Genomic DNA, 144,179 nt, shown 5'->3' with positions numbered 1-144,179 from the left:
ATCTCACAATTGCACTATCTCAATCCCAAAATCAATGCAAATTTCCATTGGCTCTATAGGAAGCTTATCAGTAAGTAAATGAAAAAATGTCTCGAAGATTAGAGCTCATGAGCTCCTGTTTACAAGACAGTCAAATTAACCCAGTTAGCCACTGGAACATGACTGGTGCAAAGTGATGACAGGTGCAAAGTGATGTCAAGAAGGGCAGTGAAAAATGAATCACTATTAGGTAAGTTCAAAAATAAATCCATTGGTTTTACTATGTTTTTCTTAATACCAATCTAAACAGCTTGTGATGACATATTGTTCTTAATGAACACTTGGTACAGATTCTATCTCACAATTGCACTATCTCAATCCCAAAATCAATGCAAATTTCCATTGGCTCTATAGGAAGCTTATTAGTAAGTAAATGAAAAAATGTCTCGAAGATTAGAACTCATGAGCTCCTGTTTACAAGACAGTGACATTAACCCAGTTAGCCACTGGAACATGACTGGTGCAAAGTGATGACAGGTGCAAAGTGATGTCAAGAAGGGCAGTGAACAATGAATCACTATTAGGTAAGTTCAAAAATAAATCCATTGGTTTTACTATGTTTTTCTTAATACCAATCTAAACAGCTTGTGATGACATATTGTTCTTTATGAACACTTAGTACAGATTCTATCTCACAATTGCACTATCTCAATCCCAAAATCAATGCAAATTTCCATTGGCTCTATAGGAAGCTTATTAGTAAGTAAATGAAAAAATGTCTCGAGGATTAGAACTCATGAGCTCCTGTACACAAGACAGTCACATTAATCCAGTTAGCCACTGGAACACGACAGGTGCAAAGAGATGTCAAGAAAGGCAGTGAACAATGAATCACTATTAGGTAAGTTCAAAAAGAAATCCATTGGTTTTACTATGTTGTTATTAATGCCAATCTTTGCAAAGTATGATGACATATTGTTCTTTATGAACACTTAGTACAGATTCTATCTCACAATTGCACTATCTCAATCCCAAAATCAATGCAAATTTCCATTGGCTCTATAGGAAGCTTATTAGTAAGTAAACAAAAAAATGTCTCGAGGATTTGAACTCATGAGCTCCTGTTAACAAGACAGTGACATTAACCCAGTTAGCCACTGGAACATGACAGGTGCAAAGTGATGACAGGTGCAAAGTGATGTCAAGAAGGGCAGTGAACAATGAATCACTATTAGGTAAGTTCAAAAATAAATCCATAGGTTTTACTATGTTTTTTTTAATGCCAATCTAAACAGCTTGTGATGACATATTATTCTTTATGAACACTTAGTACAGATTCTATCTCACAATTGCACTCTCTCAATACCAAAATCAATGCAAATTTCCATTGGCTCTATAGGGAGCTTATTAGTAAGTAAATGAAAAAATGTCTCAAGGATTAGAACTCATGAACTCCTGTTTATAAGACAGTCACATTAACCCAGTTAGCCACTGGAACACGACAGGTGCAAAGAGATGTCAAGAAGGGCAGTGAACAATGAATCACTATTAGGTAAGTTCAAAAAGAAATCCATTGGTTTTACTATGTTGTTCTTAATGCCAATCTTTGCAGCGTATGATGACATATTGTTCTTTATGAACACTTAGTACAGATTCTATCTCACAATTGCACTATCTCAATCCCAAAATCAATGCAAATTTCCATTGGCTCTATAGGAAGCTTATTAGTAAGTAAACGAAAAAATGTCTCGAGGATTAGAACTCATGAGCTCCTGTTTACAAGACAGTGACATTAACCCAGTTAGCCACTGGAACAAGACAGGTGCAAAGTGATGACAGGTGCAAAGTGATGTCAAGAAGGGCAGTGAACAATGAATCACTATTAGGTAAGTTCAAAAAGAAATCCATTGTTTTTACTATGTTTTTTTTAATGCCAATCTAAACAGCTTGTGAAGACATATTGTTCTTTATGAACACTTAGTACAAATTCTATCTCACAATTGCACTCTCTCAATCCCAAAATCAATGCAAATTTCCATTGCCTCTATAGGAAGCTTATTAGTAAGTAAACGAAAAAATGTCTTGAAGATTAGAACTCATGAGCTCCTGTTTACAAAACAGTCACATTAACCCAGTTAGCCACTGGAACACGACACGTGCAAAGTGATGACAGGTGCAAAGTGATGTCAAGAAGGGAAGTGAACAATGAATCACTATTAGGTAAGTTCAAAAATAAATCCAATGGTTTTACTATGTTGTTCTTAATGCCAATCTTTGCAGCGTATGATGACATATTGTTCTTTATGAACACTTAGTACAGATTCTATCTCACAATTGCACTATCTCAATCCCAAAATCAATGCAAATTTCCATTGGCTCTATAGGAAGCTTATTAGTAAATAAACGAAAAAATGTCTCGAGGATTAGAACTCATGAGCTCCTGTTTACAAGACAGTGACATTAACCCAGTTAGCCACTGGAACATGACAGGTGCAAAGTGATGACAGGTGCAAAGTGATGTAAAGAAGGGCAGTGAACAATGAATCACTATTAGGTAAGTTCAAAAATAAATCCATTGGTTTTACTATGTTTTTTTTAAAGCCAATCTAAACAGCTTGTGATGACATATTGTTCTTTATGAACACTTAGTACAGATTCTATCTCACAATTGCACTCTCTCAATCCCAAAATCAATGCAAATTTCCATTGGCTCTATAGGAAGCTTATTAGTAAGTAAATGAAAAAATGGCTCGAAGATTAGAACTCATGAGCTCCTGTTTACAAAACAGTCACATTAACCCAGTTAGCCACTGGAACATGACACTTGCAAAGTGATGACAGGTGCAAAGTGATGTCAAGAAGGGAAGTGAACAATGAATCACTATTAGGTAAGTTCAAAAATAAATCCATTGGTTTTACTATGTTTTTCTTAATGCCAATCTATACAGCTTGTGATGACATATTGTTCTTTATGAACACTTAGTACAGATTCTATCTCACAATTGCACTATCTCAATCCCAAAATCAATGCAAATTTCCATTGGCTCTATAGGAAGCTTATTAGTAAGTAAATGAAAAAATGTCTCGAAGATTAGAAGTCATGAACTCCTGTTCACAAGACAGTCACATTAATCCAGTTAGCCACTGGAACACGACAGGTGCAAAGAGATGTCAAGAAGGGCAGTGAACAATGAATCACTATTAGGTAAGTTCAAAAAGAAATCCATTGGTTTTACTATGTTGTTCTTAATGCCAATCTTTGCAGCGTATGATGACATATTGTTCTTTATGAACACTTAGTACAGATTCTATCTCACAATTGCACTCTCTCAATCCCAAAATCAATGCAAATTTCCATTGGCTCTATAGGAAGCTTATTAGTAAGTAAACGAAAAAATGTCTCGAGGATTAGAACTCATGAGCTCCTGTTTACAAGACAGTGACATTAACCAAGTTAGCCACTGGAACATGACAGGTGCAAAGTGATGACAGGTGCAAAGTGATGTTAAGAAGGGCAGTGAACAATGAATCACTATTAGGTAAGTTCAAAAATAAATCCATTGGTTTTACTATGTTTTTTTTAATGCCAATCTAAACAACTTGTGATGACATATTGTTCTTTATGAACACTTAGTACAGATTCTATCTCACAATTGCACTATCTCAATCCCAAAATCAATGCAAATTTCCATTGACTCTATAGGAAGCTTATTAGTAAGTAAATGAAAAAAGGTCTCAAGGATTAGAACTCATGAGCTCCTGCTCACAAGACAGTCACATTAATCCAGTTAGCCACTGGAACACGACAGGTGCAAAGAGATGTCAAGAAGGGCAGTGAACAATGAATCACTATTAGGTAAGTTCAAAAATAAATCCAATGGTTTTACTATGTTGTTCTTAATGCCAATCTTTGCAGCGTATGATGACATATTGTTCTTTATGAACACTTAGTACAGATTCTACCTCACAATTGCACTATCTCAATCCCAAAATCAATGCAAATTTCCATTGGCTCTATAGGAAGCTTATTAGTAAGTAAACAAAAAAATGTCTCAAGGATTAGAACTCATGAGCTCCTCTTTACAAGACAGTCACATTATCCCAGTTAGCCACTGGAACATGACAGGTCCAAAGTGATGACAAGTGCAAAGTGAGGTTAAGAAGGGCAATGAACAATGAATCACTATTAGGTAAGTTCAAAAATAAATCCATTGGTTTTACTATGTTTTTCTCAATGCCAATCCATACAGCTTGTGATGACATATTGTTCTTTATGAACACTTAGTACAGATTCTATCTCACAATTGCACTATCTCAATCCCAAAATCAATGCAAATTTCCATTGGCTCTATAGGAAGCTTATTAGTAAGTAAATGAAAAAATGTCTCGAGGATTAGAAGTCATGAACTCCTGTTCACAAAACAGTCACATTAATCCAGTTAGCCACTGGAACACGACAGGTGCAAAGAGATGTCAAGAAGGGCAGTGAACAATGAATCACTATTAGGTAAGTTCAAAAAGAAATCCATTGGTTTTACTATGTTGTTCTTAATTCCAATCTTTGCAGCGTATGATGACATATTATTCTTTATGAACACTTAGTACAGATTCTATCTCACAATTGCACTATCTCAATCCCAAAATCAATGCAAATTTCCATTGGCTCTATAGGAAGCTTATTAGTAAGTAAACGAAAAAATGTCGCGAGGATTAGAAATCATGAGCTCCTGTTTACAAGACAGTGACATTAACCCAGTTAGCCACTGGAACATGACAGGTGCAAAGTGATGACAGGTGCAAAGTGATGTTAAGAAGGGCAGTGAACAATGAATCACTATTAGGTAAGTTCAAAAATAAATCCATTGGTTTTACTATGTTTTTTTTAATGCCAATCTAAACAGCTTGTGATGACATATTGTTCTTTATGAACACTTAGTACAGATTCTATCTCACAATTGCACTCTCTCAATCCCAAAATCAATGCAAATTTCCATTGGCTCTATAGGAAGCTTATTAGTAAGTAAATGAAAAAATGTCTCGAGGATTAGAACTCATGAACTCCTGTTTATAAGACAGTCACATTAACCCAGTAAGCCACTGGAACATCACAGACGCAAAGTGATGTCAAGAAGGGCAGGGAACAATGAATCACTATTAGTTAAGTTCAAAAAGAAATCCATTGCTTTCACTATGTTGTTCTTAATGCCAATCTTTGCAGCGTATGGTGACATATTGTTCTTTATGAACACTTAGTACAGATTCTATCTCACAATTGCACTCTCTCAATCCCAAAATCAATGCAAATTTCCATTGGCTCTATAGGAAGCTTATTAGTAAGTAAAAGAAAAAAATGGCTCGAAGATTAGAACTCATGAGCTCCTGTTTACAAAACAGTCACATTAACACAGTTAGCCACCTTAACACAGTTAGCCACTGGAACATGACACGTGCAAAGTGATGACAGGTGCAAAGTGATGTCAAGAAGGGAAGTGAACAATGAATCACAATTAGGTAAGTTCAAAAATAAATCCAATGGTTTTACTATATTGTTCTTCATGCCAATCTTTGCAGCGTATGATGACATATTGTTCTTTATGAACACTTAGTACAGATTCTATCTCACAATTGCACTATCTCAATCCCAAAATCAATGCAAATTTCCATTGGCTCTATAGGAAGCTTATTAGTAAGTAAACGAAAAAATGTCTCAAGGATTAGAACTCATGAGCTCCTGTTTACAAGACAGTCACATTAACCCAGTTAGCCACTGGAACATGACAGGTCCAAAGTGATGACAGGTGCAAAGTGATGTCAAGAAGGGCAATGAACAATGAATCACTATTAGGTAAGTTCAAAAATAAATCCATTGGTTTTACTATGTTTTTCTTAATGCCAATCTATACAGCTTGTGATGACATATTGTTCTTTATGAACACTTAGTACAGATTCTATCTCACAATTGCACTATCTCAATTCCCAAATCAATGCAAATTTCCATTGGCTCTATAGGAAGCTTATTAGTAAGTAAATAAAAAAATGTCTCGAGGATTAGAACTCATGAACTCCTGTTCACAAGTCAGTCACATTAACCCAGTTAGCCACTGGAACATGACAGGTGCAAAGAGATGTCAAGAAGGGCAGTGAACAATGAATCACTATTAGGTAAGTTCAAAAAGAAATCCATTGGTTTTACTATGTTGTTCTTAATGCCAATCTTTGCAGCGTATGATGACATATTGTTCTTTATGAACACTTAGTACAGATTCTATCTCACAATTGCACTATCTTAATCCCAAAAGCAATGCAAATTTTCATTGTCTCTATAGGAAGCTTATTAGTAAGTAAACGAAAAAAAGTCTCGAGAATTAGAACTCATGAGCTCCTGTTTACAAGACAGTCACATTAACCCAGTTAGCCACTGGAACATGACAGGTGCAAAGTGATGTTAAGAAGGGCAGTGAACAATGAATCACTATTAGGTAAGTTCAAAAATAAATCCATTGGTTTTACTATGTTTTTCTTATTGCCAATCTAAACAGCTTGTGATGACATATTGTTCTTTATGAACACTTAATACATATTCTATCTCACAATTGCACAATCTCAATCCAAATTTCCATTGGCTCTATAGGAAGCTTATTAGTAAGTAAATGAAAAAAGGTGTCAAGGATTAGAACTCATGAACTCCTATTCACAAGACAGTCACATTAATCCAGTTAGCCACTGGAACATGACAGGTGCAAAGTGATGACAGGTGCAAAGTGATGTCAAGAAGGGCAGTGAACAATGAATCACTATTAGGTAAGTTCAAAAATAAATCCATTGGTTTTACTATGTTTTTCTTAATGCCAATCTAAACAGCTTGTGATAACATATTGTTCTTTATGAACACTTAGTACAGATTCTATCTCACAATTGCACTATCTCAATCCCAAAATCAATGCAAATTTCCATTGGCTCTATAGGAAGCTTATTAGTAAGTAAATGAAAAAATATCTCGAGGATTAGAACTCATGAACTCCTGTTCACAAGACAGTCACATTAACCCAGTTAGCCACTTGAACATGACAGGTGCAAAGAGATGTCAAGAAGGGCAGTGAACAATGAATCACTATTAGGTAAGTTCAAAAAGAAATCCATTGGTTTTACTATGTTTTTCTTTGCGCCAATCTATACAGCTTATGATGACATATTGCTCTTTATGATCACTTAGTACAGATTCTATCTCACAATTGCACTATCTCAATCCCAAAATCAATGCAAATTTCCATTGGCTCTATAGGAAGCTTATTAGTAAGTAAATGAAAAAAATGTCTCGAGGATTAGAACTCATGAATTCCTGTTCACAAGACCGTCACATTAACCCAGTTAGCCAATGGAACATGACAGGTGCAAAGAGATGTCAAGAAGGGCAGTTAACAATGAATCACTATTAGGTAAGTTCAAAATAAATCCATTGGTTTTACTATGTTTTTCTTAATGCCAATCTTTGCAGCGTATGATGACATATTGTTCTTTATGAACACTTAGTACAGATTCTATCTCACAATTGCACTATCTCAATCCCAAAATCAATGCAAATTTCCATTGGCTCTATAGGAAGCTTATTAGTAAGTAAATGAAAAAATGTCTCAAGGATTAGAACTCATGAGCTCCTGTTTACAAGACAGTCACATTAACCCAGTTAGCCACTGGAACATGACAGGTGCAAAGTGATGACAGGTGCAAAGAGATGTCAAGAAGGGCAGTGAACAATGAATCACTATTAAGTAAGTTCAAAAATAAATCCATTGGTTTTACTATGTTTTTCTTAATGCCAATCTAAACAGCTTGTGATGACATATTGTTCTTTATGAACACTTAGTACAGATTCTATCTCACAATTGCACTATCTCAATCCCAAAATCAATGCAAATTTCCATTGGCTCTATAGGACGCTTATTAGTAAGTAAATGAAAAAATATCTCGAGGATTAGAACTCATGAACTCCTGTTCACAAGACAGTCACATTAACCCAGTTAGCCATTTGAACATGACAGGTGCAAAGAGATGTCAAGAAGGGCAGTGAACAATGAATCACTATTAGGTAAGTTCAAAAAGAAATCCATTGGTTTTACTATGTTTTTCTTTACGCCAATCTATACAGCTTATGATGACATATTGCTCTTTATGAACACTTAGTACAGATTATATCTCACAATTGCACTATCTCAATCCCAAAATCAATGCAAATTACCATTGGCTCTATAGGAAGCTTATTAGTAAGTAAATGAAAAAAATGTCTCGAGGATTAGAACTCATGAACTCCTGTTCTCAAGACAGTCACATTAACCCATTTAGCCAATGAAACATGACAGGTGCAAAGAGATGTCAAGAAGGACAGTTAACAATGAATCACTATTAGGTAAGTTCAAAATAAATCCATTGGTTTTACTATGTTTTTCTTTACGCCAATCTATACAGCTTATGATGACATATTGCTCTTTATGAACACTTAGTACAGATTCTATCTCACATTTGCACTATCTCAATCCCAAAATCAATGCAAATTTCCATTGGCTCTATAGGAAGCTTATTAGTAAGTAAATGAAAAAATGTCTCGAGGTTTAGAACTCATGAACTCCTGTTTATAAGACAGTCACAAAAACCCAGTAAGCCACTGGAACACCACAGACGCAAAACGATGTCAAGAAGGGCAGGGAACAATGAATCACTATTAGTTAAGTTCAAAAAGAAATCCATTGTTTTCACTATGTTGTTCTTAATGCCAATCTTTGCAGCGTATGATGACATATTGTTCTTTATGAACACTTAGTACAGATTTTATCTCACAATTGCACTATCTCAATCCCAAAATCAATGCAAATTTCCATTGGCTCTATAGGAAGCTTATTAATAAGTAAACGAAAAAATGTCTCGAGGATTAGAACTCATGAGCTACTGTTTACAAGACAGTCACATTAACCCAGTTAGCCACTGGAACATGACACGTGCAAAGTGATGACAGGTGCAAAGTGATGTCAAGAAGGGCAGTGAACAATGAATCACTATTAGGTAAGTTCAAATAGAAATCCATTGGTTTTACTATGTTTTTCTTTACGCCAATCTATACAGCTTATGATGACATATTGCTCTTTATGAACACTTAGTACAGATTCTATCTCACATTTGCACTATCTCAATCCCAAAATCAATGCAAATTTCCATTGGCTCTATAGGAACCTTATTAGTAAGTAAAGGAAAAAATGTCTCGAGGTTTAGAATTCACGAACTCCTGTTTATAAGACAGTCAGATTAACCCAGTAAGCCACTGGAACATCACAAGTGCAAAGTGATGTCAAGAAGGGCTGGGAACAATGAATCACTATTAGTTAAGTTCAAAAAGAAATCCATTGTTTTCACTATGTTGTTCTTAATGCCAATCTTTGCAGCGTATGATGACATATTGTTCTTCATGAACACTTAGTACAGATTCTATCTCACAATGGCACTATCTCAATCCCAAAATCAATGCAAATTTCCATTGGCTCTTAAGGAAGCTTATTAGTAAGTAAACGAAAAAATGTCTCAAGGATTAGAACTCATGAGCTCCTGTTTACAAGACAGTCACATTAACCCAGTTAGCCACTGGAACATGACAGATGCAAAGTGATGACAGGTGCAAAGAGATGTCAAGAAGGGCAGTGAACAATGAATCACTATTAAGTAAGTTCAAAAATAAATCCATTGGTTTTACTATGTTTTTCTTAATGCCAATCTATACAGCTTGTGATGACATATTGTTCTTTATGAACACTTAGTACAGATTCTATCTCACAATTGCACTATCTCAATTCCCAAATCAATGCAAATTTCCATTGGATCTATAGGAAGCTTATTAGTAAGTAAATGAAAAAATGTCTCAAGGATTAGAACTCATGAACTCCTGTTCACAAGTCAGTCACATTAACCCAGTTAGCCACTGGAACATGACAGGTGCAAAGAGATGTCAAGAAGGGCAGTGAACAATGAATCACTATTAGGTAAGTTCAAAAAGAAATCCATTGGTTTTACTGTGTTGTTCTTAATGCCAATCTTTGCAGCGTATGATGACATATTGTTCTTTATGAACACTTAGTACAGATTCTATCTCACAATTGCACTATCTTAATCCCAAAAGCAATGCAAATTTCCATTGGCTCTATAGGAAGCTTATTAGTAAGTAAATGAAAAAAAGTCTCAAGGATTAGAACTCATGAGCTCCTGTTTACAAGACAGTCACATTAACCCAGTTAGCCACTGGAACATGACAGGTGCAAAGTGATGTTAAGAAGGGCAGTGAACAATGAATCACTATTAGGTAAGTTCAAAAATAAATCCATTGGTTTTACTATGTTTTTCTTATTGCCAATCTAAACAGCTTGTGATGACATATTGTTCTTTATGAACACTTAATACATATTCTATCTCACAATTGCACAATCTCAATCCAAATTTCCATTGGCTCTATAGGAAGCTTATTAGTAAGTAAATGAAAAAAGGTGTCAAGGATTAGAACTCATGAACTCCTATTCACAAGACAGTCACATTAATCCAGTTAGCCACTGGAACATGACAGGTGCAAAGTGATGACAGGTGCAAAGTGATGTCAAGAAGGGCAGTGAACAATGAATCACTATTAGGTAAGTTCAAAAATAAATCCATTGGTTTTACTATGTTTTTCTTAATGCCAATCTAAACAGCTTGTGATAACATATTGTTCTTTATGAACACTTAGTACAGATTCTATCTCACAATTGCACTATCTCAATCCCAAAATCAATGCAAATTTCCATTGGCTCTATAGGAAGCTTATTAGTAAGTAAATGAAAAAATATCTCGAGGATTAGAACTCATGAACTCCTGTTCACAAGACAGTCACATTAACCCAGTTAGCCACTTGAACATGACAGGTGCAAAGAGATGTCAAGAAGGGCAGTGAACAATGAATCACTATTAGGTAAGTTCAAAAAGAAATCCATTGGTTTTACTATGTTTTTCTTTGCGCCAATCTATACAGCTTATGATGACATATTGCTCTTTATGATCACTTAGTACAGATTCTATCTCACAATTGCACTATCTCAATCCCAAAATCAATGCAAATTTCCATTGGCTCTATAGGAAGCTTATTAGTAAGTAAATGAAAAAAATGTCTCGAGGATTAGAACTCATGAATTCCTGTTCACAAGACCGTCACATTAACCCAGTTAGCCAATGGAACATGACAGGTGCAAAGAGATGTCAAGAAGGGCAGTTAACAATGAATCACTATTAGGTAAGTTCAAAATAAATCCATTGGTTTTACTATGTTTTTCTTAATGCCAATCTTTGCAGCGTATGATGACATATTGTTCTTTATGAACACTTAGTACAGATTCTATCTCACAATTGCACTATCTCAATCCCAAAATCAATGCAAATTTCCATTGGCTCTATAGGAAGCTTATTAGTAAGTAAATGAAAAAATGTCTCAAGGATTAGAACTCATGAGCTCCTGTTTACAAGACAGTCACATTAACCCAGTTAGCCACTGGAACATGACAGGTGCAAAGTGATGACAGGTGCAAAGAGATGTCAAGAAGGGCAGTGAACAATGAATCACTATTAAGTAAGTTCAAAAATAAATCCATTGGTTTTACTATGTTTTTCTTAATGCCAATCTAAACAGCTTGTGATGACATATTGTTCTTTATGAACACTTAGTACAGATTCTATCTCACAATTGCACTATCTCAATCCCAAAATCAATGCAAATTTCCATTGGCTCTATAGGACGCTTATTAGTAAGTAAATGAAAAAATATCTCGAGGATTAGAACTCATGAACTCCTGTTCACAAGACAGTCACATTAACCCAGTTAGCCATTTGAACATGACAGGTGCAAAGAGATGTCAAGAAGGGCAGTGAACAATGAATCACTATTAGGTAAGTTCAAAAAGAAATCCATTGGTTTTACTATGTTTTTCTTTACGCCAATCTATACAGCTTATGATGACATATTGCTCTTTATGAACACTTAGTACAGATTATATCTCACAATTGCACTATCTCAATCCCAAAATCAATGCAAATTACCATTGGCTCTATAGGAAGCTTATTAGTAAGTAAATGAAAAAAATGTCTCGAGGATTAGAACTCATGAACTCCTGTTCTCAAGACAGTCACATTAACCCATTTAGCCAATGAAACATGACAGGTGCAAAGAGATGTCAAGAAGGACAGTTAACAATGAATCACTATTAGGTAAGTTCAAAATAAATCCATTGGTTTTACTATGTTTTTCTTTACGCCAATCTATACAGCTTATGATGACATATTGCTCTTTATGAACACTTAGTACAGATTCTATCTCACATTTGCACTATCTCAATCCCAAAATCAATGCAAATTTCCATTGGCTCTATAGGAAGCTTATTAGTAAGTAAATGAAAAAATGTCTCGAGGTTTAGAACTCATGAACTCCTGTTTATAAGACAGTCACAAAAACCCAGTAAGCCACTGGAACACCACAGACGCAAAACGATGTCAAGAAGGGCAGGGAACAATGAATCACTATTAGTTAAGTTCAAAAAGAAATCCATTGTTTTCACTATGTTGTTCTTAATGCCAATCTTTGCAGCGTATGATGACATATTGTTCTTTATGAACACTTAGTACAGATTTTATCTCACAATTGCACTATCTCAATCCCAAAATCAATGCAAATTTCCATTGGCTCTATAGGAAGCTTATTAATAAGTAAACGAAAAAATGTCTCGAGGATTAGAACTCATGAGCTACTGTTTACAAGACAGTCACATTAACCCAGTTAGCCACTGGAACATGACACGTGCAAAGTGATGACAGGTGCAAAGTGATGTCAAGAAGGGCAGTGAACAATGAATCACTATTAGGTAAGTTCAAATAGAAATCCATTGGTTTTACTATGTTTTTCTTTACGCCAATCTATACAGCTTATGATGACATATTGCTCTTTATGAACACTTAGTACAGATTCTATCTCACATTTGCACTATCTCAATCCCAAAATCAATGCAAATTTCCATTGGCTCTATAGGAACCTTATTAGTAAGTAAAGGAAAAAATGTCTCGAGGTTTAGAATTCACGAACTCCTGTTTATAAGACAGTCAGATTAACCCAGTAAGCCACTGGAACATCACAAGTGCAAAGTGATGTCAAGAAGGGCTGGGAACAATGAATCACTATTAGTTAAGTTCAAAAAGAAATCCATTGTTTTCACTATGTTGTTCTTAATGCCAATCTTTGCAGCGTATGATGACATATTGTTCTTCATGAACACTTAGTACAGATTCTATCTCACAATGGCACTATCTCAATCCCAAAATCAATGCAAATTTCCATTGGCTCTTAAGGAAGCTTATTAGTAAGTAAATGAAAAAATGTCTCAAGGATTAGAACTCATGAGCTCCTGTTTACAAGACAGTCACATTAACCCAGTTAGCCACTGGAACATGACAGATGCAAAGTGATGACAGGTGCAAAGAGATGTCAAGAAGGGCAGTGAACAATGAATCACTATTAAGTAAGTTCAAAAATAAATCCATTGGTTTTACTATGTTTTTCTTAATGCCAATCTAAACAGCTTGTGATGACATATTGTTCTTTATGAACACTTAGTACAGATTCTATCTCACAATTGCACTATCTCAATCCCAAAATCAATGCAAATTTCCATTGGATCTATAGGAAGCTTATTAGTAAGTAAATGAAAAAATGTCTCAAGGATTAGAACTCATAAACTCCTGTTCACAAGACAGTCACATTAACCCAGTTAGCCACTGGAACATGACAGGTGCAAAGAGATGTCAAGAAGGGCAGTGAACAATGAATCACTATTAGGTAAGTTCAAAAAGAAATCCATTGGTTTTACTGTGTTGTTCTTAATGCCAATCTTTGCAGCGTATGATGACATATTGTTCTTTATGAACACTTAGTACAGATTCTATCTCACAATTGCACTATCTCAATCCCAAAATCAATGCAAATTTCCATTGGCTCTATAGGAAGCTTATTAGTAAGTAAATGAAAAAATGTCTCAAGGATTAGAACTCATGAGCTCCTGTTTACAAGACAGTCACATTAACCCAGTTAGCCACTGGAACATGACAGGTGCAAAGTGATGACAGGTGCAAAGAGATGTCAAGAAGGGTAGTGAACAATGAATCACTATTAAGTAAGTTCAAAAATAAATCCATTGGTTTTACTATGTTTTTCTTAAAGCCAATCTAAACAGCCTGTGATGACATATTGTTCTTTATGAACACTTAGTACAGATTCTATCTCACAATTGCACTATCTCAATCCCAAAATCAATGCAAATTTCCATTGGCTCTATAGGAAGCTTATTAGTAAGTAAATGAAAAAATATCTCGAGGATTAGAACTCACGAACTCCTGCTCACAAGACAGTCACATTAACCCAGTTAGCCACTTGAACATGACAGGTGCAAAAAGATGTCAAGAAGGGCAGTGAACAATGAATCACTATTAGGTAAGTTCAAAAAGAAATCCATTGGTTTTACTTTGTTTTTCTTTACGCCAATCTATACAGCTTATGATGACATATGGCTCTTTATGAACACTTAGTACAGATTCTATCTCACAATTGCACTATCTCAATCCCAAAATCAATGCAAATTTCCATTGGCTCTATAGGAAGCTTATTAGTAAGTAAATGAAAAAAATGTCTCGAGGATTAGAACTCATGAACTCCTGTTCACAAGACAGTCACATTAACCCAGTTAGCCAATGGAACATGACAGGTGCAAAGAGATGTCAAGAAGGGCAGTTAACAATGAATCACTATTAGGTAAGTTCAAAATAAGTCCATTGGTTTTACTATGTTTTTCTTTACGCCAATCTATACAGCTTATGATGACATATTGCTCTTTATGAACACTTAGTACAGATTCTATCTCACATTTTCACTATCTCAATCCAAAAATCAATGCAAATTTCCATTGGCTCTATAGAAAGCTTATTAGTAAGTAAATGATTAAATGTCTTGAGGTTTAGAACTCATAAACTCCTGTTTATAAGACAGTCACAAAAACCCAGTAAGCCACTGGAACATCACAGACGCAAAGTGATGTCAAGAAGGGCAGGGAACAATGAATCACTATTAGATAAGTTCAAAAATAAATCCATTGGTTTTACTAAGTTTTTCTTAATGCCAATCTAAACAGCTTGTGATGACATATTGTTCTTTATGAACACTTAGTACAGATTCTATCTCACAATTGCACTCTCTCAATCCCAAAATCAATGCAAATTTCCATTGGCTCTATAGGAAGCTAATTAGTAAGTAAACGAAAAAAAGTCTCGAGGATTAGAACTCATGAGCTCCTGTTTACAAAACAGTCACATTAACCCAGTTAGCCACTGGAACATGACAGGTGCAAAGTGATGACAGGTGCAAAGTGATGTCAAGAAGGGCAGTGAACAATGAATCACTATTAGGTAAGTTCAAAAATAAATCCATTGGTTTTACTATGTTTTTCTTAATGCCAATCTAAACAGCTTGTGATGACATATTGTTCTTTATAAACACTTAGTACAGATTCTATCGCACAATTGCACAATCTCAATCCCAAAATCAATGCAAATTTCCATTGGCTCTATAGGAAGCTTATTAGTAAGTAAATGAAAAAATGTCTTGAGGATTAAAACTCATGAACTCCTGTTCACAAGACAGTCACATTAATCCAGTTAGCCACTGGAAAACAACAGGTGCAAAGAGATGTCAAGAAGGGCAGTGAACAATGAATCACTATTAGGTAAGTTCAAAAAGAAATCCATTGGTTTTACTATGTTGTTCTTAATGCCAATCTTTGCAGCGTATGATGACATATTGTTCTTTATGAACACTTAGTACAGATTCTATCTCACAATTGCACTATCTCAATCCCAATATCAATGCAAATTTCCATTGGCTCTATAGGAAGCTTATTAGTAAGTAAACGAAAAAATGTCTCAAATATTAGAACTCATGAGCTCCTGTTTACAAGACAGTCACATTAACCCAGTTAGCCACTGGAACATGACTGGTGCAAAGTGATGACAGGTGCAAAGTGATGTCAAGAAGGGCAGTGAACAATGAATCACTATTAGGTAAGTTCAAAAATAAATCCATTGGTTTTACTATGTTTTTCTTAATACCAATCTAAACAGCTTGTGAAGACATATTGTTCTTAATGAACACTTAGTACAGATTCTATCTCACAATTGCACTATCTCAATCCCAAAATCAATGCAAATTTCCATTGGCTCTATAGGAAGCTTATTAGTAAGTAAATGAAAAAAAGTCTCGAGGATTAGAACTCATGAACTCCTGTTCACAAGACAGTCACATTAGTCCAGTTAGCCACTGGAAAACAGCAAGTGCAAAGAGATGTCAAGAAGGGCAGTGAACAATGAATCACTATTAGGTAAGTTCAAAAATAAATCCATTGGTTTAACTATGTTTTTCTTAATGCCAATCTAAACAGCTTGTGATGACATATTGTTCTTTATGAACACTTAGTACAGATTCTATCTCACAATTGCACTATCTCAATCCCAAAATCAGTGCAAATTTCAATTGGCTCTATATGAAGCTTATTAGTAAGTAAACGAAAAAAATGTCTCGAGGATTAGAACTCATGAGCTCCTGTTTACAAGACAGTGACATAAACCCAGTTAGCCACTGGAACATGACAGGTGCAAAGTGATGACAGGTGCAAAGTGATGTCAAGAAGGGCAGTGAACAATGAATCACTATTAGGTAAGTTCAAAAATAAATCCATTGGTTTTACTATGTTTTTTTTAATGCCAATCTAAACAGCTTGTGATGACATATTGTTCTTTATGAACACTTAGTACAGATTCTATCTCACAATTGCACTATCTCAATCCCAAAATCAATGCAAATTTCCATTGGCTCTATAGGAAGCTTATTAGTAAGTAAATGAAAAAATGTCTCAAGGATTAGAACTCATGAACTCCTGTTTATAACACAGTCACATTAACCCAGTAAGCCACTGGAACATCACAGACGCAAAGTGATGTCAAGAAGGGCAGGGAACAATGAATCACTATTAGTTAAGTTCAAAAAGAAATCCATTGTTTTCACTATGTTGTTCTTAATGCCAATCTTTGCAGCGTATGATGAAATATTGTTCTTTATGAACACTTAGTACAGCTTCTATCTCACAATTGCACTCTCTCAATTTCAAAATCAATGCAAATTTCCATTGGCTCTATAGGAAGCTTATTAGTAAGTAAACGAAAAAATGGCTCGAAGATTAGAACTCATGATCTCCTGTTTACAAAACAGTCACATTAACCCAGTTAGCCACTGGAACATGACAGGTGCAAAGTGATGACAGGTGCAAAGTGATGTCAAGAATGGCAGTAAACAATGAATCACTATTAGCTAAGTTCAAAAATAAATCCAATGGTTTTACTATGTTGTTCTTAATGCCAATCTTTGCAGCGTATGATGACATATTGTTCTTTATGAACACTTAGTACAGATTCTATCTCAGAATTGCACTATCTCAATCCCAAAATCAATGCAAATTTCCATTGGCTCTATAAGAAGCTTATTAGAAAGTAAACGAAAAATTATCTCGAGGATTAGAACTCATGAGCTCCTGTTTACAAGACAGTCACATTAACCCAGTTAGCCACTGGAACATGACAGGTCCAAAGTGATGACAGGTGCAAAGTGATGTTAAGAAGGTCAATGAACAATGAATCACTATTAGGTAAGTTCAAAAATAAATCCATTGGTTTTACTATGTTTTTCTTAATGCCAATCTATACAGCTTGTGATGACATATTGTTCTTTATGAACACTTAGTACAGATTCTATCTCACAATTGCACTATCTCAATCCCAAAATCAATGCAAATTTCCATTGGCTCTATAGGAAGCTTATTAGTAAGTAAACAAAAAAATGTCTCGAGGATTTGAACTCATGAGCTCCTGTTTACAAGACAGTGACATTAACCCAGTTAGCCACTGGAACATGACAGGTGCAAAGTGATGACAGGTGCAAAGTGATGTCAAGAAGGGCAGTGAACAATGAATCACTATTAGGTAAGTTCAAATATAAATCCATAGGTTTTACAATGTTTTTTTTAATGCCAATCTAAACAGCTTGTGATGACATATTATTCTTTATGAACACTTAGTACAGATTCTATCTCACAATTGCACTATCTCAATCCCAAAATCAATGCAAATTTCCATTGGCTCTGTAGGAAGCTTATTAGTAAGTAAATAAAAAAATGTCTCGAGGATTAGAACTCATGAACTCCTATTCATAAGCCAGTCACATTAAACCAGTTAGCCACAGGAACATGACAGGTGCAAAGAGATGTCAAGAAGGGCAGTAAACAATGAATCACTATTAGCTAAGTTCAAAAAGAAATCCATTGGTTTTACTATGTTGTTCTTAATGCCAATCTTTGCAGCGTATGATGACATATTGTTCTTTATGAACACTTAGTACAGATTCTATCTCACAATTGCACTATCTCAATCCCAAAATCAATGCAAATTTCCATTGGCTCTATAGGAAGCTTATTAGTAAGTAAACGAAAAAATGTCTCGAGGATTAGAACTCATGAGCTCCTGTTTACAAGACAGTCACATTAACCCAGTTAGCCACTGGAACACGACAGGTGCAAAGTGATGACAGGTGCAAAGTGATGTCAAGAAGGGCAGTGAACAATGAATCACTATTAGGTAAGTTCAAAAATAAATCCATTGGTTTTACTATGTTTTTCTTAATGCCAATCTAAACAGCTTGTGAAGACATATTGTTCTTAATGAACACTTAGTACAGATTCTATCACACAATTGCACTATCTCAATCCCAATATCAATGCAAATTTCCATTGGCTCTATAGGAAGCTTATTAGTAAGTAAACGAAAAAATGTCTCGAAGATTAGAACTCATGAGCTCCTGTTTACAAGACAGTCACATTAACCCAGTTAGCCACTGGAACATGACTGGTGCAAAGTGATGACAGGTGCAAAGTGATGACAGGTGCAAAGTGATGTCAAGAATGGCAGTGAAAAATGAATCACTATTAGGTAAGTTCAAAAATAAATCCATTGGTTTTACTATGTTTTTCTTAATGCCAATCTAAACAGCTTGTGATGACATATTGTTCTTTATGAACACTTAGTACAGATTCTATCTCACAATTGCACTATCTCAATCCCAAAATCAATGCAAATTTCCATTGGCTCTATAGTAAGCTTATTAGTAAGTAAATGAAAAAATGTCTCGAGTATTAGAACTCATGAACTCCTGTTTATAAGACAGTCACATTAACCCAGTAAGCCACTGGAACATCACAGACGCAAAGTGATGTCAAGAAGGGCAGGGAACAATGAATCACTATTAGTTAAGTTCAAAAAGAAATCCATTGTTTTCACTATGTTGTTCTTAATGCCAATCTTTGCAGCGTATGATGACATATTGTTCTTTATGAACACTTAGTACAGATTCTATCTCACAATTGCACTCTCTCAATCCCAAAATCAATGCAAATTTCCATTGGCTCTATAGGAAGCTTATTAGTAAGTAAATGAAAAAATGGCTCGAAGATTAGAACTCATGAGCTCCTGTTTACAAAACAGTCACATTAACCCAGTTAGCCACTGGAACATGACAGGTGCAAATTGATGACAGGTGCAAAGTGATGTCAAGAATGGCAGTGAACAATGAATCACTATTAGGTAAGTTCAAAAATAAATCCAATGGTTTTACTATGTTGTTCTTAATGCCAATCTTTGCAGCGTATGATGACATATTGTTCTTTATGAACACTTAGTACAGATTCTATCTCACAATTGCACTATCTCAATCCCAAAATCAATGCAAATTTCCATTGGCTCTATAAGAAGCTTATTAGAAAGTAAACGAAAAAATGTCTCGAGGATTAGAACTCATGAGCTCCTGTTTACAAGACAGTCACATTAACCCAGTTAGCCACTGGAACATGACAGGTCCAAAGTGATGACAGGTGCAAAGTGATGTTAAGAAGGGCAATGAACAATGAATCACTATTAGGTAAGTTCAAAAATAAATCCATTGGTTTTACTATGTTTTTCTTAATGCCAATCTATACAGCTTGTGATGACATATTGTTCTTTATGAACACTTAGTACAGATTCTATCTCACAATTGCACTATCTCAATCCCAAAATCAATGCAAATTTCCATTGGCTCTGTAGGAAGCTTATTAGTAAGTAAATAAAAAAATGTCTCGAGGATTAGAACTCATGAAATCCTATTCACAAGCCAGTCACATTAACCCAGTTAGCCACAGGAACATGACAGGTGCAAAGAGATGTCAAGAAGGGCAGTAAACAATGAATCACTATTAGGTAAGTTCAAAAAGAAATCCATTGGTTTTACTATGTTGTTCTTAATGCCAATCTTTGCAGCGTATGATGACATATTGTTCTTTATGAACACTTAGTACAGATTCTATCTCACAATTGCACTATCTCAATCCCAAAATCAATGCAAATTTCCATTGGCTCTATAGGAAGCTTATTAGTAAGTAAACGAAAAAATGTCTCGAGGATTAGAACTCATGAGCTCCTGTTTACAAGACAGTCACATTAACCCAGTTAGCCACTGGAACACAACAGGTGCAAAGTGATGACAGGTGCAAAGTGATGTCAAGAAGGGCAGTGAACAATGAATCACTATTAGGTAAGTTCAAAAAGAAATCCATTAGTTTTACTATGTTTTTCTTAATGCCAATCTAAACAGCTTGTGAAGACATATTGTTCTTAATGAACACTTAATACAGATTCTATCTCACAATTGCACTAACTCAATCCCAATATCAATGCAAATTTCCATTGGCTCTATAGGAAGCTTATTAGTAAGTAAACGAAAAAATGTTTTGAAGATTAGAACTCATGAGCTCCTGTTTACAAAACAGTCACATTAACCCAGTTAGCCACTGGAACATGACTGGTGCAAAGTGATGACAGGTGCAAAGTGATGTCAAGAAGGGCAGTGAACAATGAATCACTATTAGGTAAGTTCAAAAATAAATCCATTGGTTTTACTATGTTTTTCTTAATGCCAATCTAAACAGCTTGTGATGACATATTGTTCTTTATGAACACTTAGTACAGATTCTGTCTCACAATTGCACTATCTCAATCCCAAAATCAATGCAAATTTCCATTGGCTCTATAGGAAGCTTATTAGTAAGTAAATGAAAAAATGTCTCAAGGATTAGAACTCATGAACTCCTGTTTATAAGACAGTCACATTAACCCAGTAAGCCACTGGAACAACACAGACGCAAAGTGATGTCAAGAAGGGCAGGGAACAATGAATCACTATTAGTTAAGTTCAAAAAGAAATCCATTGTTTTCACTATGTTGTTCTTAATGCCAATCTTTGCAGCGTATGATGACATATTGTTCTTTATGAACACTTAGTACAGATTCTATCTCACAATTGCACTCTCTCAATCCCAAAATCAATGCAAATTTCCATTGGCTCTATAGGAAGCTTATTAGTAAGTAAACGAAAAAATGGCTCGAAGATTAGAACTCATGAGCTCCTGTTTACAAAACAGTCACATTAACCCAGTTAGCCACTGGAACATGACTGGTGCAAAGTGATGACAGGTGCAAAGTGATGTCAAGAATGGCAGTGAACAATGAATCACTATTAGGTAAGTTCAAAAATAAATCCAATGGTTTTACTATGTTGTTCTTAATGACAATCTTTGCAGCGTATGATGACATATTGTTCTTTATGAACACTTAGTACAGATTCTATCTCACAATTGCACTATCTCAATCCCAAAATCAATGCAAATTTCCATTGGCTCTATAAGAAGCTTATTAGAAAGTAAACGAAAAAATGTCTCGAGGATTAGAACTCATGAGCTCCTGTTTACAAGACAGTCACATTAACCCAGTTAGCCACTGGAACATGACAGGTCCAAAGTGATGACAGGTGCAAAGTGATGTCAAGAAGGGCAATGAACAATGAATCACTATTAGGTAAGTTCAAAAATAAATCCATTGGTTTTACTATGTTTTTCTTAATGCCAATCTATACAGCTTGTGATGACATATTGTTCTTTATGAACACTTAGTACAGATTCTATCTCACAATTGCACTATCTCAATCCCAAAATCAATGCAAATTTCCATTGGCTCTGTAGGAAGCTTATTAGTAAGTAAATAAAAAAATGTCTCGAGGATTAGAACTCATGAACTCCTATTCACAAGCCAGTCACATTAAACCAGTTAGCCGCAGGAACATGACAGGTGCAAAGAGATGTCAAGAAGGGCAGTAAACAATGAATCACTATTAGGTAAGTTCAAAAAGAAATCCATTGGTTTTACTATGTTGTTCTTAATGCCAATCTTTGCAGCGTATGATGACATATTGTTCTTTATGAACACTTAGTACAGATTCTATCTCACAATTGCACTATCTCAATCCCAAAATCAATGCAAATTTCCATTGGCTCTGTAGGAAGCTTATTAGTAAGTAAATAAAAAAAAGTCTCGAGGATTAGAACTCATGAACTCCTATTCACAAGCCAGTCACATTAACCCAGTTAGCCACAGGAACATGACAAGTGCAAAGAGATGTCAAGAAGGGCAGTAAACAATGAATCACTATTAGGTAAGTTCAAAAAGAAATCCATTGGTTTTATTATGTTGTTCTTAATGCCAATCTTTGCAGCGTATGATGACATATTGTTCTTTATGAACACTTAGTACAGATTCTATCTCACAATTGCACTATCTCAATCCCAAAATCAATGCAAATTTCCATTGGCTCTATAGGAAGCTTATTAGTAAGTAAACGAAAAAATGTTTTGAAGATTAGAACTCATGTTTACAAAACAGTCACATTAACCCAGTTAGCCACTGGAACATGACTGGTGCAAAGTGATGACAGGTGCAAAGTGATGTCAAGAAGGGCAGTGAACAATGAATCACTATTAGGTAAGTTCAAAAATAAATCCATTGGTTTTACTATGTTTTTCTTAATGCCAATCTAAACAGCTTGTGATGACATATTGTTCTTTATGAACACTTAGTACAGATTCTATCTCACAATTGCACTATCTCAATCCCAAAATCAATGCAAATTTCCATTGGCTCTATAGGAAGCTTATTAGTAAGTAAATGAAAAAATGTCTCAAGGATTAGAACTCATGAACTCCTGTTTATAAGACAGTCACATTAACCCAGTAAGCCACTGGAACAACACAGACGCAAAGTGATGTCAAGAAGGGCAGGGAACAATGAATCACTATTAGTTAAGTTCAAAAAGAAATCCATTGTTTTCACTATGTTGTTCTTAATGCCAATCTTTGCAGCGTATGATGACATATTGTTCTTTATGAACACTTAGTACAGATTCTATCTCACAATTGCACTCTCTCAATCCCAAAATCAATGCAAATTTCCATTGGCTCTATAGGAAGCTTATTAGTAAGTAAACGAAAAAATGGCTCGAAGATTAGAACTCATGAGCTCCTGTTTACAAAACAGTCATATTAACCCAGTTAACCACTGGAACATGACTGGTGCAAAGTGATGACAGGTGCAAAGTGATGTCAAGAATGGCAGTGAACAATGAATCACTATTAGGTAAGTTCAAAAATAAATCCAATGGTTTTACTATGTTGTTCTTAATGACAATCTTTGCAGCGTATGATGACATATTGTTCTTTATGAACACTTAGTACAGATTCTATCTCACAATTGCACTATCTCAATCCCAAAATCAATGCAAATTTCCATTGGCTCTATAAGAAGCTTATTAGAAAGTAAACGAAAAAATGTCTCGAGGATTAGAACTCATGAGCTCCTGTTTACAAGACAGTCACATTAAACCAGTTAGCCACTGGAACATGACAGGTCCAAAGTGATGACAGGTGCAAAGTGATGTCAAGAAGGGCAATGAACAATGAATCACTATTAGGTAAGTTCAAAAATAAATCCATTGGTTTTACTATGTTTTTCTTAATGCCAATCTATACAGCTTGTGATGACATATTGTTCTTTATGAACACTTAGTACAGATTCTATCTCACAATTGCACTATCTCAATCCGAAAATCAATGCAAATTTCCATTGGCTCTGTAGGAAGCTTATTAGTAAGTAAATAAAAAAATGTCTCGAGGATTAGAACTCATGAACTCCTATTCACAAGCCAGTCACATTAAACCAGTTAGCCGCAGGAACATGACAGGTGCAAAGAGATGTCAAGAAGGGCAGTAAACAATGAATCACTATTAGGTAAGTTCAAAAAGAAATCCATTGGTTTTACTATGTTGTTCTTAATGCCAATCTTTGCAGCGTATGATGACATATTGTTCTTTATGAACACTTAGTACAGATTCTATCTCACAATTGCACTATCTCAATCCCAAAATCAATGCAAATTTCCATTGGCTCTGTAGGAAGCTTATTAGTAAGTAAATAAAAAAATGTCTCGAGGATTAGAACTCATGAACTCCTATTCACAAGCCAGTCACATTAACCCAGTTAGCCACAGGAACATGACAAGTGCAAAGAGATGTCAAGAAGGGCAGTAAACAATGAATCACTATTAGGTAAGTTCAAAAAGAAATCCATTGGTTTTATTATGTTGTTCTTAATGCCAATCTTTGCAGCGTATGATGACATATTGTTCTTTATGAACACTTAGTACAGATTCTATCTCACAATTGCACTATCTCAATCCCAAAATCAATGCAAATTTCCATTGGCTCTATAGGAAGCTTATTAGTAAGTAAATGAAAAAATGTCTCAAGGATTAGAACTCATGAACTCCTGTTTATAAGACAGTCACATTAACCCAGTAAGCCACTGGAACAACACAGACGCAAAGTGATGTCAAGAAGGGCAGGGAACAATGAATCACTATTAGTTAAGTTCAAAAAGAAATCCATTGTTTTCACTATGTTGTTCTTAATGCCAATCTTTGCAGCGTATGATGACATATTGTTCTTTATGAACACTTAGTACAGATTCTATCTCACAATTGCACTCTCTCAATCCCAAAATCAATGCAAATTTCCATTGGCTCTATAGGAAGCTTATTAGTAAGTAAACGAAAAAATGGCTCGAAGATTAGAACTCATGAGCTCCTGTTTACAAAACAGTCACATTAACCCAGTTAGCCACTGGAACATGACTGGTGCAAAGTGATGACAGGTGCAAAGTGATGTCAAGAATGGCAGTGAACAATGAATCACTATTAGGTAAGTTCAAAAATAAATCCAATGGTTTTACTATGTTGTTCTTAATGACAATCTTTGCAGCGTATGATGACATATTGTTCTTTATGAACACTTAGTACAGATTCTATCTCACAATTGCACTATCTCAATCCCAAAATCAATGCAAATTTCCATTGGCTCTATAAGAAGCTTATTAGAAAGTAAACGAAAAAATGTCTCGAGGATTAGAACTCATGAGCTCCTGTTTACAAGACAGTCACATTAACCCAGTTAGCCACTGGAACATGACAGGTCCAAAGTGATGACAGGTGCAAAGTGATGTCAAGAAGGGCAATGAACAATGAATCACTATTAGGTAAGTTCAAAAATAAATCCATTGGTTTTACTATGTTTTTCTTAATGCCAATCTATACAGCTTGTGATGACATATTGTTCTTTATGAACACTTAGTACAGATTCTATCTCACAATTGCACTATCTCATTCCCAAAATCAATGCAAATTTCCATTGGCTCTGTAGGAAGCTTATTAGTAAGTAAATAAAAAAATGTCTCGAGGATTAGAACTCATGAACTCCTATTCACAAGCCAGTCACATTAAACCAGTTAGCCGCAGGAACATGACAGGTGCAAAGAGATGTCAAGAAGGGCAGTAAACAATGAATCACTATTAGGTAAGTTCAAAAAGAAATCCATTGGTTTTACTATGTTGTTCTTAATGCCAATCTTTGCAGCGTATGATGACATATTGTTCTTTATGAACACTTAGTACAGATTCTATCTCACAATTGCACTATCTCAATCCCAAAATCAATGCAAATTTCCATTGGCTCTGTAGGAAGCTTATTAGTAAGTAAATAAAAAAATGTCTCGAGGATTAGAACTCATGAACTCCTATTCACAAGCCAGTCACATTAACCCAGTTAGCCACAGGAACATGACAAGTGCAAAGAGATGTCAAGAAGGGCAGTAAACAATGAATCACTATTAGGTAAGTTCAAAAAGAAATCCATTGGTTTTATTATGTTGTTCTTAATGCCAATCTTTGCAGCGTATGATGACATATTGTTCTTTATGAACACTTAGTACAGATTCTATCTCACAATTGCACTATCTCAATCCCAAAATCAATGCAAATTTCCATTGGCTCTATAGGAAGCTTATTAGTAAGTAAACGAAAAAATGTCTCGAGGATTAGAACTCATGAGCTCCTGTTTACAAGACAGTCACATTAACCCAGTTAGCCACTGGAACACGACAGGTGCAAAGTGATGACAGGTGCAAAGTGATGTCAAGAAGGGCAGTGAACAATGAATCACTAGTAGGTAAGTTCAAAAATAAATCCATTGGTTTTACTATGTTTTTCTTAATGCCAATCTAAACAGCTTGTGAAGACATATTGTTCTTAATGAACACTTAGTACAGATTCTATCTCACAATTGCACTATCTCAATCCCAAAATCAGTGCAAATTTCCATTGGCTCTATAGGAAGCTTATTAGTAAGTAAACGAAAAAAATGTCTCGAGGATTAGAACTCATGAGCTCCTGTTTACAAGACAGTGACATTAACCCAGTTAGCCACTGGAACATGACAGGTGCAAAGTGATGACAGGTGCAAAGTGATGTCAAGAAGGGCAGTGAACAATGAATCACTATTAGGTAAGTTCAAAAATAAATCCATTGGTTTTACTATGTTTTTTTTAATGCCAATCTAAACAGCTTGTGATGACATATTGTTCTTTATGAACACTTAGTACAGATTCTATCTCACAATTGCACTATCTCAATCCCAAAATCAGTGCAAATTTCCATTGGCTCTATAGGAAGCTTATTAGTAAGCAAACGAAAAAATGTCTCGAGGATTAGAACTCATGAGCTCCTGTTTACAAGACAGTGACATTAACCCAGTTAGCCACTGGAACATGACAGGTGCAAAGTGATGACAGGTGCAAAGTGATGTCAAGAAGGGCAGTGAACAATGAATCACTATTAGGTAAGTTCAAAAATAAATCCATTGGTTTTACTATGTTTTTTTTAATGCCAATCTAAACAGCTTGTGATGACATATTGTTCTTTATGAACACTTAGTACAGATTCTATCTCACAATTGCACTATCTCAATCCCAAAATCAATGCAAATTTCCATTGGCTCTATAGGAAGCTTATTAGTAAGTAAATGAAAAAATGTCTCGAGGATTAGAACTCATGAACTCCTGTTTATAAGACAGTCACATTAACCCAGTAAGCCACTGGAACATCACAGACGCAAATTGATGTCAAGAATGGCAGTGAACAATGAATCACTATTAGGTAAGTTCAAAAATAAATCCAATGGTTTTACTATGTTGTTCTTAATGACAATCTTTGCAGCGTATGATGACATATTGTTCTTTATGAACACTTAGTACAGATTCTATCTCACAATTGCACTATCTCAATCCCAAAATCAATGCAAATTTCCATTGGCTCTATAACAAGCTTATTAGAAAGTAAACGAAAAAATGTCTCGAGGATTAGAACTCATGTGCTCCTGTTTACAAGACAGTCACATTAACCCAGTTAGCCACTGGAACATGACAGGTCCAAAGTGATGACAGGTGCAAAGTGATGTCAAGAAGGGCAATGAACAATGAATCACTATTAGGTAAGTTCAAAAATAAATCCATTGGTTTTACTATGTTTTTCTTAATGCCAATCTATACAGCTTGTGATGACATATTGTTCTTTATGAACACTTAGTACAGATTCTATCTCACAATTGCACTATCTCAATCCCAAAATCAATGCAAATTTCCATTGGCTCTATAGAAAGCTTATTAGTAAGTAAATAAAAAAATGTCTCAAGGATTAGAACTCATGAACTCCTATTCACAAGCCAGTCACATTAACCCAGTTAGCCACAGGAACATGACAGGTGCAAAGAGATGTCAAGAAGGGCAGTAAACAATGAATCACTATTAGGTAAGTTCAAAAAGAAATCCATTGGTTTTACTATGTTGTTCTTAATGCCAATCTTTGCAGCGTATGATGACATATTGTTCTTTATGAACACTTAGTACAGATTCTATCTCACAATTGCACTATCTCAATCCCAAAATCAATGCAAATTTCCATTGGCTCTATAGGAAGCTTATTAGTAAGTAAACGAAAAAATGTCTCGAGGATTAGAACTCATGAACTCCTGTTCACAAGACAGTCACATTAATCCAGTTAGCCACTGGAACACGACAGGTGCAAAGTGATGACAGGTGCAAAGTGATGTCAAGAAGGGCAGTGAACAATGAATCACTATTAGGTAAGTTCAAAAATAAATCCATTGGTTTTACTATGTTTTTCTTAATGCCAATCTAAACAGCTTGTGATGACATATTGTTCTTTATGAACACTTAGTACAGATTCTATCTCACAATTGCACTATCTCAATCCCAAAATCAGTGCAAATTTCCATTGGCTCTATAGGAAGCTTATTAGTAAGCAAACGAAAAAATGTCTCGAGGATTAGAACTCATGAGCTCCTGTTTACAAGACAGTGACATTAACCCAGTTAGCCACTGGAACATGACAGGTGCAAAGTGATGACAGGTGCAAAGTGATGTCAAGAAGGGCAGTGAACAATGAATCACTATTAGGTAAGTTCAAAAATAAATCCATTGGTTTTACTATGTTTTTTTTAATGCCAATCTTTGCAGCGTATGATGACATATTGTTCTTTATGAACACTTAGTACAGATTCTATCTCACAATTGCACTATCTCAATCCCAAAATCAGTGCAAATTTCCATTGGCTCTATAGGAAGCTTATTAGTAAGTAAACGAAAAAAATGTCTCGAGGATTAGAACTCATGAGCTCCTGTTTACAAGACAGTGACATTAACCCAGTTAGCCACTGGAACATGACAGGTGCAAAGTGATGACAGGTGCAAAGTGATGTCAAGAAGGGCAGTGAACAATGAATCACTATTAGGTAAGTTCAAAAATAAATCCATTGGTTTTACTATGTTTTTTTTAATGCCAATCTAAACAGCTTGTGATGACATATTGTTCTTTATGAACACTTAGTACAGATTCTATCTCACAATTGCACTATCTCAATCCCAAAATCAGTGCAAATTTCCATTGGCTCTATAGGAAGCTTATTAGTAAGCAAACGAAAAAATGTCTCGAGGATTAGAACTCATGAGCTCCTGTTTACAAGACAGTGACATTAACCCAGTTAGCCACTGGAACATGACAGGTGCAAAGTGATGACAGGTGCAAAGTGATGTCAAGAAGGGCAGTGAACAATGAATCACTATTAGGTAAGTTCAAAAATAAATCCATTGGTTTTACTATGTTTTTTTTAATGCCAATCTAAACAGCTTGTGATGACATATTGTTCTTTATGAACACTTAGTACAGATTCTATCTCACAATTGCACTATCTCAATCCCAAAATCAATGCAAATTTCCATTGGCTCTATAGGAAGCTTATTAGTAAGTAAATGAAAAAATGTCTCGAGGATTAGAACTCATGAACTCCTGTTTATAAGACAGTCACATTAACCCAGTAAGCCACTGGAACATCACAGACGCAAAGTGATGTCAAGAATGGCAGTGAACAATGAATCACTATTAGGTAAGTTCAAAAATAAATCCAATGGTTTTACTATGTTGTTCTTAATGACAATCTTTGCAGCGTATGATGACATATTGTTCTTTATGAACACTTAGTACAGATTCTATCTCACAATTGCACTATCTCAATCCCAAAATCAATGCAAATTTCCATTGGCTCTATAACAAGCTTATTAGAAAGTAAACGAAAAAATGTCTCGAGGATTAGAACTCATGTGCTCCTGTTTACAAGACAGTCACATTAACCCAGTTAGCCACTGGAACATGACAGGTCCAAAGTGATGACAGGTGCAAAGTGATGTCAAGAAGGGCAATGAACAATGAATCACTATTAGGTAAGTTCAAAAATAAATCCATTGGTTTTACTATGTTTTTCTTAATGCCAATCTATACAGCTTGTGATGACATATTGTTCTTTATGAACACTTAGTACAGATTCTATCTCACAATTGCACTATCTCAATCCCAAAATCAATGCAAATTTCCATTGGCTCTATAGAAAGCTTATTAGTAAGTAAATAAAAAAATGTCTCAAGGATTAGAACTCATGAACTCCTATTCACAAGCCAGTCACATTAACCCAGTTAGCCACAGGAACATGACAGGTGCAAAGAGATGTCAAGAAGGGCAGTAAACAATGAATCACTATTAGGTAAGTTCAAAAAGAAATCCATTGGTTTTACTATGTTGTTCTTAATGCCAATCTTTGCAGCGTATGATGACATATTGTTCTTTATGAACACTTAGTACAGATTCTATCTCACAATTGCACTATCTCAATCCCAAAATCAATGCAAATTTCCATTGGCTCTATAGGAAGCTTATTAGTAAGTAAACGAAAAAATGTCTCGAGGATTAGAACTCATGAACTCCTGTTCACAAGACAGTCACATTAATCCAGTTAGCCACTGGAACACGACAGGTGCAAAGTGATGACAGGTGCAAAGTGATGTCAAGAAGGGCAGTGAACAATGAATCACTATTAGGTAAGTTCAAAAATAAATCCATTGGTTTTACTATGTTTTTCTTAATGCCAATCTAAACAGCTTGTGATGACATATTGTTCTTTATGAACACTTAGTACAGATTCTATCTCACAATTGCACTATCTCAATCCCAAAATCAGTGCAAATTTCCATTGGCTCTATAGGAAGCTTATTAGTAAGCAAACGAAAAAATGTCTCGAGGATTAGAACTCATGAGCTCCTGTTTACAAGACAGTGACATTAACCCAGTTAGCCACTGGAACATGACAGGTGCAAAGTGATGACAGGTGCAAAGTGATGTCAAGAAGGGCAGTGAACAATGAATCACTATTAGGTAAGTTCAAAAATAAATCCATTGGTTTTACTATGTTTTTTTTAATGCCAATCTTTGCAGCGTATGATGACATATTGTTCTTTATGAACACTTAGTACAGATTCTATCTCACAATTGCACTATCTCAATCCCAAAATCAGTGCAAATTTCCATTGGCTCTATTGGAAGCTTATTAGTAAGTAAACGAAAAAAATGTCTCGAGGATTAGAACTCATGAGCTCCTGTTTACAAGACAGTGACATTAACCCAGTTAGCCACTGGAACATGACAGGTGCAAAGTGATGACAGGTGCAAAGTGATGTCAAGAAGGGCAGTGAACAATGAATCACTATTAGGTAAGTTCAAAAATAAATCCATTGGTTTTACTATGTTTTTTTTAATGCCAATCTAAACAGCTTGTGATGACATATTGTTCTTTATGAACACTTAGTACAGATTCTATCTCACAATTGCACTATCTCAATCCCAAAATCAGTGCAAATTTCCATTGGCTCTATAGGAAGCTTATTAGTAAGCAAACGAAAAAATGTCTCGAGGATTAGAACTCATGAGCTCCTGTTTACAAGACAGTGACATTAACCCAGTTAGCCACTGGAACATGACAGGTGCAAAGTGATGACAGGTGCAAAGTGATGTCAAGAAGGGCAGTGAACAATGAATCACTATTAGGTAAGTTCAAAAATAAATCCATTGGTTTTACTATGTTTTTTTTAATGCCAATCTAAACAGCTTGTGATGACATATTGTTCTTTATGAACACTTAGTACAGATTCTATCTCACAATTGCACTATCTCAATCCCAAAATCAATGCAAATTTCCATTGGCTCTATAGGAAGCTTATTAGTAAGTAAATGAAAAAATGTCTCGAGGATTAGAACTCATGAACTCCTGTTTATAAGACAGTCACATTAACCCAGTAAGCCACTGGAACATCACAGACGCAAAGTGATGTCAAGAATGGCAGTGAACAATGAATCACTATTAGGTAAGTTCAAAAATAAATCCAATGGTTTTACTATGTTGTTCTTAATGACAATCTTTGCAGCGTATGATGACATATTGTTCTTTATGAACACTTAGTACAGATTCTATCTCACAATTGCACTATCTCAATCCCAAAATCAATGCAAATTTCCATTGGCTCTATAACAAGCTTATTAGAAAGTAAACGAAAAAATGTCTCGAGGATTAGAACTCATGTGCTCCTGTTTACAAGACAGTCACATTAACCCAGTTAGCCACTGGAACATGACAGGTCCAAAGTGATGACAGGTGCAAAGTGATGTCAAGAAGGGCAATGAACAATGAATCACTATTAGGTAAGTTCAAAAATAAATCCATTGGTTTTACTATGTTTTTCTTAATGCCAATCTATACAGCTTGTGATGACATATTGTTCTTTATGAACACTTAGTACAGATTCTATCTCACAATTGCACTATCTCAATCCCAAAATCAATGCAAATTTCCATTGGCTCTATAGAAAGCTTATTAGTAAGTAAATAAAAAAATGTCTCAAGGATTAGAACTCATGAACTCCTATTCACAAGCCAGTCACATTAACCCAGTTATCCACAGGAACATGACAGGTGCAAAGAGATGTCAAGAAGGGCAGTAAACAATGAATCACTATTAGGTAAGTTCAAAAAGAAATCCATTGGTTTTACTATGTTGTTCTTAATGCCAATCTTTGCAGCGTATGATGACATATTGTTCTTTATGAACACTTAGTACAGATTCTATCTCACAATTGCACTATCTCAATCCCAAAATCAATGCAAATTTCCATTGGCTCTATAGGAAGCTTATTAGTAAGTAAACGAAAAAATGTCTCGAGGATTAGAACTCATGAACTCCTGTTCACAAGACAGTCACATTAATCCAGTTAGCCACTGGAACACGACAGGTGCAAAGTGATGACAGGTGCAAAGTGATGTCAAGAAGGGCAGTGAACAATGAATCACTATTAGGTAAGTTCAAAAATAAATCCATTGGTTTTACTATGTTTTTCTTAATGCCAATCTAAACAGCTTGTGATGACATATTGTTCTTTATGAACACTTAGTACAGATTCTATCTCACAATTGCACTATCTCAATCCCAAAATCAGTGCAAATTTCCATTGGCTCTATAGGAAGCTTATTAGTAAGCAAACGAAAAAATGTCTCGAGGATTAGAACTCATGAGCTCCTGTTTACAAGACAGTGACATTAACCCAGTTAGCCACTGGAACATGACAGGTGCAAAGTGATGACAGGTGCAAAGTGATGTCAAGAAGGGCAGTGAACAATGAATCACTATTAGGTAAGTTCAAAAATAAATCCATTGGTTTTACTATGTTTTTTTTAATGCCAATCTTTGCAGCGTATGATGACATATTGTTCTTTATGAACACTTAGTACAGATTCTATCTCACAATTGCACTATCTCAATCCCAAAATCAATGCAAATTTCCATTGGCTCTATAGGAAGCTTATTAGTAAGTAAACGAAAAAATGTCTCGAGGATTAGAACTCATGAACTCCTGTTCACAAGACAGTCACATTAATCCAGTTAGCCACTGGAACACGACAGGTGCAAAGTGATGACAGGTGCAAAGTGATGTCAAGAAGGGCAGTGAACAATGAATCACTATTAGGTAAGTTCAAAAATAAATCCATTGGTTTTACTATGTTTTTCTTAATGCCAATCTAAACAGCTTGTGAAGACGTATTGTTCTTAATGAACACTTAGTACAGATTGTATCTCACAATTGCACTATCTCAATCCCAATATCAATGCAAATTTCCATTGGCTCTATAGGAAGCTTATTAGTAAGTAAACGAAAAAATGTCTCGAAGTTTAGAACTCATGAGCTCCTGTTTACAAGACAGTCACATTAACCCAGTTAGCCACAGGAACATGACTGGTGCAAAGGGATGACAGGTGCAAAGTGATGTCAAGAAGGGCAGTGAACAATGAATCACTATTAGGTAAGTTCAAAAATAAATCCATTGGTTTTACTATGTTTTTCTTAATACCAATCTAAACAACTTGTGATGACATATTGTTCTTTATGAACACTTAGTACAGATTCCATCTCACAATTGCACTCTCTCAATCCCAAAATCAATGTAAATTTCCATTGGCTCTATAGTAAGCTTATTAGTAAGTAAACGAAAAAATGGCTCGAAGATTAGAACTCATGAGCTCCTGTTTACAAAACAGTCACATTAACCCAGTTAGCCACTGGAACAAGACAGGTGCAAAGTGATGACAGGTGCAAAGTGATGTCAAGAATGGCAGTGAACAATGAATCACTATTAGGTAAGTTCAAAAATAAATCCAATGGTTTTACTATGTTGTTCTTAATGACAATCTTTGCAGCGTATGATGACCTATTGTTCTTTATGAACACTTAGTACAGATTCTATCTCACAATTGCACTATCTCAATCCCAAAATCAATGCAAATTTCCATTGGCTCTATAAGAAGCTTATTAGAAAGTAAACGAAAAAATGTCTCGAGGATTAGAACTCATGAGCTCCTGTTTACAAGACAGTCACATTAACCCAGTTAGCCACTGGAACATGACAGGTCCAAAGTGATGACAGGTGCAAAGTGATGTCAAGAAGGGCAATGAACAATGAATCACTATTAGGTAAGTTCAAAAATAAATCCATTGGTTTTACTATGTTTTTCTTAATGCCAATCTATACAGCTTGTGATGACATATTGTTCTTTATGAACACTTAGTACAGATTCTATCTCACAATTGCACTATCTCAATCCCAAAATCAATGCAAATTTCCATTGGCTCTATAGGAAGCTTATTAGTAAGTAAATAAAAAAATGTCTCGAGGATTAGAACTCATGAACTCCTATTCACAAGCCAGTCACATTAACCCAGTTAGCCACTGGAACATGACAGGTGGAAAGAGATGTCAAGAAGGGCAGTAAACAATGAATCACTATTAGGTAAGTTCAAAAAGAAATCCATTGGTTTTACTATGTTGTTCTTAATGCCAATCTTTGCAGCGTATGATGACATATTGTTCTTTATGAACACTTAGTACAGATTCTATCTCACAATTGCACTATCTCAATCCCAAAATCAATGCAAATTTTCATTGTCTCTATGGGAAGCTTATTAGTAAGTAAACGAAAAAAAGTCTCGAGAATTAGAACTCATGAGCTCCTGTTTACAAGACAGTCACATTAACCCAGTTAGCCACTGGAACATGACAGGTGCAAAGTGATGACAGGTGCAAAGTGATGTCAAGAAGGGCAGTGAACAATGAATCACTATTAGGTAAGTTCAAAAATAAATCCATTGGTTTTACTTTGTTTTTCTTAATGCCAATCTAAACAGCTTGTGATGACATATTGTTCTTTATGAACACTTAGTACAGATTCTATCGCACAATTGCACAATCTCAATCCCAAAATCAATGCAAATTTCCATTGGCTCTATAGGAAGCTTATTAGTAAGTAAACGAAAAAATGTCTCGAGGATTAGAACTCATGAGCTCCTGTTTACAAGACAGTCACATTAACCCAGTTAGCCACTGGAACACGACAGGTGCAAAGTGATGACAGGTGCAAAGTGATGTCAAGAAGGGCAGTGAACAATGAATCACTATTAGGTAAGTTCAAAAAGAAATCCATTGGTTTTACTATGTTTTTCTTAATGCCAATCTAAACAGCTTGTGAAGACATATTGTTCTTAAAGAACACTTAGTACAGATTCTATCTCACAATTGCACTATCTCAATCCCAATATCAATGCAAATTTCCATTGGCTCTATAGGAAGCTTATTAGTAAGTAAACGAAAAAATGTTTCGAAGATTAGAACTCATGAGCTCCTGTTTACAAGACAGTCACATTAACCCAGTTAGCCACTGGAACATGACTGGTGCAAAGTGATGACAGGTGCAAAGTGAGGTCAAGAAGGGCAGTGAACAATGAATCACTATTAGGTAAGTTCAAAAATAAATCCATTGGTTTTACTATGTTTTTCTTAATGCCAATCTAAACAGCTTGTGATGACATATTGTTCTTTATGAACACTTAGTACAGATTCTAGCTCACAATTGCACTATCTCAATCCCAAAATCAATGCAAATTTCCATTGGCTCTATAGGAAGCTTATTAGTAAGTAAATGAAAAAATGTCTCGAGGATTAGAACTCATGAACTCCTGTTTATAAGACAGTCACATTAACCCAGTAAGCCACTGGAACATCACAGACGCAAAGTGATGTCAAGAAGGGCAGGGAACAATGAATCACTATTAGTTAAGTCCAAAAAGAAATCCATTGTTTTCACTATGTTGTTCTTAATGCCAATCTTTGCAGCGTATGATGACATATTGTTCTTTATGAACACTTAGTACAGATTCTATCTCACAATTGCACTCTCTCAATCCCAAAATCAATGCAAATTTCCATTGGCTCTATAGGAAGCTTATTAGTAAGTAAACGAAAAAATGGCTCGAAGATTAGAACTCATGAGCTCCTGTTTACAAAACAGTCACATTAACCCAGTTAGCCACTGGAACATGACAGGTGCAAAGTGATGACAGGTGCAAAGTGATGTCAAGAATGGCAGTGAACAATGAATCACTATTAGGTAAGTTCAAAAATAAATCCAATGGTTTTACTATGTTGTTCTTAATGACAATCTTTGCAGCGTATGATGACATATTGTTATTTATGAACACTTAGTACAGATTCTATCTCACAATTGCACTATCTCAATCCCAAAATCAATGCAAATTTCCATTGGCTCTATAAGAAGCTTATTAGAAAGTAAACGAAAAAATGTCTCGAGGATTAGAACTCATGAGCTCCTGTTTACAAGACAGTCACATTAACCCAGTTAGCCACTGGAACATGACAGGTCCAAAGTGATGACAGGTGCAAAGTGATGTCAAGAAGGGCAATGAACAATGAATCACTATTAGGTAAGTTCAAAAATAAATCCATTGGTTTTACTATGTTTTTCTTAATGCCAATCTATACAGCTTGTGATGACATATTGTTCTTTATGAACACTTAGTACAGATTCTATCTCACAATTGCACTATCTCAATCCCAAAATCAATGCAAATTTCCATTGGCTCTGTAGGAAGCTTATTAGTAAGTAAATAAAAAAATGTCTCGAGGATTAGAACTCATGAACTCCTATTCACAAGCCAGTCACATTAACCCAGTTAGCCGCAGGAACATGACATGTGCAAAGAGATGTCAAGAAGGGCAGTAAACAATGAATCACTATTAGGTAAGTTCAAAAAGAAATCCATTGGTTTTACTATGTTGTTCTTAATGCCAATCTTTGCAGCGTATGATGACATATTGTTCTTTATGAACACTTAGTACAGATTCTATCTCACAATTGCACTATCTCAATCCCAAAATCAATGCAAATTTCCATTGGCTCTGTAGGAAGCTTATTAGTAAGTAAATAAAAAAATGTCTCGAGGATTAGAACTCATGAACTCCTATTCACAAGCCAGTCACATTAACCCAGTTAGCCACAGGAACATGACAGGTGCAAAGAGATGTCAAGAAGGGCAGTAAACAATGAATCACTATTAGGTAAGTTCAAAAAGAAATCCATTGGTTTTATTATGTTGTTCTTAATGCCAATCTTTGCAGCGTATGATGACATATTGTTCTTTATGAACACTTAGTACAGATTCTATCTCACAATTGCACTATCTCAATCCCAAAATCAATGCAAATTTTCATTGTCTCTATGGGAAGCTTATTAGTAAGTAAACGAAAAAAAGTCTCGAGAATTAGAACTCATGAGCTCCTGTTTACAAGACAGTCACATTAACCCAGTTAGCCACTGGAACATGACAGGTGCAAAGTGATGACAGGTGCAAAGTGATGTCAAGAAGGGCAGTGAACAATGAATCACTATTAGGTAAGTTCAAAAATAAATCCATTGGTTTTACTATGTTTTTCTTAATGCCAATCTAAACAGCTTGTGATGACATATTGTTCTTTATGAACACTTAGTACAGATTCTATCGCACAATTGCACAATCTCAATCCCAAAATCAATGCAAATTTCCATTGGCTCTATAGGAAGCTTATTAGTAAGTAAACGAAAAAATGTCTCGAGGATTAGAACTCATGAGCTCCTGTTTACAAGACAGTCAGATTAACCCAGTTAGCCACTGGAACACGACAGGTGCAAAGTGATGACAGGTGCAAAGTGATGTCAAGAAGGGCAGTGAACAATGAATCACTATTAGGTAAGTTCAAAAAGAAATCCATTGGTTTTACTATGTTTTTCTTAATGCCAATCTAAACAGCTTGTGAAGACATATTGTTCTTAAAGAACACTTAGTACAGATTCTATCTCACAATTGCACTATCTCAATCCCAATATCAATGCAAATTTCCATTGGCTCTATAGGAAGCTTATTAGTAAGTAAACGAAAAAATGTTTCGAAGATTAGAACTCATGAGCTCCTGTTTACAAGACAGTCACATTAACCCAGTTAGCCACTGGAACATGACTGGTGCAAAGTGATGACAGGTGCAAAGTGATGTCAAGAAGGGCATTGAACAATGAATCACTATTAGGTAAGTTCAAAAATAAATCCATTGGTTTTACTATGTTTTTCTTAATGCCAATCTAAACAGCTTGTGATGACATATTGTTCTTTATGAACACTTAGTACAGATTCTAGCTCACAATTGCACTATCTCAATCCCAAAATCAATGCAAATTTCCATTGGCTCTATAGGAAGCTTATTAGTAAGTAAATGAAAAAATGTCTCGAGGATTAGAACTCATGAACTCCTGTTTATAAGACAGTCACATTAACCCAGTAAGCCACTGGAACATCACAGACGCAAAGTGATGTCAAGAAGGGCAGGGAACAATGAATCACTATTAGTTAAGTCCAAAAAGAAATCCATTGTTTTCACTATGTTGTTCTTAATGCCAATCTTTGCAGCGTATGATGACATATTGTTCTTTATGAACACTTAGTACAGATTCTATCTCACAATTGCACTCTCTCAATCCCAAAATCAATGCAAATTTCCATTGGCTCTATAGGAAGCTTATTAGTAAGTAAACGAAAAAATGGCTCGAAGATTAGAACTCATGAGCTCCTGTTTACAAAACAGTCACATTAACCCAGTTAGCCACTGGAACATGACAGGTGCAAAGTGATGACAGGTGCAAAGTGATGTCAAGAATGGCAGTGAACAATGAATCACTATTAGGTAAGTTCAAAAATAAATCCAATGGTTTTACTATGTTGTTCTTAATGACAATCTTTGCAGCGTATGATGACATATTGTTATTTATGAACACTTAGTACAGATTCTATCTCACAATTGCACTATCTCAATCCCAAAATCAATGCAAATTTCCATTGGCTCTATAAGAAGCTTATTAGAAAGTAAACGAAAAAATGTCTCGAGGATTAGAACTCATGAGCTCCTGTTTACAAGACAGTCACATTAACCCAGTTAGCCACTGGAACATGACAGGTCCAAAGTGATGACAGGTGCAAAGTGATGTCAAGAAGGGCAATGAACAATGAATCACTATTAGGTAAGTTCAAAAATAAATCCATTGGTTTTACTATGTTTTTCTTAATGCCAATCTATACAGCTTGTGATGACATATTGTTCTTTATGAACACTTAGTACAGATTCTATCTCACAATTGCACTATCTCAATCCCAAAATCAATGCAAATTTCCATTGGCTCTGTAGGAAGCTTATTAGTAAGTAAATAAAAAAATGTCTCGAGGATTAGAACTCATGAACTCCTATTCACAAGCCAGTCACATTAACCCAGTTAGCCACAGGAACATGACAGGTGCAAAGAGATGTCAAGAAGGGCAGTAAACAATGAATCACTATTAGGTAAGTTCAAAAAGAAATCCATTGGTTTTATTATGTTGTTCTTAATGCCAATCTTTGCAGCGTATGATGACATATTGTTCTTTATGAACACTTAGTACAGATTCTATCTCACAATTGCACTATCTCAATCCCAAAATCAATGCAAATTTCCATTGGCTCTATAGGAAGCTTATTAGTAAGTAAACGAAAAAATGTCTCGAGGATTAGAACTCATGAGCTCCTGTTTACAAGACAGTCACATTAATCCAGTTAGCCACTGGAACACGACAGGTGCAAAGTGATGACAGGTGCAAAGTGATGTCAAGAAGGGCAGTGAACAATGAATCACTAGTAGGTAAGTTCAAAAATAAATCCATTGGTTTTACTATGTTTTTCTTAATGCCAATCTAAACAGCTTGTGAAGACATATTGTTCTTAATGAACACTTAGTACAGATTCTATCTCACAATTGCACTATCTCAATCCCAAAATCAGTGCAAATTTCCATTGGCTCTATAGGAAGCTTATTAGTAAGTAAACGAAAAAAATGTCTCGAGGATTAGAACTCATGAGCTCCTGTTTACAAGACAGTGACATTAACCCAGTTAGCCACTGGAACATGACAGGTGCAAAGTGATGACAGGTGCAAAGTGATGTTAAGAAGGGCAGTGAACAATGAATCACTATTAGGTAAGTTCAAAAATAAATCCATTGGTTTTACTATGTTTTTTTTAATGCCAATCTAAACAGCTTGTGATGACATATTGTTCTTTATGAACACTTAGTACAGATTCTATCTCACAATTGCACTATCTCAATCCCAAAATCAGTGCAAATTTCCATTGGCTCTATAGGAAGCTTATTAGTAAGCAAACGAAAAAATGTCTCGAGGATTAGAACTCATGAGCTCCTGTTTACAAGACAGTGACATTAACCCAGATAGCCACTGGAACATGACAGGTGCAAAGTGAGGACAGGTGCAAAGTGATGTCAAGAAGGGCAGTGAACAATGAATCACTATTAGGTAAGTTCAAAAATAAATCCATTGGTTTTACTATGTTTTTCTTAATGCCAATCTATACAGCTTGTGATGACATATTGTTCTTTATGAACACTTAGTATAGATTCTATCTCACAATTGCACTATCTCAATCCCAAAATCAATGCAAATTTCCATTGGCTCTATAGGAAGCTTATTAGTAAGTAAATAAAAAAATGTCTCGAGGATTAGAACTCATGAACTCCTGTTCACAAGACAGTCACATTAACCCAGTTAGCCACTGGAACATGACAGGTGCAAAGAGATGTCAAGAAGGGCAGTGAACAATGAATCACTATTAGGTAAGTTCAAAAAGAAATCCATTGGTTTTACTATGTTGTTCTTAATGCCAATCTTTGCAGCGTATGATGACATATTGTTCTTTATGAACACTTAGTACAGATTCTATCTCACAATTGCACTATCTCAATCCCAAAATCAATGCAAATTTTCATTGTCTCTATAGGAAGCTTATTAGTAAGTAAACGAAAAAAAATCTCGAGAATTAGAACTCATGAGCTCCTGTTTACAAGACAGTCACATTAACCCAGTTAGCCACTGGAACATGACAGGTGCAAAGTGATGACAGGTGCAAAGTGATGTCAAGAAGGGCAGTGAACAATGAAACACTATTAGGTAAGTTCAAAAATAAATCCATTGGTTTTACTATGTTTTTTTTAATGCCAATCTAAACAGCTTGTGATGACATATTGTTCTTTATGAACACTTAATACAGATTCTATCTCACAATTGCACAATCTCAATCCCAAAATCAATGCAAATTTCCATTGGCTCTATAGGAAGCTTATTAGTAAGTAAATGAAAAAAGGTCTCAAGGATTAGAACTCAAAAACTCCTGTTCACAAGACAGTCACATTAATCCAGTTAGCCACTGGAACACGACAGGTGCAAAGAGATGTCAAGAAGGGCAGTGAACAATGAATCACTATTAGGTAAGTTCAAAAAGAAATCCATTGGTTTTACTATGCTGTTCTTAATGCCAATCTTTGCAGCGTATGATGACATATTGTTCTTTATGAACACTTAGTACAGATTCTATCTCACAATTGCACTCTCTCAATCCCAAAATCAATGCAAATTTCCATTGGCTCTATAGGAAGCTTATTAGTAAGTAAACAAAAAATGGCTCGAAGATTAGAACTCATGAGCTCCTGTTTACAAAACAGTCACATTAACCCAGTTAGCCACTGGAACATGACAGATGCAAAGTGATGACAGGTGCAAAGTGATGTCAAGAAGGGAAGTGAACAATGAATCACTATTAGGTAAGTTCAAAAATAAATCCAATGGTTTTACTATGTTTTTCTTATTGCCAATCTATACAGCTTGTGATGACATATTGTTCTTTATGAACACTTAGAACAGATTCTATCTCACAATTGCACTATCTCAATCCCAAAATCAATGCAAATTTCCTTTGGCTCTATAGGAAGCTTATTAGTAAGTAAATAAAAAAATGTCTTGAAGATTAGAACTCATGAGCGCCTGTTTACAAGACAGTCACATTAACCCAGTAAGCCACTGGAACACGACTGGTGCAAAGTGATGACAGGTGCAAAGTGATGTCAAGAAGGGCAGTGAACAATGAATCACTATTAGGTAAGTTCAAAAATAAATCCATTGGTTTTACTATGTTTTTCTTAATACCAATCTAAACAGCTTGTGATGACATATTGTTCTTTATGAACACTTGGTACAGATTCTATCTCACAATTGCACTATCTCAATCCCAAAATCAATGCAAATTTCCATTGGCTCTATAGGAAGCTTATTAGTAAGTAATTGAAAAAAATGTCTCAAGGATTAGAACTCATGAACTCCTGTTCACAAGACAGTCACATTAATCCAGCTAGCCACTGGAGCACGTCAGGTGCAAAGAGATGTCAAGAAGGGCAGTGAACAATGAATCACTATTAGGTAAGTTCATAAACAAATCCATTGGTTTTACTATGTTGTTCTTAATGCCAATCTTTGCAGCGTATGATGACATATTGTTCTTTATGAACACTTAGTACAGATTCTATCTCACAATTGCACTATCTCAATCCCAAAATCAATGCAAATTTCCATTGGCTCTATAGGAAGCTTATTAGTAAGTAAATGAAAAAATGTCTTGAGAATTAGAACTCATGAACTCCTGTTTATAAGACAGTCACATTAACCCAGTAAGCCACTGGAACATCACAGATGCAAAGTGAAGTCAAGAAGGGCAGGGAACAATGAATCACTATTAGTTAAGTTCAAAAAGAAATCCATTGTTTTCACTATGTTGTTCTTAATGCCAATCTTTGCAGCGTATGATGACATATTGTTCTTTATGAACACTTAGTACAGATTCTATCTCACAATTGCACTCTCTCAATCCCAAAATCAATGCAAATTTCCATTGGCTCTATTGGAAGCTTATTAGTAAGTAAACGAAAAAATGTCTCGAAGATTAGAACTCATGAGCTCCTGTTTACAAGACAGTCACATTAACCCAGTTAGCCAATGGAACATGACAGGTGCAAATTGATGACAGGTGCAAAGTGATGTCAAGAAGGGCAGTGAACAATGAATCACTATTAGGTAAGTTCAAAAATAAATCCATTGGTTTTACTATGTTTTTCTTAATGCCAATCTAAACACTTGTGATGACATATTGTTCTTAATGAACACTTAGTACATATTCTATCTCACAATTGCACTATCTCAATCCCAAAATCAATGCAAATTTCCATTGGCTCTATAGGAAGCTTATTAGTAAGTAAACGAAAAAATGTCTCAAAGATTAGAACTCATGAGCTCCTGTTTACAAGACAGTCTCATTAACCCAGTTAGCCACTGGAACATGACTGGTGCAAAGTGATGACAGGTGCAAAGTGAAGTCAAGAAGGGCAGTGAACAATGAATCACTATTAGGTAAGTTCAAAAATAAATCCATTGGTTTTACTATGTTTTTCTTAATGCCAATCTAAACAGCTTGTGATGACATATTGTTCTTTATGAACACTTAGTACAGATTCTATCTCACAATTGCACTATCTCAATCCCAAAATCAATGCAAATTTCCATTGGCTCTATAGGAAGCTTATTAGTAAGTAAATGAAAAAATGTCTCGAGAATTAGAACTCATGAACTCCTGTTTATAAGACAGTCACATTAACCCAGTAAGCCACTGGAACATCACAGATGCAAAGTGATGTCAAGAAGGGCAGGGAACAATGAATCACTATTAGTTAAGTTCAAAAAGAAATCCATTGTTTTCACTATGTTGTTCTTAATGCCAATCTTTGCAGCGTATGATGACATATTGTTCTTTATGAACACTTAGTACAGATTCTATCTCACAATTGCACTCTCTCAATCCCAAAATCAATGCAAATTTCCATTGGCTCTATTGGAAGCTTATTAGTAAGTAAACGAAAAAATGTCTCGAAGATTAGAACTCATGAGCTCCTGTTTACAAGACAGTCACATTAACCCAGTTAGCCAATGGAACATGACAGGTGCAAATTGATGACAGGTGCAAAGTGATGTCAAGAAGGGCAGTGAACAATGAATCACTATTAGGTAAGTTCAAAAATAAATCCATTGGTTTTACTATGTTTTTCTTAATGCCAATCTAAACACTTGTGATGACATATTGTTCTTTATGAACACTTAGTACAGATTCTATCTCACAATTGCACTCTCTCAATCCCAAAATCAATGCAAATTTCCATTGGCTCTATTGGAAGTTTATTAGTAAGTAAACGAAAAAATGTCTCGAGGATTAGCACTCATGAGCTCCTGTTTACAAGACAGTGACATTAACCCAGTTAGCCACTGGAACATGACAGGTGCAAAGTGATGACAGGGGCAAAGTGATGTCAAGAAGGGAAGTGAACAATGAATCACTATTAGGTAAGTTCAAAAATAAATCCAATGGTTTTACTATGTTTTTCTTAATGCCAATCTATACAGCTTGTGATGACATATTGTTCTTTATGAACACTTAGAACAGATTCTATCTCACAATTGCACTATCTCAATCCCAAAATCAATGCAAATTTCCTTTGGCTCTATAGGAAGCTTATTAGTAAGTAAATAAAAAAATGTCTCGAAGATTAGAACTCATGAGCGCCTGTTTACAAGACAGTCACATTAACCCAGTAAGCCACTGGAACACGACTGGTGCAAAGTAATGACAGGTGCAAAGTGATGTTAAGAAGGGCATTGAACAATGAATCACTATTAGGTAAGTTCAAAAATAAATCCATTGGTTTTACTATGTTTTTCTTAATACAATCTAAACAGCTTGTGATGACATATTGTTCTTTATGAACACTTAGAACAGATTCTATCTCACAATTTCACTATCTCAATCCCAAAATCAATGCAAATTTCCATTGGCTCTATAGGAAGCTTTTTAGTAAGTAAATGAAAAAATGACTCGAGGATTAGAACTCATGAACTCCTGTTCACAAGACAGTCACATTAATCCAGTTAGCCACTGGAACACGACAAGTGCAAAGAGATGTCAAGAAGGGCAGTGAACAATGAATCACTATTAGGTAAGTTCAAAAAGAAATCCATTGGTTTTACTATGTTGTTCTTAATGCCAATCTTTGCAGCGTATGATGACATATTGTTCTTTATGAACACTTAGTACAGATTCTATCTCACAATTGCACTCTCTCAATCCCAAAATCAATGCAAATTTCCATTGGCTCTATAGGAAGCTTATTAGTAAGTAAACGAAAAAATGACTCGAGGATTAGAACTCATGAGCTCCTGTTTACAAGACAGTCACATTAACCCAGTTAGCCACTGGAACATGACAAGTGCAAAGTGATGACAGGTGCAAAGTGATGTCAAGAAGGGCAGTGAACAATGAATCACTATTAGGTAAGTTCAAAAATTAATCCATTGGTTTTACTATGTTTTTCTTAATGCCAATCTAAACAGCTTGTGATAACATATTGTTCTTAATGAACACTTAGTACAGATTGTATCTCACAATTGCACTATCTCAATCCCAAAATCAATTGGCTCTATAGGAAGCTTATTAGTAAGTAAACGAAGAAATGTCTCGAAGATTAGAACTCATGAGCTCCTGTTTACAAGACAGTCACATTAACCCAGTTAGCCACTGGAACATGACTGGTGCGAAGTGATGACAGGTGCAAAGTGATGTCAAGAAGGGCAGTGAACAATGAATCACTATTAGGTAAGTTCAAAAATAAATCCATTGGTTTTACTATGTTTTTCTTAATACCAATCTAAACAGCTTGTGATGACATATTGTTCTTTATGAACACTTGGTACAGATTCTATCTCACAATTGCACTATCTCAATCCCAAAATCAATGCAAATTTCCATTGGCTCTATAGGAAGCTTATTAGTAAGTAATTGAAAAAAATGTCTCAAGGATTAGAACTCATGAACTCCTGTTCACAAGACAGTCACATTAATCCAGTTAGCCACTGGAACACGTCAGGTGCAAAGAGATGTCAAGAAGGGCAGTGAACAATGAATCACTATTAGGTAAGTTCATAAACAAATCCATTGGTTTTACTATGTTGTTCTTAATGCCAATCTTTGCAGCGTATGATGACATATTGTTCTTTATGAACACTTAGTACAGATTCTATCTCACAATTGCACTATCTCAATCCCAAAATCAATGCAAATTTCCATTGGCTCTATAGGAAGCTTATTAGTAAGTAAACGAAAAAATGTCTCCAGAACTAGAACTCATGAGCTCCTGTTTACAAGACAGTCACATTAACCCAGTTAGCCACTGGAACATGACAGGTGCAAAGTGATGACAGGTGCAAAGTGATGTCAAGAAGGGCAGTGAACAATGAATCACTATTAGGTAAGTTCAAAAATAAATCCATTGGTTTTACTATGTTTTTTTAATGCCAATCTAAACAGCTTGTGATGACATATTGTTCTTTATGAACACTTAGTACAGATTCTATCTCACAATTGCACTATCTCAATCCCAAAATCAATGCAAATTTCCATTGGCTCTATAGGAAGCTTATTAGTAAGTAAATGAAAAAATGTCTCGAGGATTAGAACTCATGAACTCCTGTTTATAAGACAGTCACATTAACCCAGTAAGCCACTGGAACATCACAGACGCAAAGTGATGTCAAGAAGGGCAGGGAACAATGAATCACTATTAGTTAAGTTCAAAAAGAAATCCATTGTTTTCACTATGTTGTTCTTAATGCCAATCTTTGCAGCGTATGATGACATATTGTTCTTTATGAACACTTAGTACAGATTCTATCTCACAATTGCACTCTCTCAATCCCAAAATCAATGCAAATTTCCATTGGCTCTATTGGAAGCTTATTAGTAAGTAAACGAAAAAATGTCTCGAAGATTAGAACTCATGAGCTCCTGTTTACAAGACAGTCACATTAACCCAGTTAGCCAATGGAACATGACAGGTGCAAAGTGATGACAGGTGCAAAGTGATGTCAAGAAGGGCAGTGAACAATGAATCACTATTAGGTAAGTTCAAAAATAAATCCATTGGTTTTACTATGTTTTTCTTAATGCCAATCTAAACACTTGTGATGACATATTGTTCTTAATGAACACTTAGTACAGATTCTATCTCACAATTGCACTATCTCAATCCCAAAATCAATGCAAATTTCCATTGGCTCTATAGGAAGCTTATTAGTAAGTAAACGAAAAAATGTCTCGAAGATTAGAACTCATGAGCTCCTGTTTACAAGACAGTCACATTAACCCAGTTAGCCACTGGAACATGACTGGTGCAAAGTGATGACAGGTGCAAAGTGAAGTCAAGAAGGGCAGTGAACAATGAATCACTATTAGGTAAGTTCAAAAATAAATCCATTGGTTTTACTATGTTTTTCTTAATGCCAATCTAAACAGCTTGTGATGACATATTGTTCTTTATGAACACTTAGTACAGATTCTATCTCACAATTGCACTATCTCAATCTCAAAATCAGTGCAAATTTCCATTGGCTCTATAGGAAGCTTATTAGTAAGTAAACGAAAAAATGTCTCGAGTATTAGCACTCATGAGCTCCTGTTTACAAGACAGTGACATTAACCCAGTTAGCCACTGGAACATGACAGGTGCAAAGTGATGACAGGTGCAAAGTGATGTCAAGAAGGGCAGTGAACAATGAATCACTATTAGGTAAGTTCAAAAATAAATCCATTGGTTTTACTATGCTTTTTTTAATGCCAATCTAAACAGCTTGTGATGACATAATGTTCTTTATGATCACTTAGTACAGATTCTATCTCACAATTGCACTATCTCAATCCCAAAATCAATGCAAATTTCCATTGGCTCTATAGGAAGCTTATTAGTAAGTAAATGAAAAAAGGTCTCAAGGATTAGAACTGATGAACTCCTGTTCACAAGACAGTCACATTAATCCAGTTAGCCACTGGAACACGACAGGTGCAAAGAGATGTCAAGAAGGGCAGTGAACAATGAATCACTATTAGGTAAGTTCAAAAAGAAATCCATTGGTTTTACTATGTTGTTCTTAATGCCAATCTTTGCAGCGTATGATGACATATTGTTCTTTATGAACACTTAGTACAGATTCTATCTCACAATTGCACTATCTCAATCCCAAAATCAATGCAAATCTCCATTGGCTCTATAGGAAGCTTATTAGTAAGTAAATGAAGAAATGTCTCGAGGATTAGAACTCATGAACTCCTGTTTATAAGACAGTCACATTAACCCAGTAAGCCACTGGAACATCACAGACGCAAAGTGATGTCAAGAAGGGCAGGGAACAATGAATCACTATTAGTTAAGTTCAAAAAGAAATCCATTGTTTTCACTATGTTGTTCTTAATGCCAATCTTTGCAGCGTATGATGACATATTGTTCTTTATGAACACTTAGTACAGATTCTATCTCACAATTGCACTCTCTCAATCCCAAAATCAATGCAAATTTCCATTGGCTCTATTGGAAGCTTATTAGTAAGTAAACGAAAAAATGTCTCGAGGATTAGCACTCATGAGCTCCTGTTTACAAGACAGTGACATTAACCCAGTTAGCCACTGGAACATGACAGGTGCAAAGTGATGACAGGTGCAAAGTGATGTCAAGAAGGGCAGTGAACAATGAATCACTATTAGGTAACTTCAAAAATAAATCCATTGGTTTTACTATGCTTTTTTTAATGCCAATCTAAACAGCTTGTGATGACATATTGTTCTTTATGAACACTTAGTACAGATTCTATCTCACAATTGCACTATCTCAATCCCAAAATCAATGCAAATTTCCATTGGCTCTATAGTAAGCTTATTAGTAAGTAAATAAAAAAATGTTTCGAGGATTAGAACTCATGAACTCCTGTTCACAAGCCAGTCACATTAACCCAGTTAGCCACTGGAACATGACAGGTGCAAAGAGATGTCAAGAAGGGCAGTGAACAATGAATCACTATTAGGTAAGTTCAAAAAGAAATCCATTGGTTTTACTATGTTGTTCTTAATGCCAATCTTTGCAGCGTATGATGACATATTGTTCTTTATGAACACTTAGTACAGATTCTATCTCACAATTGCACTATCTCAATCCCAAAATCAATGCAAATTTTCATTGTCTCTATAGTAAGCTTATTAGTAAGTAAACGAAAAAAAGTCTCGAGAAATAGAACTCATGAGCTCCTGTTTACAAGACAGTCACATTAAACCAGTTAGCCACTGGAACATGACAGGTCCAAAGTGATGACAGGTGCAAAGTGATGTTAAGAAGGGCAATGAACAATGAATCACTATTAGGTAAGTTCAAAAATAAATCCATTGGTTTTACTATGTTTTTCTTAATGATAATCTATACAGCTTGTGATGACATATTGTTCTTTCTGAACACTTAGTATAGATTCTATCTCACAATTGCACTATCTCAATCCCAAAATCAATGCAAATTTCCATTGGCTCTATAGGAAGCTTATTAGTAAGTAAATAAAAAAATGTCTCGAGGATTAGAACTTATGAACTCCTGTTCACAAGACAGTCACATTAACCCAGTTAGCCACTGGAACATGACAGGTGCAAAGTGATGACAGGTGCAAAGTGATGTCAAGAAGGGCAGTGAACAATGAATCACTATTAGGTAAGTTCAAAAATAAATCCATTGGTTTTACTATGTTTTTCTTAATGCCAATCTAAACAGCTTGTGATGACATATTGTTCTTAGTGAACACTTAGTACAGATTCTATCTCACAATTGCACTATCTCAATCCCAAAATCAATGCAAATTTCCATTGGCTCTATAGGAAGCAAATGAAAAAATGTCTCGAGGATTAGAACTCATGAACTCCTGTTCACAAGACAGTCACATTAATCCAGTTAGCCACTGGAGCACGACAGGTGCAAAGAGATGTCAAGAAGGGCAGTGAACAATGAATCACTATTAGGTAAGTTCATAAAGAAATCCATTGGTTTTACTATGTTGTTCTTAATGCCAATCTTTGCAACGTATGATGACATATTGTTCTTTATGAACACTTAGTACAGATTCTATCTCACAATTGCACTATCTCAATCCCAAAATCAATGCAAATTTCCATTGGCTCTATAGGAAGCTTATTAGTAAGTAAACGAAAAAATGTCTCGAGAACTAGAACTCATGAGCTCCTGTTTACAAGACAGTGACATTAACCCAGTTAGCCACTGGAACATGACAGGTGCAAAGTGATGACAGGTGCAAAGTGATGTCAAGAAGGGCAGTGAACAATGAATCACTATTAGGTAAGTTCAAAAATAAATCCATTGGTTTTACTATGTTTTTCTTAATGCCAATCTAAACAGCTTGTGATGACATATTGTTCTTTATGAACACTTAGTACAGATTCTATCTCACAATTGCACTATCTCAATCCCAAAATCAGTGCAAATTTCCATTGGCTCTATAGGAAGCTTATTAGTAAGTAAACGAAAAAATGTCTCGAGGATTAGAACTCATGAGCTCCTGTTTACAAGACAGTGACATTAACCCAGTTAGCCACTGGAACATGACAGGTGCAAAGTGATGACAGGTGCAAAGTGATGTCAAGAAGGGCAGTGAACAATGAATCACTATTAGGTAAGTTCAAAAATAAATCCATTGGTTTTACTATGTTTTTTTTAATGCCAATCTAAACAGCTTGTGATGACATATTGTTCTTCATGAACACTTAGTACAGATTCTATCTCACAATTGCACTATCTGAATCCCAAAATCAATGCAAATTTCCATTGGCTCTATAGAAAGCTTATTAGTAAGTAAATAAAAAAATGTTTCGAGGATTAGAACTCATGAACTCCTGTTCACAAGACAGTCACATTAACCCAGTTAGCCACTGGAACATGACAGGTGCAAAGAGATGTCAAGAAGGGCAGTGAACAATGAATCACTATTAGGTAAGTTCAAAAAGAAATCCATTGGTTTTACTATGTTGTTCTTAATGCCAATCTTTGCAGCGTATGATGACATATTGTTCTTTATGAACACTTAGTACAGATTCTATCTCACAATTGCACTATTTCAATCCCAAAATCAATGCAAATTTTCATTGTCTCTATAGGAAGCTTATTAGTAAGTAAACGAAAAAAAGTCTCGAGAATTAGAACTCATGAGCTCCTGTTTACAAGACAGTCACATCAACCCAGTTAGCCACTGGAACATGTCAGGTGCAAAGTGATGTCAAGAAGGGCAGTGAACAATGAATCACTATTAGGTAAGTTCAAAAATAAATCCATTGGTTTTACTATGTTTTTCTTAATGCCAATCTAAACAGCTTGTGATGACATATTGTTCTTTATGAACACTTAGTACAGATTCTATCTCACAACTGCACAATCTCAATCCCAAAATCAATGCAAATTTCCATTGCCTCTATAGGAAGCTTATTAGTAAGTAAATGAAAAAAGGTCTCAAGGATTAGAACTGATGAACTCCTGTTCACAAGACAGTCACATAAATCCAGTTAGCCACTGGAACACAACAGGTGCAAAGAGATGTCAAGAAGGGCAGTGAACAATGAATCACTATTAGGTAAGTTCAAAAATAAATCCATTGGTTTTACTATGTTGTTCTTAATGCCAATCTTTGCAGCGTATGATGACATATTGTTCTTTATGAACACTTAGTACAGATTCTATCTAACAATTGCACTATCTCAATCCCAAAATCAATGCAAATTTCCATTGGCTCTATAGGAAGCTTATTAGTAAGTAAACGAAAAAATGTCTCAAAGATTAGAACTCATGAGCTCCTGTTTACAAGACAGTCACATTAACCCAGTTAGCCACTGGAACATGACAGGTGCAAAGTGATGACAGGTGCAAAGTGATGTCAAGAAGGGCAGTGAACAATGAATCACTATTAAGTAAGTTCAAAAATAAATCCATTGGTTTTACTATGTTTTTCTTAATGCCAATCTAAACAGCTTGTGATGACATATTGTTCTTAATGAACACTTAGTACAGATTCTATCTCACAATTGCACTATCTCAATCCCAAAATCAATGCAAATTTCCATTGACTCTATAGGAAGCTAATGAAAAAATGTCTCGAGGATGAGAACTCATGAACTCCTGTTGACAAGACAGTCACATTAATCCAGTTAGCCACTGGAACACGACAGGTGCAAATAGATGTCAAGAAGGGCAGTGAACAATGAATCACTATTAGGTAAGTTCAAAAAGAAATCCATAGGTTTTACTATGTTGTTCTTAATGCCAATCTTTGCAGCGTATGATGACATATTGTTCTTTATGAACACTTAGTACAGATTCTATCTCACAATTGCACTATCTCAATCCCAAAATCAATGCAAATTTCCATTGACTCTATAGGAAGCTTATTAGTAAGTAAACGAAAAAATGTCTCGAGGATTAGAACTCATGAGCTCCTATTTACAATACAGTCACATTAACCCAGTTAGCCACTGGAACATGACAGGTGCAAAGTGATGTCCAGAAGGACAGTGAACAATGAATCACTATTAGGTAAGTTCAAAAATAAATCCATTGGTTTTACTATGTTTTTTTAATGCCAATCTAAACAGCTTGTGATGACATATTGTTCTTTATGAACACTTAGTACAGATTCTATCTCACAATTGCACAATCTCAATCCCAAAATCAATGCAAATTTCCATTGGCTCTATAGGAAGCTTATTAGTAAGTAAATGAAAAAAGGTCTCAAGGATTAGAACTCATGAACTCCTGTTTATAAGACAGTCACATTAACCCAGTAAGCCACTGGAACATCACAGACGCAAAGTGATGTGAAGAAGGGCAGGGAACAATGAATCTCTATTAGTTAAGTACAAAAAGAAATACATTGTTTTTACTATGTTGTTCTTAATGCCAATCTTTGAAGCGTAAGATGACATATTGTTCTTTATGAACAATTAGTACAGATTCTATCTCACAATTGCACTCTCTCAATCCCAAAATCAATGCAAATTTCCATTGGCTCTATAGGAAGCTTATTAGTAAGTAAATGAAAAAATGTCTCGAGGATTAGAACTCATGAACTCCTGTTCACAAGACAGTCACATTAACCCAGTTAGCCACTGAAACATGACAGGTGCAAAAAGATGTCAAGAAGGGCAGTGAACAATGAATCACTATTAGGTAAGTTCAAAAAGAAATCCATTGGTTTTACTGTGTTGTTCTTAATGCCAATCTTTGCAGCGTATGATGACATATTGTTCTTTATGAACACTTAGTACAGATTCTATCTCACAATTGCACTATCTTAATCCCAAAATCAATGCAAATTTCCATTGGCTCTATCGGAAGCTTATTAGTAAGTAAACGAAAAAATGTCTCGAGGATTAGAACTCATGAGCTCCTGTTTACAAGACAGTCACATTAACCCAGTTAGCCACTGGAACATGACAGGTGCAAAGTGATGACAGGTGCAAAGTGATGTCAAGAAGGGCAGTGAACAATGAATCACTATTAGGTAAGTTCAAAAATAAATCCATTGGTTTTACTATGTTTTTTTAATGCCAATCTAAACAGTTTGTGATGACATATTGTTCTTTATGAACACTTAGTACAGATTCTATCTCACAATTGCACTATCTCAATCCCAAAATCAATGCAAATTTCCATTGGCTCTATAGGAAGCTTATTAGTAAGTAAACGAAAAAATTTCTCGAGGATTAGAACTCATGAGCTCCTGTTTACAAGACAGTCACATTAACCCAGATTGCCACTGGAACATGACAGGTGCAAAGTGATGACAGGTGCAAAGTGATGTCAAGAAGGGCAGTGAACAATGAATCACTATTAGGTAAGTTCAAAAATAAATCCATTGGTTTTATTATGTTTTTCTTAATGCCAATCTAAACAGCTTGTAATGACATATTGTTCTTTATGAACACTTAGTACAGATTCTATCTCACAATTGCACAATCTCAATCCCAAAATCAATGCAAATTTCCATTGGCTCTATAGGAAGCTTATTAGTAAGTAAATGAAAAAAAGGTCTCAAGGATTAGAACTCATGAACTCCTGTTCACAAGACAGTCACATTAATCCAGTTAGCCACTGGAACACGACAGGTGCAAAGAGATGTCAAGAAGGGCAGTGAACAATGAATCACTATTAGGTAAGTTCAAAAAGAAATCCATAGGTTTTACTATGTTGTTCTTAATGCCAATCTTTGCAGCGTATGATGACATATTGTTCTTTATGAACACTTAGTACAGATTCTATCTCACAATTGCACTATCTCAATCCCAAAATCAATGCAAATTTCCATTGACTCTATAGGAAGCTTATTAGTAAGTAAACGAAAAAATGTCTCGAGGATTAGAACTCATGAGCTCCTGTTTACAATACAGTCACATTAACCCAGTTAGCCACTGGAACATGACAGGTGCAAAGAGATGACAGGTGCAAAGTGATGTCAAGAAGGGCAGTGAACAATGAATCACTATTAGGTAAGTTCAAAAATAAATCCATTGGTTTTACTATGTTTTTTTAATGCCAATCTAAACAGCTTGTGATGACATATTGTTCTTTATGAACACTTAGTACAGATTCTATCTCACAATTGCACAATCTCAATCCCAAAATCAATGCAAATTTCCATTGGCTCTATAGGAAGCTTATTAGTAAGTAAATGAAAAAAGGTCTCAAGGATTAGAACTCATGAACTCCTGTTTATGAGACAGTCACATTAACCCAGTAAGCCACTGGAACATCACAGACACAAAGTGATGTGAAGAAGGGCAGGGAACAATGAATCACTATTAGTTAAGTACAAAAAGAAATCCATTGTTTTTACTATGTTGATCTTAATGCCAATCTTTGAAGCGTAAGATGTCATATTGTTCTTTATGAACAATTAGTACAGATTCTATCTCACAATTGCACTCTCTCAATCCCAAAATCAATGCAAATTTCCATTGGCTCTATAGGAGGCTTATTAGTAAGTAAACGAAAAAATGTCTCGAAGATTAGAACTCATGAGCTACTGTTTACAAGACAGTCACATTAACCCAGTTAGCCACTGGAACATGACAGGTGCAAAGAGATGTCAAGAAGGGCAGTGAACAATGAATCACTATTAGGTAAGTTCAAAAAGAAATCCATTGGTTTTACTGTGTTGTTCTTAATGCCAATCTTTGCAGCGTATGATGACATATTGTTCTTTATGAACACTTAGTACAGATTCTATCTCACAATTGCACTATCTCAATCCCAAAATCAATGCAAATTTCCATTGGCTCTATCGGAAGCTTATTAGTAAGTAAACGAAAAAATGTCTCGAGGATTAGAACTCATGAGCTCCTGTTTACAAGACAGTCACATTAACCCAGTTAGCCACTGGAACATGACAGGTGCAAAGTGATGACAGGTGCAAAGTGATGTCAAGAAGGGAAGTGAACAATGAATCACTATTAGGTAAGTTCAAAAATAAATCCATTGGTTTTACTATGTTTTTCTTAATGCCAATCTAAACAGCTTGTGATGACATATTGTTCTTTATGAACACTTAGTACAGATTCTATCTCACAATTGCACAATCTCAATCCCAAAATCAATGCAAATTTCCATTGGCTCTATAGGAAGCTTATTAGTAAGTAAATGAAAAAAGGTCTCAAAGATTAGAACTCATGAACACCTGTTCACAAGACAATCACATTAATCCAGTTAGCCACTGGAACACGACAGGTGCAAAGAGATGTCAAGAAGGGCAGTGAACAATGAATCACTATTATGTAAGTTCAAAAAGAAATCCATTGGTTTTACTATGTTGTTCTTAATGCCAATCTTTGCAGCGTATGATGACATATTGTTCTTTATGAACACTTAGTACAGATTCTATCTCACAATTGCACTATCTCAATCCCAAAATCAATGCAAATTTCCATTGGCTCTATAGGAAGCTTATTAGTAAGTAAACGAAAAAATGTCTAGAGGATTAGAACTCATGAGCTCCTGTTTACAAGACAGTCACATTAACCCAGTTAGCCACTGGAACATGACAGGTGCAAAGTGATGACAGGTGCAAAGTGATGTCAAGAAGGGCAGTGAACAATGAATCACTATTAGGTAAGTTCAAAAATAAATCCATTGGTTTTACTATGTTTTTTTAATGCCAATCTAAACAGCTTGTGATGACATATTGTTCTTTATGAACACTTAGTACAGATTCTATCTCACAATTGCACAATCTCAATCCCAAAATCAATGCAAATTTCCATTGGCTCTATAGGAAGCTTATTAGTAAGTAAATGAAAAAAGGTCTCAAGGATTAAAACTCATGAACTCCTGTTTATAAGACAGTCACATTAACCCAGTAAGCCACTGGAACATCACATACGCAAAGTGATGTGAAGAAGGGCAGGGAACAATGAATCACTATTAGTTAAGTTAAAAAAGAAATCCATTGATTTCACTATGTTGTTCTTAATGCCAATCTTTGCAGCGTATGATGACATATTGTTCTTTATGAACACTTAGTACAGATTCTATCTCACAATTGCACTCTCTCAATCCCAAAATCAATGAAAATTTCCATTGGCTCTATAGGAAGCTTATTAGTAAGTAAACAAAAAAATGTCTCGAAGATTAGAACTCATGAGCTCCTGTTTACAAGACAGTCACATTAACCCAGTTAGCCACTGGAACATGACAGGTGCAAAGTGATGACAGGTGCAAAGTGATGTCAAGAAGGGCAGTGAACAATGAATCACTATTAGGTAAGTTCAAAAATAAATCCATTGGTTTTACTATGTTTTTCTTAATACCAATCTAAACAGCTTATGATGACATATTGTTCTTAAAGAACACTTAGTACATATTCTATCTCACAATTGCACTATCTCAATCCCAAAATCAATGCAAATTTCCATTGGCTCTATAGGAAGCTTATTAGTAAGTAAACGAAAAAAATGTCTCGAAGATTAGAACTCATGAGCTTCTGTTTACAAGACAGTCACATTAACCCAGTTAGCCACTGGAACATGACTGGTGCAAAGTGATGACAGGTGCAAAGTGATGTCAAGAAGGGCAGTGAACAATGAATCACTATTAGGTAAGTTCAAAAATAAATCCATTGGTTTTACTATGTTGTTCTTAATGCCAATCTTTGCAGCGTATGATGACATAGTGTTCTTTATGAACACTTAGTACAGATTCTATCTCACAATTGCACTATCTCAATCCCAAAATCAATGCAAATTTTCATTGTCTCTATAGGAAGCTTATTAGTAAGTAAACGAAAAAAAGTCTTGAGAATTAGAACTCATGAGCTCCTGTTTATAAGACAGTCACATTAACCCAGTTAGCCACTGGAACATGACAGGTGTAAAGTGATGACAGGTGCAAAGTGATGTCAAGAAGGGCAGTGAACAATGAATCACTATTAGGTAAGTTCAAAAATAAATCCATTGATTTTACTATGTTTTTCTTAATGCCAATCTAAACAGCTTGTGATGACATATTGTTCTTTATGAACACTTAGTACAGATTCTATCTCACAATTGCACAATCTCAATCCCAAAATCAATGCAAATTTCCATTGGCTCTATAGGAAGCTTATTAGTAAGTAAATGAAAAAAGGTCTCAAGGATTAGAACTCATGAACTCCTGTTCACAAGACAGTCACATTAACCCAGTTAGCCACTGGAACACGACAGGTGCAAAGAGATGTCAAGAAGGGCAGTGAACAATGAATCACTATTAGGTAGGTTCAAAACGAAATCCATTGGTTTTACTATGTTGTTCTTAATGCCAATCTTTGCAGCGTATGATGACATATTGTTCTTTATGAACACTTAGTACAGATTCTATCTCACAATTGCACTATCTCAATCCCAAAATCAATGCAAATTTCCATTGGCTCTATAGGAAGCTTATTAGTAATTAAACGAAAAAATGTCTCGAAGATTAGAACTCATGAGCTTCTGTTTACAAGACAGTCACATTAACCCAGTTAGCCACTGGAACATGACTGGTGCAAAGTGATGACAGGTGCAAAGTGATGTTAAGAAGGGCAGTGAACAATGAATCACTATTAGGTAAGTTCAAAAATAAATCCATTGATTTTACTATGTTTTTCTTAATGCCAATCTAAACAGCTTGTGATGACATATTGTTCTTTATGAACACTTAGTACAGATTCTATCTCACAATTGCACAATCTCAATCCCAAAATCAATGCAAATTTCCATTGGCTCTATAGGAAGCTTATTAGTAAGTAAATGAAAAAAATGTCTCGAGGATTAGAACTCATGAACTCCTGTTCACAAGACAGTCACATTAATCCAGTTAGCCACTGGAACACGACAGGTGCAAAGAGATGTCAAGAAGGGCAGTGAACAATGAATCACTATTAGGTAAGTTCAAAAAGAAATCCATTGGTTTTACTATGTTGTTCTTAATGCCAATCTTTGCAGCGTATGATGACATATTGTTCTTTATGTACACTTAGTACAGATTCTATCTCACAACTGCACTCTCTCAATCCCAAAATCAATGCAAATTTCCATTGGCTCTATAGGAAGCTTATTAGTAAGTAAACGAAAAAATAGCTCAAAGATTAGAACTCATGAGCTCCTGTTTACAAAACAGTCACATTAACCCAGTTAGCCACTGGAACATGACAGGTGCAAAGTGATGACAGGTGCAAAGTGATGACAGGTGAAAAGTGATGTTAAGAAGGGAAGTGAACAATGAATCACTATTAGGTAAGTTCAAAAATAAATCCAATGGTTTTACTATGTTGTTCTTAATGCCAATCTTTGCAGCGTATGATGACATATTGTTCTTTATGAACACTTAGTACAGATTCTATCTCACAATTGCACTATCTCAATCCCAAAATCAATGCAAATTTCCATTGGCTCTATAGGAAGCTTATTAGTAAGTAAACGAAAAAATGTCTTAAGGATTAGAACTCATGAGCTCCTGTTTATAAGACAGTCACATTAACCCAGTTAGCCACTAGAACATGACAAGTCCAAAGTGATGACAGGTGCAAAGTGATGTTAAGAAGGGCAATGAACAATGAATCACTATTAGGTAAGTTCAAAAATAAATCCATTGGTTTTACTATGTTTTTCTTAATGCCAATCTATACAGCTTGTGATGACATATTGTTCTTTATGAACACTTAGTACAGATTCTATCTCACAATTGCACTATCTCAATCCCAAAATCAATGCAAATTTCCATTGGCTCTATAGGAAGCTTATTAGTAAGTAAATGAAAAAAATGTCTTGAGGATTAGAACTCATGAACTCCTGTTCACAAGACAGTCACATTAATCCAGTTAGCCACTGGAACACGACAGGTGCAAAGAGATGTCAAGAAGGGCAGTGAACAATGAATCACTATTAGGTAAGTTCAAAAAGAAATCCATTGGTTTTACTATGTTGTTCTTAATGCCAATCTTTGCAGCGTATGATGACATATTGTTCTTTATGTACACTTAGTACAGATTCTATCTCACAATTGCACTCTCTCAATCCCAAAATCAATGCAAATTTCCATTGGCTCTATAGGAAGCTTATTAGTAAGTAAACGAAAAAATAGCTCAAAGATTAGAACTCATGAGCTCCTGTTTACAAAACAGTCACATTAACCCAGTTAGCCACTGGAACATGACAGGTGCAAAGTGATGACAGGTGAATAGTGATGTCAAGAAGGGAAGTGAACAATGAATCACTATTAGGTAAGTTCAAAAATAAATCCAATGGTTTTACTATGTTGTTCTTAATGCCAATCTTTGCAGCGTATGATGACATATTGTTCTTTATGAACACTTAGTACAGATTCTATCTCACAATTGCACTATCTCAATCCCAAAATCAATGCAAATTTCCATTGGCTCTATAGGAAGCTTATTAGTAAGTAAACGAAAAAAATGTCTCGAGGATTAGAACTCATGAGCTCCTGTTTAAAAGACAGGCACATTAACCCAGTTAGCCACTGGAACATGACAGGTCCAAAGTGATGACAGGTGCAAAGTGATGTTAAGAAGGGCAATGAACAATGAATCACTATTAGGTAAGTTCAAAAATAAATCCATTGGTTTTACTATGTTTTTCTTAATGCCAATCTATACAGCTTGTGATGACATATTGTTCTTTATGAACACTTAGTACAGATTCTATCTCACAATTGCACTATCTCAATCCCAAAATCAATGCAAATTTCCATTGGCTCTATAGGAAGCTTATTAGTAAGTAAATAAAAAAATGTCTCGAGGATTAGAACTCATGAACTCCTGTTCACAAGACAGTCACATTAACCCAGTTAGCCACTGGAACATGACAGGAGCAAAGAGATGTCAAGAAGGGCAGTGAACAATGAATCACTATTAGGTAAGTTCAAAAAGAAATCCATTGGTTTTACTATGTTGTTCTTAATGCCAATCTTTGCAGCGTATGATGACATATTGTTCTTTATGAACACTTAGTACAGATTCTATCTCACAATTGCACTATCTCAATCCCAAAATCAATGCAAATTTCCATTGGCTCTATAGGAAGCTTATTAGTAAGTAAACGAAAAAATTTCTCTAGGATTAGAACTCATGAGCTTCTGTTTACAAGACAGTCACATTAACCCAGATAGCCACTGGAACATGACAGGTGCAAAGTGATGACAGGTGCAAAGTGATGTCAAGAAGGGCAGTGAACAATGAATCACTATTAGGTAAGTTCAAAAAGAAATCCATTGGTTTTACTATGTTTTTTTAATGCCAATCTAAACAGCTTGTGATGACATATTGTTCTTTATGAACACTTAGTACAGATTCTATCTCACAATTGCACTATCTCAATCCCAAAATCAATGCAAATTTCCATTGGCTCTATAGGAAGCTTATTAGTAAGTAAATGAAAAAATGTCTTGAGGATTAGAGCTCATGAACTCCTGTTTATAAGACAGTCACATTAACCCAGTAAGCCACTGGAACATCACAGACGCAAAGTGATGTGAAGAAGGGCAGGGAACAATGAATCACTATTAGTTAAGTACAAAAAGAAATCCATTGTTTTTACTATGTTGTTCTTAATGCCAATCTATACAGCTTGTGATGACATATTGTTCTTTATGAACAATTAGTACAGATTCTATCTCACAATTGCACTCTCTCAATCCAAAAATCAATGCAAATTTCCATTGGCTCTATAGGAAGCTTATTAGTAAGTAAACGAAAAAATGTCTCAAAGATTAGAACTCATGAGCTGCTGTTTACAAGACAGTCACATTAATCCAGTTAGCCACTGAAACATGACAGGTGCAAAGTGATGTCAAGAAGGGAAGTGAACAATGAATCACTATTAGGTAAGTTCAAAAATAAATCCATTGGTTTTACTATGTTTTTCTTAATGCCAATCTAAACAGCTTGTGATGACATATTGTTCTTTATGAACACTTAGTACAGATTCTATCTCACAATTGCACTATCTCAATCCCAAAATCAATGCAAATTTCCATTGGCTCTATAGGAAGCTTATTAGTAAGTAAATGAAAAAATATCTTGAGGATTAGAACTCATGAATTCCTGTTCACAAGACAGTCACATTAACCCAGCCACTGGAACATGACGGGTGCAAAGAGATGTCAAGAAGGGCAGTGAACAATGAATCACTATTAGGTAAGTTCAAAAAGAAATCCATTGGTTTTACTATGTTGTTCTTAATGCCAATCTTTGCAACGTATGATGACATATTGTTCTTTATGAACACTTAGTACAGATTCTATCTCACAATTGCACTCTCTCAATCCCAAAATCAATGCAAATTTCCATTGGCTCTATAGGAAGCTTATTAGTAAGTAAATATAAAAATGTCTCGAGGATTAGAACTCATGAACTCCTGTCCACAAGACAGTCAGATTAACCCAGTCACATTAACCCAGTTAGCCACTGGAACATGACAGGTGCAAAGAGATGTCAAGAAGGGCAGCGAACAATGAATCACTATTAGGTAAGTTCAAAAATAAATCCATTGGTTTTACTATGTTTTTCTTAATGCCAATCTAAACAGCTTGTAATGACATATTGTTCTTAATGAACACTTAGTACAGATTCTATCTCACAAATGCACTATCTCAATCCCAAAATCAATGCAAATTTCCATTAGCTCTATAGGAAGCTTATTAGTAAGTAAATGAAAAAATGTCTCGAGGATTAGATCTCATGTACTCCTGTTTATAAGACAGTCACATTAACCGAGGAAGCCACTGGAACATAACAGGTGCAAAGTGATGTCAAGAATGGCAGGGAACAATGAATCACTATTAGTTAAGTTCAAAATGAAATCCATTGTTTTCACTATGTTGTTCTTAATGCCAATCTTTGCAACGTATGATGACATATTGTTCTTTATGAACACTTAGTACAGATTCTATCTCACAATTGCACTCTCTCAATCCCAAAATCAATGCAAATTTCCATTGGCTCTATAGGAAGCTTATTAGTAAGTAAATGAAAAAATGTCTCGAGGATTAGAACTCATGAACTCCTGTCCACAAGACAGTCACATTAACCCATTTAGCCACTGGAACATAACAGGTGCAAAGAGATGTCAAGAAGGGCACTGAACAATGAATCACTATTAGGTAAGTTCAAAAATAAATCCATTGGTTTTACTATGTTTTTCTTAATGCCAATCTAAACAGCGTATGATGACATATTGCTCTTTATGAACACTTAGTACAGATTCTATCTCACAATTGCACTATCTCAATCCCAAAATCAATGCAAATTTCCATTGGCTCTATAGGAAGCTTATTAGTAAGTAAATAAAAAAATGTCTCGAGGATTAGAACTCATGAACTCCTGTCCACAAGACAGTCTCATTAACCCAGTCACATTAACCCAGTTAGCCACTGGAACATGACAGGTGCAAAGAGATGTCAAGAAGGGCAGCGAACAATGAATCACTATTAGGTAAGTTCAAAAAGAAATCCATTGGTTTTACTATGTTTTTCTTTAAGCCAATCTAAGCAGCTTATGATGACATATTGTTCTTTATGAACACTTAGTACAGATTCTATCTCACAATTGCACTATCTCAATCCCAAAATCAATGCAAATTTCCATTGGCTCTATAGGAAGCTTATTAGTAAGTAAACGAAAAAATGTCTCGAGGATTAGAACTCATGAGCTCCTGTTTATAAGACAGTCACATTAACCCAGTTAGCCACTGGAACATGACAGGTCCGAAGTGATGACAGGTGCAAAGTGATGTTAAGAAGGGCAATGAACAATGAATCACTATTAGGTAAGTTCAAAAATAAATCCATTGGTTTTACTATGTTTTTCTTAATGCCAATCTATACAGCTTGTGATGACATATTGTTCTTTATGAACACTTAGTACAGATTCTATCTCACAATTGCACTATCTCAATCCCAAAATCAATGCAAATTTCCATTGGCTCTATAGGAAGCTTATTAGTAAGTAAATAAAAAAATGTCTCGAGGATTAGAACTCATGAACTCCTGTTCACAAGACAGTCACATTAACCCAGTTAGCCACTGGAACATGACAGGAGCAAAGAGATGTCAAGAAGGGCAGTGAACAATGAATCACTATTAGGTAAGTTCACAAAGAAATCCATTGGTTTTACTATGTTGTTCTTAATGCCAATCTTTGCAGCGTATGATGACATATTGTTCTTTATGAACACTTAGTACAGATTCTATCTCACAATTGCACTATCTCAATCCCAAAATCAATGCAAATTTCCATTGGCTCTATAGGAAGCTTATTAGTAAGTAAACGAAAAAATTTCTTGAGGATTAGAACTCATGAGCACCTGTTTACAAGACAGTCACATTAACCCAGATAGCCACTGGAACATGACAGGTGCAAAGTGATGACAGGTGCAAAGTGATGACAGGTGCAAAGTGATGTCAAGAAGGGCAGTGAACAATGAATCACTATTAGGTAAGTTCAAAAAGAAATCCATTGGTTTTACTATGTTTTTTTAATGCCAATCTAAACAGCTTGTGATAACATATTGTTCTTTATGAACACTTAGTACAGATTCTATCTCACAATTGCACTATCTCAATCCCAAAATCAATGCAAATTTCCATTGGCTCTATAGGAAGCTTATTAGTAAGTAAATGAAAAAATGTCTCGAGGATTAGAGCTCATGAACTCCTGTTTATAAGACAGTCACATTAACCCAGTAAGCCACTGGAACATGACAGGTGCAAAGAGATGTCAAGAAGGGCAGCGAACAATGAATCACTATTAGGTAAGTTCAAAAAGAAATCCATTGGTTTTACTATGTTTTTCTTTAAGCCAATCTAAGCAGCTTATGATTACATATTGCTCTTTATGAACACTTAGTACAGATTCTATCTCACATTTGCACTATCTCAATCCCAAAATCAATGCAAATTACCATTGGCTCTATAGGAAGCTTATTAGTAAGTAAACGAAAAAATGTCTCGAGGTTTAGAACTCATGAACTCCTGTTTATAAGACAGTCACATTAACGCAGTAAGCCACTGGAACATCACAGATGCAAAGTGATGTCAAGAAGGGCAGGGAACAATGAATCACTATTAGTTAAGTTCAAAGAGAAATCCATTGTTTTCACTATGTTGTTCTTAATGCCAATCTTTGCAGCGTATGATGACATATTGTTCTTTATGAACACTTAGTACAGATTCTATCTCACAATTGCACTATCTCAATCCCAATATCAATGCAAATTTCCATTGGCTCTATAGGAAGCTTATTAGTAAGTAAACGAAAAAAAGTCTCGAAGATTAGAACTCATGAGCTCCTGTTTACAAGACAGTCACATTAACCCAGTTAGCCACTGGAACATGACAGGTGCAAAGTGATGACAGGTGCAAAGTGATGTTAAGAAGGGCAGTGAACAATGAATCACTATTAGGTAAGTTCAAAAATAAATCCATTGGTTTTACTATGTTTTTCTTAATGCCAATCTAAACAGCTTGTGATGACATATTGTTCTTTATGAACACAGTACAGATTCTGTCTCACAATTGAACTATCTCAATCCCAAAATCAATGCAAATTTCCATTGGCTCTATAGGAAGCTTATTAGTAAGTAAATGAAAAAATGTCTCAAGGATTAGAACTCATGAACTCCTGTTCACAAGACAGTCACATTAATCCAGTTAGCCACTGGAACACGACAGGTGCAAAGAGATGTCAAGAAGGGCAGTGAACAATGAATCACTATTAGGTAAGTTCAAAAAGAAATCCATTGGTTTTACTATGTTGTTCTTAATGCCAATCTTTGCAGCGTATGATGACATATTGTTCTTTATGAACACTTAGTACAGATTCTATCTCACAATTGCACTATCTCAATCCCAAAATCAATGCAAATTTTCATTGGCTCTATAGGAAGCTTATTAGTAAGCAAACGAAAAAAAGTCTCGAGAATTAGAACTCATGAGCTCCTGTTTACAAGACAGTCACATTAACCCAGTTAGCCACTGGAACATGACAGGTGCAAAGTGATGACAGGTGCAAAGTGATGTCAAGAAGGGCAGTGAACAATGAATCACTATAAGGTAAGTTCAAAAATAAATCCATTGGTTTTACTATGTTTTTCTTAATGCCAATCTAAACAGCTTGTAATGACATATTGTTCTTAATGAACACTTAGTACAGATTCTATCTCACAAATGCACTATCTCAATCCCAAAATCAATGCAAATTTCCATTAGCTCTATAGGAAGCTTATTAGTAAGTAAATGAAAAAATGTCTCGAGGATTAGATCTCATGTACTCCTGTTTATAAGACAGTCACATTAACCCAGGAAGCCACTGGAACATAACAGGTGCAAAGTGATGTCAAGAATGGCAGGGAACAATGAATCACTATTAGTTAAGTTCAAAATGAAATCCATGTTTTTCACTATGTTGTTCTTAATGCCAATCTTTGCAGCGTATGATGACATATTGTTCTTTATGAACACTTAGTACAGATTCTATCTCACAATTGCACTATCTCAATCCCAAAATCAATGCAAATTTCCATTGGCTCTATAGGAAGCTTTTAGTAAGTAAATGAAAAAATGTCTCGATGATTAGAACTCATGAACTCCTGTCCACAAGACAGTCACATTAACCCATTTAGCCACTGGAACATGACAGGTGCAAAGAGATGTCAAGAAGGGCAGTGAACAATGAATCACTATTAGGTAAGTTCAAAAAGAAATCCATTGGTTTTACTATGTTTTTCTTTATGCCAATCTATACAGCTTATGATGACATATTGCTCTTTATGAACACTTAGTACAGATTCTATCTCACATTTGCACTATCTCAATCCCAAAATCAATGCAAATTTCCATTGGCTCTATAGGAAGCTTATTAGTAAGTAAACGAAAAAAAGTCTCGAGATTTAGAACTCATGAGCTCCTGTTTACAAGACAGTCACATTAACCCAGTTAGCCACTGGAACATGACAGGTGCAAAGAAATGTCAAGAAGGGCAGCGAACAATGAATCACTATTAGGTAAGTTCAAAAATAAATCCATTGGTTTTACTATGTTTTTCTTTAAGCCAATCTAAGCAGCTTATGATTACATATTGCTCTTTATGAACACATAGTACAGATTCTATCTCACATTTGCAATATCTCAATACCAAAATCAATGCAAATTTCCATTGGCTCTATAGGAAGCTTATTAGTAAGTAAACGAAAAAATGTCTCGAGGTTTAGAACTCATGAACTACTGTTTATAAGACAGTCACATTAACCCAGTAAGCCACTGGAACATCACAGATGCAAAGTGATGTCAAGAAGGGCAGGGAACAATGAATCACTATTAGTTAAGTTCAAAGAGAAATCCATTGTTTTCACTATGTTGTTCTTAATGCCAATCTTTGCAGCGTATGATGACATATTGTTCTTTATGAACACTTAGTACAGATTCTATCTCACAATTGCACTATCTCAATCCCAAAATCAATGCAAATTTTCATTGGCTCTATAGGAAGCTTATTAGTAAGTAAACGAAAAAAAGTCTCGAGAATTAGAACTCATGAGCTCCTGTTTACAAGACAGTCACATTAACCCAGTTAGCCACTGGAACATGACAGGTGCAAAGTGATGACAGGTGCAAAGTGATGTCAAGAAGGGCAGTGAACAATGAATCACTATTAGGTAAGTTCAAAAATAAATCCATTGGTTTTACTATGTTTTTCTTAATGCCAATCTAAACAGCTTGTAATGACATATTGTTCTTAATAAACACTTAGTACAGATTCTATCTCACAAATGCACTATCTCAATCCCAAAATCAATGCAAATTTCCATTAGCTCTATAGGAAGCTTATTAGTAAGTAAATGAAAAAATGTCTCGAGGATTAGATCTCATGTACTCCTGTTTATAAGACAGTCACATTAACCGAGGAAGCCACTGGAACATAACAGGTGCAAAGTGATGTCAAGAATGGCAGGGAACAGTGAATCACTATTAGTTAAGTTCAAAATGAAATCCATTGTTTTCACTATGTTGTTCTTAATGCCAATCTTTGCAGCGTATGATGACATATTGTTCTTTATGAACACTTAGTACAGATTCTATCTCACAATTGCACTATCTCAATCCAAAAATCAATGCAAATTTCCATAGGCTCTATAGGAAGCTTATTAGTAAGTAAATGAAAAAATGTCTCGAGGATTAGAACTCATGAACTCCTGTCCACAAGACAGTCACATTAACCCATTTAGCCACTGGAACATGACAGGTGCAAAGAGATGTCAAGAAGGGCACTGAACAATGAATCACTATTAGGTAAGTTCAAAAAGAAATCCATTGGTTTTACTATGTTTTTCTTTATGCCAATCTATACAGCTTATGATGACATATTGCTCTTTATGAACACTTAGTACAGATTCTATCTCACATTTGCACTATCTCAATCCCAAAATCAATGCAAATTTCCATTGGCTCTATAGGAAGCTTATTAGTAAGTAAACGAAAAAAAGTCTCGAGAATTAGAACTCATGAACTACCGTTTACAAGACAGTCACATTAACCCAGTTAGCCACTGGAACATGACAGGTGCAAAGTGATGACAGGTGCAAAGTGATGTTAAGAAGGGCAGTGAACAATGAATCACTATTAGGTACGTTCAAAAATAAATCCATTGGTTTTACTATGTTTTTCTTGATGCCAATCTAAACAGCGTATGATGACATATTGCTCTTTATGAACACTTAGTACAGATTCTATCTCACAATTGCACTATCTCAATCACAAAATCAATGCAAATTTCCATTGACTCTATAGGAAGCTTATTAGTAAGTAAACGAAAAAATGTCTCAAGGATTAGAACTCATGAGCTCCTGTTTACAAGACAGTCACATTAACCCAGTTAGCCACTGGAACATAACAGGTGCAAAGAGATGACAAGAAGGGCTGTGAACAATGAATCATTATTAGGCAAGTTCAAAAATAAATCCATTGGTTTTGCTATGTTTTTCTTAATGCCAATCTAAACAGCTTGTGATGAAATATTGTTCTTTATGAACTCTTAGTACAGATTCAATCTCACAATTGCACTATCTCAATCCCAAAATCAATGCAAATTTCCATTGGCTCTATAGGAAGCTTATTAGTAAGTAAATGAAAAAATGTCTCGAGGATTAGAACTCATGAACTCCTGTCCACAAGACAGTCACATTAACCCAGTTAGCCACTGGAACATGACAGGTGCAAAGAAATGTCAAGAAGGGCAGCGAACAATGAATCACTATTAGGTAAGTTCAAAAATAAATCCATTGGTTTTACTATGTTTTTCTTTAAGCCAATCTAAGCAGCTTATGATTACATATTGCTCTTTATGAACACTTAGTACAGATTCTATCTCACATTTGCAATATCTCAATACCAAAATCAATGCAAATTTCCATTGGCTCTATAGGAAGCTTATTAGTAAGTAAACGAAAAAATGTCTCGAGGTTTAGAACTCATGAACTACTGTTTATAAGACAGTCACATTAACCCAGTAAGCCACTGGAACATGACAGGTGCAAAGAGATGTCAAGAAGGGCAGTGAACAATGAATCACTATTAGGTAAGTTCAAAAAGAAATCCATTGGTTTTACTATGTTTTTCTTTACGCCAATCTATACAGCTTACGATGACATATTGCTCTTTATGAACACTTAGTACAGATTCTATCTCACATTTGCACTATCTCAATCCCAAAATCAATGCAAATTTCCAATGGCTCTATAGGAAGCTTATTAGTAAGTAAACGAAAAAATGTCTCGAGGATTAGAACTCATGAGCTCCTGTTTACAAGACAGTCACATTAACCCAGTTAGCCACTGGAACATGACAGGTGCAACGTGATGACAAGTGCAAAGTGATGTCAAGAAGGGCAATGAACATTGAGTCACTATTAGGCAAGTTCAAAAATAAATCCATTGGTTTTACTATGTTTTTCTTAATGCCAATCTAAACAGCTTGTGATGACATATTGTTCTTTATGAACACTTAGTACAGATTCTATCTCACAATTGCACTATCTCAATCCCAAAATCAATGCAAATTTCCATTTTCTCAATAGGAAGCTTATTAGTAAGTAAACGAAAAAATGTCTCGAGGATTAGAACTCATGAGCACCTGTTTACAAGACACTCACATTAACCCAGTTAGCCACTGGAACATGACAGGTGCAAAGTGATGTCAAGAAGGGCAGTGAACAATGAATCACTATTAGGTAAGTTCATAAATAAATCCATTGGTTTTACTATGTTTTTCTTGATGCCAATCTAAACAGCGTATGATGACATATTGCTCTTTATGAACACTTAGTACAGATTCTATCTCACAAATGCACTATCTCTATCCCAAAATCAATGCAAATTTCCATTAGCTCTATAGGAAGCTTATTAGTAAGTAAATGAAAAATTGTCTCGAGGATTACAACTCATGTACTCCTGTTTATAAGACAGTCACATTAACCCAGTAAGCCACTGGAAAATAACAGGTGCAAAGTGATGTCAAGAATGGCAGGGAACAATGAATGACTATTAGTTAAGTTCAAAATGAAATCCATTGTTTTCAGTATTTTGTTCTTAATGCCAATCTTTGCAGCGTATGATGACATATTGTTCTTTATGAACACTTAGTACAGATTCTATCTCACAATTGCACTATCTCAATCCCAAAATCTATGCAAATTTCCATTGGCTCTATAGGAAGCTTATTGGTAAGTAAATGAAAAAAATGTCTTGAGGATTAGAAGTCATGAACTCCTGTTTACAAGACAGTCACATTAACCCAGGTAGCCACTGGAACATTACAGGTGCAAAGTGATGTCAAGAAGGGCAGTGAACAATGAATCACTATTAGGTAAGTTCAAAAATAAATCCATTGGTTTTACTATGTTTTTCTTAATGCCAATCTAAACAGCTTGTAATGACATATTGTTCTTAATGAACACTTAGTACAGATTCTATCTCACAAATGCACTATCTCAATCCCAAAATCAATGCAAATTTCCATTGGCTCTATAGGAAGCTTATTAGTAAGTAAATGAAAAAATGTCTCGAGGATTAGAACTCATGAACTCCTGTCCACAAGACAGTCACATTAACCCAGTTAGCCACTGGAACATGACAGGTGCAAAGAGATGTCAAGAAGGGCAGTGAACAATGAATCACTATTAGGTAAGTTCAAAAAGAAATCCATTGGTTTTACTATGTTTTTCTTTACGCCAATCTATACAGCTTACGATGACATATTGTTCTTTATGAACACTTAGTACAGATTCTATCTCACATTTGCACTATCTCAATCCCAAAATCAATGCAAATTTCCAATGGCTCTATAGGAAGCTTATTAGTAAGTAAACGAAAAAATGTCTTGAGGATTAGAACTCATGAGCTCCTGTTTACAAGACACTCGCATTAACCCAGTTAGCCACTGGAACATGACAGGTGCAAAGTGATGTCAAGAAGGTCAGTGAACAATGAATCACTATTAGGTAAGTTCAAAAATAAATCCATTGGTTTTACTATGTTTTTCTTAATGCCAATCTAAACAGCTTGTGATGACATATTGTTCTTTATGAACACTTAGTACAGATTCTATCTCACAATTGCACTATTTCAATCCCAAAATCAATGCAAATTTCCTTTGGCTCTATAGGAAGCTTATTAGTAAGTAAATGAAAAAATATCTCGAGGATTAGAACTCATGAACTCCTGTCCACAAGACAGTCACATTAACCCAGTTAGCCACTGGAACATGACAGGTGCAAAGAGATGTCAAGAAGGGCAGCGAACAATGAATCACTATTAGGTAAGTTCAAAAAGAAATCCATTGGTTTTACTATGTTTTTCTTTAAGTCAATCTAAGCAGCTTATGATTACATATTGCTCTTTATGAACACTTAGTACAGATTCTATCTCACATTTGCACTATCTCAATCCCAAAATCAATGCAAATTTCCATTGTCTCTATAGGAAGCTTATTAGTAAGCAAATGAAAAAAAGCTCTCTGAGGATGAGAACTCATGAATTCCTGTTTACAAGACAGGTGCATTAACCCAGTAAGCCACTGGAACATCGCAGGTGCAAAGTGATGTCAAGAAGCGCAGTGAGTAATGAATCACTATTAGGTAAGTTCAAAAAGAAATCCATTGGTTTTACTATGTTATTCTTAATGCCAATCTTAACAGCTTGTGATGACATATTGTTCTTTATGAACACTTAGTACAGATTCTATCTTACAATTGCACTTTCTCAATCCTAAAATCAATGCAAATTCCCATTGGCTCTATAGGAAGCTTATTAGTAAGTAAATAAAAAAAAAGCTCTCTGAGGATTAGAAACCATGAACTCCTGTTTACAAGACAGGTGCATTAACCCAGTAAGCCACTGGAACATCACAGGTGCAAAGAAATGTCAAGAAAGGCAGTGAACAATGAATCACTATTAGGTATGTTCAAAAAGAAATCCATTGGTTTTACTGTGTTATTCTTAATGCCAATCTAAACAGCTTGTGATGACATATTATTCTTTATGAACACTTAGTACAGATTCTATCTCACAATTGCACTATCTCAAGCCCAAAATCAATGCAAAGTTTAATTAGATCTATAGGAAGCTTATTAGTAAGTAATTGAAAAAAATCTCTCTGAGTATTAGAACTCATGAATTCCTGTTTACAAGACATATGCATTAAACCAGTAAGCCACTTTAACATCACAGGTGCAAAGTGATCTCAAGTAGGGCAGTGAACAATGAATCACTATTAGGTAAGTTCAAAAAAATATCCATTGGTTTTACTATGTTATTCTTAATGCCAATCTAAACAGCTTGTGATGACATATTGTTCTTTATGAACACTTAGTACAGATTCTATCTCACAATTTCACTATCTCAATCCCAAAATCAATGCAAATTTCCATTGTCTCTATAGGAAGTTTATTAGTAAGCAAATGAAAAAAACCTATCTGAGGATGAGAACTCATGAATTCCTGTTTACAAGACAGGTGCATTAACCCAGTAAGCCACTGGGACATCACAGGTGCAAAGCGATTTCAAGAAGGGCAGTGAACATTGAATCACTATTAGGTAAGTTCAAAAAGAAATCCATTGGTTTTACTATGTTTTTCTTAATGCCAATCTTTGCAGCGTATGATGACATATTGTTCTTTATGAACACAAAGTACAGATTCTATCTCAGAATTGCACTATCTCAAGCCCAAAATCAATGCAAATTTCCATTGGCTCTATAGGAAGCTTATTAGTAAGTAAATGAAAAAAATGTCTCGAGGATTAGAACTCATGAACTCCTGTCCACTAGACGGTCACATTAACCCAGTTAGCCACTGGAACATGAAAAGTGCAAAGAAATGTCAAGAAGGGCAGTGAACAATGAATCACTATTAGGTAAGTTCAAAAAGAAATCCATTGGTTTTACTATGTTTTTCTTTTCGCCAATCTATACAGCTTATGATGACATATTGCTCTTTATGAACACTTAGTACAAATTCTATCTCACATTTGCACTATCTCAATTCCAAAATCAATGCAAATTTCCATTGGCTCTATAGGAAGCTTATTAGTAAGTAAATGAAAAAATGTCTCGAGGTTTAGAACTCATGAACTCCTGTTTATAAGACAATCACATTAACCCAGTAAGCCACAGGAACATAACAGGTGCAAAGTGATGTCAAGAATGGCAGGGAACAATGAATCACTATTAGTTAAGTTCAAAATGAAATCCATTGTTTTCACTATGTTGTTCTTAATGCCAATCTTTGCAGCGTATGATGACATATTGTTCTTTATGAACACTTAGTACAGATTCTATCTCACAATTGCACTATCTCAATCCCAAAATCAATGCAAATTTCCATTTTCTCAATAGGAAGCTTATTAGTAAGTAAACGAAAAAATGTCTCAAGGATTAGAACTCATGAGCTCCTGTTTACAAGACACTCCCATTAACCCAGTTAGCCACTGGAACATGACAGGTGCAAAGTGATGTCAAGAAGGGCAGTGAACAATGAATCACTATTAGGTAAGTTCAAAAAGAAATCCATTGGTTTTACTATGTTTTTCTTTAAGCCAATCTAAGCAGCTTATGATTACATATTGCTCTTTATGAACACTTAGTACAGATTCTATCTCACATTTGCACTATCTCAATCCCAAAATCAATGCAAATTTCCATTGGCTCTATAGGAAGCTTATAAGTAAGTAAATGAAAAAATGTCTGGAGGTTTAGAACTCATGAACTCCTGTTTTTAAGACAGTCAAATTAACTCATAAAGCCACTGGAACATCACAGATGCAAAGTGATGTCAAGAAGGGCAGGGAACAATTAATCACTATTAGTTAAGTTCAAAGAGAAATCCTTTGTTTTCACTATGTTGTTCTTAATGCCAATCTTTGCAGCGTATGATGACATATTGTTCTGTATGAACACTTAGTACAGATTCTATCTCACAATTGCACTATCTCAATCCCAAAATCAATGCAAATTTCCTTTGGCTCTATAGGAAGCTTATTAGTAAGTAAATGAAAAAATATCTCGAGGATTAGAACTCATGAACTCCTGTTTACAAGACAGGTGCATTAACCCAGTAAGCCACTGGGACATCACAGGTGCAAAGCGATTTCAAGAAGGGCAGTGAACATTGAATCACTATTAGGTAAGTTCAAAAAGAAATCCATTGGTTTTACTATGTTTTTCTTAATGCCAATCTTTGCAGCGTATGATGACATATTGTTCTTTATGAACACAAAGTACAGATTCTATCTCAGAATTGCACTATCTCAAGCCCAAAATCAATGCAAATTTCCATTGGCTCTATAGGAAGCTTATTAGTAAGTAAATGAAAAAAATGTCTCGAGGATTAGAACTCATGAACTCCTGTCCACTAGACGGTCACATTAACCCAGTTAGCCACTGGAACATGAAAAGTGCAAAGAAATGTCAAGAAGGGCAGTGAACAATGAATCACTATTAGGTAAGTTCAAAAAGAAATCCATTGGTTTTACTATGTTTTTCTTTTCGCCAATCTATACAGCTTATGATGACATATTGCTCTTTATGAACACTTAGTACAAATTCTATCTCACATTTGCACTATCTCAATTCCAAAATCAATGCAAATTTCCATTGGCTCTATAGGAAGCTTATTAGTAAGTAAATGAAAAAATGTCTCGAGGTTTAGAACTCATGAACTCCTGTTTATAAGACAATCACATTAACCCAGTAAGCCACAGGAACATAACAGGTGCAAAGTGATGTCAAGAATGGCAGGGAACAATGAATCACTATTAGTTAAGTTCAAAATGAAATCCATTGTTTTCACTATGTTGTTCTTAATGCCAATCTTTGCAGCGTATGATGACATATTGTTCTTTATGAACACTTAGTACAGATTCTATCTCACAATTGCACTATCTCAATCCCAAAATCAATGCAAATTTCCATTTTCTCAATAGGAAGCTTATTAGTAAGTAAACGAAAAAATGTCTCAAGGATTAGAACTCATGAGCTCCTGTTTACAAGACACTCCCATTAACCCAGTTAGCCACTGGAACATGACAGGTGCAAAGTGATGTCAAGAAGGGCAGTGAACAATGAATCACTATTAGGTAAGTTCATAAATAAATCCATTGGTTTTACTATGTTTTTCTTGATGCCAATCTAAACAGCGTATGATGACATATTGCTCTTTATGAACACTTAGTACAGATTCTATCTCACAAATGCACTATCTCTATCCCAAAATCAATGCAAATTTCCATTAGCTCTATAGGAAGCTTATTAGTAAGTAAATGAAAAATTGTCTCGAGGATTACAACTCATGTACTCCTGTTTATAAGACAGTCACATTAACCCAGTAAGCCACTGGAAAATAACAGGTGCAAAGTGATGTCAAGAATGGCAGGGAACAATGAATGACTATTAGTTAAGTTCAAAATGAAATCCATTGTTTTCAGTATTTTGTTCTTAATGCCAATCTTTGCAGCGTATGATGACATATTGTTCTTTATGAACACTTAGTACAGATTCTATCTCACAATTGCACTATCTCAATCCCAAAATCTATGCAAATTTCCATTGGCTCTATAGGAAGCTTATTGGTAAGTAAATGAAAAAAATGTCTTGAGGATTAGAAGTCATGAACTCCTGTTTACAAGACAGTCACATTAACCCAGGTAGCCACTGGAACATTACAGGTGCAAAGTGATGTCAAGAAGGGCAGTGAACAATGAATCACTATTAGGTAAGTTCAAAAATAAATCCATTGGTTTTACTATGTTTTTCTTAATGCCAATCTAAACAGCTTGTAATGACATATTGTTCTTAATGAACACTTAGTACAGATTCTATCTCACAAATGCACTATCTCAATCCCAAAATCAATGCAAATTTCCATTGGCTCTATAGGAAGCTTATTAGTAAGTAAATGAAAAAATGTCTCGAGGATTAGAACTCATGAACTCCTGTCCACAAGACAGTCACATTAACCCAGTTAGCCACTGGAACATGACAGGTGCAAAGAGATGTCAAGAAGGGCAGTGAACAATGAATCACTATTAGGTAAGTTCAAAAAGAAATCCATTGGTTTTACTATGTTTTTCTTTACGCCAATCTATACAGCTTACGATGACATATTGTTCTTTATGAACACTTAGTACAGATTCTATCTCACATTTGCACTATCTCAATCCCAAAATCAATGCAAATTTCCAATGGCTCTATAGGAAGCTTATTAGTAAGTAAACGAAAAAATGTCTTGAGGATTAGAACTCATGAGCTCCTGTTTACAAGACACTCGCATTAACCCAGTTAGCCACTGGAACATGACAGGTGCAAAGTGATGTCAAGAAGGTCAGTGAACAATGAATCACTATTAGGTAAGTTCAAAAATAAATCCATTGGTTTTACTATGTTTTTCTTAATGCCAATCTAAACAGCTTGTGATGACATATTGTTCTTTATGAACACTTAGTACAGATTCTATCTCACAATTGCACTATTTCAATCCCAAAATCAATGCAAATTTCCTTTGGCTCTATAGGAAGCTTATTAGTAAGTAAATGAAAAAATATCTCGAGGATTAGAACTCATGAACTCCTGTCCACAAGACAGTCACATTAACCCAGTTAGCCACTGGAACATGACAGGTGCAAAGAGATGTCAAGAAGGGCAGCGAACAATGAATCACTATTAGGTAAGTTCAAAAAGAAATCCATTGGTTTTACTATGTTTTTCTTTAAGTCAATCTAAGCAGCTTATGATTACATATTGCTCTTTATGAACACTTAGTACAGATTCTATCTCACATTTGCACTATCTCAATCCCAAAATCAATGCAAATTTCCATTGTCTCTATAGGAAGCTTATTAGTAAGCAAATGAAAAAAAGCTCTCTGAGGATGAGAACTCATGAATTCCTGTTTACAAGACAGGTGCATTAACCCAGTAAGCCACTGGAACATCGCAGGTGCAAAGTGATGTCAAGAAGCGCAGTGAGTAATGAATCACTATTAGGTAAGTTCAAAAAGAAATCCATTGGTTTTACTATGTTATTCTTAATGCCAATCTTAACAGCTTGTGATGACATATTGTTCTTTATGAACACTTAGTACAGATTCTATCTTACAATTGCACTTTCTCAATCCTAAAATCAATGCAAATTCCCATTGGCTCTATAGGAAGCTTATTAGTAAGTAAATAAAAAAAAAGCTCTCTGAGGATTAGAAACCATGAACTCCTGTTTACAAGACAGGTGCATTAACCCAGTAAGCCACTGGAACATCACAGGTGCAAAGAAATGTCAAGAAAGGCAGTGAACAATGAATCACTATTAGGTATGTTCAAAAAGAAATCCATTGGTTTTACTGTGTTATTCTTAATGCCAATCTAAACAGCTTGTGATGACATATTATTCTTTATGAACACTTAGTACAGATTCTATCTCACAATTGCACTATCTCAAGCCCAAAATCAATGCAAAGTTTAATTAGATCTATAGGAAGCTTATTAGTAAGTAATTGAAAAAAATCTCTCTGAGTATTAGAACTCATGAATTCCTGTTTACAAGACATATGCATTAAACCAGTAAGCCACTTTAACATCACAGGTGCAAAGTGATCTCAAGTAGGGCAGTGAACAATGAATCACTATTAGGTAAGTTCAAAAAAATATCCATTGGTTTTACTATGTTATTCTTAATGCCAATCTAAACAGCTTGTGATGACATATTGTTCTTTATGAACACTTAGTACAGATTCTATCTCACAATTTCACTATCTCAATCCCAAAATCAATGCAAATTTCCATTGTCTCTATAGGAAGTTTATTAGTAAGCAAATGAAAAAAACCTATCTGAGGATGAGAACTCATGAATTCCTGTTTACAAGACAGGTGCATTAACCCAGTAAGCCACTGGGACATCACAGGTGCAAAGCGATTTCAAGAAGGGCAGTGAACATTGAATCACTATTAGGTAAGTTCAAAAAGAAATCCATTGGTTTTACTATGTTTTTCTTAATGCCAATCTTTGCAGCGTATGATGACATATTGTTCTTTATGAACACAAAGTACAGATTCTATCTCAGAATTGCACTATCTCAAGCCCAAAATCAATGCAAATTTCCATTGGCTCTATAGGAAGCTTATTAGTAAGTAAATGAAAAAAATGTCTCGAGGATTAGAACTCATGAACTCCTGTCCACTAGACGGTCACATTAACCCAGTTAGCCACTGGAACATGAAAAGTGCAAAGAAATGTCAAGAAGGGCAGTGAACAATGAATCACTATTAGGTAAGTTCAAAAAGAAATCCATTGGTTTTACTATGTTTTTCTTTTCGCCAATCTATACAGCTTATGATGACATATTGCTCTTTATGAACACTTAGTACAAATTCTATCTCACATTTGCACTATCTCAATTCCAAAATCAATGCAAATTTCCATTGGCTCTATAGGAAGCTTATTAGTAAGTAAATGAAAAAATGTCTCGAGGTTTAGAACTCATGAACTCCTGTTTATAAGACAATCACATTAACCCAGTAAGCCACAGGAACATAACAGGTGCAAAGTGATGTCAAGAATGGCAGGGAACAATGAATCACTATTAGTTAAGTTCAAAATGAAATCCATTGTTTTCACTATGTTGTTCTTAATGCCAATCTTTGCAGCGTATGATGACATATTGTTCTTTATGAACACTTAGTACAGATTCTATCTCACAATTGCACTATCTCAATCCCAAAATCAATGCAAATTTCCATTTTCTCAATAGGAAGCTTATTAGTAAGTAAACGAAAAAATGTCTCAAGGATTAGAACTCATGAGCTCCTGTTTACAAGACACTCCCATTAACCCAGTTAGCCACTGGAACATGACAGGTGCAAAGTGATGTCAAGAAGGGCAGTGAACAATGAATCACTATTAGGTAAGTTCAAAAAGAAATCCATTGGTTTTACTATGTTTTTCTTTAAGCCAATCTAAGCAGCTTATGATTACATATTGCTCTTTATGAACACTTAGTACAGATTCTATCTCACATTTGCACTATCTCAATCCCAAAATCAATGCAAATTTCCATTGGCTCTATAGGAAGCTTATAAGTAAGTAAATGAAAAAATGTCTGGAGGTTTAGAACTCATGAACTCCTGTTTTTAAGACAGTCAAATTAACTCATAAAGCCACTGGAACATCACAGATGCAAAGTGATGTCAAGAAGGGCAGGGAACAATTAATCACTATTAGTTAAGTTCAAAGAGAAATCCTTTGTTTTCACTATGTTGTTCTTAATGCCAATCTTTGCAGCGTATGATGACATATTGTTCTGTATGAACACTTAGTACAGATTCTATCTCACAATTGCACTATCTCAATCCCAAAATCAATGCAAATTTCCTTTGGCTCTATAGGAAGCTTATTAGTAAGTAAATGAAAAAATATCTCGAGGATTAGAACTCATGAACTCCTGTTTACAAGACAGGTGCATTAACCCAGTAAGCCACTGGGACATCACAGGTGCAAAGCGATTTCAAGAAGGGCAGTGAACATTGAATCACTATTAGGTAAGTTCAAAAAGAAATCCATTGGTTTTACTATGTTTTTCTTAATGCCAATCTTTGCAGCGTATGATGACATATTGTTCTTTATGAACACAAAGTACAGATTCTATCTCAGAATTGCACTATCTCAAGCCCAAAATCAATGCAAATTTCCATTGGCTCTATAGGAAGCTTATTAGTAAGTAAATGAAAAAAATGTCTCGAGGATTAGAACTCATGAACTCCTGTCCACTAGACGGTCACATTAACCCAGTTAGCCACTGGAACATGAAAAGTGCAAAGAAATGTCAAGAAGGGCAGTGAACAATGAATCACTATTAGGTAAGTTCAAAAAGAAATCCATTGGTTTTACTATGTTTTTCTTTTCGCCAATCTATACAGCTTATGATGACATATTGCTCTTTATGAACACTTAGTACAAATTCTATCTCACATTTGCACTATCTCAATTCCAAAATCAATGCAAATTTCCATTGGCTCTATAGGAAGCTTATTAGTAAGTAAATGAAAAAATGTCTCGAGGTTTAGAACTCATGAACTCCTGTTTATAAGACAATCACATTAACCCAGTAAGCCACAGGAACATAACAGGTGCAAAGTGATGTCAAGAATGGCAGGGAACAATGAATCACTATTAGTTAAGTTCAAAATGAAATCCATTGTTTTCACTATGTTGTTCTTAATGCCAATCTTTGCAGCGTATGATGACATATTGTTCTTTATGAACACTTAGTACAGATTCTATCTCACAATTGCACTATCTCAATCCCAAAATCAATGCAAATTTCCATTTTCTCAATAGGAAGCTTATTAGTAAGTAAACGAAAAAATGTCTCAAGGATTAGAACTCATGAGCTCCTGTTTACAAGACACTCCCATTAACCCAGTTAGCCACTGGAACATGACAGGTGCAAAGTGATGTCAAGAAGGGCAGTGAACAATGAATCACTATTAGGTAAGTTCAAAAAGAAATCCATTGGTTTTACTATGTTTTTCTTTAAGCCAATCTAAGCAGCTTATGATTACATATTGCTCTTTATGAACACTTAGTACAGATTCTATCTCACATTTGCACTATCTCAATCCCAAAATCAATGCAAATTTCCATTGGCTCTATAGGAAGCTTATAAGTAAGTAAATGAAAAAATGTCTGGAGGTTTAGAACTCATGAACTCCTGTTTTTAAGACAGTCAAATTAACTCATAAAGCCACTGGAACATCACAGATGCAAAGTGATGTCAAGAAGGGCAGGGAACAATTAATCACTATTAGTTAAGTTCAAAGAGAAATCCTTTGTTTTCACTATGTTGTTCTTAATGCCAATCTTTGCAGCGTATGATGACATATTGTTCTGTATGAACACTTAGTACAGATTCTATCTCACAATTGCACTATCTCAATCCCAAAAGCAATGCAAATTTCCATTTTCTCAATAGGAAGCTTATTAGTAAGTAAACGAAAAAATGTCTCGAGGATTAGAACTCATGAGCTCCTGTTTACAAGACAGTCACATTAACCCAGTTAGCCACTGGAACATGACAGGTGCAAAGAGATGTCAAGAAGGGCAGTGAACAATGAATCACTATTAGGTAAGTTCAAAAAGAAATCCATTGGTTTTACTATGTTTTTCTTTACGCCAATCTATACAGCTTATGATGACATATTGCTCTTTATGAACACTTAGTACAGATTCTATCTCACATTTGCACTATCTCAATCCCAAAATCAATGCAAATTTCCATTGGCTCTATAGGAAGCTTATTAGTAACAAAATGAAAAAAATGTCTCGAGGTTTAGAACTCATGAACTCCTGTTTATAAGACAGTCACATTAACCCAGTAAGCCACTAGAACATAACAGGTGCAAAGTGATGTCAAGAATGGCAGGGAACAATGAATCACTATTAGTTAAGTTCAAAATGAAATCCATTGTTTTCACTATGTTGTTCTTAATGCCAATCTTTGCAGCGTATGATGACATATTGTTCTTTATGAACACTTAGTACAGATTCTATCTCACAATTGCACTATCTCAATCCCAAAATCAATGCAAATTTCCATTTTCTCAATAGGAAGCTTATTAGTAAGTAAATGAAAAAATGTCTTGAGGATTAGAACTCATGAGCTCCTGTTTACAAGACACTCGCATTAACCCAGTTAGCCACTGGAACATGACAGGTGCAAAGTGATGTCAAGAAGGTCAGTGAACAATGAATCACTATTAGGTAAGTTCAAAAATAAATCCATTGGTTTTACTATGTTTTTCTTAATGCCAATCTAAACAGCTTGTGATGACATATTGTTCTTTATGAACACTTAGTACAGATTCTATCTCACAATTGCACTATTTCAATCCCAAAATCAATGCAAATTTCCTTTGGCTCTATAGGAAGCTTATTAGTAAGTAAATGAAAAAATATCTCGAGGATTAGAACTCATGAACTCCTGTTTACAAGACAGGTGCATTAACCCAGTAAGCCACTGGGACATCACAGGTGCAAAGCGATTTCAAGAAGGGCAGTGAACATTGAATCACTATTAGGTAAGTTCAAAAAGAAATCCATTGGTTTTACTATGTTTTTCTTAATGCCAATCTTTGCAGCGTATGATGACATATTGTTCTTTATGAACACAAAGTACAGATTCTATCTCAGAATTGCACTATCTCAAGCCCAAAATCAATGCAAATTTCCATTGGCTCCATAGGAAGCTTATTAGTAAGTAAATGAAAAAAAAAGCTCTCTGAGGATTAGAAATCATGAACTCATGTTTACAAGACAGGTGCATTAACACAGTAAGCCACTTGAACATCACAGATGCAAAGTGGTGTCAAGAAGGGCAGTGAACAATGAATCACTATTAGGTAAGTTCAAAAAGATAACCATTGGTTTTACTATGTTATTCTTAATGCCAATCTAAACAGCTTGTGATGACATATTGTTCTTTATGAACACTTAGTACAGATTCTATCTCACAATTGCACTATCTCAAGCCTAAAATCAATGCAAATTCCCATTGGCTCTATAGGAAGCTTATTAGTAAGTAAATGAAAAAAAGCTCTCTGAGGATTAGAAACCATGAACTCCCGTTTACAAGACAGGTGCATTAACCCAGTAAGCCACTGGAACATCACAGGTGCAGAGCATTGTCAAAAGGGCAGTGAACAATGAATCACTATTAGGTAAGATCAAAAAGAAATCCATTGGTTTTACTATGTTTTTCTTAATGCCAATCTTTGCAGCGTATGATGACATATTGTTCTTTATGAACACAAAGCACACATTCTATCTCAGAATTGCACTATCTCAAGCCCAAAATCAATGCAAATTTCCATTGGCTCCATAGGAAGCTTATTAGTAAGTAAATGAAAAAAAAAGCTCTCTGAGGATTAGAAATCATGAACTCATGTTTACAAGACAGGTGAATTAACACAGTAAGCCACTTGAACATCACAGATGCAAGTGATGTCAAGAAGGGCAGTGAACAATGAATCACTATTAGGTAAGTTCAAAAAGATATCCATTGGTTTTACTATGTTATTCTTAATGCCAATCTAAACAGCTTGTGATGACATATTGTTCTTTATGAACACTTAGTACAGATTCTATCTCACAATTGCACTATCTCAAGCCCAAAATCAATGCAAAGTTTAATTAGATCTATAGGAAGCTTATTAGTAAGTAAATGAAAAAAATCTCTCTGAGGATGAGAACTCATGAATTCATGTTGACAACACATGTGCATTAACCCAGTAAGCCACTGGACCACCACAGGTGCAAAGAGATGTCAAGAAGGGCAGTGAACAATGAATCACTATTAGGTAAGTTCAAAAAGAAATCCATTGGTTTTACTATGTTATTCTTAATGCCAATCTAAACAGCTTGTGATGTCATATTGTTCTTTATGAACACTTAGTACAGAATCTATCTCACAATTGCACTTTCTCAAGCCTAAAATCAATGCAAATTCCCATTGGCTCTATAGGAAACTTATTAGTAAGTAAATGAAAAAAAGCTCTCTCTGGAGAAAAAAACATGAACTCCTGTTTACAAGACAGGAGCATTAACCCAGTAAGCCACTGAAACAGCACACATGCAAAGTGATGTCAAGAAGGGCAGTGAACAATGAATCACTATTAGGTAAGTTCAAAAAGAAATCCATAGGTTTTACTGTGTTGTTCTTAATGCCAATCTAAACAGTTTGTGATGACATATTGTTCTTTATGAACACTTAGTACAGATTCTATCTCACAATTGCACTATCTCAATCCCAAAATCAATGCAAATTTCCATTGTCTCTATAGGAAGCTTATTAGTAAGCAAATGAAAAAAAGCTCTCTGAGGATGAGAACTCATAAATTCCTGTTTACAAGACAGGTGCATTAACCCAGTAAGCCACTGGAACATCACAGTTGCAAAGCGATGTCAAGAAGGGCAGTGAGTAATGAATCACTATTAGGTAAGTTCAAAAAGAAATCCATTGGTTTTACTGTATTATTCTTAATGCCAATCTAAACAGCTTGTGATGACATATTTTTCTTTATGAACACTTAGTACAGATTCTATCTCACATTTGCACTATCTCAATCCCAAAATCAATGCAAATTTCCATTGGCTCTATAGGAAGCTTATTAGTAAGTAAATGAAAATAACTCTCCAAGGATTAGAACTCATGAACTCCTTTTTATAAGACAGTCACATTAACCCAGTAAGCCACTGTAACATCACAGGTGCAAAGAGATGTCAATAAGGGCAGTGAACAATGAATCACTATTAGGTAAGTTCAAAAAGAAATTCATTGGTTTTACTATGTTATTCTTAATGCCAATCTAAACAGCTTGTGATGACATATTGTTCTTTATGAACACTTAGTACAGATTCAATCTCACAATTGCACTATCTCAAACCCAAAATCAATGCAAATTTCCATTGGCTCTATAGGAAGCTTATTAGTAAGAAAGTAAAAAAATGTCTAGAGGATTAGAACTCATGAACTCCTGTTTACAAGACAGTCACAATAACCCAGTAAGCCAATGGAACATGTCAGGTGCAGAGTACTGTCAAGAAGGGCAGTGAACAATGAATTATTATTAGGTAAGTTCAAAAAGAAATCCATTGGATTTACTATGTTTTTCTTAACGCCAACCTATACAGCTTATTATGACATATTGCTCTTTATGAACACTTAGTACAGATTCTAGCTCACATTTGCACTATCTCAATCTCAAAATCAATGCAAATTTCCATTGGCTCTATAGGAAGCTTATTAGTAAGTAAATGAAAAAATCTCTCCAAGGATTAGAACTCATGAACTCCTTTTTATAAGACAGTCACATTAACCCAGTAAGCCACTGGAACATCACAGGTGCAAAACGATGTCAATAAGGGCAGTGAACAATGAATCACTATTAGGTAAGTTCAAAAAGAAATCCATTGGTTTTACTCTGTTATTCTTAATGCCAATCTAAACAGCTTGTGATGACATATTGTTCTTTATGAACACTTAGTACAGAATCTATCTCACAATTGCACTTTCTCAAGCCTAAAATCAATGCAAATTCCCATTGGCTCTATAGGAAGCTTATTAGTAAGTAAATAAAAAAAAAGCTCTCTGAGGATTAGAAACCATGAACTCCTGTTTACAAGACAGGTGCATTAACCCAGTAAGCCACTGGAACATCAAAGGTGCAAAGAAATGTCAAGAAAGGCAGTGAACAATGAATCACTATTAGGTATGTTCAAAAAGAAATCCATTGGTTTTACTGTGTTATTCTTAATGCCAATCTAAACAGCTTGTGATGACATATTGTTCTTTATGAACACTTAGTACAGATTCTATCTCACAATTGCACTATCTCAATCCCAAAATCAATGCAAATTTCCATTGTCTCTATAGGAAGCTTATTAGTAAGCAAATGAAAAAATGTCTAGAGGATTAGAACTCATGAACTCCTGTTTACAAGACAGTCACATTAACCCAGTAAGCCACTGGAACATGTCAGGTGGAGAGTATTGTCAAGAAGGGCAGTGAACAATGAATTACTATTAGGTAAGTTCAAAAAGAAATCCATTGGATTTACTATGTTTTTCTTTACGCCAATCTATACAGCTTATGATGACCTATTGCTCTTTATGAACACTTAGTACAGATTCTATCTCACATTTGCACTATCTCAATCCCAAAATCAATGCAAATTTCCATTGTCACTATAGGAAGCAAATGAAAAAATGCTCTCTGAGGATGAGAACTCATGAATTACTGCTTACAAGATAGGTGCATTAACCCAGTAAGCCACTGGAACATCACAGGTTCAAAGCGATGTCAAGAAGGGCAGTGAACAATGAATCACTATTAGGTAAGTTCAAAAAGAAATCCATTGGATTTACTATGTTTTTCTTAACGCCAATCTATACAGCTTATGATGACATATTGCTCTTTATGAACACTTAGTACAGATTCTAGCTCACATTTGCACTATCTCAATCTCAAAATCAATGCAAATTTCCATTGGCCCAATAGGAAGCTTATTAGTAAGTAAATGAAAAAATCTCTCCAAGGATTAGAACTCATGAACTCCTTTTTATAAGACAGTCACATTAACCCAGTAAGCCACTGGAACATCACAGGTGCAAAAAGATGTCAAGAAGGGCAGTGAACAATGAATCACTATTAGGTAAGTTCAAAAAGAAATCCATTGGTTTTACTATGTTATTCTTAATACCAAGATAAACAGCTTGTGATGACTTATTGTTCTTTATGAACACTTAGTACAGATTCTATCTCACAATTGCACTTTCTCAAGCCTAAAATCAATGCAAATTCCCATTGGCTCTAAAGGAAGCTTATTAGTAAGTAAATAAAAAAAGCTCTCTGAGGATTAGAAACCATGATCTCCTGTTTACAAGACAGGTGCATTAACCCAGTAAGCCACTGGAACATCACAGGTGCAAAAAGATGTCAAGAAGGGCAGTGAACAATGAATCACTATTAGGTAAGATCAAAAATAAATTCATAGGTTTTACTATGTTATTCTTAATGCTATTCTAAACAGCTTGTGATGACATATTGTTCTTTATGAACACTTAGTACAGATTCTATCTCACAATTGCAATATCTCAATCCCAAAATCAATGCAAATTTCCATTGGCTCTATAGGAAGCTTATTAGTAAGAAAATGAAAAAATGTCTCGAGGATTAGAACTCATGAACTCCTGTTTACAATAGAGTCACATTAACCCAGTAAGCCACTAGAACATGTCAGGTGCAAAGTATTGTCAAGAAGGGCAGTGAACAATGAATCACTATTAGGTAAGTTCAAAAAGATATCCATTGGTTTTACTATGTTATTCTTAATGCCAATCTAAACAGCTTGTGATGACATATTGTTCTTTATGAACACTTAGTACAGATTCTATCTCACAATTGCACTATCTCAATCCCAAAATCAATGCAAATTTCCATTGGCTCTATAGGAAGCTTATTAGTAAGTAAATGAAAAAAAAAATCTCTGAGGATTAGAAACCATGAACTCCTGTTTTCAAAAGAGGTGCATTAACCCAGTAAGCCACTGGAACATCACAGGTGCAAGGAGATGTCAAGAAGGGCAGTGAACAATGAATCACTATTAGGTAAGTTCAAAAAGAAATTCATTGGTTTTACTATGTTATTCTTAATGCCAATCTAAACAGCTTGTGATAACATATTGTTCTTTATGAACACTTAGTACAGATTCTATCTCACAATTGCACTATCTCAATCCCAAAATCAATGCAAATTTCCATTTTCTCTATAGGAAGCTTATTAGTAAAAAAATGTCTCAAGGATTAGAACTCATGTATTCCTGTTTGCAAGACAGTCACATTAACCCAGTAAGCCACTGGAACATGACAGGTGCAGAGTATAGTCAAGAAGGGCAGTGAACAATGAATCACTATTAGGTAAGTTCAAAAAGAAATCCATTGGTTTTACTAGGTTTTTCTTAACGCCAATCTATACAGCTTATGATGACATATTGCTCTTTATGAACACTTAGTACAGATTCTATCTCACATTTGCACTATCTCAATCCCAAAATCAATGCAAATTTCCATTGGCTCTATAGGAAGCTTATTAGTAAGTAAATGAAAAAATCTCTCCAAGAATTAGAACTCATGAACTCCTTTTTTTTAAGACAGTCACATTAACCCAGTAAACCACTGGAACATCACATGTGCAAAAAGATGTCAAGAAGGGCAGTGAACAATAAATCACTATTAGGTAAGTTCAAAAAGAAATCCATTGGTTTTACTATGTTATTCTTAATGCCAAACTAAACATCTTGTGTTGACATATTGTTCTTTATGAACACTTAGCACAGATTCTATCTCACAATTGCAGAATCTCAATCACAAAACCAATGCAAACTTCCATTGACTCTGTAGGAAGCTTATTAGTAAGTAAGTGAAAAAAAGCTCTCTGAGGATTAGAACTCATGAATTCCTGTTTAGAAGACAAGTGCATTAACCCAGTAAGCCACTGAAACACCACACGTGCAAAGCGATGTCAAGAAGGGCAGTGAACAATGAATCACTATTAGGTAAGTTCAAAAAGAAATCCATTGGTTTTACTATGTTATTCTTAATGCCAATCTAAACAGCTTGTGAAGACATATTGTTCTTTATGAACACTTAGTACAAATTCTATCTCACAATTGCACTATCTCAATCCCAAAATCAATGCAAATTTCCATTGGCTCTATAGGAAGCTTATTAGTAAGTAAATGAAAAAATCTCTCCAAGGATTAGAACTCATGAACTCCTTTTTATAAGACAGTCACATTAACCAAGTAAACCACTGGAACATCACAGGTGCAAAAATATGTCAAGAAGGGCAGTGAACAATGAATCACTATTAGGTAAGTTCAAAAAGAAATCCATCGGTTTTACTATGTTATTCTAATGCCAATCTAAACATCTTGTGTTGACATATTGTTCTTTATGAACACTTAGCACAGATTCTATCTCACAATTGCAGTATCTCAATCACAAAACCAATGCAAATTTCCATTGACTCTGTAGGAAGCTTATTAGAAAGTAAGTGAAAAAAAGCTCTCTGAGGATTAGAACTCATGAATTCCTGTTTAGAAGACAGTTGCATTAACCCAGTAAGCCACTGAAACACCACGTTTGCAAAGCGATGTCAAGAAAGGCAGTGAACAATGAATCACTATTAGGTAAGTTCAAAAAGAAATCTATTGGTTTTACTATGTTATTCTTAATGCCAATCTAAACAGCTTGTGAGGACATATTGTTCTTTATGAACACTTAGTACAGATTCTATCTCAAAATTGCACTATCTCAAGCCCAGAATCAATGCAAATTTCCATTGGCTCTATAGGAAGCTTATTAGTAAGTAAATGAAAAAAAACTCTCTGAGGATTAGAAACCATGAACTCCTGTTTACAAAAGAGGTGCATTAACCCAGTAAGCCACTGGAACATCACAGGTGCAAGGAGATGTCAAGAAGGGCAGTGAACAATGAATCACTATTACGTAAGTTCAAAAAGAAATTCATTGGTTTTACTATGTTATTCTTAATGCCAATCTAAACAGCTTGTGATAACATATTGTTCTTTATGAACACTTAGTACAGATTCTATCTCACAATTGCACTATCTCAATCCCAAAATCAATGCAAATTTCCATTGTCTCTATAGGAAGCTTATTAGTAAGCAAATGAAAAAATGTCTAGAGGATTAGAACTCATGAACTCCTGTTTACAAGACAGTCACATTAACCCAGTAAGCCACTGGAACATGTCAGGTGGAGAGTATTGTCAAGAAGGGCAGTGAACAATGAATTACTATTAGGTAAGTTCAAAAAGAAATCCATTGGATTTACTATGTTTTTCTTTACGCCAATCTATACAGCTTATGATGACCTATTGCTCTTTATGAACACTTAGTACAGATTCTATCTCACATTTGCACTATCTCAATCCCAAAATCAATGCAAATTTCCATTGTCACTATAGGAAGCAAATGAAAAAATGCTCTCTGAGGATGAGAACTCATGAATTACTGCTTATAAGATAGGTGCATTAACCCAGTAAGCCACTGGAACATCACAGGTTCAAAGCGATGTCAAGAAGGGCAGTGAACAATGAATCACTATTAGGTAAGTTCAAAAAGAAATCCATTGGATTTACTATGTTTTTCTTAACGCCAATCTATACAGCTTATGATGACATATTGCTCTTTATGAACACTTAGTACAGATTCTAGCTCACATTTGCACTATCTCAATCTCAAAATCAATGCAAATTTCCATTGGCCCAATAGGAAGCTTATTAGTAAGTAAATGAAAAAATCTCTCCAAGGATTAGAACTCATGAACTCCTTTTTATAAGACAGTCACATTAACCCAGTAAGCCACTGGAACATCACAGGTGCAAAAAGATGTCAAGAAGGGCAGTGAACAATGAATCACTATTAGGTAAGTTCAAAAAGAAATCCATTGGTTTTACTATGTTATTCTTAATACCAAGCTAAACAGCTTGTGATGACTTATTGTTCTTTATGAACACTTAGTACAGATTCTATCTCACAATTGCACTTTCTCAAGCCTAAAATCAATGCAAATTCCCATTGGCTCTATAGGAAGCTTATTAGTAAGTAAATAAAAAAAGCTCTCTGAGGATTAGAAACCATGATCTCCTGTTTACAAGACAGGTGCATTAACCCAGTAAGCCACTGGAACATCACAGGTGCAAAGAGATGTCAAGAAGGGCAGTGAACAATGAATCACTATTAGGTAAGATCAAAAATAAATTCATAGGTTTTACTATGTTATTCTTAATGCTATTCTAAACAGCTTGTGATGACATATTGTTCTTTATGAACACTTAGTACAGATTCTATCTCACAATTGCAATATCTCAATCCCAAAATCAATGCAAATTTCCATTGGCTCTATAGGAAGCTTATTAGTAAGAAAATGAAAAAATGTCTCGAGGATTAGAACTCATGAACTCCTGTTTACAATACAGTCACATTAACCCAGTAAGCCACTGGAACATGTCAGGTGCAAAGTATTGTCAAGAAGGGCAGTGAACAATGAATCACTATTAGGTAAGTTCAAAAAGATATCCATTGGTTTTACTATGTTATTCTTAATGCCAATCTAAACAGCTTGTGATGACATATTGTTCTTTATGAACACTTAGTACAGATTCTATCTCACAATTGCACTATCTCAATCCCAAAATCAATGCAAATTTCCATTGGCTCTATAGGAAGCTTATTAGTAAGTAAATGAAAAAAAAACTCTCTGAGGATTAGAAACCATGAACTCCTGTTTTCAAAAGAGGTGCATTAACCCAGTAAGCCACTGGAACATCACAGGTGCAAGGAGATGTCAAGAAGGGCAGTGAACAATGAATCACTATTAGGTAAGTTCAAAAAGAAATTCATTGGTTTTACTATGTTATTCTTAATGCCAATCTAAACAGCTTGTGATAACATATTGTTCTTTATGAACACTTAGTACAGATTCTATCTCACAATTGCACTATCTCAATCCCAAAATCAATGCAAATTTCCATTTTCTCTATAGGAAGCTTATTAGTAAAAAAATGTCTCAAGGATTAGAACTCATGTATTCCTGTTTGCAAGACAGTCACATTAACCCAGTAAGCCACTGGAACATGACAGGTGCAGAGTATAGTCAAGAAGGGCAGTGAACAATGAATCACTATTAGGTAAGTTCAAAAAGAAATCCATTGGTTTTACTATGTTATTCTTAATGCCAAACTAAACATCTTGTGTTGACATATTGTTCTTTATGAACACTTAGCACAGATTCTATCTCACAATTGCAGAATCTCAATCACAAAACCAATGCAAACTTCCATTGACTCTGTAGGAAGCTTATTAGTAAGTAAGTGAAAAAAAGCTCTCTGAGGATTAGAACTCATGAATTCCTGTTTAGAAGACAAGTGCATTAACCCAGTAAGCCACTGAAACACCACACGTGCAAAGCGATGTCAAGAAGGGCAGTGAACAATGAATCACTATTAGGTAAGTTCAAAAAGAAATCCATTGGTTTTACTATGTTATTCTTAATGCCAATCTAAACAGCTTGTGAAGACATATTGTTCTTTATGAACACTTAGTACAAATTCTATCTCACAATTGCACTATCTCAATCCCAAAATCAATGCAAATTTCCATTGGCTCTATAGGAAGCTTATTAGTAAGTAAATGAAAAAATCTCTCCAAGGATTAGAACTCATGAACTCCTTTTTAGAAGACAGTCACATTAACCAAGTAAACCACTGGAACATCACAGGTGCAAAAATATGTCAAGAAGGGCAGTGAACAATGAATCACTATTAGGTAAGTTCAAAAAGAAATCCGTCGGTTTTACTATGTTATTCTAATGCCAATCTAAACATCTTGTGTTGACATATTGTTCTTTATGAACACTTAGCACAGATTCTATCTCACAATTGCAGTATCTCAATCACAAAACCAATGCAAATTTCCATTGACTCTGTAGGAAGCTTATTAGAAAGTAAGTGAAAAAAAAGCTCTCTGAGGATTAGAACTCATGAATTCCTGTTTAGAAGACAGTTGCATTAACCCAGTAAGCCACTGAAACACCACGTTTGCAAAGCGATGTCAAGAAAGGCAGTGAACAATGAATCACTATTAGGTAAGTTCAAAAAGAAATCTATTGGTTTTACTATGTTATTCTTAATGCCAATCTAAACAGCTTGTGAGGACATATTGTTCTTTATGAACACTTAGTACAGATTCTATCTCAAAATTGCACTATCTCAAGCCCAGAATCAATGCAAATTTCCATTGGCTCTATAGGAAGCTTATTAGTAAGTAAATGAAAAAAAACTCTCTGAGGATTAGAAACCATGAACTCCTGTTTACAATAGAGGTGCATTAACCCAGTAAGCCACTGGAACATCACAGGTGCAAGGAGATGTCAAGAAGGGCAGTGAACAATGAATCACTATTACGTAAGTTCAAAAAGAAATTCATTGGTTTTACTATGTTATTCTTAATGCCAATCTAAACAGCTTGTGATAACATATTGTTCTTTATGAACACTTAGTACAGATTCTATCTCACAATTGCACTATCTCAATCCCAAAATCAATGCAAATTTCCATTTTCTCTATAGGAAGCTTATTAGTAAAAGAATGAAAAAATGTCTCAAAGATTAGAACTCATGTATTCCTGTTTGCAAGACAGTCACATAAACCCAGTAAGCCACTGGAACATGACAGGTGCAGAGTATAGTCAAGAAGGGGAGTGAACAATGAATCACTATTAGGTAAGTTCAAAAAGAAATCCATTGGTTTTACTAGGTTTTTCTTAACGCCAATCTATACAGCTTATGATGACATATTGCTCTTTATGAACACTTAGTACAGATTCTATCTCACATTTGCACTATCTCAATCCCAAAATCAATGCAAATTTCCATTGGCTCTATAGGAAGCTTATTAGTAAGTAAATTAAAAAATCTCTCCAAGGATTAGAACTCATGAATTCCTTTTTATAAGACAGTCACATTAACCCAGTAAACCACTGGAACATCACAGGTGCAAAAAGATGTCAAGAAGGGCAGTGAACAATAAATCACTATTAGGTAAGTTCAAAAAGAAATCCATTGGTTTTACTATATTATTCTTAATGCCAATCTAAACATCTTGTGTTGACATATTGTTCTTTATGAACACTTAGCACAGATTCTATCTCACAATTGCAGTATCTCAATCACAAAACCAATGCAAATTTCCATTGGCTCTGTAGGAAGCTTATAAGTAAGTAAGTGAAAAAAAGCTCTCTGAGGATTAAAACTCATGAATTCCTGTTTAGAAGACAGTTGCATTAACCCAGTAAGCCACTGAAACACCACACGTGCAAAGCGATGTCAAGAAGGGCAGTGAACAATGAATCACTATTAGGTAAGTTCAAAAAGAAATCCATTGGTTTTACTATGTTATTCTTAATGCCAATCTAAACAGCTTGTGATGACATATTGTTCTTTATGGACACTTAGTACAGATTCTATCTCAAAATTGCAGTATCTCAATCACAAAACCAATGCAAATTTCCATTGGCTCTGTAGGAAGCTTATTAGTAAGTAAATGAAAAAAATCTCTCTGAGGATTAGAAACCATGAACTCCTGTTTACAAAGATGTGCATTAACCCAGTAAGCCACTGGAACATCACAGGTGCAAGGAGATGTCAAGGAGGGCAGTGAACAATGAATCACTATTAGGTAAGTTCAAAAAGAAATCCATTGGTTTTACTAGGTTTTTCTTAACGCCAATCTATACAGCTTATGATGACATATTGTTCTTTATGAACACTTAGTACAGATTCTATCAAACAATTGCACTATCTCAATCCCAAAATCAATGCAAATTTCCATTGGCTCTATAGGAAGCTTATTAGTAAGAAAATGAAAAAATGTCTCAAGGATTAGAACTCATGTATATCTGTTTGCAAGACAGTCACATTAACCCAGTAAACCACTAGAACATCACAGGTGCAAAAAGATGTCAAGAAGGGCAGTGAACAATAAATCACTATTAGGTAAGTTCAAAAAGAAATCCATTGGTTTTACTATGTTATTCTTAATGCCAATCTAAACATCTTGTGTTGACTTTTTGTTCTTTATGAACACTTAGCACAGATTCTATCTCACAATTGCAGTATCTCAATCACAAAACCAATGCAAATTTCCATTGGCTCTGTAGGAAGCTTATTAGTAAGTAAGTGAAAAAAAGCTCTCTGCGGATTAGAACTCATGAATTCCTGTTTAGAAAACAGTTGCATTAAACCAGTAAGCCACTGAAACACCACACGTGCAAAGCAATGTCAAGAAGGGCAGTGAACAAAGAATCACTATTAGGTAAGTTCAAAAAGAAATCCATTGGTTTTACTATGTTATTCTTGATGCCAATCTAAACAGCTTGTGATGACATATTGTTCTTTATGAACACTTAGTACAGATTCTATCTCAAAATTGCACTATCACAAGCCCAGAATCAATGCAAATTTCCATTGGCTCTATAGGAAGCTTATTAGTAAGTAAATGAAAAATCTCCCCAAGGATTAGAACTCATGAACTCCTTTTTATAAGACAGTCACATTAACCCAGTAAACCACTGGAACATCACAGGTGCAAAAATATGTCAAGAAGGGCAGTGAACAATTAATCACTATTAGGTAAGTTCAAAAAGAAATCCATTGGTTTTACTATGTTTTTCTTAACGCCAATCTATACAGCTTATGATGACATATTGCTCTTTATGAACACTTAGTACAGATTCTATCTCACAATTGCACTATCTCAATCACAAAACCAATGCAAATTTCCATTGGCTCTGTAGGAAGCTTATTAGTAAGTAAGTGAAAAAAAGCTCTCTGCGGATTAGAACTCATGAATTCCTGTTTAGAAAACAGTTGCATTAAACCAGTAAGCCACTGAAACACCACACGTGCAAAGCAATGTCAAGAAGGGCAGTGAACAATGAATCACTATTAGGTAAGTTCAAAAAGAAATCCATTGGTTTTACTATGTTATTCTTGATGCCAATCTAAACAGCTTGTGATGACATATTGTTCTTTATGAACACTTAGTACAGATTCTATCTCAAAATTGCACTATCTCAAGCCCAGAATCAATGCAAATTTCCATTGGCTCTATAGGAAGCTTATTAGTAAGTAAATGAAAAATCTCCCCAAGGATTAGAACTCATGAACTCCTTTTTATAAGACAGTCACATTAACCCAGTAAACCACTGGAACATCACAGGTGCAAAAATATGTCAAGAAGGGCAGTGAACAATTAATCACTATTAGGTAAGTTCAAAAAGAAATCCATTGGTTTTACTATGTTTTTCTTAACGCCAATCTATACAGCTTATGATGACATATTGCTCTTTATGAACACTTAGTACAGATTCTATCTCACAATTGCACTATCTCAAGCCTAAATTCAATGCAAATTCCCATTTGCTCTATAGGAAGCTTATTAGTAAGTAAATGAAAAAAAAGCTCTCTGAGGAGTAGAAAGCATGAACTCCCATTTACAAGAGAGGTGCATTAACCAAGTAAGCCACTGGAACATCACAGGTGCAAAGAGATGTCAAGAAGGGCATTGAACAATGAATCACTATTAGGTAAGTTCAAATAGAAATTCATTGCTTTTACTATGTTATTCTTAATGCCAATCTAAACAGCTTGTGATAACATATTGTTCTTTATGAACACTTAGTACAGATTCAATCTCACAATTGCACTATCTCAATCCCAAAATCAATGCAAATTTCCATTGGCTCTATAGGAAGCTTATTAGTAAGAAAATGAAAAAATGTCTCAAGGATTAGAACTCATGTATTCCTGTTTGCAAGACAGTAACATTAACCCAGTAAGCCACTGGAACATGACAGGGGCAGAGTATAGTCAAGAAGGGCAGTGAACAATGAATCACTATTAGGTAAGTTCAAAAAGAAATCCATTGGTTTTATTAGGTTTTTCTTAACGCCAATCTATACAGCTTATGATGACATATTGCTCTTTATGAACACTTAGTACAGATTCTATCTCACAATTGCACTATCTCAAGCCCAGAATCAATGCAAATTTCCATTGGCTCTATAGGAAGCTTATTAGTAAGTAAATGAAAAAAAACTCTCTGAGGATTAGAAACCATGAACTCCTGTTTACAAAAGAGGTGCATTAACCAGTAAGCCACTGGAACATCACAGGTGCAAGGAGATGTCAAGAAGGGCAGTGAACAATGAATCACTATTAGGTAAGTTCAAAAAGAAATTCATTGGTTTTACTATGTTATTCTTAATGCCAATCTAAACAGCTTGTGATAACATATTGTTCTTTATGAACACTTAGTACAGATTCTATCTCACAATTGCACTATCTCAATCCCAAAATCAATGCAAATTTCCATTTTCTCTATAGGAAGCTTATTAGTAAGTAAATGAAAAAATCTCTCCAAGGATTAGAACTCATGAACTCCTTTTTTATAAGTCAGTCACATTAACCCAGTAAACCACTGGAACATCACAGGTGCAAAAAGATGTCAAGAAGGGCAGTGAACAATAAATCACTATTAGGTAAGTTCAAAAAGAAACCCATTGGTTTTACTATGTTATTCTTAATGCCAATCTAAACATCTTGTGTTGACATATTGTTCTTTATGAACACTTAGCACAGATTCTATCTCACAATTACAGTATCTCAATCACAAAACCAATGCAAATTTCCATTGGCTCTGTAGGAAGCTTATAAGTAAGTATGTGAAAAAAAGCTCTCTGAGGATTAAAACTCATGAATTCCTGTTTAGAAGACAGTTGCATTAACCCAGTAAACAACTGAAACACCACACGTGCAAAGCGATGTCAAGAAGGGCAGTGAACAATGAATCACTATTAGGTAAGTTAAAAAAGAAATCCATTGGTTTTACTATGTTATTCTTAATGCCAATCTAAACAGCTTGTGATGACATATTGTTCTTTATGGACACTTAATACAGATTCTATCTCAAAATTGCACTATCTCAAGCCCAGAATCAATGCAAATTCCCATTGGCTCTATAGGAAGCTTATTAGTAAGTAAATGAAAAAAATCTCTCTGATGATTAGAAACCATGAACTCCTGTTTACAAAAGATGTGCATTAACCCAGTAAGCCACTGGAACATCACAGGTGCAAGGAGATGTCAAGAAGGGCAGTGAACAATGAATCACTATTAGGTAAGTTCAAAAAGAAAATCATTGGTTTTACTATGTTATTCTTAATGCCAATCTAAACAGCTTGTGATAACATATTGTTCTTTATGAACACTTAGTACAGATTCTATCTCACAATTGCACTATCTCAAGCCTAAAATCAATGCAAATTCCCATTGGCTCTATAGGAAGCATATTAGTAAGTAAATGAAAAAAAGCTCTCTGAGGATTAGAAAGCATGAACTCCTGTTTACAAGAGAGGTGCATTAACCAAGTAAGCCACTGGAACATCACAGGTGCAAAGAGATGTCAAGAAGGGCAGTGAACAATGAATCACTATTAGGTAAGTTCAAAAAGAAATTCATTGCTTTTACTATGTTATTCTTAATGCCAATCTAAACAGCTTGTGATAACATATTGTTCTTTATGAACACTTAGTACAGATTCTATCTCACAATTGCACTATCTCAATCCCAAAATCAATGCAAATTTCCATTTTCTCTATAGGAAGCTTATTAGTAAAAGAATGAAAAAATGTCTCAAGGATTAGAACTCATGTATTCCTGTTTGCAAGACAGTCACATTAACCCAGTAAGCCACTGAAACATGACAGGTGCAGAGTATAGTCAAGAAGGGCAGTGAACAATGAATCACTATTAGTTAAGTTCAAAAAGAAGTCCATTGGTTTTACTAGGTTTTTCTTAACGCCAATCTATACAGCTTATGATGACATATTGCTCTTTATGAACACTTAGTACAGATTCTATCTCACATTTGCACTATCTCAATCCCAAAATCAATGCAAATTTCCATTGGCTCTATAGGAAGCTTATTAGTAAGTAAATGAAAAAATCTCTCCAAGTATTAGAACTCATGAACTCCTTTTTTATAAGTCAGTCACATTAACCCAGTAAACCACTGGAACATCACAGGTGCAAAAAGATGTCAAGAAGGGCAGTGAACAATAAATCACTATTAGGTAAGTTCAAAAAGAAACCCATTGGTTTTACTATGTTATTCTTAATGCCAATCTAAACATCTTGTGTTGACATATTGTTCTTTATGAACACTTAGCACAGATTCTATCTCACAATTGCAGTATCTCAATCACAAAACCAATGCAAATTTCCATTGGCTCTGTAGGAAGCTTATAAGTAAGTGAAAAAAAGCTCTCTGAGGATTAAAACTCATGAATTCCTTTTTACAAGACATTTGCATTAACCCAGTAAGCCACGGAAACACCACATGTGCAAAGCGATGTCAAGAAGGGCAGTGAACAATGAATCACTGTTAGGTAAGTTCAAAAAGAAATCCATTGGTTTTACTATGTTTTTCTTAATGACAATCTTTGCAGCGTATGATGACATAATGTTCTTTATGAAGACTTAGTACAGATTCTATCTCAGAATTGCACTATCTCAAGCCCAAAATCAATGCAAATTTCCATTGGCTCCATAGGAAGCTTATTAGTAAGCAATTGAAAAAAATCTCTCTGAGGATTAGAACTCATGAATTCCTGTTTACAAGAGATATGCCTTAAACCTGTAAGCCACTTTAACATCACAGGTGCAAACTGATCTCAAGAAGGGCAGTGAACAATGAATCACTATCAGGTAAGTTCAAAAAGAAATCCTTGGGTTTTACTATGTTTTTCTTAACGCCAATCTATACAGCTTATGATGACATATTGCTCTTTATGAAAACTTAGTACAGATTCTATCTCACATTTCCACTATCTCAATCCCAAAATCAATGCAAATTTCCATTGGCTCTATAGGAAGCTTATTAGTAAGAAATTGAAAAGATGTCTCAAGCATTAGAACTCATGAACTCCTGTTTACAAGACAATCATATTAACCCAGCAAGCCACTGGAACATGACCGATTCAAAGTAATGTCAAGAAGGGCAGTGAACAATGAATCATTATTAGGTTAGTTCAAAAAGAGATCCATTGGTTTTACTATGTTTTTCTTAACCCCAATCAAAACAGCTTATGATGACATCTTACTCTTTATGAACACTTTGTACAGATTCTATCTCACAATTGCACTATCTCTATCCCAAAATCAATGCAAATTTCCATTGGCTCTATAGGAAGCTTATTAGTAAGTAATTGAAAAAAATCTCTCTGAGGATTAGAACTCATGAATTCCTGTTTACAAGACATATGCATTAAACCAGTAAGCCATTTTAACATCACAGGTGCAAAGTGATCTCAAGAAGGGCAGTGAACAATGAATCACTATTAGGTAAGTTCAAAAAGAAATCCATTGGTTTTACTATGTTTTTCTTAACCCCAATCAAAATAGCTTATGATGACATCTTGCTCTTTATGAACATTTTGTACAGATTCTATCTCACAATTGCACTATCTCTATCTCAAAATCAATGCAAATTTCTATTGGCTCTATAGGAAGCTTATTAGTAAGTAAATGTAAAAAAGCTCTCTGAGGATTAGATATCATGAACTCCTGTTTACAAAACAGGTGCATTAACCCAGTAAGCCACTGGAACATCACAGGTGCAAAGAGATGTCAAGAAGGGCAGTGAACAATGAATCACTATTAAGTAAGTTCAAAAAGAAATTCATTGGTTTTACTATGTTATTCTTAATGCCAATCTAAACAGCTTGTGATGACATATTGTTCTTTATGAACACTTAGTACAGATTCTATCTCACAATTGCACTATCTCAAGCCCAAAATCAATGCAAAGTTTAATTGGCTCTATAGGAAGCTTATTAGTAAGTAAATGAAAAAAAGCTCTCCGAGGATTAGAACTCATGAATTCCTGTTTACAAGACAATGACATTAATCCAGTAAGCCACTGGAACATCACAGGTACAGAGAGTTGTCAAGAAGGGCAGTGAACAATGAATCACTATTAGATAAGTTCAAAAAGAAATCCATTTATTTTACTATGTTATTCTTAATGCCAATCTAAACAGCTTGTGATGACATATTGTTCTTTATGAACACTTAGTACAGATTCTATCTCACAATTGCACTATCTCTATCCCAAAATCAATGCAAATTTCCATTGGCTCTATAAGAATCTTATTAGTAAATAAATGAAAAAAAAGCTTTCTGAGGATGAGAACTGATGAATTTCTATTTACAAGACAGGAGCATTAACAAAGTAAGCCACTGGAACATCACAGGTGCAAAGCAAAGTCAAGAAGGGCAGTGAACAACGAATCACTGTTAGGTAAGTTCAAAAAGAAATCCATTGGTTTTACTATGTTTTTCTTAATGACAATCTTTGCAGCGTATGATGACATATTGTTCTTTATGAACACTTAGTACAGATTCAATCTCACAATTGCACTATCTCAATCCCAAAATCAATGCAAATTTCCATTGGCTCTATAGGAATCTTATTAGTAAGTAAATGAAAAAAAAGCTTTCTGAGGATGAGAACTGATGAATTTCTGTTTACAAGACAAGAGCATTAACCCAGTAAGCCACTGGAACATCACAGGTGCAAAGCGATGTCAAGAAGGGCAGTGAACAATGAATCACTATTAGGTAAGTTCAAAAAGAAATCCATTGGTTTTACTATGTTTTTCTTAACCCCAATCAAAACAGCTCATGATGACATCTTGCTCTTTATGAACACTTTGTACAGATTCTATCTCACAATTGCACTATCTCTATCCCAAAATCAATGCAAATTTCCATTGGCTCTATAGGAAGCTTATTAGTAAGTAAATAATAAAAACCTCTCTGAGGATTAGAAATCATGAACTCCTGTTTACAAGACAGGTGCATTAACCCAGTAAGCCACTGGAACATGACAGGTGCAAAGTAATGTCAAGAAGGGCAGTGAACAATGAATCACTAGTAGGTAAGTTCAAAAAGAAATCCATTGGTTTTACTATGCTATTCTTAATGCCAATCTAAACAACTTGTGATGACATATTGTTCTTTATGAACAATTAGTACAGATTCTATCTCACAATTGCACTATCTCAAACCTAAAATCAATGCAAATTCCCATTGGCTCTATAGGAAGCTTATTAGTAAGTAATTGAATAAAATCTCTCTGAGGATTAGAACTCATGAATTCCTGTTTACAAGACATATGCATTAAAACAGTAATCCACTTTAACATCACAGGTGCAAAGTGATCTCAAGAAGGGCAGTGAACAATGAATCACTATTAGGTAAGTTCAAAAAGAAATCCATTGGTTTCACGATGTTTTTCTTAACGCCAATTTATACAGCTTATGATGACATGTTGCTCTTTATGAACACTTAGTTCAGATTCTATCTCAGAATTGCACTATCTCAATCCCAAAATCAATGCAAATTTCCATTGGCTCTATAGGAAGCTTATTAGTAAGTAAATGAAAAAAGGCTCTCTGAGGATTAGAAATTATGAACTCCTGTTTACAAGACAGGTGCATTAACCCAGTAAGCCACTGGAACATGACAGGTGCAAAGTAATGTCAAGAAGGGCAGTGAACAATGAATCACTAGTAGGTAAGTTCAAAAAGAAATCCATTGGTTTTACTATGCTATTCTTAATGCCAATCTAAACAGCTTGTGATGACATATTGTTCTTTATGAACAATTAGTACAGATTCTATCTCACAATTGCACTATCTCAAGCCTAAAATCAATGCAAATTCCCATTGGCTCTATAGGAAGCTTATTAGTAAGTAAATGAAAAAAAGCTCTCTGAGGATGAGAACTCATGAATTCCTGTTAACAAGACAGGTGCATTAACCCAGTAAGCCACTGGAATATCACAGGTGCAAAATGATGACAAGAAGGGCAGTGAACAATGAATCACTATTAGGTAAGTTCAAAAAGAAATCCATTGGTTTTACTATGTTTTTCTTAATGCCAATCTTTGCAGCGTATGATGACATATTGTTCTTTATGAACACTTAGTACAGATTCTATCTCAGAATTGCACTATCTCAAGCCCAAAATCAATACAAATTTCCATTGGCTTCACAGGAAGCTTATTAGTAAGTAATTGAATAAAATCTCTCTGAGGATTAGAACTCATGAATTCCTGTTTACAAGACATATGCATTAAACCAGTAATCCACTTTAACATCACAGGTGCAAAGTGATCTCAAGAAGGGCAGTGAACAATGAATCACTATTAGGTAAGTTCAAAAACAAATCCATTGGTTTTACTATGTTATTCTTAATGCCAATCTATACAGCTTGTGATGACATATTGTTCTTTATGAACACTTAGTACAGATTCTATCTCACAATTGCACTATCTCAATCCCAAAATCAATGCAAATTTCCATTGGCTCTATAGGTAGGAAGCTTATTAATAAGAAAATGAAAAAATGTCTCAAGGATTAGAACTCATGAACTTCTGTTTACAAGACAGCCACATTAACCCAGTAAGCCACTGGAACATGACAGGTGCAAAGTAATGTCAAGAAGGGCAGTGAACAATGAATCACTATTAGGTAAGTTCAAAAAGAAATCCATTGGTTTTACTATGTTATTCTTAATGCCAATCTAAACAGCTTGTGATGACATATTGTTCTTTATGAACACTTAGTACAGATTCTTTCTCACAATTGCACTATCTCAATCCCAAAATCAATGCAAATTTCCATTGGCTCTATAGCAATCTTATTAGTAAGTAAATGAAAAAAAAGCTTTCTGAGGATGAGAACTGATCAATATCTGTTTACAAGACAGGAGCATTAACCCAGTAAGCCACTGGAACATCACAGGTGCAAAGTGATGTCAGGAAGGGCAGTGATCAATGAATCACTATTAGGTAAGTTCAAAAAGAAATCCATTGGTTTTACTATGTTTTTCTTAATGCCAATCTTTGCAGCGTATGATGACATATTGCTCTTTATGAACACTTAGTACAGATTCTATCTCACAATTGCACTATCTCAAGCCCAAAATCAATGCAAATTTCCATTGGCTCCATAGGAAGCTTAATAGTAAGTAATTGAAAAAAAGCTCTCTGAGGATTTGAACTCATGAATTCCTGTTTACAAGACATATGCATTAAACCAGTAAGCCATTTCAACATCACAGGTGCAAAGTGATCTCAAGAAGGGCAGTGAACAATGAATCACTATTAGGTAAGTTCAAAAAAAAATCCATTGGTTTTACTATGTTTTTCTTAACGCCAATTTAAACAGCTTATGATGACATATTGCTCTTTTATGAACACTTTGTACAGATTCTATCTCACAATTGCACTATCTATCCCAAAATCAATGCAAATTTCCATTGGCTCTATAGGAAGCTTATTAGTAAGTAAATGAAAAAAAGCTCTTTGAGGATTAGAACTCATGAATTCCTGTTTACAAGACAATGACATTAACCCAGTAAGCCACTGGAACATCACAGGTGCAAAGTGATGTCAAGAAGGGCAGTGAACAATGAATCACTATTAGATAAGTTCAAAAAGAAATCCATTGGTTTTACTATGTTATTCTTAATGCCAATCTAAACAGCTTGTGATGACATATTGTTCTTTATGAACACTTAGTACAGATTCTATCTCACAATTGCACTATCTCAATCCGAAAATCAATGCAAATTTCCATTGGCTCCATAGGAAGCTTAATAGTAAGTAATTGAAAAAAATCTCTCTGAGGATTAGAACTCATGAATTCCTGTTTACAAGACAAGAGCATTAACCCAGTAAGCCACTGGAACAACACAGGTGCAAAGCGATGTCAAGAAGGGCAGTGAACAATGAATCACTATTAGGTAAGTTCAAAAAGAAATCCATTGGTTTTACTATGTTTTTCTTAATGCCAATCTTTGCAGCGTATGATGACATATTGTTCTTTATGAACACTTAGTACAGATTCTATCTCACAATTGCACTATCTCAATCCCAAAATCAATGCAAATTTCCATTGGCTCTATAGCAATCTTATTAGTAAGTAAATGAAAAAAAAGCTTTCTGAGGATGAGAACTGATGAATTTCTGTTTACATGACAATTGCATTAACCCAGCAAGCCACTGGAACATGACAGGTGCAAAGTAATGTCAAGAAGGGCAGTGAACAATGAATCACTGGTAGGTAAGTTCAAAAAGAAATCCATTGGTTTTACTAAGTTTTTCTTAATGCCAATCTTTGCAGCGTATGATGACATATTGCTCTTTATGAACACTTAGTACAGATTCTATCTCACAATTGCACTATCTCAAGCCCATAATCAATGCAAATTTCCATTGGCTCCATAGGAAGCTTAATAGTAAGTAATTGAAAAAAAGCTCTCTGAGGATTAGAACTCATGAATTCCTGTTTACAAGACATATACATTAAACCAGTAAGCCATTTTAACATCACAGGTGCAAAGTGATCTCAAGAAGGGCAGTGAACAATGAATCACTATTAGGTAAGTTCAAAAAGAAATCCATTGGTTTTACTATGTTTTTCTTAACGCCAATTTAAACAGCTTATGATGACATATTGCTCTTTATGAACACTTTGTACAGATTCTATCTCACAATTGCACTATCTCTATCCCAAAATCAATGCAAATTTCCATTGGCTCTATAGGAAGCTTATTAGTAAGTAAATGAAAAAATGTCTCGAGGATTAGAACTCATGAACTCCTGTTTACAAGACTGTCACATTAACCCAGTAAGCCACTGGAACATGACAAGTGTAAAGTAATGTTAAGAAGGGCAGTGAACAATGAATCACTATTAGGTAAGTTCAAAAAGAAATCCATTGGTTTTACTATGTTATTCTTAATGCCAATCTAAACAGCTTGTGATGACATATTGTTCTTTATGAACACTTAGTACAGATTCTATCTCACAATTGCACTATCTCAATCCCAAAATCAATGCAAATTTCCATTGTCTCTATAGGAAGCTTATTAGTAAGTAAATGAAAAAAATTTCTCTGAGGATGAGAAATCATGTATTCCTGTTTACAAGACAGATGCATTAACCCAGTAAGCCACTTTAACATCACAGGTGCAAACTGATCTCAAGAAGGGCAGTGAACAATGAATCACTATTAGGTAAGTTCAAAAAGAAATCCATTGATTTTACTGTTTTTCTTAACGCCAATCTATACAGCTTATGATGACATATTGCTCTTTATGAACACTTAGTACAGATTCTATCTCACATTTGCACTATCTCAATCCCAAAATCAATGCAAATTTCCATTGGCTCCATAGGAAGCTTATTAGTAAGAAAATGAAAAAATGTCTCGAGGATTAGAACTCATGAACTTCTCTTTACAAGACAGTCACATTAACCCAGCAAGCCACTGGAAGATGACCGGTGCAAAGCAATGTCAAGAAGGGCAGTGAACAATGAATCACTATTAGGTAAGTTCAAAAAGAGATCCATTGGTTTTACTATGTTTTTCATAATGCCAATCTATAGAGCTTATGATGACATATAGCTCTTTATGAACACACTGTACAGATTCTATCTCACAATTGCACTATCTCAAGCCTAAAATCAATGCAAATTCCGATTGGCTCTATAGGAAGCTTATTATTAAGTAAATGAAAAAAAGCCCTCTGAGGATTAGAAATCATGAACTCCTGTTTACAAAACAGGTGCATTAACCCAGTAAGCCACTGGGACATCACAGGTGCAAAGTGATGTCAAGAAGGGCAGTGAACAATGAATCACTATTAGGTAAGTGCAAAAAGAAATCCATTGGTTTTACTATGTTTTTCTTAATGCCAATCTATACATCTTATGATGACATATTGCTCTTTATGAACACTTAGTACAGATTCTATCTCTCATTTGCACTATCTCAATCCCAAAATCAATGCAAATTTCCATTGGCTCTATAGGAAGCTTATTAGTAAGTAAATGAAAAAATGTCTCCTGGTTTAGAACTCACGAACTCCTGTTTATAAGACAGTCACATTAACCCAGTAAGCCACTGGAACATCACAGGTACAAAGTGATGTCAAGAAGGGCAGTGAACAATGAATCACTATTAGGTAAGTTCAAAAAGAAATCCATTGGTTTTACTATGTTTTTCTTAACACCAATCTATACAGCTTATGATGACATATTGCTCTTTATGAACACTTAGTACAGATTCTATCTCACAATTGCACTATCTCAATCCCAAAATCAATGCAAATTTCCATTGGCTCTATAGCAATCTTATTAGTAAGTAAATGAAAAAAAAGCTTTCTGAGGATGAGAACTGATGAATTTCTGTTTACAAGACAGGAGCATTAAGCCAGTAAGCCACTGGAACAACACAGGTGCAAAGTGATGTCAAGAAGGGCAGTGATCAATGAATCACTATTAGGTAAGTTCAAAAAGAAATCCATTGGTTTTACTATGTTTTTCTTAACGCCAATCTAAACAGCTTATGATGACATATTGCTCTTTATGAACACTTTGTACAGATTCTATCTCTCAATTGCACTATCTCTATCCCAAAATCAATGCAAATTTCCATTGGCTCTATAGGAAGCTTATTAGTAAGTAAATGAAAAAAAGCTCGCTGAGGATTAGAACTCATGGATTTCTGTTTACATGACAATTGCATTAACCCAGCAAGCCACTGGAACATGACAGATGCAAAGTAATGTCAAGAAGGGCAGTGAACAATGAATCACTGGTAGGTAAGTTCAAAAAGAAATCCATTGGTTTTACTAAGTTTTTCTTAATGCCAATCTTTGCAGCGTATGATGACATATTGCTCTTTATGAACACTTAGTACAGATTCTATCTCACAATTGCACTATCTCAAGCCTAAAATCAATGCAAATTCCGATTGGCTCTATAGGAAGCTTATTATTAAGTAAATGAAAAAAAGCCCTCTGAGGATTAGAAATCATGAACTCCTGTTTACAAGACAGGTGCATTAACCCAGTAAGCCACTGGGACATCACAGGTGCAAAGTGATGTCAAGAAGGGCAGTGAACAATGAATCACTATTAGGTAAGTGCAAAAAGAAATCCATTGGTTTTACTATGTTTTTCTTAATGCCAATCTATACATCTTATGATGACATATTGCTCTTTATGAACACTTAGTACAGATTCTATCTCTCATTTGCACTATCTCAATCCCAAAATCAATGCAAATTTCCATTGGCTCTATAGGAAGCTTATTAGTAAGTAAATGAAAAAATGTCTGCTGGTTTAGAACTCATGAACTCCTGTTTATAAGACAGTCACATTAACCCAGTAAGCCACTGGAACATCACAGGTACAAAGTGATGTCAAGAAGGGCAGTGAACAATGAATCACTATTAGGTAAGTTCAAAAAGAAATCCATTGGTTTTACTATGTTTTTCTTAACACCAATCTATACAGCTTATGATGACATATTGCTCTTTATGAACACTTAGTACAGATTCTATCTCACAATTGCACTATCTCAATCCCAAAATCAATGCAAATTTCCATTGGCTCTATAGGAAGCTTATTTGTAAGTAAATGAAAAAGTCTCTCCAAGGATAAGAACTCATGATCTACTGTTTAAAAGACAGGTGCATTAACCCAGTAAGCCACTGAAACATCACAGGTGCAAAAAGACATCAAGAAGGGCAGTGACCAATGAATCACTATTAAATAAGTTCAAAAAGAAATCCATTGTTTTCACTATGTTGATCTTAATGCCAATCTTTGCAGCGTATGATGACATATTGTTCTTTATGAACACTTAGTACAGATTCTATCTCACAATTGCACTATCTCAAGCCCAAAATCAATGCAAAGTTTAATTGGCTATATAGAAAGCTTATTAGTAAGTAAATGCAAAAGTCTCTCCAAGGATTAGAACTCATGATCTACTGTTTAAAAGACAGGTGCATTAAGTCAGTAAGCCACTAAAACACCACAGTTGCAAAGTGACGTTAAGAAGGGCAGTGACCAATGAATCACTATTAGATAAGTTCAAAAAGAAATCCATTGTTTTCACTATGTTGTTCTTAATGCCAATCTTTGCAGCGTATGATGACATATTGTTCTTTATGAACACTTAGTACAGATTCTATTTCACAATTGCACTATCTCAATCCCAAAATCAATGCAAATTTCCATTGGCTCTATAGGAAGCTTATTAGTAAGTAAATGAAAAAAAGCTCTCTGAGGATTAGAACTCATGAATTCCTGTTTACAAGATAGTTACATTAACCCAGTAATCCACTGGAACACCACTAAAGCAAAGCTATGTCAAGAAGGGCATGGAACAATGAATCACTATTAGGTAAGTTCAAAAAGAAATCCATTGGTTTTACTATGTTATTCTCAATGCCAATCTAAACAGCTTGTGATGACATATTGTTCTTCATGAACACTTAGTACAGATTCTATCTCACAATTGCACTATCTCAATACCAAAATCAATGCAAATTTCCATTGGCTTTATAGGAAGCTTATTAGTAAGTAAATGAAAAAATCTCTCGAGTATTAGAACTCATGAACTCCTGTTTACAAGACAGTCATATTAACCCAGTAAGCCACTGGAACATCACAGGGGTAATGTGATGTCAAGAAGGGCAGTGACCAATGAATCACTAATAGATAAGTTCAAAAAAAATCCATTGTTTTTACTATATTGTTCTGAAGTCCAATCTTTGCATCTTTGATGACATATTGTTCTTTATGAACACTTAGTACAGATTCTATCTCACATTTGCATTATTTCAAGCCCAAAATGAATGCAAAGTTTAACTGGCTCTATAGGAAGCTTATTAGTAAGTAAATTAAAATAAGCTCTCTGCGAATTGGAACTCATGAATTCGTGTGTAGAAGACAGGTGCATTAACCCAATAAGCCACTGAAACATCACAGGTGCAAGGTGACGTCAAGAAGGGCAGTGACCAATGAATCACTATTAGGTAAGTTCAAAAAGAAATCCATTGGTTTTACTATGTTTTTCTTAACGCCAATCTATACAGCTTATGACGACATATTGCTCTTTATGAACACTTAGTACAGATTCTATCTCACATTTGCACTATCTCAATCCCAAAATCAATGCAGATTTCCATTGCCTCTATAGGAAGCTTATTAGTAAGTAAATGAAAAAAGCTCTCTGAGGATTAGAACTCATGAATTCCTGTTTAAAACACAGATGCTTTAACCCAGTAAGCCACTGGAACATCACAGGTGCAAAAAGATGTCAAGAAGGGCAGTGAACAATGAATCACAATTAGGTAAGTCCAAAAAGAAATCCATAGGTTTTACTATGTTTTTCTTAATGCCAATCTATACAGCTTATGATGACATATTGCTCTTTATGAAAACTTAGTACAGATTCTATCTCAGAATTGCACTGTCTGAAGCCCAAAATCAATGCAAAGTTACATTATATCTATAGGAAGCTTTTTAGTAAGTAAATGAAAAAAATCTCTCTAAGGATTAGAACTCATGAACTCCTGTTTATAAGACAGTCACATTAACATAGTAAGCCACTGGAACATCACAGGTGCAAAGTGATGTCAAGAAGGGCAGTGAACAATGAATCACTATTAGGTAAGTTCAAAAAGAAATCCATTGGTTTTACTATGTTATTCTTAGTGCCAATCTAAACAGCTTGAGATGACATATTATTCTTTATGAACACTTAGTACAGATTCTATCTCACAATTGCACTACCTCAATCCCAAAATCAATGCAAATTTCCATTTGCTCTATAGGAAGCTTATTAGTAAGTAAATGAAAAAAAGCTCTCTGAGGATGAGAGCTCATGAATTCCTGTTTACAAAACAGTTGCATTAACCCAGTAAGCCACTGGAACACCACTAAAGCAAATCAATGTCAAGAAGGGCATGGAACAATGAATCACTATTAAGTAAGTTCAAAAAGAAATCCATTGGTTTTACAATGTTATTCTTAATGCCAATCTAAACAGCTTGTGATGACATATTGTTCTTTATGAACACTTAGTACAGATTCTATCTCACAATTGCACTATCTCAATCCCAAAATCAATGCAAATTTCCATTGGCTCTATAGGAAGCGTATTAGTAAGTAAATATAACAACCTCTCCGAGGATGAGAACTCATGATCTCCTATATACAAAACATGTGCATTAACCCATTAAGTCATTAAGCCACTGGAACACCACAGGTGCAAAGTGATGTCAAGAAGGGCAGTGAACAATGAATCACTATTAGGTAAGTTCAAAAAGAAATCCGTTGGTTTCACAATGCTATTCTTAATGAGAATCTTTGCAGCGCATGACGACATATTGTTCTTTATGAACACTTAATACAGATTCTATATCTCACTATTGCACTATCTCAAGCCCAGAATCAATGCAAATTTCCATTGGATCTATAGGAAGCTTATTAGTAAGTAAAAGAAAAAAGCTCTCCGAGAATTAGAACTCATGTTTACAAAACAGGTGCATGAACCCAGTAAACCACTGGAACATCACAGGTGCAAAGTGATGTCAAGAAGGGCAGTGAACAATGAATCACTATTAGGTAAGTTCAAAAAGAAATCCATTAGTTTTACTATGTTTTTCTTAACGCAAATCTATATAGCTTATGATGACATATTGCTCTTTATGAACACTTAGTACAGATTCTATCTTACAATTGCACTATCTCAAGCCCAAAATCATTGCAAAGTTTAATTGACTCTATAGGAAGCTTAATAGTAAGTAAATGATAAAAAGCTCTCTGAGGATTAGAACTCATGAATTCCTGTTGACAAGACATGTGCATTAACCCAGTAAGTATCTGGAACATCACAGGTGCAAAGTGATGTCAAGAAGGGCAGTGAACAATGAATCACTATTAGGTAAGTTCAAAAAGAAATCCATTGGTTTCACTATGTTTTTCTTAACGCCAATCTATATAGCTTATGATGACATATTGCTCTTTATGAACACTTAGTACAGATTCTATCTCACAATTGCACTATCTCAATCCCAAAATCAAAGCAAATTTCCATTGGCTCTATTGGAAGCTTATTAGTAAGTAAATGAAAAAAATCTCTCTGAGTATTAGAACTCATGAATTCCTGTTTACAAGACATGTGTATTAACCCAGTAAACCACTGAAACATCACAGGTGCAAAGCGATGTCAAGAAGGGCAGTGAACAATGAATCACTATTAGGTAAGTTCAAAAAGAAATCCATTGGTTTTACTATGTTTTTCTTAACGCCAATCTATACAGCTTATGATGACATATTGCTCTTTATGAACACTTAGTACAGATTCTATCTCACAATTGCGCTATCTCAATCCCAAAATCAAAGCAAATTTCCATTGGCTCTATTGGAAGCTTATTAGTAAGTAAATGAAAAAAATCTCTCTGAGTATTAGAACTCATGAATTCCTGTTTTCAAGACAGACACATTAACCCAGTAAACCACTGAAACATCACAGGTGCAAAGTGTTGTCAAGAAGGGCAGTGAACAATGAATCACTATTAGGTAAGTTCAAAAAGAAATCCGTTGGTTTCGCTATGTTATTCTTAATGCCATTCTTTGCAGCGCATGATGACATATTGTTCTCTATGAACAGTTAATACAGATTCTATATCTCACAATTGCACTATCTCAAGCCCAGAATCAATGCAAATTTCCATTGGATCTATAGGAAGCTTATTAGTAAGTAAAAGAAAAAAGCTCTCCGAGAATTAGAACTCATGTTTACAAAACAGGTGCATGAACCCAGTAAGCCACTGGTACATCACAGGTGCAAAGTGATGTCAAGAAGGGCAGTGAACAATGAATCATTATTAGGTAAGTTCGAAAAGAAATCCATTGGTTTTACTATGTTATTCTTAATGCCAATCTAAACAGCTTGTGATGACATATTGTTCTTTATGAACACTTAGTACAGATTCTATCTTACAATTGCACTATCTCAATCCCAAAATCAATGCAAATTTCCATTGGCTCTATATGAAGCTTATTAGTAAGTAAATGAAAAAATCTCTCTAGGATTAGAACTCATGAACTCCTGTTAACAAGACCATCACATTAACCCAGTAAGCAACTGGAACATTACAGGTGCAAACTGATGACAAGAAGGGCAGTGAACAATGAATCACTATTAGGTAAGTTCAAAAAGAAATCCGTTGGATTCACTATGTTATTCTTAATGCCAATCTTTGCAGCGCATGATGACATATTGCCCTTTATGAACACTTAGTACAGATTCTATCTCACAATTGCACTATCTCAATCCCAAAATCAATGCAAATTTCCATTGGCTCTATAGGAAGCGTATTAGTAAGTAAATATAATAACCTCTCCGAGGATGAGAACTCAAGATCTCCTATATAATAAATATGTGCATTAACCCATTAAGTCATTAAGCCACTGGAACACCACAGGTGCAAAGTGATGTCAAGAAGGTCAGTGAACAATGAATCACTATTAGGTAAGTTCAAAAAGAAATCCGTTGGTTTCACTATGCTATTCTTAAAGAGAATCTTTGCAGCGCATGACGACATATTGTTCTTTATGAACACTAAATACAGATTCTATATCTCACAATTGCACTATCTCAAGCCCAGAATCAATGCAAATTTCCATTGGATCTATAGGAAGCTTATTAGTAAGTAAAAGAAAAAAGCTCTCCGAGAATTAGAACTCATGTTTACAAAACAGGTGCATGAACCCAGTAAGCCACTGGTACATCACAGGTGCAAAGTGATGTCAAGAAGGGCAGTGAACAACGAATCATTATTAGGTAAGTTCGAAAAGAAATCCATTGGTTTTACTATGTTATTCTTAATGACAATCTAAACAGCTTGTGATGACATATTGTTCTTTATGAACACTTAGTACAGATTCTATCTTACAATTGCACTATCTCAATCCCAAAATCAATGCAAATTTCCATTGGCTCTATATGAAGCTTATTAGTAAGTAAATGAAAAAATCTCTCTAGGATTAGAACTCATGAACTCCTGTTAACAAGACCATCACATTAACCCAGTAAGCAACTGGAACATTACAGGTGCAAACTGATGACAAGAAGGGCAGTGAACAATGAATCACTATTAGGTAAGTTCAAAAAGAAATCCGTTGGATTCACTATGTTATTCCTAATGCCAATCTTTGCAGCGCATGATGACATATTGCCCTTTATGAACACTTAGTACAGATTCTATCTCACAATTGCACTATCTCAATCCCAAAATCAATGCAAATTTCCATTGGCTCTATAGGAAGCGTATTAGTAAGTAAATATAATAACCTCTCCGAGGATGAGAACTCAAGATCTCCTATATAATAAATATGTGCATTAACCCATTAAGTCATTAAGCCACTGGAACACTACAGGTGCAAAGTGATGTCAAGAAGGTCAGTGAACAATGAATCACTATTAGGTAAGTTCAAAAAGAAATCCGTTGGTTTCACTATGCTATTCTTAAAGAGAATCTTTGCAGCGCATGACGACATATTGTTCTTTATGAACACTAAATACAGATTCTATATCTCACAATTGCACTATCTCAAGCCCAGAATCAATGCAAATTTCCATTGGATCTATAGGAAGCTTATTAGTAAGAAAAAGAAAAAAGCTCTCCGAGAATTAGAACTCATGTTTACAAAACAGGTGCATGAACCCAGTAAACCACTGGAACATCACAGGTGCAAAGAGATGTCAAGAAGGGGAGTGAACAATGAATCACTATTAGGTAAGTTCAAAAAGAAATCCATTAGTTTTACTATGTTTTTCTTAACGCAAATCTATACAGCTTATGATGACATATTACTCTTTATGAACAGTTAGTACAGATTCTATCTTACAATTGCACTATCTCAAGCCCAAAATCATTGCAAAGTTCAATTGATTCTATAGGAAGCTTAATAGTAAGTAAATGATAAAAAGCTCTCTGAGGATTATAACTCACGAACTCCTGTTTTCAAGACAGACACATTAACCCAGTAAGCCACTGGAACATCACAGGTGCAAAGTGATGTCAAGAAGGGCAGTGAACAATAAATCACTATTAGGTAAATTCAAAAAGAAATCCTTTGGTTTCACTATGTTATTCTTAATGCCAATCTTTGCAGCCATGATGACATATTGTTCTTTATGAACACTTAATACAGATTCTATATCTCACAATTGCACTATCTCAAGCCCAGAATCAATGCAAATTTCCATTGGATCTATAGGAAGCTTATTAGTAAGTAGAAAAAAAAAGCTCTCCGAGAATTAGAACTCATGTTTACAAAACAGGTGCATGAACCCAGTAAGCCACTGGTACATCACAGGTGCAAAGCCATGTCAAGAAGGGCAGTGAACAATGAATCATTATCAGGTAAGTTCGAAAAGAAATCCATTGGTTTTACTATGTTATTCTTAATGCCAATCTAAACAGCTTGTGATGACATATTGTTCTTTATGAACACTTAGTACAGATTCTATCTCACAATTGCACTATCTCAATCCCAAAATCAATGCAAATTTCCATTGACTCTATAGGAAGCTTATTAGTAAGAAAATGAAAAAAATCTCTCTAGGATTAGAACTCATGAACTCCTGTTAACAAGAGCATCACATTAACCCAGTAAGCAACTGGAACATTACAGGTGCAAACTGATGACAAGAAGGGCAGTGAACAATGAATCACTATTAGGTAAGTTCAAAAAGAAATCCGTTGGTTTCACTATGTTATTCTTAATGCCAATCTTTGCAGCGCATGATGACATATTGCCCTTTATGAACACTTAGTACAGATTCTATCTCACAATTGCACTATCTCAATCCCAAAATCAATGCAAATTTCCATTGGCTCTTTATGAAGCTTATTAGTAAGTAAATGAAAAAATCTCTCTAGGATTAGAACTCATGAACTCCTGTTTACAAGACAGACACATTAACCCAGTAAGCCACTGGAACATGACAGGTGCAAAGTGATATCAAGAAGGGCAGTGAACAATGAATCTCTATTAGGTAAGTTCAAAAAGAAATCTATTGGTTTCACTATGTTATTCTTAATGTCAATCTAGACAGCTTGTGATGACATATTGTTCTTTATGAACACAGTACAGATTCTATCTCACAATTGCACTATCTCAATCCCAAAATCAATGCAAATTTCCATTGGCTCTATAGGAAGCGTATTAGTAAGTAAATATAATAACCTCTCCGAGGATGAGAACTCATGATCTCCTATATACAAAACATGTGCATTAACCCATTAAGTCATTAAGCCACTGGAACACCACAGGTGCAAAGTGATGTCAAGAAGGGCAGTGAACAATGAATCACTATTAGGTAAGTTCAAAAAGAAATCCGTTGGTTTCACAATGCTATTCTTAATGAGAATCTTTGCAGCGCATGACGACATATTGTTCTTTATGAACACTTAATACAGATTCTATATCTCACAATTGCACTATCTCAAGCCCAGAATCAATGCAAATTTCCATTGGATCTATAGGAAGCTTATTAGTAAGTAAAAGAAAAAAGCTCTCCGAGAATTAGAACTCATGTTTACAAAACAGGTGCATGAACCCAGTAAACCACTGGAACATCACAGGTGCAAAGTGATGTCAAGAAGGGCAGTGAACAATGAATCACTATTAGGTAAGTTCAAAAAGAAATCCATTGGTTTTACTATGTTTTTCTTAACGCAAATCTATATAGCTTATGATGACATATTGCTCTTTATGAACACTTAGTACAGATTCTATCTTACAATTGCACTATCTCAAGCCCAAAATCATTGCAAAGTTTAATTGACTCTATAGGAAGCTTATTAGAAAGTAAGTGAAAAAGCTCTCTGAGAATTAGAACTCATGAACTCCTGTTTACAAGACAGGCACATAAACCCAGTAAGGCACTGGAACATCACAAATGCAAAGTGATGTCAAGAAGGATAGTGAACAATGAATCACTCTTATGTAAGGTCAAAAATAAATCCATTGTTTTCACTATGTTGTTCTTAATACCAATCTTTGCAGCGTATGATGACATATTGTTCTTTTTGAACACTTATTACAGATTCTATCTCACAACTGCACTTTCTCACAACTGCACTATCTCACAATTGCACTATCTCAAGCCCAAAATCATTGCAAAGTTTAATTGGCTCTATAGGAAGCTTAATAGTAAGTAAATGATAAAAAGCTCTCTGAGGATTAGAACTCATGAATTCCTGTTTACAAGACAGACACACTAACCCAGTAAGCCACTGGAGCACCACAGGTGCAAAGTGATGGCAAGAAGGGCAGTGAACAATGAATCACTATTAGGTAAGTTCAAAAAGAAATCCATTGTTTTTACTATGTTATTCTTAATGCCAATCTAAACAGCGTGTGATGACATATTGTTTTTTATGAACACTAAGTACAGATTCTATCTCACAATTGCACTATCTCAAGCCCAAAATCATTGCAAAGTTTAATTGACTCTATAGGAAGCTTAATAGTAAGTAAATGAAAAAAGCTCTCGGAGTATTAGAACTCATGAATTCCTTTTTATAAGACATATGTCTTAACCCAGTAAGCCACTGGAACATCACAGGTGCAAAGTGATGTCAAGCAGGGCAGTGAAAAATGAATCACTATTAGATAAGTTCAAAAAGAAATCCATTGATTTTACTATGTTTTTCTTATCGCCAATCTATACATCTTATGATGACATATTGCTCTTTATGAACACTTAGTGCAGATTCTATCTCACAATTGCACTATCTCAATCCCAAAATCAATACAAATTTCCATTGTCTCTATAGGAAGCTTATTAGTAAGTAAAGGAAATAACTGCTCAGAGGATGAGAACTCATGATCTCTTATATACAAAACATGTGCATTAACCCATTAAGCCATTAAAACATCACACGTGCAAAGTGATGTCAAGAAGGGCAGTGAACAATGAATCACTATTAGGTAAGTTCAAAAAGAAATCCGTTGGTTTCACTATGTTATTCTTAATGCCAATCTTTGCAGCGCATGATGACATATTGTTCTTTATGAACACTTAGTACAGATTCTATCTCACAATTGCACTATCTCAAGCCCAAAATCAATGCAAATTTCCATTGGATCTATAGGAAGCTTATTAGTAAGTAAAAGAAAAAAACTCTCCGAGAATTAGAACTCATGTTTACAAAACAGGTGCATGAACCCAGTAAGCCATTGGAACATCACAGGTGCAAAGTGATGTCAAGAAGGGCAGTGAACAATGAATCACTATTAGGTAAGTTCAAAAAGAAATCCATTGGTTTACTATGTTTTTCTTAACGCCAATCTATATAGCTTATGATGACATATTGCTCTTTTCGAACACTTAGTACAGATTCTATCTCACAATTGCACTATCTCAAGCCCAAAATCATTGCAAAGTTTAATTGTCTCTATAGGAAGCTTAATAGTAAGTAAATGAAAAAAATCTCACTGAGGATTAGAACTCATGAATTCCTGTTTACAAGACATGTGCATTAACCCAGTAAGCCACTGTAACATCACAGGTGCAAAGTGATGTCAAGAAGGTCAGTGAACAATGAATCACTATTAGGTAAGTACAAAAAGAAATCCATTGGTTTTACTATGTTTTTCTTATCGCCAATCTATACAACTTATGATGACATATTGCTCTTTATGAACACTTAACACAAATTCTATATCTCACAATTGCACTATCTCAAGCCCAAAATCAATGCAAATTTCCATTGGCTCTATAGGAAGCTTATTAGTAAGTAAATGAAAAAGGCTCTCCAAGGATTAGAATTCATGAATTCCTGTTTACAAGACAGGTGCATTTACCCAGTAAGCCACTGGAACATCACAGGTGCAAAGTGACGTCAAGAAGGGCATTGACCAATGAATCACTATTAGGTAAGTTCAAAAAGAAGTCCATTGTTTTCACTATGTTCTTCTTAATGCCAATCTTTGCAGCGTATGATGACATATTGTTTTTATGAACACTTAGTACAGATTCTATCTCTCATTTGCACTATCTCAAGCCCAAAATCAACGCAAATTTCCATTGGCTCTATTTGAAGCTTATTAGAAAATAAATGAAAAAGCTCTCTCAGAATTAGAACTCATGAACTCCTGTTTACAAGGCAGGCATATAAACCCAGTAAGGCACTGGAACATCACAAATGCAAAGCGATGTCAAGAAGGGTAGTGAACAATGAATCACTATTATGTAAGTTCAAAAAGAAATCCATTGTTTTCACTATGTTGTTCTTAATGCCAATCTAAACAGCGTGTGATGACATATTGTTTTTTATGAACACTTAGTACAGATTCTATCTCACAATTGCACTATCTCAAGCCCAAAATCATTGCAAAGTTTAATTGACTCTATAGGAAGCTTAATAGTAAGTAAATGAAGAAAGCTCTCTGAGGATTAGAACTCATGAATTCCTTTTTATAAGACATATGTATCAACCCAGTAAGCCACTGGAACATCACAGGTTAGACTTAGGCAAGAAGTTACACAGGTTGGAAGACTTAGGCAAGAAAGTGAAAGAATTGGGAGCGCAGGTGGTCTTCTCATCCATCTTCCCAGTGGATAGCCATGGAACAATGAGGTGGAATAAGATTCTACAGGTGAACAACTGGCTACGTCGATGGTGCCGTCAACAAGGATTTGGATTTCTGGATCACGGAATGAATTACCTATACGATGGACTACTTGCTAGAGATGGGGTGCACCTTACGAAGACTGGAAAACATGTATTTGGAAGTCGCCTTGCTACACTCATCAGGAGAGCTTTAAACTAGAACAATGTGGGAAGGGAAGCAAAAGGCCAGAAAAAGCCATACAGCTGACAAATACTATTGAGATCTCTGCTACTGGAAGTGGAAAGGAAAAACTAAGACAAAACAATTTAAATAATAAAAATATGGGAGGAAGAGAAACCAATCACAAACTAAAATGTTTTTATACAAATGCACAAAGCATGGGCAACAAACAAGGAGAATTGGAACTACTAATGCAGGAAAAGAAATATGATGTCATTGGAATCACTGAAACTTGGTGGGATGATACACATGATTGGAATAAAAGGCTAAAAGGATACAACTTATTTGCAAGAAACAGACTTGATAAACGAGGAAGAGGTGTCGCATTGTATGCTAAAAAAGCGTATATCTGCACAGAGATTGAAGCTTCAGAGACTGGGAGTTCTGTGGAAACTGTTTGGGTAAGAATACAAGGAGAGAACAACGGAAAGGACACCATTGTAGGCATTTACTACAGGCCACCTGGGCAAGCTGAAGATATGGATGAACTCTTTATGTATCAAATGACCAAGTTCTCCAAAAAATATGACGTAGTGGTCATGGGAGATTTCAACTATCCAGACATTTGTTGGGAATCTCTCTCAAGTAAAACTAACAGGTCAAGCAAATTCTTATCCTCTCTTGCTGACAACTTTATCTTCCAAAATGTAGGGGAGAAAACAAGGGGATCTGCTACTTTGGATCTAATCCTTATAAACAGGGAGGAAATGGTTGAGGAGGTAAAGGTGGCTGGGACCCTAGGAGGCAGCAATCATGCTATTATAGAATTTTGGATAACTAGAGGAGGAAGACATGTGAAGACTCAAACTTCAAGGTTAGATTTTAGAAAGGCAGATTTTAAGAGACTCAGAAAGAGAATAGGAGGGATCCAATGGCTGGATGTCCTTAACGACAAAAATGTCCAGGAAGGATGGGAAATTTTTAAAAATAAGATTCTCAAAGCATAATCGTTAACAATCCAGAAAAGTAGGAAGAATGGGAAGCATTTAAGGAAACCAGGATGGATGAACACAGAACTTAAACACATGCTAAAAAGAAAGAAAGAAATGTTTATTAAATGGAAAGAGGGAGGCATATCTAAAGAAGATTATAATGCAGTCTGCAGATCCTGCAGGGCACGTATCAGGTTAGCTAAAGCTGACAATGAATTAAGGCTTGCAAGAGATGTCAAAAGCAATAAAAAAGAATTTTGGGGGTATGTCAAAAGTAAAAGAAAAGTCAAAGATGCTATAGGATTTTTACAGGATGAAAATGGAGAAATGGTAAGAGAGGATGTTGAGAAGGCCGAACTTTTTAATTCCTATTTTGCATCTGTTTTCTCTCAGAAAGAAAATGTAACATCAACTGATCTTCACTGTCCTTTCAAAGGAATAGAAGAATCCAAGTTATCTGTAAACAGAAAGATTGTGAGGGAATATTTAGCTAACATAAATGAGTTCAAGTCTCCAGGTCCAGATGAATTACACCCCAGAGTACTGAAGGAGATCGTAGAAGAAATTTTAGAACCACTCTCCATAATCTTTGAAAATTCTTGGAGAACAGGAGAAGTCCCAGAAGACTGGAGAAGAGCAAATGTTGTTCCTATCTTCAAAAAGGGGAAGAAGGTGGAGCCAGGGAACCATAGGCCGGTGAGTCTGACTTCTATACCAGGAAAGATCTTTGAACAAATTATTAAACAACATGTATGTAAGTACATGGATAAGAATGAAGTGATTAACCAGAGTCAGCATGGGTTTGTAACTAACAAGTCATGTCAGACTAACTTAATTTCCTTCTATGACAGAATCACTGACTGGGTGGATCAGGGAAATGCTGTAGATATAGTATATCTTGACTTCAGCAAAGCATTTGACAAAGTATCTCACACCATCCTTATTGAAAAAATGACCAAGTATGCAATGGACCAGGCAACTGTTAGGTGGATTCATAACTGGCTTAGTGATCGGACTCAAAGGGTGGTTGTAAATGGCTTCACATCCAGCTGGATGAATGTCTCAAGTGGGGTACCACAGGGCTCCGTCCTGGGACCTGTATTGTTCAACATCTTTATCAATGATTTAGATGAAGGAATTGAGGGTAAACTGATTAAATTTGCTGATGACACAAAGCTAGGAGGGATAGCTAATACTAGAGAAGAGAGAGAGAGGATTCAAAAAGACCTAAATAAACTGGAGCAGTGGTCAGCAAACAACAGAATGGTTTTTAACAGGGAAAAATGCAAAGTACTACATCTGGGCAATAAAAATGAAAAAAGCATATACAGAATGGGAGGAAGAGCTAAGCAACAGTACATGTGAAAAAGACTTGGGTATACTAATAGATCATAGACTGAACATGAGTCAACAGTGTGATGCAGCAGCAAAAAAGGCAAATACAATTCTGGGATGTATTAACAGAAGCATACAGTCTAGATCACGTGAAGTCATTATCGGTCTTTACTCCTCTTTGGTCAGACCTCATCTGGAATACTGTGTACAGTTTTGGGCACCACATTTTAAAAAAGACATCGACAAACTGGAGCAAGTTCAGAGAAGAGCGACCAGAATGGTGACTGGTCTGCAAACTATGTCCTATGTGGAACGGTTGCAGGATTTGGGAATGTTTAGCTTGCAAAAAAGAAGACCGAGAGGAGACTTAATAGCTGTCTACAAATATGTCAAGGGCTGTCACATTGTAGAAGGATCATCTTTATTCTCATTTGCACAAGGAAAGACTAGAAGCAATGGGATGAAACTAAATTGGAGGAGACACAGATTAGATATTAGAAAAAACTTTTTGACAGTTAGGGTGATTAATGAGTGGAACAGGCTGCCACGAGAGGTGGTGAGTTCCCCTTCACTGGACGTCTTCAAACAGAGGCTGGACAGACATCTGTCTGAGATGATTTAGTGAATCCTGCTTTGAGCAGGGGGTTGGACCAGATGACCCAGGAGGTCCCTTCCAACTCTACCATTCTATGATTCTATGTGCAAAGCCATGTCAAGCAGGGCAGTGAACAATGAATCACTATTAGATAAGTTCAATCTATACATCTTATGATGACATATTGCTCTTTTCGAACACTTAGTACAGATTCTATCTCACAATTGCACTATCTCAATCCCAAAATCAATGCAAAGTTCCATTGGCTCTATAGGAAGCTTATTAGTAAGTAAATGAAAGAATCTCTCAAGGATTAGAACTCTTGAACTCCTATTTACAAGACAGACACAATAACCCAGTAAGCCACTGGAACATGACAGGTGCAAAGCGATGTCAAGAAGGGCAGTGAACAATGAATCACTATTAGGTAAGTTCAAAAAGAAATCCATTGGTTTTACTATGTTTTTCTTAATGCCAATCTAAACAGCTTGTGATGACATATTGTTCTTTATGAACACTTAGTACAGATTCTATCTCACAATTGCACTTTCTCAAGCCTAAAATCAATGCAAATTCCCATTGGCTCTATAGGAAGCTTATTAGTAAGTAAATGAAAAAAAGCTCTTTGAGGATTGGAAACCATGAATTCCTGTTGACAAAACAGGTGCATTAACCCAGTAAGCCACTGGAACATCACAGGTGCATAGCGATGTCAAGAAGGGCAGTGAACAATGAATCACTATTAGGTAAGTTCAAAAAGAAATCCATTGGTTTTACTATGTTTTTTTTAATGCCAATCTAAACAGCTTGTGATGACATATTGTTCTTTATGAACACTTAGTACAGATTCTATCTCACAATTGCACTTTCTCAAGCCTAAAATCAATGTAAATTCCCATTGGCTCTATAGGAAGCTTATTAGTAAGTAAATGAAAAAAAACTCTCTGAGGATTAGAAACCATGAATTCCTGTTTACAAGACAGGTGCATTAACCCAGTAAGCCACTGGAACATCACAGGTGCAAAGAAATGTCAATAAGGGCAGTGAACAACGAATCACTATTAGGTAAGTTCAAAAAGAAATTCATTGGTTTTACTATGTTATTCTTAATGCCAATCTAAACAGCTTGTGATGACATATTGTTCTTTATGAACACTTAGTACAGATTCTATCTCACAATTGCACTATCTCAAACCCAAAATCAATGCAAATTTCCATTGGCTCTATAGGAAGCTTATTAGTAAGAAAATGAAAAAATGTCTAGAGGATTAGAACTCATGAACTCCTGTTTACGAGACAGTCACATTAACCCAGTAAGCCACTGGAACATGTCAGGTGGAGAGTGTTGTCAAGAAGGGCAGTGAACAATGAATTACTATTAGGTAAGTTCAAAAAGAAATCCATTGGATTTACTATGTTTTTCTTAACGCCAATCTATACAGCTTATGATGACATATTGCTCTTTATGAACACTTAGTACAGATTCTGGCTCACATTTGCACTATCTCAATCTCAAAATCAATGCAAATTTCCATTGGCTCTTTAGGAAGCTTATTAGTAAGTAAATGAAACAATCTCTCCAAAGGATTAGAACTCATGAACTCCTTTTTATAAGACAGTCACATTAACCCAGTAAGCCACTGGAACATCACAGGTGCAAAAACATGTTAAGAAGGGCAGTGAACAATGAATCACTATTAGGTAAGTTCAAAAAGAAATTCATTGGTTTTACTATGTTATGCTTAATGCCCATCTAAACAGCTTGTGATGACATATTGTTCTTTATGAACAATTAGTACGGATTCTATCTCACAATTGCACTATCTCAATCACAAAACCAATGCAAATTTCCATTGGCTCTATAGGAAGCTTATTAGTAAGTAAATGAAAAAAACTCTCGAAGGATTAGAACTCATGAACTCCTTTTTATAAGACAGTCACATTAACCCAGTAAGCCACTGGAACATGTCAGGTGCAGAGTATTGTCAAGAAGGGCAGTGAACAATGAATTACTATTAGGTAAGTTCAAAAAGAAATCCATTGGATTTACTATGTTTTTCTTAACGCCAATCTATACAGCTTATGATGACATATTGCTCTTTATGAACACTTAGTACAGATTCTAGCTCACATTTGCACTATCTCAATCTCAAAATCAATGCAAATTTCCATTGGCTCTATAGGAAGCTTATTAGTAAGTAGTGTTGAGCCACCCCCGTAGTGTTCGGGTTTGGTTCGGTTCGTCGAACACCGGGATGTTCGAGGAACTGTTCGTCGAACTGTTCGTCGAACACCTTAGAACACCATTGAACACCTTTAAAACCAATGGCAGGCAAACAAAAACACATAGGAACACATAGAAAACACCTTCAAAGGTGTCCAAAAGCTGACAAACTGCTCAGAAGACACTCTCTTTAAAAAAGCCGCCGGCAATTCAGCAGCGGCATACACCGGTACCCGACAATTTAGACATGAAGGAATAGAGCATCACACATAGATTAGATAGATAGAAACATGTCAGTCACATATATATGAAGTACAGTGACAGTGTTGCTTACTGTACTTGTCATTTAGTGTAAAGGATTTATTAAAAAATATAATAGTGTTTTCGTGCACTGTCTCTTTAAAAAAGCCGGCCGGCAATTCAGCAGCGGTACCCGACAATTTATAACAGACAGAATAGAGCTTCACACATAGATTAGATAGATAGAAACATGTCAGTCACATATATATGAAGTACAGTGACAGTGTTGCTTACTGTACTTGTCATTTAGTGTAAAGGATTTATCAAAAAATATAATAGTGTTTTCGTGCACCGTCTCTTTAAAAAAGCCGGCCGGCAATTCAGCATCTGTACCCGACAATTTATAATAGAAGGAATAGAGAATCACACATAGATTAGATAGATAGAAACATGTCAGCCACATATATATGAAGTACAGTGACAGTGTTGCTTACTGTAATTGTCATTTAGTGGAAAGGATTTATCAAAAAAAATAATAGTGTTTTCATGCACCGTCTCTTTAAAAAAGCCGGCTGGCAATTCAGCATCTGTACCCGACAATTTATAACAGACAGAATAGAGCTTCACACATAGATTAGATAGATAGAAACATGTCAGTCACATATATATGAAGTACAGTGATAGTGTTGGTTACTGTACTTGTCATTTAGTATTAAAATAAAGGATTTATTATTAAAAAAAATTGGCGTGGGGTTCCCCGTAATTTTAGTCTCTAGCGGAGGTTAAGCAGACGGCTGGGGCAGATGTTTGAAGCCTGGGAAGGGGGTAATACCCACGGAGCTTCCCAGGCAACTAATATCAGCCCCCAGCTGAATACCTAGCCTTTACTAGCTATTAAAATGGAGGACCCCCCCAAAAAAATGACGTGGGGTCCCCCCTAATTTAATAGCTAGCAAAGGCTAGGCAGACAGCTGGGGGCTGATATTAATAGCCCAGGAAGGGAGTCATGAATATTGGCCCCCTCCCAGGCTAGAAACACCAGCCGTCAGCCGCCCCAGAAATGGCGCATCCATAGGATGCGCCAATTCTGGCACTTAGCCTCGCTCTTCCACGCTGCCCTGGTGCGGTGGCAGGGGGTAATAGGGTTGGGGTTGATGTCACCTTATAATGCCAGCTGACATCAAGCCCAGGTTAGTAATGGAGAGGCGTCTATAAGACACCCCCATTACTAACCCCATAGTCAAAGTTAAAAGAAAACACAAACACCCAGAATAAAGTCCTTTAATTGAAATAAAGACACAATTCTTTATTGTTCTAAATTAAACCATACTTACCATCACACCCATTCCAGCTGAAGCCAACGATCTCCTGCAATAAAAGAAAAATAATAAAGCAACCTCATCCTTACCTTTCCATGGTTCCCACGACAGCTTCAGCTCTGCTACATCGAGATGACAGGCTGGACCGCAGCAGAACGCTGCCATCCAGCTTGCCATGCCGCACACACTGAGAAGCGCAGGCATGCTTGCGCTCCTCAGTGTCTGACTGTGACGGCATCCAGATGAGCCGACAATGAACTCGGCTCACCTCATGTACGTCACTGACAGCGTGGGAAAATTCTCCTGCACTCAGCGCTTCAGCGTGAGAATTTTCCCACGCTGTCAGTGACGTGCATGAGGTGAGCCGAGTTCATTGGACATGACCTCGGCTCATCTGGATGCCGTCACAGCCAGACACTGAGGAGCGCAAGCATGCCTGCGCTTCTCAGTGTCTGCGGGATGACAGGCTGGATGGCAGCGTTCTGCTGCGGTCCAGCCTGTCATCTCGATGTAGCAGAGCTGAAGCTGTCGTGGGAGCCATGGAAAGGTAAGGATGAGGTTGCTTTATTATTTTACTTTTATTGCAGGAGATCATTGGCTTCAGCTGGAATGGGCGTGATGGTAAGTATGGTTTAATTTAGAACAATAAAGAATTGTGTGTTTATTTCAATTAAAGGACTTTTTCTGGGTGTTTGTGTTTTTTTTAAATACTTTACTAGAAATTCATGGTGGTCATGTCTAATATTGGCGTGACCCCATGAATTTCGGGCTTAGGGCCAGCTGATAATGCCAAGCTGGCCTTAACCCCTTTATTACCCAGTGAGCCACCGCACCAGGGCCCTGGATGAGTTGGGTACAGCGCCAGAAGATGGCGCTTCTATGAACGCGCCATTTTCCGGGGCGGCTGCGGACTGCAATTTGCAGCGGGTGGGGCCCAGAAAGCTTGGGCCTCCCTGCGCTGCAGATTCCAGCCCCCAGCTGCCTAGTTGTACCTGGCTGGACACAAAAATAGGGCAAAGCCCCACGTATTTTTTTTTTAAATTCATGAAATTCATGGAATAATTAAGAAAAAAAGGGCTTCCCTATATTGTTGTGTCCGGCTAGGTACAAATAGGCAGCTGGTGGTTGGGGGCAGCCCGTTCCTGCCTGCTGTACCTGACTGGACACAAATATAGGGCGAAGCCCCACATCAATTTTTTTTTCATTATTTCATGAATTTCCTGAAATAATTTAAAAAAAATTGACGTGGGGCTTCGCCCTATATTTGTGTCCAGTCAGGTACAGCAGGCAGGAACGGGCTGCCCCCAACCACCAGCTGCCTATTTGTACCTGGCCAGACACAACAACATAGGGAAGCCCTTTTTTAAAAAAATTATTTCATGAAATAATTGAAAAAAAATTGACGTGGGGCTTCGCACTATATTTGTGTCCAGCCAGGTACAGCAGGCAGGGACGGGCTGCCCCCAACCACCAGCTGCCTATTTGTACCTGGTTGGACACAACAATATAGGGAAGCCCTTTTTTTCTTAATTATTCCATGAATTTCATGAAATAATTAAAACAAAAAAATGCGTGGGGCTTCGCCCTATTTTTGTGCCCAGCCAGGTACAACTAGGCAGCTGGGAGCTGGAATCCGCAGCGCAGGGAGGCCCAAGCTTTCTGGGCCCCCCCCGCTGCAAATTGCAGTCCGCAGCCGCCCCAGAAAATGGCGCGTTCATAGAAGCGCCATCTTCTGGCGCTGTACCCAACTCATCCAGGGCCCTGGTGCGGTGGCTCACTGGGTAATAAAGGGGTTAAGGCCAGCTTGGCATTATCAGCTGGCCCTAAGCCCAAAATTCATGGGGTCACGCCAATATTAGACATGACCACCATGAATTTCTAGTAAAGTATTTATAAAAACACAACACCCAGAATAAAGTCCTTTAATTGAAATAAACACACAATTCTTTATTGTTCTAAATTAAACCATACTCACCATCACGCCCATTCCAACTGAAGCCAACGATCTCCTGCAATAAAAGTAAAATAATAAAGCAACCTCATCCTTACCTTTCCATGGTTCCCACGACAGCTTCAGCTCTGCTACATCGAGATGACAGGCTGGACCGCAGCAGAAAGCTGCCATCCAGCCTGTCATCCCGCAGACACTGAGAAGCGCAGGCATGCTTGCGCTCCTCAGTGTCTCGCTGTGACGACATAAAGATGAGCCGAGGTCATGTCCAATGAACTCGGCTCACCTCATGCACGTCACTGACAGCGTGGGAAAATTCTCACGCTGAAGCGCTGAGTGCAGGAGAATTTTCCCACGCTGTCAGTGACGTGCATGAGGTGAGCTCATTCATGTCCAATCATCTCAGCTCACCTCATGCACGTCACTGACAGCGTGGGAGAATTCTCCTGCACTCAGCGCTACAGCGTGAGAATTCTCCCACGCTGTCAGTGACGTGCATGAGGTGAGCTCATTCATGTCCAATGAACTCAGCTGACCTCATGTACGTCACTGACAGCGTGGGAGAATTCTCACGCTGAAGTGCTGAGTGCAGGAGAATTCTCCCACGCTGTCAGTGACGTGCATGAGGTGCGCCGAGTTCATTGGACATGACCTCGGCTCATCTAGATGCCGTCACAGTGAGACACTGAGGAGTGCAAGCATGCCTGCGCTTCTCAGTGTCTGCGGGATGACAGGCTGGATGGCAGCGTTCTGCTGCGGTCCAGCCTATTATCTCGATGTAGCAGAGCTGAAACTGTCGTGGGAACCATGGAAAGGTAAGGATGAGGTTGCTTTATTATTTTTCTTTTATTGCAGGAGATCGTTGGCTTCAGCTGGAATGGGCGTGATGGTAAGTATGGTTTAATTTAGAACAATAAAAGAATGTGTCTTTATTTCAATTAAAGGACTTTATTCTGGGTGTTTGTGTTTTCTTTTAACTTTGACTATGGGGTTAGTAATGGGGGTGTCTTATAGACGCCTCTCCATTACTAACCTGGGCTTGATGTCAGCTGGCATTATAAGCTGACATCAACCCCAACCCTATTACCCCACTGCCACCGCTACAGGGCAGTGGGAAGAGCGAGGCTAAGTGCCAGAATTGGCGCATCCTAAGGATGCGCCATTTCTGGGGCGGCTGACGGCTGGTGTTTCTAGCCTGGGAGGGGGCCAATATTCATGGCTCCCTTCCTGGGCTATTAATATCAGCCCCCAGCTGTCTGCCTAGCCTTTGCTAGCTATTAAAATAGGGGGGACCCCACGTCATTTTTTTGGGGGGTCCCCCATTTTAATAGCTAGTAAAGGCTAGGTATTCAGCTGGGGGCTGATATTAGTAGCCTGGGAAGCTCCGTGAGTATTACCCCCTTCCCAGGCTTCAAACATCTGCCCCAGCTGTCTGCTTAACCTCCGCTAGAGACTAAAATTACGGGGAACCCCACGCCAATTTTTTTTAAAATAAATCCTTTATTTTAACACTAAATGACAAGTACAGTAATCAACACTGTCACTGTACTTCATATATATGTGACTGACATGTTTCTATCTATCTAATCTATGTGTGATTCTCTATTCCTTCTATTCTAAATTGTCGGGTACAGATGCTGAACTGCCGGCCGGCTTTTTTAAAGAGACAGTGCATGAAAACACTATTATTTTTTTTAATAAATCCTTTATACTAAATAACAAGTACAGTAAGCAACACTGTCACTGTACTTCATATATAGGTGACTGACATGTTTCTATCTACCTAATCTATGTGTGATTCTCTATTCCTTCTATTCTAAATTGTCGGGTACAGATGCTGAATTGCCGGCCGGCTTTTTTAAAGAGACGGTGCATGAAAACACTATTATTTTTTTTTAATAAATCCTTTACACTAAATGACAAGTACAGTAATCCACACTGTCACTGTACTTCATATATATGTGACTGACATGATTCTATCTATCTAATCTATGTGTGAAGCTCTATTCTGTCTGTTATAAATTGTCGGGTACAGATGCTGAATTGCCGGCCGGCTTTTTTAAAGAGACGGTGCATGAAAACACTATTATTTTTTTTGATAAATCCTTTACACTAAATGACAAGTACAGTAAGCAACACTGTCACTATGCTTCTTATATGTGTGACTGACATGTTTCTATCTATCTAATCTATGTGTGAAGCTCTATTCTTTCGGTTCTAAATTGTCGGGTACCGGTGTATGCCGCTGATGAATTGCCGGCTTTTCATGTTTCACTGTTGGCACTGTTCCCATCGATTTGGGCAATCACTGTAATGCCACAACCACCATGGCTGTGGCATTACAGTGAGTGGCAGACAATCCCTGCATGATTGGTGCTCAAAATAGCGCCAGACATGCAGGACACGCTTTTGGTGCACGAACAGTTATCGAACATAACCTCGAACAGCCGAATTTTTTGCAAATCGTTCGGGTTCGTCGAACAACTCGAACACCGCCCAAAACAGCTCGAATTTGAGATTGGCGAACAGTTCTAGTTGAAAACCGCTCATCTCTATTAGTAAGTAAATGAAAAAATCTCTCCAAGGATATGAACTCCTTTTTATAATACAGTCACATTAACCCAGTAAGCCACTGGAACATCACAGGTGCAAAACGATGTCAAGAAGGGCAGTGAACAATGAATCACTATTAGGTAAGTTCAAAAAGAAATCCATTGGTTTTACTATGTTATTCTTAATGCCAATCTAAACAGCTTGTGATGACATATTGTTCTTTATGAACACTTAGTACAGAATCTATCTCACAATTGCACTTTCTCAAGCCTAAAATCAATGCAAATTCCCATTGGCTCTATAGGAAACTTAATAGTAAGTAAATGAAAAAAAGCTCTCTGTGGATTAAAAACCATGAACTCCTGTTTACAAGACAGGAGCATTAACCCAGTAAGTCACTGAAACAGTACTCATGCAAAGTGATGTCAAGAAGGGCAGTGAACAAAGAATCACTATTAGGTCAGTTCAAAAAGAAATCCATTGATTTTACTGTGTTGTTCTTAATGCCAATCTAAACAGCTTGTGATGACATATTGTTCTTTATGAACACTTAGTACAGAATCTATCTCACAATTGCACTTTCTCAAGCCTAAAATCAATGCAAATTCCCATTGGCTCTATAGGAAACTTAATAGTAAGTAAATGAAAAAAAGCTCTCTGTGGATTAAAAACCATGAACTCCTGTTTACAAGACAGGAGCATTAACCCAGTAAGCCACTGAAACAGTACACATGCAAACTGATGTCAAGAAAGGCAGTGAACAAAGAATCACTATTAGGTCAGTTCAAAAAGAAATCCATTGGTTTTACTGTGTTGTTCTTAATGCCAATCTAAACAGCTTGTTATGACATATTGTTCTTTATGAACACTTAGTACAGATTCTATCTCACAATTGCACTATCTCAATCCCAAAATCAATGCAAATTTCCATTGTCTCTATAGGAAGCTTATTAGTAAGCAAATGAAAAAAAGCTCTCTGAGGATGAGAACTCATGAATTCTTGTTTATAAGACAGGTGCATTAACCCAGTAAGCCACTGGAACATCACAGGTGCAAAGCGATGTCAAGAAGGGCAGTGAGTAATGAATCACTATTAGGTAAGTTCAAAAATAAATCCATTGGTTTTACTATGTTATTCTTAATGCCAATCTTAACAGCTTGTGATGACATATTGTTCTTTATGAACACTTAGTACAGATTCTATCTCACAATTGCACTTTCTCAAGCCTAAAATCAATGCAAATTCCCATTCGCTCTATAGGAAGCTTTTTAGTAAGTAAGTGAAAAAAGGCTCTCTGAGGATTAGAACTCTTGTATTTCTGTTTACAAGACAGTTGCATTAACCCAGTAAACCACTGGAACATGTCAGGTGCAAAGTATTGTCAAGAAGGGCAGTGAACAATGAATCACTATTAGGTAAGTTCAAAAAGAAATCCATTGGATTTACTATGTTTTTCTTAACGCCAATCTATACAGCTTATGATGACATATTGCTCTTTATGAACACTTAGTACAGATTCTAGCTCACATTTGCACTATCTCAATCTCAAAATCAATGCAAATTTCCATTGGCTCTATAGGAAGCTTATTAGTAAGTAAATGAAAAAAATCTCTCCAAGGATTAGAACTCATGAACTTCTTTTTATAAGACAGTCACGTTAACCCAGTAAGCCACTGGAACATCACAGGTGCAAAGCGATGTCAAGAAGGGCAGTGAGTAATGAATCACTATTAGGTAAGTTCAAAAAGAAATCCATTGGTTTTACTATGTTATTCTTAATGCCAATCTTAACAGCTTGTGATGACATATTGTTCTTTATGAACACTTAGTACAGATTCTATCTCACAATTGCACTTTCTCAAGCCTAAAATCAATACAAATTCCCATTGGCTCTATAGGAAGCTTATTAGTAAGTAAATGAAAAAAATCTCTCTGAGGATTAGAAAGCATGAACTCCTGTTTACAAGACAGGCGCAATAACCCAGTAAGCCACCGTAACATCACAGGTGCAAAGAAATGTCAAGAAGGGCAGTGAACAATGATTCACTTTTAGGTAAGTTCAAAAAGAAATCCATTGGTTTTACTGTGTTATTCTTAATGCCAATCTAAACAGCTTGTGATGACATATTGTTCTTTATGAACACTTAGTACAGATTCTATCTCACAATTGCACTATCTCAATCCCAAAATCAATGCAAATTTCCATTGTCTCTATAGGAAGCTTTTTAGTAAGTAAGTGAAAAAAGGCTCTCAGAGGATTAGAACTCATGTATTCCTGTTTACAAGACAGTTGCATTAACCCAGTAAGCCACTGAAACATGTCAGGTGCAAAGTATTGTCATGAAGGGCAGTGAACAATGAATCACTATTAGGTAAGTTCAAAAAGAAATCCATTGGATCTACTATGTTTTTCTTTACGCCAATCTATACAGCTTATGATGACCTATTGCTCTTTATGAACACTTAGTACAGATTCTATCTCACATTTGCACTATCTCAATCCCAAAATCAATGCAAATTTCCATTGGCTCTATAGGAAGCTTATTAGTAAGTAAATGAAAAAATCTCTCCAAGGATTAGAACTCATGAACTCCTTTTTATAAGACAGTCACAATAACCCAGTAAGCCACTGGAACATCACAGGTGCAAAAAGATGTCAAGAAGGGCAGTGAACAATGAATCACTATTAGGTAAGTTCAAAAACAAATCCATTGGTTTTACTATGCTATTCTTAATTCCAATCTAAACAGCCTGTGATGACATATTGTTCTTTATGAACACTTAGTACAGATTCTATCTCACAATTGCACTTTCTCAAGCCTAAAATCAATGCAAATTCCCATTGGCTCTATAGGAAGCTTATTAGTAAGAAAATAAAAAAATGTCTAGAGGATTAGAACTCATGAACTCCTGTTTACAAGACAGTCACATTAACCCAGTAAGCCACTGGAACATGTCAGGTGCAGAGCATTGTCAAGAAGGGCAGTGAACAATGAATTACTATTAGGTAAGTTCAAAAAGAAATCCATAGGATTTACTATGTTTTTCTTAACGCCAATCTATACAGCTTATGATGACATATTGCTCTTTATGAACACTTAGTACAGATTCTAGCTCACATTTGCACTATCTCAATCTCAAAATCAATGCAAATTTCCATTGGCTCTATAAGAAGCTTATTAGTAAGTAAATGAAAAAAATTTCTCCAAGGATTAGAACTCATGAACTCCTTTTCATAAGACAGTCACATTAACCCAGTAAGCCACTGGAACATCACAGGTGCAAAAAGATGTCTAGAAGGGCAGTGAACAATGAATCACTATTAGGTAAGTTCAAAAAGAAATCCATTGGTTTTACTATGTTTTTCTTAACACCAATCTATACAGCTTACGATGACATATTGCTCTTTATGAAAACTTAGTACAGATTCTATCTCACAATTGCACTTTCTCAAGCCTAAAATCAATGCAAATTCCCATTGGCTCTATAGGAAGCTTATTAGTAAGTAAATGAAAAAATGCTCTCTGAGGATTAGAACTCATGTATTCCTGTTTACAATACAGTTGCATTAACCCAGTAAGCCACTGGAACATGTCAGGTGCAAAGTATTGTCAAGAAGGGCAGTGAACAATGAATGACTATTAGGTAAGTTCAAAAAGAAATCCATTGGATTTACTATGTTTTTCTTTACGCCAATCTATACAGCTTATGATGACATATTGTTCTTTATGAACACTTAGTACAGATTCTATCTCACATTTGCACTATCTCAATCCCAAAATCAATGCAAATTTCCATTGGCTCTATAGGAAGCTTATTAGTAAGTAAATGAAAAAATCTCTCCAAGGATTAAAACTCATGAACTCCTTTTTATAAGACAGTCACATTAACCCAGTAAGCCACTGGAACATCACAGGTGCAAAAATACGTCAAGAAGGGCAGTGAACAATGAATCACTATTAGGTAAGTTCAAAAAGAAATCCATTGGTTTTACTGTGCTATTCTTAATGCCAATCTAAACATCTTGTGATGACATATTATTCTTTATGAACACTTAGTACAGATTCTATCTCACAATTGCACTATCTCAATCCCAAAATCAATGCAAATTTCCATTGTCTCTATAGGAAGCAAATGAAAAAAAGCTTTCTGAGGATGATAACTCATGAATTCCTGTTTACAAGACAGGTGCATTAACCCAGTAAGCCACTGGAACATCACAGGTGCTAAGCCATGTCAAAAAGGGCAGTGAACAATGAATCACTATTAGGTAAGTTCAAAAAGAAATCCATTGGTTTTACTATGTTTTTCTTAATGCCAATCTTTGCAGCGTATGATGACATATTGTTCTTTATGAACACAAAGTACAGATTCTATCTCAGAATTGCACTATCTCAAGCCCAAAATCAATGCAAATTTCCATTGGCTCCATAGGAAGCTTATTAGTAAGTAATTGAAAAAAATCTCTCTGAGGATTAGAACTCATGAATTCCTGTTTACAAGACATATGCATTAAACCAGTAAGCCACTTTAACATTACAGGTGCAAAGAGATCTCAAGAAGGGCAGTGAACAATGAATCACTATTAGGTAAGTTCAAAAAGAAATCCATTGGTTTTACTATGTTTTTCTTAACGCCAATCTATACAGCTTATGATGACATATTGCTCTTTATGAACACTTAGTACAGATTCTATCTCACATTTGCACTATCTCAATCCCCAAATCAATGCAAATTTCCATTGGCTCTATAGGAATCTTATTAGTAAGTAAATGAAAAAATCTCTCCAAGGATTAGAACTCATGAACTCCTTTTTATAAGACAGTCACATTAACCCAGTAAGCCAATGGAACATCACAGGTGCAAAAAGATGTCAAGAAGGGCAGTGAACAATGAATCACTATTAGGCAAGTTCCAAACGAAATCCATTGGTTTTACTATGTTATTCTTAATGCCAATCTAAACAGCTTGTGATGACATATTGTTCTTTATGAACACTTAGTACAGATTCTATTTCACAATTGCACTATCTCAAGCCTAAAATCAATGCAAATTCCCATTGGCTCTATAGGAATCTTATTAGTAAGTAAATGAAAAAAAGCTCTCTGAGGATTAGAAATCATGAACTCCTGTTTACAAGACAGGTGCATTAACCCAGTAAGCCACTGGAACAACACAGGTGCAAAGAGATGTCAAAAAGTGCAGTGAACAATGAATTACTATTAGGTAAGTTCAAAAAGAAATTCATTGGTTTTACTATGTTATTCTTAATGCCAATCTAAACAGCTTGTGATGACATATTGTTCTTTATGAACACTTAGTACAGATTCTATCTCACAATTGCACTATCTCAATCACAAAGCCAATACAAATTTCCATTGGCTCTGTAGGAAGCTTTTTAGTAAGTACGTGAAAAAAGGCTCTCTGAGGATTAGAACTCATGTATTCCTGTTTACAAAACAGTTACATTAACCCAGTAAGCCACTGGAACATGTCAGGTGCAAAGTATTGTCAAGAAGGGCAGTGAACAATGAATTACTATTAGGTAAGTTCAAAAAGAAATCCATTGGATTTACTATGTTTTTCTTTACGCCAATCTATACAGCTTATGATGACCTATTGTTCTTTATGAACATTTAGTACAGATTCTATCTCACATTTGCACTATCTCAATCCCCAAATCAATGCAAATTTCCATTGGCTCTATAGGAGGCTTATTAGTAAGTAAATGAAAAAATCTCTCTAAGGATTAGAACTCATGAACTCCTTTTTATAAGACAGTCACATTAACCCAGTAAGCCACTGGAACATGTCAGGTGCAGAGCGTTGTCAAGAAGGGCAGTGAACAATGAATCACTATTAGGTAAGTTCAAAAAGAAATCCATTGGTTTTACTTTGTTTTACTTAACGCCAATCTATACAGCTTATGATGACATATTGTTCTTTATGAACACAAAGGACAGATTCTATCTCAGAATTGCACTATCTCAAGCCCAAAATCAATGCAAATTACCATTGGCTCTATAGGAAGCTTATTAGTAAGTAAATGAAAAAAAGCTTTCTGAGGATTAGAAACCATGAACTCTTGTTTACAAGACAGGTGCATTAACCCAGTAAGCCACTGGAACATCACAGGTGCAGAGCATTGTCAAGAAGGGCAGTGAACAATGAATCACTATTAGGTAAGTTCAAAAAGAAATCCATTGGTTTTACTATGTTTTTCTTAAAGCCAATCTATACAGCTTATGATGACATATTGCTCTTTATGAACACTTAGTACAGATTCTATCTCACAATTGCACTATCTCAATCCCAAAATCAATGCAAATTTCCATTGGCTCTATAGGAGGCTTATTAGTAAGTAAATGAAAAAATCTCTCTAAGGATTAGAACTCATGAACTCCTTTTTATAAGACAGTCACATTAACCCAGTAAACCACTGGAACATGTCAGGTGCAGAGCGTTGTCAAGAAGGGCAGTGAACAATGAATCACTATTAGGTAAGTTCAAAAAGAAATCCATTGGTTTTACTATGTTTTACTTAACGCCAATCTATACAGCTTATGATGACATATTGCTCTTTATGAACACTTAGTACAGATTCTATCTCACATTTGCACTATCTCAATGCCCAAATCAATGCAAATTTCCATTGGCTCTATAGGAAGCTTATTAGTAAGTAAATGAAAAAAACTCTCCAAGGATTAGAACTCATGAACTCCTTTTTATAAGACAGTCACATTAACCCAGTAAGCCACTGGAACATCACAGGTGCAAAAAGATGTCAAGAAGGGCAGTGAACAATGAATCACTATTAGGTAAGTTCAAAAAAAAAATCCATTGGTTTTACTATGTTATTCTTAATACCAATCTAAACAGCTTGTGATGACATATTGTTCTTTATGAACACTTAGTACAGATTCTAACTCACAATTGCACTTTCTCAAGCCTAAAATCAATGCAAATTCCCATTGGCTCTATAGGAAGCTTATTAGTAAGTAAATGAAAAAATCTCTCTAAGGATTAGAACTCATGAACTCCTTTTTATAAGACAGTCACATTAACCCAGTACGCCACTGGAACATCACAGGTGCAAAAAGATGTCAAGAAGGGCAGTGAACAATGAATCACTATTAGGTAAGTTCAAAAAGAAATCCATTGGTTTTACTATGTTATTCTTAATACCAATCTAAACAGCTTGTGATGACATATTGTTCTTTATGAACACTTAGTACAGATTCTATCTCACAATTGCACTATCTCAATCCCAAAATCAATGCAAATTTCCATTGTCTCTATAGGAAGCTTATTAATAAGCAAATGAAAAAAAGCTCTCTGAGGCTGAGAACTCATGAATTCCTGTTTACAAGACAGGTGCATTAACCCAGTAAGCCACTGGAACATCACAGGTGCAAAGCGATGTCAAGAAGGGCAGTGAACAATGAATCACTATTAGGTAAGTACAAAAAGAAATTCATTGGTTTTACTATGTTATTCTTAATGCCATTCTAAACAGCTTGTGATGACATATTGTTCTTTATGAACACTTAGTACAGATTCTATCTCACAATTGCACTATCTCAATCCCAAAATCAATGCAAATTTCCATTGGCTCTATAGGAAGCTTATTAGTAAGAAAATGAAAAAAATGTCTCAAGGATTAGAACTCATGAACTCCTGTTTACAATACAGTCACATTAACCCAGTAAGCCACTGGAACATGTCAGGTGGAAGGTATTGTCAAGAAGGGCAGTGAACAATGAATCACTATTGGGTAAGTTCAAAAAGAAAACCAGTGGATTTACTATGTTTTTATTTACGCCAATCTATACAACTTATGATGACCTATTGCTCTTTATGAACACTTAGTACAGATTCTATCTCACAATTGCACTATCTCAATCCCAAAATCAATGCAAATTTCCATTGGCTCTATAGGAAGCTTATTAGTAAGTAAATGAAAAAATCTTTCCAAGGATTAGAACTCATGAACTCCTTTTTATAAGACAGTCACATTAACCCAGTAAGCCACTGGAACATCACAGGTGCAAAAAGATGTCAAGAAGGGCAGTGAACAATGAATCACTATTAGGTAAGTTCAAAAAGAAATCCATTGGTTTTACTATGTTATTCTTAATGCCAATCTACACAGCTTGTGATGACATATTGTTCTTTATGAACACTTAGTACAGATTCTATCTCACAATTGCACTATCTCAATCCCAAAATCAATGCAAATTTCCATTGTCTCTATAGGAAGCTTATTAGTAAGCATATGAAAAAAAGCTCTCTGAGGATGAGAACTCATGAATTCCTGTTTACAAGACAGGTGCATTAACCCAGTAAGCCACTGGAACATCACATGTGCAAAGTGATGTCAAGAAGGACAGTGAACAATGAATCACTATTAGGTAAGTACAAAAAGAAATCCATTGGTTTTACTATGTTGTTCTTAATGCCAATCTTTGCAGAGTATGATGACATATTGTTCTTTATGAACACAAAGTACAGATTCTATCTCAGAATTGCACTATCTCAATCCCAAAATCAATGCAAATTTCCATTGTCTCTATAGGAAGCTTATTAGTAAGCAAATTAAAAAAAGCTCTCTGAGGATGAGAACTCATGAATTCCTGTTTACAAGACAGGTGCATTAACCCAGTAAGCCACTGGAACATCACAGGTGCAAAGCGATGTCAAGAACGGCAGTGAACAATGAATCACTATTAGGTAAGTTCAAAAAGAAATCCATTGGTTTTACTATGTTTTTCTTAAAGCCAATCTATACAGCTTATGATGACATATTGCTCTTTATGAACACTTAGTACAGATTCTATCTCACATTTGCACTATCTCAATCCCCAAATCAATGCAAATTTCCATTGGCTCTATAGGAAGCTTATTAGTAAGTAAATGAAAAAATCTCTCCAAGGATTAGAACTCATGAACTCCTTTTTATAAGACAGTCACATTAACCCAGTAAGTCACTGGAATATCACAGGTGCAAAAAGATGTCAAGAAGGGCAGTGAACAATGAATCACTATTAGGTAAGTTCAAAAAGAAATCCATTGGTTTTACTATGTTATTCTTAATACCAATCTAAACAGCTTGTGATGACATATTGTTCTTTATGAACACTTAGTACAGATTCTATCTCACAATTGCACTATCTCAATCCCAAAATCAATGCAAATTTCCATTGTCTCTATAGGAAGCTTATTAGTAAGCAAATGAAAAAAAGCTCTCTGAGGCTGAGAACTCATGAATTCCTGTTTACAAGACAGGCGCATTAACCCAGTAAGCCACTGGAACATCACAGGCGCAAAGCGATGTCAAGAAGGGCAGTGAACAATGAATCACTATTAGGTAAGTTCAAAAAGAAATTCATTGGTTTTACTATGTTATTCTTAATGCCATTCTAAACAACTTGTGATGACATATTGTTCTTTATGAACACTTAGTACAGATTCTATCTCACAATTGCACTATCTCAATCCCAAAATCAATGCAAATTTCCATTGGCTCTATAGGAAGCTTATTAGTAAGAAAATGAAAAAAATGTCTTGAGGATTAGAACTCATGAACTCCTGTTTACAATACAGTCACATTAACCCAGTAAGCCACTGGAACATGTCAGGTGGAAGGTATTGTCAAGAAGGGCAGTGAACAATGAATCACTATTGGGTAAGTTCAAAAAGAAAACCAGTGGATTTACTATGTTTTTATTTACGCCAATCTATACAACTTATGATGACCTATTGCTCTTTATGAACACTTAGTACAGATTCTATCTAACATTTGCACTATCTCAATCCCAAAATCAATGCAAATTTCCATTGGCTCTATAGGAAGCTTATTAGTAAGTAAATGAAAAAATCTTTCCAAGGATTAGAACTCATGAACTCCTTTTTATAAGACAGTCACATTAACCCAGTAAGCCACTGGAACATCACAGGTGCAAAAAGATGTCAAGAAGGGCAGTGAACAATGAATCACTATTAGGTAAGTTCAAAAAGAAATCCATTGGTTTTACTATGTTATTCTTAATGCCAATCTACACAGCTTGTGATGACATATTGTTCTTTATGAACACTTAGTACAGATTCTATCTCACAATTGCACTATCTCAATCCCAAAATCAATGCAAATTTCCATTGTCTCTATAGGAAGCTTATTAGTAAGCATATGAAAAAAAGCTCTCTGAGGATGAGAACTCATGAATTCCTGTTTACAAGACAGGTGCATTAACCCAGTAAGCCACTGGAACATCACATGTGCAAAGCGATGTCAAGAAGGGCAGTGAACAATGAATCACTATTAGGTAAGTACAAAAAGAAATCCATTGGTTTTACTATGTTGTTCTTAATGCCAATCTTTGCAGCGTATGATGACATATTGTTCTTTATGAACACAAAGTACAGATTCTATCTCAGAATTGCACTATCTCAATCCCAAAATCAATGCAAATTTCCATTGTCTCTATAGGAAGCTTATTAGTAAGCAAATTAAAAAAAGCTCTCTGAGGATGAGAACTCATGAATTCCTGTTTACAAGACAGGTGCATTAACCCAGTAAGCTACTGGAACATCACAGGTGCAAAGCGATGTCAAGAACGGCAGTGAACAATGAATCACTATTAGGTAAGTTCAAAAAGAAATCCATTGGTTTTACTATGTTTTTCTTAAAGCCAATCTATACAGCTTATGATGACATATTGCTCTTTATGAACACTTAGTACAGATTCTATCTCACATTTGCACTATCTCAATCCCCAAATCAATGCAAATTTCCATTGGCTCTATAGGAAGCTTATTAGTAAGAAAATGAAAAAAACTCTCCAAGGATTAGAACTCATGAACTCCTTTTTATAAGACAGTCACATTAACCCAGTAAGCCACTGGAACATCACAGGTGCAAAAAGATGTCAAGAAGGGCAGTGAACAATGAATCACTATTAGGTAAGTTCAAAAAAAAAATCCATTGGTTTTACTATGTTATTCTTAATACCAATCTAAACAGCTTGTGATGACATATTGTTCTTTATGAACACTTAGTACAGATTCTAACTCACAATTGCACTTTCTCAAGCCTAAAATCAATGCAAATTCCCATTGGCTCTATAGGAAGCTTATTAGTAAGTAAATGAAAAAATCTCTCTAAGGATTAGAACTCATGAACTCCTTTTTATAAGACAGTCACATTAACCCAGTACGCCACTGAAACATCACAGGTGCAAAAAGATGTCAAGAAGGGCAGTGAACAATGAATCACTATTAGGTAAGTTCAAAAAGAAATCCATTGGTTTTACTATGTTATTCTTAATGCCAATCTGCACAGCTTGTGATGACATATTTTTCTTTATGAACACTTAGTACAGATTCTATCTCACATTTGCACTATCTCAAGCCCAAAATCAATGCAAATTCCCATTGGCTCTATAGGAAGATTATTAGTAAGTAAGTGAAAAAAAGCTTTCTGAGGATTAGAAACCATGAACTCCTGTTTACAAGACAGGTGCATTAACCCAGTAAGCCACTGGAACATCACCGGTGCATAGCATTGTCAAGAAGGGCAGTGAACAATGATTCACTATTAGGTAAGTTCAAAAAGAAATCCATTGGTTTTACTATGTTTTTCTTAAAGCCAATCTATACAGCTTATGAGGACATATTGCTCTTTATGAACACTTAGTACAGATTCTATCTCACATTTGCACTATCTCAATCCCCAAATCAATGCAAATTTCCATTGGCTCTATAGGAAGCTTATTAGTAAGTAAATGAAAAAATCTCTCCAAGGATTAGAACTAATGAACTCCTTTTTATAAGACAGTCACATTAACCCAGTAAGCCACTGGAACATCACAGGTGCAAAAAGATGTCAAGAAGGGCAGTGAACAATGAATCACTATTAGGTAAGTACAAAAAGAAATTCATTGGTTTTACTATGTTATTCTTAATGCCATTCTAAACAGCTTGTGATGACATATTGTTCTTTATGAACACTTAGTACAGATTCTATCTCACAATTGCACTATCTCAATCCCAAAATCAATGCAAATTTCCATTGGCTCTATAGGAAGCTTATTAGTAAGAAAATGAAAAAAAATGTCTCGAGGATTAGAACTCATGAACTCCTGTTTACAATACAGTCACATTAACCCAGTAAGCCACTGGAACATGTCAGGTGGAAGGTATTGTCAAGAAGGGCAGTGAACAATGAATCACTATTGGGTAAGTTCAAAAAGAAAACCAGTGGATTTACTATGTTTTTATTTACGCCAATCTATACAACTTATGATGACCTATTGCTCTTTATGAACACTTAGTACAGATTCTATCTAACATTTGCACTATCTCAATCCCAAAATCAATGCAAATTTCCATTGGCTCTATAGGAAGATTATTAATAAGTAAATGAAAAATTCTTTCCAAGGATTAGAACTCATGAACTCCTTTTTATAAGACAGTCACATTAACCCAGTAAGCCACTGGAACATCACAGGTGCAAAAAGATGTCAAGAAGGGCAGTGAACAATGAATCACTATTAGGTAAGTTCAAAAAGAAATCCATTGGTTTTACTATGTTATTCTTAATGCCAATCTACACAGCTTGTGATGACATATTGTTCTTTATGAACACTTAGTACAGATTCTATCTCACAATTGCACTATCTCAATCCCAAAATCAATGCAAATTTCCATTGTCTCTATAGGAAGCTTATTAGTAAGCATATGAAAAAAAGCTCTCTGAGGATGAGAACTCATGAATTTCTGTTTACAAGACAGGTGCATTAACCCAGTAAGCCATTGGAACATCACATGTGCAAAGCGATGTCAAGAAGGGCAGTGAACAATGAATCACTATTAGGTAAGTACAAAAAGAAATCCATTGGTTTTACTATGTTGTTCTTAATGCCAATCTTTGCAGCGTATGATGACATATTGTTCTTTATGAACACAAAGTACAGATTCTATCTCAGAATTGCACTATCTCAATCCCAAAATCAATGCAAATTTCCATTGTCTCTATAGGAAGCTTATTAGTAAGCAAATTAAAAAAAGCTCTCTGAGGATGAAAACTCATGAATTCCTGTTTACAAGACCGGTGCATTAACCCAGTAAGCCACTGGAACATCACAGGTGCAAAGCGATGTCAAGAACGGCAGTGAACAATGAATCACTATTAGGTAAGTTCAAAAAGAAATCCATTGGTTTTACTATGTTTTTCTTAAAGCCAATCTATACAGCTTATGATGACATATTGCTCTTTATGAACACTTAGTACAGATTCTATCTCACATTTGCACTATCTCAATCCCCAAATCAATGCAAATTTCCATTGGCTCTATAGGAAGCTTATTAGTAAGTAAATGAAAAAATCTCTCCAAGGATTAGAACTCATGAACTCCTTTTTATAAGACAGTCACATTAACCCAGTA

Source organism: Phyllobates terribilis, unplaced genomic scaffold (genome assembly GCF_046119375.1).
Source record: "Phyllobates terribilis strain yellow unplaced genomic scaffold, ASM4611937v1 Scaffold_13__5_contigs__length_258822181, whole genome shotgun sequence".
NCBI classification, from domain to species: Eukaryota; Metazoa; Chordata; class Amphibia; order Anura; family Dendrobatidae; genus Phyllobates; species Phyllobates terribilis.
This window is presented reverse-complemented; position numbering follows the sequence as displayed.